This window comes from Pavona decussata, unplaced genomic scaffold (assembly GCF_977016875.1).
Source record: "Pavona decussata unplaced genomic scaffold, jaPavDecu1.1 SCAFFOLD_90, whole genome shotgun sequence".
NCBI classification, from domain to species: Eukaryota; Metazoa; Cnidaria; class Anthozoa; order Scleractinia; family Agariciidae; genus Pavona; species Pavona decussata.
Genome location: NW_028145507.1, coordinates 832,730 through 976,908, shown reverse-complemented (window position 1 = coordinate 976,908; position 144,179 = coordinate 832,730). Strand labels below are relative to the sequence as shown.

Sequence of the window (144,179 nt, the reverse complement as noted above, 5' to 3'; positions counted from 1 at the left end):
ACTGATGGTTTTTGTTTAAATCTCAGCCCCTGGACCCGGCGATTGTTAAACGTGGGCATTTTTTAAACTTGATTTAATATCATTTATACTTTTATTCCACTGATTTATTCGCACAGTTGAACCAAACCAGAATTGTTAACGTGACCACGATACTCCTGTACATGCCTTTTAGTGTTAATATTAAATGAACCATAATGAACAGTCTGAAATGTCTTCAAAAGAAATTCTTTAATGACCTCTAGGGAAAAGTACGACGAACGTTACAATTCAAAGACGGAAGTAATTTAACGAAAACCAACGTTGTATAACAAGTTAAGGTTTACGCTGAAGCAATCAGCTTCATAAGGTGAAGTTCAAATAAATACCGGAACATTGTGATAACGCCCTAACGACCGTGTTCGCCAGGCGTTTAAACTAAAAATACGTCATACTGGCTTTACTCACCACTGTGGACTCCTGTAAAGGCAGAAATTAAGTCAGCATTCTTTTCAGGTTCCAGTGACGCATGCTAACGCGCTCAAAGTTATGAAGGAAGTCCGAAATATCACTTCCAAGCCATCAAAATTGTTGCAAAAGGACCTGACAATCACGGCAAACATCCTGGACAATGTGGTCAAAACAAACGTCACTTCCGCCGACGTGGGAGATCAGATGTTATACACCTTAACTCACGTGATGAAAGCTAAGCCCGAAGTGTTAGACGATGCACAGAAAAAGAACAACAGATCTGCGAAGTAAGTACTGATAAATGATTTCTACGCCATTCGTAATACAGATTGACTTCAGAAACTACGAAATAAGACAGAACTGCTTTAGATAAGACAACCTGTCGGCCTTAAAGTAAACCATGATTATTGTGTTTTTCACAGTAGACCCGGAGATCTTACGCATCAGAGCCCTACATTCGTCGTATATTGCGGTGTATGTTTTCATCATATTGTAGGGAGGTCATGGATTCCGTTTCCCGTTTACTTTAGTTAATGACAAAATCGAACGAGAAATGTTGGAAATAATGAGGTTCTGTTTGGTATCACCGAGAAGCTTAGGAGAACTGAAATTAAAACTGTTCTTCACCATTGTACAGTATTTGATCCATATGTTTTTCTTTCTTGGAGGCTCGTCTTGCTGGCTTTTCCTCTCTGTTAGGTACATACAGTCAACTCCCTTTATTGCGGACACCTTCAGGACCGCGAGTTAGTGTCCATAATAGCGACAAACTTCTGTAATTTATTTTTTGCCGGGGATTTAGCTGCTTTTCGTATTATCGGGGTGTCCGCAAGGCGAGCGTTGACTGTAATTGTAAGTGGAGGCTCGATTTTGTTTCTATTTTAATGATTTTTTGCCTTTCAGATTTGTTCAAATTCTTGAGGATTACATTGACAAGGGCGGAAAATTCAGTAAAGACACATCCGAGATTGCAGTTCATACACAGCTAATCAACAAAGCCAATAGTAATGTTGACGTGTCTATTCAAACAACCCAAGACACAATCGCTATTAACGTGACCATGAATTCTACAAATGAAGAGAGTGAAGCAAGTATAACCGTACCCGGGTCAATTTTAAACGCCAACGACACAGAGAATACAACCTTGATTGTGGTTTACTATCGGACCAGCAAACTGTTTGCGCCTGAATACCGGCCAAAGGAAGTTTGTGAGGACAGTTTTACGACGGAAAAAGTGGCCAGAGTAGAAAGATCAGAAACTTCGAGTTACACCATGGAGAACTCTACAGGAAGTAAAGTCACTGAGAGTAGCCCTGTCCTTTCTGCCAGTTTGAGAAGAAAGCACGTGGCCAACTTGACCACGCCTGTTATTATTAAGTTCAAAATGCCTCACGAACAGGTACGTACCGCGCGGAAACTGATTGGAAGCAATTTTGTGAAGTTAAACTGACCTGAAACTGCACATTGATAGTAAACAGCGTTGAAATGAATTTTACCATGGAAGTTCATAGTTTGTTGAACTTGAAAAATAATTTATTGACCAAGTTAGGAGCTACCATGACTTCGAGCCAAATATTTTCCCTTTCGGCAAGACCTGACTAAGTATCGCGTATTGGTAATGCTCGACAGATTTCATTTGGATGGTGGCACTAAACGAATTTATCCACAGACTGAAACATTACAACAGCAATTGCACTACTTTGTTTCACTAAACTCGTGTTTTTTGTTACTAGTAGGAGTATGAAAGAGTAACTTGGTACCATCTTCGAGTTAAATGATTAGATTTGCATTTTGTGTTATCACGCTAGCCGACTTAAAACGTTTCGGCAGGGCGAAGATGTTACAGTGTGTAAGAGCGGTTTTTAATTGAGTGTTGTAAAACCAAAACCAAAGTAATTTCTCTAGCCATTCATAACAGACGTAAACAGCACAATCAGCCAATCAGAACTCGAAGCAAATATATGTAACCTGCGTCAAACGCGGGAAAAACGCGTGCGTCCAAGCACGATTGATTTTGGTTTGGATTTCCATTGGTTGAGAAAATGGCGCGAACTTTGCCAACCAATCACAGAGAGTCTAGTAAAGCAAAACCAAAGCAAACGCGAAATGACTTTTGACACTCACTTGAAAATCACTCTATCACCTTTTTTGTTTACTTATCGTCACTGACTTCCTTTTTTATTTATTAATTTTTTTTATTTTTTTCAAAATAGGTGGTAAAAAACAGCACCAGGTGTGTTTGGTGGGATTTCGAAAAACGTAAGTCACCTGTTAATGTAACAAAAGTTTGCTGTAAAAAATGTTTACCCAAAATTGTTTTCATGTAAACGGAAATGCAACTTTTTCTCAAAGTGGAAGTTAGTGGACGTTGTGTAGTCTGCTTCCCACATTAAGTTGTGGAATAAGTTCACGCAAGCACTGTACTGTTGAGGTCTTCTGCTTGTGCGTATTTCGCGCCGCCAGTGTTCAGGGAGTCGATAAGTTAGGGTTCAGATAAGATGAGTGAGTCACACCTTCAGACGTTTGCCCCCGAGCATTCTCCTTTAGTTGCTATGTTTGTGAATTTGTGTTTGTTTTTACATTGTTGCTTCAGAAGCCAGAACCGGGATAAAGGAGTGCTATTGTAAACGAACTCGAGCCTTAGGTTTTGATAACGTTGTACGAATGTTGTGTCAATGTTTTTGTCTATAGGTGGTTGGTCGACTGCTGGGTGTTCCCTCCGTGGCATTGTTAACGACACTATTATTTGCGAATGCAATCACATGACCAACTTTGCAGCCTTGGTGGTGAGTAATTTTACTGAGCGTCAATCCGGTGTTTTCGTTTTAGATACATCTTGCTATTCATAGTAACATTTGACGTCCTCAAACAAGTAACGTCGTGTACATGTAGTAATGTTCGTAATAGTACCACTACGCCATCCAAGTTCCACTGGCCTGCTCCTCACCATATAATCAGCAAAAAGCAGTAAATCCCGTTGTTCACATAAGTTTGAATCTCCCACCCCCCACCACCACCCCTCTCGCGGCTTAAACTTTCTGCACTCCGTAGGGGATGGGTTTAATCAGTTCTGTCGTACCAAGAATAGTTTGAAGTGTAAACCGAAAGAACCGCCATTCTGAGTGTCCGGTGCATTTGTTTGCTATTGATTCGGCACTAACGATGTACGGCTTATTTGAAGTTAACATGCTTGTGTTATTGTGAATCTCAGGATATTGATGGCCCGTCATCCAAGGCGTGCGGTAAACATTCCACTGTGCTGTCACTCATCAGCTATATTGGATGCGCATTGTCTATTCTGGGACTGTCGCTGACTATCTTCACTTTCGGCTTTTTCAAGTAAGCGTGTATTTTCATAGCTAAAGCAGTTTGGTGGCTACACAACAGAAGGTCTTAGCTACTGTTGGGAATGCTCACTTACTATATATTGATTCGAAGAGCAAATATTGACACGAAGAGCAAGCGATAATATTGTTTCGCAGCAGTTGCATGCTTTTTAATGTGAATGTTTTATTTCAAGATAATTTTGTGCGTCATCAACCATGATAAAAATCCAGTTATTGTTTTGCACCAACTTTTTTTTTGTTATTATTAAATCAAAGAAATTCGGTTGAAAGGTTTTTCAAGCTATTTACTCAGTTTCTTTAAGCCGATGGCATTAAATTTTAAGCGAGCTTTTTAATTTTCCTCCCTGAAAACACGGTCACACATGGAATCATGTAATTTGGTTAGAGCTTGAGTCAAATGTGACCACGGAAATGAAAACTGTTGAGCTTTATTACTACAGTGGCATATTTTCTTTCTTTCGATATTTCCTAATTGTGTTTTCGTTGTTGTTTTTAATTTCATGCATTTGTGCTTCATTCCTGAAACTTGTTAGAGGAATGAGAGGTAACTGTTGTCTGTTGTATTCTCACAGGAAGCTGCGAAAGGATCAGATCGCCGCCAAGATTCTCCTTCATCTGTGCGCCTCGCTTCTGTGTGTACTAATTGTGTTCGTGTCGGGGGTGGAGAGAGGCCGTGTATCTGAGGACGCGTGTCAGATTGTAGCAGCTCTCGTGCATTACTTCCTGTTGGTAGCATTTCTATGGATGCTGATTGAAGCGTACTTCATGTACCAGGCTTTTGTCAAAGTGTTTAGAGACTATGGAGATTACGTCATGTGGAAGTGTTCCGCACTGGGATGGGGTAAGTCACTATCTGTTGCTGTTGAGCTTCTTCTTACAATGAGATGAAGCCATGGACCAAAAGTCACGTGACATCATTACACCAAGTATTAGAAAGCTATTATTATTATTATTATTATTATTATTATTATTATTATTATTATTATTATTATTAATTGATTATGTAACTGATTATTTATTTATTTATTTTTGAAGGGGTACCATTTATTGTTGTAGTCGTCACAATTGCTGTGGATAAAACCAGCTATGGAGGAAAACACTAGTGAGTATGAAAACTTGTTCGACTAAACTGAAAGCAAACCAAGATTATTACTGAAAACAATAAAACCCTGTCACACGTCTGAAAGGGGCAGTACACTTAACAATGATAGTGGCTCAGATATCTTAACACTCGCTCAGACATCTTAATAGACAGCTCAATAGTGACCCACGCATCCCAGTAGGTGCACAAACATCCTCCAGTATGCACACCAATGCTTTTAAATAGACAGAACCTACTTACTTATGTAAGTACAAATTAAATTTCTGTTACTGAATTATGTATCTACATTTGTTTTGTAAAACTTGGGACTTAACAGCAAGGAAAAGCTGCTGTATTTAAAAGTAACGTTACGATAGTTAAATTTACGTTTTTAGAGACAAAAAAAATAATTTCCAGGCTGGGAAAGTAATTTTTTGCCAATCATCTGTGTTTCTTGCTTAGTTTCTATGGTCAAAAAGGCGAGAACTAACAGAAGTTATCTTGCTGCCGCGGCTGTCTACTTAGATATTGCATCAATATCAATTTACTCACTGATTGAACTTGTTTTTTTCAGCTGTCGCATTGGAAACATAGCATTTTTTGCTGCCTTTGTTGCTCCAGTGGTGTTTGTCATCCTTATCAACACGATTACATTTTCGTTAATCATGTACAAACTCGCCACCCGTCCGCCTAATGCCGCTGACCCAAACGGTGGTAACGAAGGGCTCCTAAAAATCAAGCGAGCCTTTGGAATCCTTATCTTGGTCGGCATCACGTGGATGTTCGGTTTCTTTGCAGTAGCGGATGCACGTCTCGTGTTTCATTACATGTTTGCTGTCTGCAACAGTCTTCAGGGATTTGCAATCTTCATTTTCTATTGCGTCATTCAAAAGAAGGTGCGGGAGTGTTGGTGGGCTCTTCTGACGTGTAATCTAAGTAGTCTCCAAAAGTCCAAGTCCCTGTATACGGACTCCTATGACCGCCGGCGACTGTCGTCCGCCAGCAGAGTACAGTTGGATGCCATGCGCGCGAGAAGTAACACAGGAATTTCCCAGGTCAGTGACAAATTCTGTTGTTGTCGTTACCCAACTTCTTTCAGACGAATTGCTCGTGATAAAAGACACCTAGGGCGCTTTCCATTCGACGAAATTTTCGAAAATTTCGGATGGGAATCGAATGGAACAGGATCTTTTCCCGAAAAGATTTTCGAAAATTTAGGACAACCTTTTCAGTGTTCCCGAAAAGTGGAAACCGACCGAGAATAAGCCCTTTCCATTCGAGACCGAAATTTCCGAAAATTCAAACCGAAAATTTTTGGTGAATGGAAAGCGTCGCTAGAATACCGAGTACGATGTGGCATGTTGCACAAAAACCTTACAAGCGCCCCCCCCCCCCCCCCCTTTCACTCTGTTCGTCTGTCCCTTCGGTTGTAAATACTGTATCGTACCGTACCGTTATATTATCAATACCTGCAGATTACCGTGTCCTGTTGTGGATAGCCTGTGCTTTGCGTTTAGATAGTGGGAGCCGCGCAAAGAAAATGTGATGCGGGTGAATAATAATGTGAGGAGACTGGAGAGAGAAGGCGAGAGAACGCACCCCATCTGCCCAGTCCCTTCTCGTTTTTATCGCTCCTCGTCTTTATTATTCGCATACATAGCAATTCACTTCGCGCCACTCCCCATTGTTTGAACGCCTGGAATAGACTATGTTGTGGAACTCCTGTGTAGTAGAGTTACAGCCTCTTTTTTTAGTGCAATCACTGGCCAATGTGCGGCAGTACATTCTCTAAGTGCCGTGTCGCCGAACCTTCTAACGCCATCTCTCATTACGATATTTCAAAACGGTATAACTATGACGTTCTGTTAACATAGTTTCTGTGAACCTTGTGTTCGTAATTCCATGTTGTCTCTCTGTGTGTTATACAGGTGTTTCAAATGCCGTTACGAGATGTGCAGAAAGCTCCTGATGTGGTTCTGGATTGTACTCACCATAGCAACCTACTTTACGATGATGAAAGAGCTTATCCAAGAGTAACAGTTGAGCCAAGTGATTATCAGCTTAATGATTTGAGTGGAAGCCAGACAATAGAAATGCGTGAATCTATGGACGAACTCTCCACCGGCATGTCTTATAGGTCAGGCTCCAGATCTCCGAGTTTGAGGTCATACGGAATAGCTATCACCCAATCCCAGAATCCCAGTGTGCGTGGCTCACAAGGAACGGTGAATTCTGCGCAGTCGACGCCTAAAATGTTACGGTTACCGCGCATCCTGCCTGTTGGAGGACCACGTGACAGTAGGCCGTGTCATAGTATTCCTATGAAAGAGACTCTCAAAAGGACGGCTTCACATACACCTGAGGTGACAAGACCAACAAAGTGCTCATCACTTAGGAGAACTAAATCAGCCAGCCATTCCATGGGAGATGATACACGATTCAGCGCCGATTTAAGCATAAGCAGTGACCAGACTTCATGTGAGTCACTAAGTTCAGAGGCTGCAAGTCCAACAAGGAAACAATATTTGGGTGTCCCAATGGATAATCTCGGTAAGTGTGAACATGTTATAGACAACAATGTCTTAATGTCCCAATAGCTAACCTCAGTGAGTGTAATCACACTAATGTAGTATGGTGTCTTGGTTATCAGGTTATTGTCCCATTTGAGTACCAAGGTAAAATCTGACAGGGTTCCTTTACGATTCCACCAAGTTTAATCTTTACTTGCCTCGATTTAGGAGTGTAAAGAGTGCCTTGACACATTTATTTAGTCGATGCAGGGAGGCTAGGCGTTCGCTGAAAAAAACAGGTTACACTCAATAAGTGCTAAGTACTTAGGGTGCGTTCTTTTTGGGACTACTCAGGAATAGGAATACACGGAATAGAGGGTATTCATGTTCTTTGGGGCCTATTCTGAGTGATTCGCAATAAACAGAATAGTAAACGGAGGCAGAATGAATGGAATACAGTTTTCTAAGAATAGATGGGGGGGGGGAAGGGGGGAACTGGTATTCCGGAATAAGAATAGCCAGAATTGTACCAAAAGAATGCGCCCTTTTAAATTCAATATGGCAGCTAAAGCTGAATCTCGAGGATGGAAACACGCGTATTCTCGCTCGTTTGCTTGTGTATCGAAGGGCTGCCTATGGTATAAAAGCATGAGGTATTACAGCAATATAACGAATTTCCTGTTTCTCTCCTAGGTACGCAAATCGTCGGTCCACTGAGAGGTTCAGTCAGAGGATTTGTTGGATATGTGGAGACGACTGTTGAAAACTTTGACTTGCTCATTGACTTGGAGAGAGTGAGGTCAATGTCCTCACCCACTGCTTCATTCCACAAGGTTTAAAGATGACATTGGGTCAGATAATGTGTGCAATTAATGTACCAAGGGCGCAGCCTGGTAGCAGCAGTCGCCACTCTCAATCACTCTCTTTACAATCCCAGACACACGCAAGCAATTTTGTACTCCTCGCAGTTTTCGCTGTGCACGGAATTCGGAAGTGAAGAGGGTGGCCTTACTCATGAAATTTGAGGATGGAATAAATGCATTCCGTTGACAATCGTCCAGTGACACGAAACCAGTTCAGCGTTGGGTTGTACAAATCGAAAATCAAGTACTTTCCGTTGGAAACTACTTATAAACTCTGGCTAGTTGCGTTCAGATTCTTTTAAGAGGATGTTTGGAACATCTCAGAGGTCCCTGCAGAAGGTAGATTATAAAAAATCATCATATTGATGTCAAGTAGTCTGGGACCGCTTCACAGATGCAGCATTTCATACCTTTTTACTGTTAGATTTGCTGTACAAAGAAAGAAGTAAAATGTCTTGAATTTTAGGCGTTTATGCCTCTGTGCTTGTAAATACCGAAAATAATGTAAGCTACACTCGACTCTCCGGCTATAAATAGATTGTCTGAGCTGGACAGAATGTTGTTGTGTTCGTTGAAATGAATAAGAAGGAATAAAATGTAATGTAAAGACATGAAAGCCTCACCTATTGTTTCGTTGCCAAAGCGTCTTGTTGAAATTTTCATAATGCGACACATCAAACCCAGTTGGCCGTACCAATATTGTCTGAAACGTTTGGAAAGTCGCCAATGGTTTTGATTTTCTTTGTTGTTTTTGTTTTAATTTACTTTTTTTTTATTATTATTGTTATTTAATTTAATTTTTTTTACTTGTTTTGTTTTGTGAAGTTAAGATGTTTTTCTCGAGCTTAATATTGTTGGTATTGGAATCTTTGAAAATGAAAATGCCACAGATTTTTAGAATCAGACAGATTTTCAACCCGCGCTACACAATGCGATTAAAGGCCCGTTCAAACGGTTTAAAACTTTTCTTCGCATCGATTCAACATTTCCTTTGTTCTTGAAAACGTTGAATGGCGTTGAAAACGTTTGAAAACTCCGTTCATCCAACACTGATTTACCCAGCATCCGTTCAACTTTTGTAGAAAGAATGTAGGGCAAATGTTGCAACCGTTTATAATTAAACGGGCCTTGGGCCATCCCAACAAAATATTTCGTTTCTACGATGGCCCCGTCTCGTGATGGTGGGTCGGTCGGGCGAAAAAAAGGGAATGAACACTTGTAGGGGTCTGGGTTCCAGAGAAGGCTGGGCTGATAAGTAAGAGAGCCTGGTTACAAAGTCAACTCGAGAACGTGGTCTTTTCGTAAATCGATGTTAATTACATGTAAAGACAAGGGCATTTATTACATCATACCAACTGTTGTTAATAGAACAAGATCGTGTGCTTGTAAACTGTAACGTATTTGCTTCTTTGACTAGTGAATCTGGAATCCAAACTGTATTTTCATCTTTATTATCGCCATGCTTTGAAGACCTGTTCAGCCCCCGAAATGATCGCGACCCCGAAATGATCCCCAACCCTGAAATGATCCCGAAATGATCCCGAAATGATCCCGACCCCAAAATGATCCACACTTTTCTTCTTGTCGACCCCGAAATGATCCCCAAGGAATTATGGAATGGTGATTAAACATAGGACTGTGGATTGCTCAATAACAAGAAGCTGTTTTCAGCTTATACTCGAGCCATATTTGACTGCGTGGTGCGTAAGCCAACGATCTTTCACCTTCACTTTAGCAGTGATAACTTTCAGCATCGCTGACTCCCCAAAATCGATAGAAATAGACGGAGATGTACACCCAGGAAAAAAATAGTTCAGGCCCCAGAAGTGATTCATCGTTTTATTGCTACAGTTCTGTTTCGTATATGGTCAGGAGCTGACCACACTCATCACGCAACTTCAACGAATGACCGTAAAGTATATAAAGTAATCAAAAACTGGTGATTTAAAGCAAGCAGCTGCTAGGCGATAAGATACAATTCCACGTGCCGTGAGAGAGTTCACGTGCCATGATACAAACGGTTACGTTACGTTATACAAGAGGTTTTTGGTACGTATCTATTTATATGAGGGTATGGATTTATGAAATCATTCGAACTGGTGATTTAAAACAAGCGTGATACAATTCACGTGCCATGATACAAACGGTTACTTTACGTTTTTCGAGAGGTTTTGAGTACATATCTATTTCCGTAGGGGTTTGGACGAAGTAATTCATTGCGTTTGTTCAGGCTACTAAGATCTTTTCTACGGAAATAAACTTTTCGTGAAGACATAGGTTACATTTCTTGTTAATGTTATTATCGGGTTTGAACTTTTTGAGTACTTTCCATTTAATTAGAAATGTTTTGTTTGCGTCCGTCAGGGTCCATATATTGTTCAGATAGTTCTGTTGCATTGCGTCTGTTGGCGTTTCGGAAGAATGTGTTGTGCCAATCCCACGTACGATTCAGTTGTTGTTACCGTCGTTCGCTTGGAGGCATTTACCATTAAGAGGGCATTCTGCTTACTTCCTGCAGTTGCAGCTCGGGTCATGATTTTGGTTTGGGGTTGTTGCTACATTTGAGAGTATCTGGTTTTTTATGTGATAAGATGATGGTTTTCATGTTTAGCATGCATGAGTAGCTGAGTTTTAGTGTCTGTCTGTTGAAGATCTTGTTTATTGGGTGGTTCTTGGGGAAGCATTTGTCGAACGACGGATAGAAATTTCTGTACAATTGACAATTTCTTATTCTCCTATTTAGTATACACCGACATAAACACTCTAATATCAACTTATCCATGTAAGCTCAAATTCTTTTACTCGCATGTGTTAACGATATGAAACATGATTTAGTCAAACAAAGCTCTGTGAGCAGGCTAGGGCACAAATTAAAGAAGTTTGTTGACAAAACGGTTTCCTTCTTGAACAAATTCAAAAACTGATGACAAAATTGCAAGTACGTTCGCATGATTTTGTCGTGCGTGATGTATTCCTTGGTCCACCAATTTTTCTGCACGTGCCTTGTTTCGCGTTTTGTAATAAAAATACTCCGCGCGATAACCCATGAAGGGTCAGGATTTTTCCGGCACACGAGAATGGTCATCGCAGGACTGAGTGTGACATGATAGCGATCGCGCCACCGATTACATTTCTATAACGTCAAATTGGAAAATTAAGTCTTATTGTGGTCACCCAAATCAAAGCTAGTCAAAAACTGTTTCTCTTTTCCCGTCTTCCTCGCGTGCACTTGCGATCGATCGCTCGATTCGACATGACCATTCTTCTTCTGTAAAACATTCGCGTTGCTTGCGGTGAGGTCTGCATTCGAATCTTTGGAATTCTTTGAACATGTTCAAGCTACCTCCTCTTCTCTTATCCTATATCCACGGGCTACGTTTTAGCTTTCTTCGCCACTCGACATGCTATCATTGCCTTCACCTTTTTGTTCTAACGACTCCAGAACCCTCTCTGCGCTAAGGGAAACGTTCACGAACGCTTCACAACCGACGCCAAATGTTTTGATTCGAAAGAATAGTGACTCGCAGAATACATCGGGGAAAGGGAGGGGGAGCTTAGGAAGCGAAAAAAATGAGGGAGTTCGGGACCCTCCCCTCCCCTTCCCCGATTACTTAACTCGGCGCCTCACGGCCCGAGTACAAAGAACGCGAAGAATTTGATAACGCCACCGAAAACTTTACTCGTTCCACTCGAGTACAAAAAACGAGACCGAGAACAATAACTCGTGGCCCGAAGTCTTATCTCTCCGTCCATCGCGACCCCAAAGAGAAAAAAGAATTTGATAATGCTACCGAAACCTTAACTCGGTCCGCCTTACGGCCCGAGTAATTAGGGAAAGTAAAGATATTTTGGCGTTTGTAGTAAATAGATTTACTTTCAAACGACGTCAGTAATGTCTTTCTAACAGGCTTTTTAATAATGCACCTTACAATGGTACATTTGGTATAAATAATATTTTTCACCGCTTGTTCGGCAAAATGCGGTTAAAATAAAATAATGTTCATGGTCTTCTCGTGGTTCCACCTTGCCAAGACACAACTCGAAGAATGGATTGAACGGCAGTGAGTTTTTTGAGGGAAAAACTTGATGTTCAAAAGAAAAGCAAGACTTGATACAACACTGAACACTTTAAATCTTCTAAGGGGTCTTTGTGGGGGACTAAGTCGAAGGGAATAAATTTCATTCTCCCCTGTTACAATCAAAGCCGCCACCAGTTTCGAAAAGAAGAGAGAAAACCGAGTTAACTGAAAAATAAGAAACCTGACAAACGTCTTTGTTATACATTTGTTTGTTAGCATTTTTGGCCTTGATATTAGAAACGTTCTTCTAGTGTGAACGTTAACACAAAGGATTGTGCATGGTCGCGGCCCTTCCAGCAAAAATTGCAGCTCCATTGTGGGAAGGTGGGAACTTTTCATAACCGGTCCCTCAATTAACTATGATGTGGTTGAACAAATATATTGTGGCGCGGTCATTTCTAAATTAATTAATGCTTGACAGCTTTGCAGTCCTTTAGTCTGAAGAAGTAGCCACGCTTCGGAGCGCTGTTGAAATAGCGCACTCCTCGGTATGTACCATCAGTTCCCAGTTTATTATCAGCTAACAGCTCGACTCCTGCTATGAGATGAGCATCATCTACTGGCAGTTGCGGCAAGTGCCCCACCCATCTCAGGTTTCCAGTTACCAATATCTTTTTGCCGGCCATACGGCAAGCTACGGTCGAACCAATCAGCTTTGAGAATCGTTTGTCAGTCGCACCTTGTTTAGCCAGAACCACCTTCTTGGCAACTTGAGGTGGCTTCTTTTCGACAGCATTGCGTGGTTTGGATTTCAAAGAAGGAGAATCTTTAGTGTTGTTACTCCTCTCCTTTGCTTTTGGTTTTATCGGTGTTTTGGCAGGGGAAGCCTTGGGCATCACTTCCCGCTTGTCATGCGAAGAGTTCTCTGCGCCACTTCCCTCTCCTTCACCAGACATTTCACCAGTTTTGATTCCCGCAGTTGATCCACCATCCCGTGAAGTTTCGCCCTCAAGCAACTGGTCTTCAAGAAACAGCCTGGTCCTTAATAGAAAGAGGTAAATATTAAAGAAATGATTTGATGGAACCTCCGTCCAAAGCCAAACCCGTATCTACATTGGTAATCCATCATTAAAATAACTAAATTAAATAATATGGAAGAGCACGGGCCTTTTTTGTGACCAAAAGTTCGGACAAGGGTCTTTCCACTGTGGAGGACTGAATAACAACTGCCCAGGGAACAATAGTGCTTACTTGTAATACCTTCACTCCCCCCCCCCCCCCCCCATCGCTTATCAAAAGTAGACTATTTGCTAGCCACGCCATTAAGCAACGTTTTCAACCAGACAAATCTTATTCACTCTTCCCACTTATATCTCACTTCCTATTATAACATATATTACACTATCCTTTCTCAAAATTGCTACGTTCTTCATATTTCTGGTCCCTTGGGAAGTAACCGACGCAACGGCGAATCTTGACAGTCAAACGTGTTGCACGAAGGATGGCGGTTACGAGCTTACTGCATCGGTGCCGACTACTCACTTACCTGTCAGTCATCCCCGGATGTAGCACGTGTCTGTCTTCTGGTTGCTCTTCTCTGTCGCCATGATTTGGCTATGGAATGCGTTCTCTTGGATCAGCAGTCTCTTCTGTCACGTAGCCACCAGCCTATCACAAAACACGTACTTTTCTAAGTACTTTTCATTGGGGGGAGGGGGGGGGGGAAGGGAGGGGTACTCTTTCACCACATGAAATAAAAATTTTCTCCTTTTTTAAACTGTACTTTAAGGAAAAGCCAAAGCCCCATATTATTATTATCATTATTATTATTTTTTTTTTTTTTTTTATGGTTGCAAGCGTAATCTAATTTGTCTGGAATTTTGCTTAGGTTTTGCTACCCTTTCTCCAGTACGTGTAGCGTTAGCTAATTTTTCTTTTGTTCTGAAGTCCCGCTTTCCAAAAGGGAGGAGTGGCAGGTGAAGATAAAGCATTCAAATTAGACGGGTGATATTCAAACAATGGAATTTTTGGCAAATGTTAACGGATCGTTAGCAGAACTTTTCAATTAAACAGAAGTCAGTTCTCCCCCGCAGTGGGATAGATTAGAGCTACTTTATCAGTTCCCGTCTGTTGTAGTTTTCTTGCTTTTGAGAGCTCGCTTTCTTTACAAAACGGGAATACTCACCATAACCCTGTCCAACAAGTCATCTTCATTTGTCTCAAATGATAGTTTTTTTTGATCCTCCTGGTTTCGCTTTAACGTAAAGTTAACCACCTTTCCTTCTGACGCGTGTAACTCTACCAGATGCGTTTGGGGCTGGTAACCGTTTACTCTGGCCGTGATTTCATAGGAGCCTGGCACTAGTAGGCGCCAGTAATCTCCGTCCTTAGCGGAAGTGACGTCATGACGACGATCAGCGACGCTAATGGTTGCATCAGAGAGAGGCTCACCATTGGTGTTTTTGACGAATCCACGGACGCCATAATGCACCTTGGATTCGACACAGGTAACATTAGATTGACTTATGTTCATACAGGACGCAAAAAGCTCATACATACTGTGCGGTTCATGGAATTGAGATTCTCAAAATCCCCAACACCCTCCTTTTTTAAGGTTTAACTCCTTTGAAGGTTCTAAGTCAAACCTTTTGAAAATATTTGTCCTCAAGAGGAAAGTTGTACCTTAGTTTCTTAAATGGAAGGATTGAGCAGACAACACCTTTACTAACTAACTAACTTAACCCATCGATGATATCTTTGTAGTTTCAGCTTCTAGTTTGAATTGCTGTTTTTATCATTTTGTAATTTTGTCTTATATATTGTATTTTTTTAGCCTTTTGTATATTTAATCTTTATAGGACCTTTCTGAAAACCACGTTTAGTGAACGGAAGCTTCCTAACAAAAGATTATTATTATCTGTTTTCGTTCTTTCGAGAAAAATCGCTGAGGTGAGGGGGAGGCTTGCCGTTTAATACAGGTTCGACTGTAATTAACTGAGCTACGGTCAGAATCACTAAACGAATTAGTCAACAATATGAAGATGTATAAACAGAAAGTTGCAAGAGCATCGTTTGAAGTCATATCGAAAATATTTTTGGCAAAGGCGCAACTCGTGCAACTCAGCCTGAGAAGGAGAACGCGTAGCCATTCATTCATTGCTTCTAAGGAGTGGCGCGAAGTAAAGCGAGTGACGTGTCAGCAGCTGATTGAATATCTCAAACGCATGTAAAATTATCATAAGTTTTCACGTGATAAACCTCAGAGATATAATAAATATCTTACTAACCCCGTTTTTCCGGTCCGTACTGTAAGTTACGGATCTTCGTTTTTCCCGTTGATTTATGGACCGCGCGCGAACTCACCTGTTGCATCAGTTCGATCAAAGGCTTTTTGTTATCAACCCAATACTTCTTTAAGTCGCTATCTTTAGGAAACCGATCACAGCCGAGTTCCAAGGTTACTTCAAAGCAGTTTGAGTGAACATAGTTGTAGTCCTGCATGCCTCCTGACAGGCTCGACCAACTGGCACCATTGGTGATGCCGTCTATGAAGTGCTCTTCTTTTTGACCGGTGCAGTTCCACTTAGGGTTGGCCAAGTGCATTACAGGGTGTGCCTGTAGAACAAAGACAGCCCTGCTAAGAGTTGATAAGCTCGAGTTTTAAACAAGTCAATAAAATCTCGGATCTTATAAACCAGAAAATATAGTACAGAGAATACACAAAGAGAAGTTTGCCAAAAACTACTCTGGGACAGTTGATTTTACCAATACTGACGGAACAAGCCACCGGAACATGTGTCATAAGCTTTCCTGACTAAGGGCAGTATGACATCCATCCAGATTGAACCGCAGGGGACTTGACTGGCCGGGTCCTCTCCATAGCAGGCCAGTCACGCGCGACGTGAATTTAACGCCCACGTCCCACGTGTTCCTTAGGCGCTATAGGGTACCCTTCGCCTTGCCTGTCTTACGCGTTACATGGAGACTAGCTTCTTTGCTAACTACAGGGTACCTGTGAATATGTCTTTGCCAGTCGCCTGAACACATCATCATCAGGCGTAGCACTGTATAAGCTCTGTCCTGAGGGTGAATCATCGTAAGGATACAGAGCCACTAACGCACCACTGTGTAGACTAGCGGATAATACAAATGGATATTCCTTGATCCATTCCATCACTGCTTTAACCTCCAACTGTGGTGGACCAGTGGTACTGGGAAAGAATTGATCCGGAAAATTCCTGTTCAAGTCGACTCGGCGAGCGTTTCTCTTCCCAATCAGTTTATTTTCTTTGCCTCGAACAGCTGCCATCTCATAGCCATCTGGATTCATGCTTGGTAGAATATGAATTCCCGTTGTATCCACGAGTGTCTTAACTTCAGCATCGCTAGCATAGTTATCGCATAGGTACTTGATCACTTGCAATAACAATTCTCGACCCAGGGCCTCATTGCCATGAATGTTACCAATGTATTTCACTTCAGGTTCACCTGGTTCGTGTTTCCCTGGATTGTCTGAAATCTCCATCACCCATAGCTTTCGGTTCTGAACGCTATACCCGATGGAGTACAGCCTGGTAATGTCCGGATACTTCTTTGCAAAGTATTTCAAAAACCAAGTCATCTCTTCGTAGTCGTGGTGTTTAAACTCGTCCACATTTAAGATGTCGACACTTTGTTGGTGTGATTCTTTCTGTTCGACGCCTCCATGAAACATGTCTAGCATTCTTCTCAATAAGGGAGTACTGTTTACAAAATTGGCAATTAGAATAACAGCGAATACTACAACCACTGAGGTATAATACATGCTGGTTAACTTCTTGTTGACTGACAAACAGGGAAAATAAAAAACCTTGTTCGCTATCTCATGCAATCTCTCTCGCAGTCAAAAGGGTTCTGCCTTGAAATTTAACTCCAAAACATTTGTGTTAGATCATTTCTCCATTAACTGAACTTAGCAGTTCATAAACCATCTTTATTTAGATCTTACCCTGGTCGCGTGGGGTGTGGCTGTAATAAACACTTTCTTGTAACACAAGCAATTTATAGTCTTTACTCATTTAAAGGGAAAGCGAGCGCTGATTTTGTCTTAGCGACAGGTTAGTGGAATTTTTTTTTCTTATTGACAGGAAAAATATTGAATGGTAGTGTAGTTTTGTTTCCATTAAGTCCATAAGTTCCGAAGCAACGCCGACAAATTAAACTCGCTAGTTGGTCCAAAGGTAATATTGATCCAAATTAATGATAATATTATATGATAGGCTATGGGTTGCATTATTTTGCTAATATTTGTTTTTAAATCAAACAACATATGTTTACAAGGCTTTCTGATAACTTATCTGTGTGCTAAAAGGTGAGCAGGTAGAATCTTTAACCTGTCGCTTCACAGCAGGTGCCCTGATAATTTAGACTTTAAAACCAAACAAATATTGAAAGATGTGTTTTACAGTCCTAATACGAAAACATATTAATAAGTAAGAAAAAAAGAAAAGAAATAAAAAAATAACATCAGATAGAGAAGGAAAATTTGTGTCGGATTTTACCTACAAAGCTTTTGATAGTTTAGTAAAGAATCAAATTTGGCGAGAGTAAACCGATACGTCGTCGTTGATCATATACTAATGTGTGACCATGATGCGATGTGTAAAATGTACATCATTATCCAATGTTTCAAGGGAGTGGTTCTCTATTAACCACTCCCAATACTGACCTCAGAGCTACTAACTACACGCTGAATTGATTGTCAACTGAGAAACAACTCGGAGCTCATTGTATGTTTTGCCGGTCTTCAGGAAACACAGCAGTGATCATGGCGGTTCATCTCAACCTGTTGACATTGTTTCTGGTCTTTCAAAGTTTGGCACTTACTACATTGGGAAAACCGCCTGAAAAGGGAGCAAAAACTCCAAAACACGAGAGCCAACTGGTTGATGGAAAACAGGAAAGTAAGAAAACAGATGCTTTTGCAGCAATGAAGGAACTCAAACATAAATTAGCAGACGCCAAGGAAAACTTTAAGGAACACAACCAAGAAATCGCCAAATCCACGCTCAAGGAGTTAGAAAGTGAGTCCGGCAAAGACGAGATCCTTGAGAAGAACAGCAGCTTCAGACATCACAACTATGAAGAAATGACATGGCTGTTAAAGGACTATGCAAAGAAGTATAGTAAAATAGCGCGCTTGTATGATATCGGCAGCTCGGTACAAAACCGGAAACTCTGGGTCATGGAAATTTCTAACAACCCAGGACAACATAATCCAGGGGAGCCTGAATTTAAATATGTGGCTAACATGCATGGAGATGAGGCTATAGGAAAAGAGATGTTGCTTCACCTTATCAAGTACTTGTGTAAAAATTACGGCGTGAACGGAAGAGTTACCAACATTGTGGACACGACAAGAATCCACATTATGCCGAGCATGAATCCCGATGGATATGAAATGGCCGCCACCTCTATCGAAGACCAGTGGAAATCAAGTCGTACAAACGCGAACGGTGTGGACTTGAATCGAAATTTTCCCGACCAGTTTTTTCCGAGCACGAGCGGACCTCCTCAACCTGAAACTCGAGCTGTTATTAAGTGGATTAAGTCAATTCCCTTTGTTCTGTCAGCTAGTCTGCACAGCGGCGCTCTCGTGGCAAACTACCCGTATGATGATAATCCCTCGGGACAGAGCGTGTACAGTGCTACCCCGGATGATGACGTGTTCAGGCAACTTGCTCGTTCTTATTCAGAAGTGCATCCCACAATGCACCTGGCAAACGCACCTTGGAAGTGTAAAGACATTCCGCGCGAGCATTTCATTGATGGAATAACTAATGGTGCTAAGTGGTTTAGCGTGTTAGGAGGGATGCAAGATTATAACTACGTACACTCGAACTGCTTTGATATAACGCTGGAGCTTGGCTGCCAGAAGTTTCCTAATGCGAGTGAACTACCGGAATATTGGCAAGAGAACAAAGAAGCACTCCTCAATTATATAGAGCAGGTAAAGTGAATTATGTGATGGGTATTACTAACTGATTTTTGGTATTCTAAAAAGGGATGCTGGGTAGCTGTTCGACTACACTGGAAACAACTGGGCTGAAGAAAAAAAAAAACAACGACAATCAGAGGAACTTTGACACCATTTTATTTCTAATTACACTATCAGTTCAATGTCTACAATAAGTGAAGATGGAAAGCCCATAACAACTGTCAAATTGATATTGACTGTTACAAATACGTCCAGTGATAGTGATAAGTTGTGCGTTCTTTAAATAAACAAATATATAGAGCTAGTTTTTGCTTCAGAATGGCTGAAGAATTATTACAACAGACATCCCAGGTCAGTTTGTTTTGTTTTTATACCTCTAAATGTTATGGTTTTATTCGTATCTTCAAGTCTAGGAGTAAACAGGAGTAAATATATTTTTGTGTTTTTTCAATATTTTAAAACCAAAAACTGAATAAAACTTTAGGTTTAGGGTAGGTTCTTGAGATTATGTTTTCTAACTGTAACAAACTTTCTTGCTGCTAGGTTCACACTGGTGTTCACGGTTTTGTGAAGGATGAAGATGGCGAACCAATTGACGGAGCGAGAATATCTGTAGCCAATCGCCGCCATGATGTGTTCACAGCGCGTGATGGAGACTTCTGGCGATTGCTAGTTCCAGGCTCCTATGAAGTCACAGTTTCCGCTCGGGGGTTTGAACAGGAAACCAAGTCATGCACAGTTCTGCCGAATAAAGCAGCCGATCTTGCCTTTACGCTGAAAAAAATGAGAATGAGAGAAACTAGACCACCTGTAGATGACAACTGGCCTCGTGAACGAATTCTTAATGAGGGTAATTTCAGAAGTGAGCAGGGGAGACAGGGTAACCAGAACAGAGGGTATGATGAGCTAACTGATGACTATGATGCTGCTGCAAGGAGAGGATATTACAGTCGAGGAAACAGAAGAAGTTCTTACGATGAATATGGACAACTTCCTGAAGTACACAGCTTTCCTCGCCCGAAATAGACTCTAGGGATCTAAGAAACCAATTACCAGTTTATGATAAATCGAGGGTGTTACCAACTGATAAGTTAGCCTGTGTAAAAGTTAACAGTTATCACTGTTACAAAGTTTGCTGTATGACGCACCGTTTGTTTAAAAATTGTTCTTGTTTGTTGTTTGAAAATAACACTGCTAACACAGGTTTTTCTTTGTCGCCGTATGTTTTCTTATTATTTTTAAATGGCTTAGGTTAAAGAAAAGGAGAAGCTGCAAAAACCTCTGCTAGCAGATTGGAGTACCTTTGCTAAGGTGTCCTTTTTTAAAATTTTTCCTGTGTGCGGACGTTTTAAAATACTTATCCGTCCGTGGGAACATACGGTGACCAAGATGCTTTCTCTTGGCAGGCCGGGTATGAGTTCAGAGAAAGGAAAAATATAAGCGTGGTTTGTGTTAGTAAATATTTATTTAATGTAACAAGTCGTTGGTTTAGGCTTGTCTAGTTTGGCTAAAATTCTCGCGTGTTAGTCCTGACCATTGACCCTCCATTGGTGCAAACATAGGATTTGGATCAGTTCCTGGTTGTTCTTTTTTGTCTCCCCTTTCTCCTGCCTGCTCCGCACTCCCACGTGAATGGCCTTTCTGGTGATCCTCTTCAACGGCCTCTCGCATATCGATACTATTGTCAAGTAAAGTGTTTTGGCGAGTTATTATTTGCCCGCTGCTGCTAATGAGCGGAGTGAGCGAGACTGGGAAAGAGATCCGCTTTTACTATGTGGGGTAGGGTAGGTGGATTTCAAAATCAAGTTTAAAACCCCTGGCAAAAGATAAGAACTTACGTGTATCAAAGACAAAGAACAATACGAATTAAAGTTTTAGCATAATTTTTTTGCGATCAGAAAAGGGTTAAAAGTTTATCTCTCTAGATACAATTCGCAAGTCTACTAATGTTTTCAAAAAAAAGTAATACTGTCCATAAAGAAATAAGTTCAGAAATATAAATTTTCTGTTTGAGAAATTTTTCTGTTAATGTTAATATAAGTAAACATTGGCGCCAAATTAGACACCTTTTCCAATTAGACACTACTCTCAGTTGATAATTACTTTTGCATTATTAACTGAGTACAGCTCAATGGCTGTAGAGCTTCATCTCAATGAATTTCCCACAGGGATAATTAGATGAATTATTGTTTTCTTATTAGCATTAAGATTCCTTTAAAACACGACCCATTAATCTTGAAAAAAAGCTGTTAAAAACCGCCTAATGTACGTGGCTTAGCAAATGCAGAAAAAAAATAACACGAATATGGTTTTGTTTGCTGTGAAATGTGTTGACTATATACAATAGGAGCGGCCTGCTGTATACTTTAAACGAAGGAATCTCGTGGAAATGGTGAATAAAAAAATCCACATTTGTACCGTAATGTGTGTTGTGAGTTGTTAATTGGATGGATCACTAAGCCTTAATTTATTTATGTGTCGTTAGCGCCGCAAACATTGTTTTCACGTAAAGCGGCATAACTGACGTAGCTTTGAAGAAAAAAACATGGACATGATATTTTTAAATTACGTTTCGGGTGACAGGTTAGGAGTAGAAAGTGATCACCATTGAAATCGGACGCATGAAATAACCTTTACATGATCTTGTGTACACTAGGTATAGCATGAGAACAGATTACCAGGGTAAGCATGGCGGCTTAAGATCTCATTTCCCTCCAGAGCAAGATACGAGGTAAATGCTTTCATTTTCAAATACATGGTTACTGAAAATGAATAGAATGGATTGCTTTGGTAAAAGATTCAACTAGACTAACAACAAATCATACCTTGTATGAAATAGCTATAGGAACGTTCTATTTATGACTATCAGATTATTACATCTCGCGGTAACGATTTTTGTATCACAAACATTTCGTTCTCATACATTGGCGTATTGTTTTGAAATAATGCATTTTTTCAAAAGAATGGAACCCGCCAATGCACTCAATTTATATAGTTAATTGTTTATTTGTCGTCTTGAATGTGTTAGAAAGGACAGTTTTAAAATGTTTTCGGCTTCAAAGTTTCGATCTGAACTCATTACAAACGAAATTTTCAACAAGTCGGCATACGTATTGTGAGAAGGCAGGTTTTATACCAGGCACAATACCTTGGCTGTCATTGGGTAAATGCCATGGTGCGCGATGGTTTCATGGTAACCGATGGCGTAAATGATATTTGCTTCACTGTTATTTTCATCTCGACAATCTATGAAACAATTGTAAATCTAGCAACAATACACTCTGGTCACAGCGAAGCTTTTAAACGTCTTTATTCAGTGTTAAGATAAAATGTCGCATTCAGACTGATTACTGTTGAATTCTGATATTTTTCCCATCCAGCTCAGGGTCTCTCAGAGAGACTAAAGAGAAGGTTGTCGACACTGAAGTATATGTCTTTGACAACTAAATTAATTCAACAAGTATTCACTGCTCGATAGAGCTGTAACTTACCCTTTTATATGTCTTTGCAAGTGCATGTTTTGGAAACGAGGCGGACGAATGAAAATCCAAAGACAAAAGTACGAGTAAACTGATCCGGATATAAGTGATCTTGAAGTAAACCGACCGCGTCAAACCAAGAGAAAACAGACATTCACTAGCACTGAAATGTCGCTTTGGCCTTCTAACGCAATGGTGTGTTAATAATAACCTTGGTCGAGAAAGTCCTTTGAGGACAGCTGAATTTTGTACTTGACGATGTTAACTTAACCATTGCACACTTATCTTAATCCCAAATCCCTTCTGCAAGCGATTTTTAAAAATGCAATCATCCTCAAACCGAGTCAGTCGAAACACCATCTCTCTGTCGGCTTTTCATTTTCATCGTGGTAAATTGTTAACCAGTACAATTACTGCTGTGTTTCCTGAAACTTGAATTTCTTCATTTTCCGTTTCCATTTTGACAGAGTTTGTAGAGCATAGAATGGTAATGGCGGTTGACGGTGTAACTAATGGCAGGATGACGTTACCTTACTTGCCTTAAAAGGCATCAGCAGTTTTTTTTCTCAAGAGCAAATTTTTTTCCAGGCCTCGCTATAATTGCAACTGACTGCGAGAAACAGCAAAAATGGTCCAATAACAAAACATATACGGATGGGATATTCTTACAAGCTGGAAAATTAATGTTCCTCTGTTCTCCAAAAGACGCAACAGTTCCCTTAAAGTTATTTCAAGATATCCTTTGTTCTCTAAGTTCTCTTGTTCCCCCAAACCCCTGGGATGCCCTCAATACTCTGAACGATTGCAAACCATCTTCATTGAGGTTACTGTTGTTGATAGAACACGAATTCCCTCCCATTGGGAATGTTCTAGTGAGAAAAACGGGACGGCTTTTGCAAACATTTTGTTCATTAAGGACATTTTCCAGTCCTACGAGCCGACCAGCATATATATATTTAATTTACTAACCAATGGAAATGTTCAATCTCGGTGTGAACAAAAGCAAACAACTTTACTCCATTTGTGAACTGAGTCTAACCTCACGTTAGTACTTACCCACATAATGCGTCTCTGTTTACAGGAATCCCGTGAGTGTTTCATCACGAGCGGATCTTTGTGGATGGGAACTGAGTCAGTTGCTTCTTCTGCATGATGACTCAGGTGCGATTAAGTTACATTCAAAGTTGAGGCTTTCTTGATCCGCCTAGGCTGTGTGATTAATAAACGCAAAATTTATTTATAAAAAGGTGTTACCATGAAGAAATCAGTTAGAATTCTAGTCTTATTATTGTAGCTGTTAAACAGCTTGTCGTCCTTATTGTTCTCCTCATCTTCTAATTCCCGTTCGAAGCCTTCGTTCCATTGTTCGTGAAAGAGTTGAGTCCCATTGAATTGTGTCTTGCTTTATAAGACTCTATCTCGACAAACATTTTTGTTAATAACCAGAAAGGTAGACTCCAACAGTTCAATTTTCAGGAATTATAGGAAATTATCAAATAGCAAAGATTTTGTGGCGCGAATCATTTCATGTCGCGTTGGTCATATTTTTGGGTCTCGCTTTTTGGCAGGTATGATTTAACTGATTTCTTGATTTGTTGGCATTTTAAATGCAAAAAGTTGGAATTTTTAAGGAAATGTTATTTATGTTTTGTGAAAGTAAAAACATTTGGCATTTCCGCATATTTTTTAAACTTAATTTTTACCAAAAAATGCCCATAGTTTGGGAATCCGACGATTGATTTTTCCATCAGTAATTCATCAAATAATCTCAATCATCTTGACCATGCAACTCACTGCACAAAAGGCTGAAACTAAACGCTATTCTGAAATTCTGAAATTAAACGCTATGCTAAATTAATATGTTAGCTGCCGAACAAATCAGTGGAAGAGTACAGTCAGAATATCTCTCACCTGAAAGGATACTGATGCTGATATTTCAAATCAGTGTTTTTACCTCCAGAAAAAAGTATAAAAATTCAAACATTCTTCACTATTAAAATGTTAAAATGAACTAAATCAATGGGCCAATAAATGGGTCCTGAAGGCCAGCTTATCAAGCTTTTTAACCCTTTTATTTTATTACCACACTCTCTCTCTCGCTCCTAGGAATAGTCGAGTGGTTCAATGAAGAAGAGCACCAAATATTCCCATTTGGAAATAAATCAGGTGCGAAAATTTATTGAGGGTGACTCGCCCAGTCTTGTTGGAGCATCCTAAGAAGAAAGACTACTATTAGCTTTCAGAACTTCTAAGGCGACACGAAACAAAGTTGCTTGGATTATTTCAACTTCATGCCAGGCAACAAAGGTGTAGGCCAGCTTACCCGCATGAAGGGCATTACCTACCCAACCTGAATATGATTTAACCCCTGCATAGAGGGAGAAAGTTTGACAAATCTATCCAAGACTTGCCTTAAATGCTTCAGCAAAAACAGAACGGTAACTCCTTTTTAAACGGTGCAAGAGATGTGTCAGAAGGGTCCTGAGTGAATTTTGACAGCTTTTCTTCAATGAAAGAGAAAAACTAATCGCGAACCGTGAGATTGGTTGACAAGACAAATCAAGTTGTTCTTAAAGCGTTCATTTTATATTAACTTCAATACATATCGACCACTCTAGGTGATCTGAAGTGTTCAGCGTCTGAAGGCTCGTTCTCCCCAGTCCGTTCGCACGGGGATACAGTTGACACTAATCTAAACTACCTGCTGTCCCCTCCTTCATCCAAACTCCTCTTCTCACCTGTGCGCATTGAGGCCAGGCGATAGCTTTAAAGAGTATTAAGTGTATAAAACGTAGGTTGAGGTTTGGCTTAGGCTACCGGAACTGTAGAGTATGTCTTAATCGTGAAGATGCGCACAATGAACTGGAAAACACCCAGCGATCACGTGTGCTAGCAAGTTTCTCCTCCATTTGATTAACCCTGACAGGAGGTACTGCTAGTGGTGCTGGTTTGGTTGTGTTTAATAGCTATTCAGTTGTTCTATACATATATAGTTACCGAAATTAATGAAAAGTTGTCCGCCAAGAACTTGTTGACTGTATACAGGGTATCCATCAGCAGAATGGTGGTATTTCATGTTTAAGAGCATGTAATTGTGTCAATTATATGTCTTGCCACGATAGAATATTTTACGTTCAATTTTATCTTCTTTTTTTTTTTTCAGGATGCTGTTTATATTATGGCTATGTGCCACCTAGCGAAAGCAGATTGAAAATAACGCAGAAACACTTGCCGGAAATAAACGCGTCTTTTTGGCAGTTACAGCAAACTCACGAGAAACTAAATAACTTCTAAAGCCTTTTACACATTGACTCTGGAACGAAGCCTACGATCACAAAGAAAACATTTGGCATAGTAGACGAAGAAGCAGAATCGTTGTCAAACAAGCCAAGAATCAGGGCTAAAGAAGATGAGTGCGAATGTCATACGTGCAGATGTGAGAGGATTTGTGAGAAAAGACGACAACTTCTGCCGGCCGAAAGGCAAAGAAAGGATCTTCCACAAGTGTTTAAAATAGCTAAATTAGAAAAGAAGCTTGCATCAAATAGAAAATCAAAGATCGACAAGAGGGTGGAAGGTTTAAGACAGCCTTTAGCAGCAAAAGCTACAAATACGCTGTTGAAAAGACAACGATTTACTCCATCTGTCATTTCATTGATGAGCGCCGATGTAGTAAAAGGCCCCAGTTTACTTACAGAAGATAAGACACGTCACGTCAGGACATCGTACAAAAAATGTCTGCAGCTTTTGCCAGTTGACGGAGCGGCTAAGTTAAGTCATCGAACGGACGATATTGCGCTTTCTAAGCCGATTACAGCTAAAACAATTTTACCAACACTTGAGACTAAGCGGTCTTTAGTACAGCTGCCAAACAAAACCCGCAATCAGTTTGGTCAGGAATGATGTAATAACTCCAGGGGGGATAGAATGCAGTTCAGAGTCTAACCTAGGCCACGGCTCAAGACCAGTTGGTCTCCAAATCTTTCTATAACATTAAGTGGTTTATTTTAAGTAGATAAATACGGTTTTCTAGTCTGGGATGCAAGCCTTCTTGTTGCCGCAGCTACGGATATGACTGTTTGCAAAATTGAAAATGACTTAGAACGTAGTTTTGTTAAACACCGTCTAAACTGTCTTTTAATAATTGACCCAATAAGTTAAACTATAAAGCTGAACTTTCCCCAGACTATGTGTATTGAAACCATATGCATGCTTCTATAGGTTATAATTTCAAACTGTTTTTCAAATACTTTTTGTAACTGACGAAGATGTGGGTCACATCGAATCATGTATTGAAAATTCAAAAAATATCGTCATCTTTTTCAAAATCGCGATCCATTTGTTGCTTTCTCGACCGTTTGAAACCTGAGAATATAAGGAATATTCGTAATAAGCGAATTAGCCATATTTTCACACAAGATCACTGTAAGGATCTGTTATATGAAAGGAACGAAGTAAGTAAAGCCCAATAGGTTTTTCGGGATCCGGGATTTGGCTTTTTAAAGGTCGGGATTCGGGATTTTAACGGAAAAGAGCGACGATATTCGGGATTAGAATTAGGGACGGGAAGCGGGATTTGACGATTTTACAAAGCGGGATGCGGGAAATGTAACTCTAAAGAAACGAGATCCGGGAAGCTAATGAAAATCTATTTTATTTTTGATTTTTATTTATAAACTTCGCCAGGGGAGAAAAAACAACATGAAGAAACCTCTGACAGGAGAGAACTCACAGAACGATAAGTTCCAATAACGAGACTCCTTGCATAAGTTGTCACTGTCAGGATGCCTGAAATTCACCTAAGGAGAGAGATGAATTTTACAAACATACTGGTTAACATCTCGTTCTTTACAAATGTTTGAACAAACTCGTTCCCAGGGTCCTCTAAAGCTAAGAACGAGGTTACTGGTTGAACAGTAAATAAAAAAATTGTTATAAACAGAAGCTCACCGCTGTTACCGTCCTGGACGAGAAAAGAAATTTACGGGTCCAATGTCTTTACAGATAAAATTTCTTCAGTGCTCGCTGAAACCTTGCAGTTAACTTGAGCCGATAAACCTAAACAAATGCAACAGAGCTAGCGTACACAACGGCATAAAGGAACTAATTCAAACGGCTCCGAATGATAAGAAAACCTCCCTTCGGTAAATTTGAGTAGTTTCCTTCATGATCAAAATCAAAGGTCAACAGCGAGATCTCACCACATTTTGATCAAAAAGGAAAATCTCTCAGAAACATACTCAGGAAAGCACTTAATCTAGAAGTCTAAGACCAGTGGCAGTCGTGTTTGGCCTGTCACCTTTTTCAAATATCTGTTGCAGCCACGTTGTGGTACGTGAGTAGCAATGCTCTTCAGGCTTTGATGGCCATTATCCCTGACTGAAAAGTTTTCCAAGGATCAGCGTGATAAGAAAGACAGCCCTCACCAATCAATTGAGAGAAAAAAGAAAAAAAAAAGGAAACGAACAAGCTCTAAAAAGAAATTGTTAACTGAATTATAGACTGACGTGATTCGCGGGAAACTTTGATAAAATGAACGATGTTGATGGAGAGAAATAGGGTAAATAATCTTACAGCTTACAGCTAATTTCTCGGTGACCGAAGACCAGTGCAAAGATCAGTGTTCAGATTTGCAGTGGGAATTTACATCCAACTGAAAATGACTTTTTTCGTCGAGGTAAGGGGCTTGAAAAAAATTATGACCCGACCAGGATCGGGATTGGGCTAAAACAGCGGTCGGGATGACGTGATTGAGGGAAAATTTTGTCCGGGATGGCGGGATTGGAGAACCCTCTTGGGGACCCTCATCCGACCCTGTTCTGATAAGAAATAGACGCCTGGTTACCAAGCTCTGTCTTTTCGAAGAACTGTAGAAAACTGCATCCGATAGTGTTGAAGCAGGAAGGTACAATGTATATAAGAATAATACTATTAAAAAAGCCATCGGGGCCACAAGGAAACATAACATAACATTAAGGGAAACATAACTGTAAAATGGACTTGTATTTATTGAAGAGTTTATATGCTGACATTCAGCTGACAAATATCGGAAGATTCCCATATCCTTCACTCGTCGGCGCGCGAAAAAAAAAATCGCCTTGCCTTTGGAAACACGAGGCAGGCTTCTTTTCAGGCGGCTGGCGTATTTCGCGGACGCTTGCTCGGTTTTCTTCTAAATTTGATGAGCGGTCGCGCCGCTCGTGGGAGTCATTAGGCTAAACTCCGGACTCTGGATTGGACTACGGATTTTGGACTCCAGGTGGCAAAGCTATATCTTTTTACGATCACCGAGTGCAAATAATTGACGGAAATTAATCACTATATGCACATTTTTGTAATCCGCTTGATGTCACGATTTGCTTGTGTCATGATGATGATGATGATAAATAAAAGACTAATAATAATAATAATAATAATAATAATAATAATAATAATAATAATAATAATAATAATAATAATAATAATAATAATAATAAGACAAATAAATAATATTTATAACATGCATGCCCTACTACATACATGATCTGTAGAACAGTTCAAAGTGTCGCCTGTCATGGTTCAGAGTCCAGTTAAAAAAGATTTATTATATTACTGAACAATGAAAAAGTGAAATATTCTGACTGGTTTAATTGATGCGAAAGAATGTTTTGTCTGAGTGCAAACTTTTTCCCGCATACACTGCCTGCAATATTGGCTAGACACTCTTGTGAAAATGGCATCTTATGTCGTGTAGCATGTGCTTGGCAATAAAGATATGTTTTGTTGACAGCAGAGTTGCTCCTTTTCTTTTAGCATTTTTTTTTTTATTTTTTGGAATAATTTTTTTCTCTGTATTGACATCATCCTTGTTCAACATCCTTGCTGAAAATTTATCAGTAAAAATTTCCTGCCACTTATATAAATTCAAGGAACTTCAGTGGTAGATATGATTTTTACAACAGTAGTACTGGAGCTGTCAGGCTCCGATGGTATCACAAGTTATTGAGTGAAACAAAATGTTATGACATCCTGTACAATATTTATCACTTGGGTTGATAACAAATGACAACCTATACAGTCATCAAAGTTTACCGATAGCCACGCAAGTGCTATATGATTTATTAATATTGTCTTGAACAAGTGCTTTACGAGTTCCTTACATTTGGCCATTCAAAACCAACAAAGAAGCTTAAACTTTTGACAGTTTTTCATAGCAATTGCAACATGAAGTAATTTCAACCTTCTCTCTGTTCATGGATCAACTGAAGGGAGAGGACCTTCCATTTAAGGGAAACATCTGTCTGTTTTTAAATCAGACACAAGCCACATAATTAAAGTTTTCTTTAGTTGGACACAAGATTTGATGTAGTATATTAAAATGTTAATAGCTTTATACAATTTTGTTTCACTACCTAGCCATAACAAATCATATGTAACACATTATCTCAAGTAATCATATGCATGCCTGTCAATGTCTTCTCTTGCAAATTATCACAGTAACATGCAAATTACCTTTTGAGTTCCCAGAACATAATTATATAGGGCTTGTTGCATGTAGCTGACATCACAACAAACGGCCAGATTAATTTGTAAAATGAAGCTTGGAAATTACAGAAAAACTGATCAGCAAAAGATTCAGAATCATGGAAGCTCCACAATGCATGAACAAGAAAAGTGATATTTAATGGTATATTCCTATGTGGAATGACTGACATAGCATGAAATTACTATAATTGAACGTTTAGGCCGTTTTGAAAGAAAGAAATAATAACAACTACCTGCTACTAAACAAGAAACAAACAACCAAAAAAATTATTTGAATGCTTTGCATTTATTTCAGTTTTCTCAATGTAATGTACACATTTATGAGTGGCATAATTTACCACCTTAATAAGTTTTTTTCTCTCTTTTTATGATGACACAATTAAAACATTTTTGAAGCCAAATATTTTACTGTCTTTTCCTTGGAACATCGTTTATACCTAAAAAAAATTGCAAATAGCAATGCAGATACCATATAGCTTTAAACATACTCTGCATTGTTCCATAATTGAAGGCACTTGGTTACATTCCATACAACTCTTAGTAATGTCTTTTCATATGCAGTGATAAGTGGTCAGAACGGGAAAAGCTACGGTCACACGTAGTGCACTTGAAAGGCTTTATACCCGTATGCTTACGATAATGTCGCGTCAATTCGTCTGACCTCGCAAACCGCCATCCACAGTCTTTCCAATTACACTGGTACGGTTTTTCACCAGTGTGGGTTCGTTGATGGGCTTTAAGATGTGAGCTTTTGGTGTAGGATTTGTTGCAGCCCTCAAATGTACATTTATGAGTTCTTGCCAATGTTTTCTTTCCTTTTGGTAACTGTACAGTTGCAGTTTCTGGTGAATCCTTTGCATCATTTGCATTGGAAATGTTAGTTCCTTTTAATGAACTCGAATTTATCTTCGAGTTGTTTGGAGAACCTTCTATAATCAGTTTTGTCTTGGCCAGTTTTGTCAATGATTCCGAGTTCGCGGATTCTGCGAAGCTGTCGTTATAGTCAGTTTGTGTTCCCTCGGAAGTCTGCTTGACCTTCGGTGGTGATTCTGTGCTGCAGCTAACAGTCTTCATTTCAACGTCCGTGCACGAGCGAGTCTCCGACTGCTCCAAACCGTCCAGCTGAATTTCAATGTCGGATGATATCGATGATCTTTCACTTGTCGAACTCGAAAGATTACCAGGGCTGCTTGGACGCAATTCCAAGCTAATACCATCCTGTTGGTAGGGCAATTCAAACAACAAAGCGGTGTCTTTTAGCTTGCTTTCGATTAGATCTTCTTGGCAGAAGTATTTTTCATTGTAGTTCAATTCATAGTCGGAATCAAGCGAGCTTTCGGAGTCAAATGCACCAGCTTCGTCGAAAATATCCACTTTCCCACCGAACTGTGAAAAATTCAAGCTGTCGATATCAAACCACATCTGAAAAAGAAGAGAGCATTTATTGATCTGAGAGGCATTTCAACAAACCGTTCCACATTGACTACTCTAGCTTGTAACATACTGTCATTTATCTGCTACTAACACATCACGCAAGGTATGTTCTATTAACTGCCACGGGAAGCATCAAACCTAGCCTTACCTTTCTGAAATGATCTTCAGGGTTTCCTAAGATCTCTTTTGGACGCAATAAATCCAAAGTCACAGTAGACAGCAGTGGATCGACAACCGAGGACATTTTTGAACCCTAGCTATGCACGTTGCAAGCATGTCCTGGTTCACTGCACACACTCAAATAAGCGGTTTCTTGTGAGAAAGTCATTTGCCTTTTTTAACTGCCATCTTATTGGTTCCAGATCCCATTCAATCAAACAATCGATCAAGAGGAACCAATACGGTGTATTTTACAACCATATATGGGGATGACTAAAATAGCAGCAGCAGTGCTCGGGTATAAAAGCTGTGTGGCCTTTAAGAGCCCAGTCTCACGGAAATTCTGATAAGTGTGGGTTGTAGTGTCACTCGATATTATATTGTAATTGCGCTGAACTGAATGAAACTTCTCTTCGATTTTTTTTAAGAATCAGTGCATTGACGTATTTCCCTCAATTTTTATTTCTATGCAATTGTTAACAGATTCACGAACTATCCGCGGGAAAGGGACATTCAGCTCAGTCTCTCGATCAATCAATCTCGGTTATACCACGCGTACTATAATTTCACGCACCTTGTTGCCAGAGAAAAATATATATACTTCTGGCAAGCATTCAAGTTGCAGTTGGAGGGCTGCGTTCACATCGTGCTGTCTTGGATCCCATCAAAATCCTAAAAATTTGCACAGAGAGCTGCTGATATTCGAACCTCACCGAGTACATGAAGGGTCCCCAGAGCGAATCACTCAGTAATTCCGAGTTTAAGTGAGCCACGAGCAGACTGCAACTCGAATGTCCAATATTTCGAGTTAGATATTAGCCATAAACTTATGCATAAAGCCTACAATGAAACGGTTTTGAGTAACAGCTTGCTTACTGTTGGAATGGAGTTCACTATTCCGGACTGGGATCGAAGATGGAATTTTCATACCGCACGATTTCTTCAAATAAAAGTATAGCTCTTCTTTGACTTCTTTGTTAAACATGCTAGTCAATCCAGCCTTAATATTCAGATTTTCTACCGCTTAACGGCCCGAAGAATGTGACCAGACTGGTCATAAAAGTAAACCGCTTTACATAAATATTGTTTATATGTTTTTGTTTTGATCACGTACGGCAGCGAACAACGCGCACTGAGTGGGAGGACCTGTCTGTGATACTTATTTCTAAAAAATAATCATGGACCTCTGCTAAAAACATGAATAAAAAAATAGAAGATTCACCGGGGTAAAACAAGTTTATAATGGTCTCTCTATATAAGAAAAAACATTAGTAGATCGGTACCGATCGTTGCGCTTCCTCTTTCTCGTAGTATAGAAAGCCTGAACGTGTGACCAAAACCTTTAATAAGTCATATTTTAGACGTCCCTGTTAGTCTTCCTTGCGAATTGCGCATTTCAATTTAGAGTCAAAAAAATGATAGGTTGGACTTCACTCCTGATCCTGTAGCGCGCAGGGGGCGTGGTAACAGGAAAAACAAGCTTCATTGGGTTGAATCATGCCAGGCATTTTTGTACCATTACGTATCGAAAACCTTCAAATGTTTGGAGTTGTCTGAGTTCCCGTACATTTTTTAGATAACACGAACAATAAAGTTTCGATCCAGCTCAAGGGTGCATTCATAATAAAATAACATTAATTTACGAGATACCGCATTCTGCCCACAACTGTTACTATTTTTACCGTTTCATTCGTTTATTTTCATAACAAAAACACTTATTAAAATTTGACGACAACCCTGCCAAAAAAATCATTGTCATCCGCAAATTTGGATGTCCTACGCTATTTGAAAAATATTACAAATTGCGTCAAGCTTGAGAAATTCACGAAAAAAAAATGTGAACTTATCATGCAAGGTGTTGGAATAAGGGTATTAAAAGACGACAAAGTATTTTAAACTGTTAGTTTTCAATTGTGTTTATTGTCTGGGTACCTGCTTGATCTTGCTCATATAGAACTTTTGAGGTTTGCTAAGCCAGGTATAAAAGATTACAGTTACTGCAAATTTGTGCATACCAACTAGTAGAACTCGTTGTACTAATTTGTTTGTCAGGCGTGCCACTTACCGACTTAGTTCAGTTTTAAAATGCTACATATACTTACGGAAGCTACCCTGTGGGAGATGTCTATGCATTAAATTATCGGGTCGTTCAAAATGTAGATAAGATACTGGGAGGGACTGATTTGTTTTAATGAAATATGGAATTTCTTACATGGCTGAACTCAGGCTACTCCCGCATGGTAAGCTGCATTCTGATGGGCTCCTCTAGCGGTCCGATATTTTCTGTACGGACCGCTCAGAATTTATTTTGTTTAAGAAAAGTGTGGCTCTATTAAGAAAAGATAACTTTCCTGGTTATTTTGCCGACAATTTTAGGAAAACATTTCCAAAACAAAGACTTTTGCTTTTTTTCCTGAACTTTTTTTTCTTAAATATAGACGGACAGACAGACAGACAGACAGACAGACAGACCGGTTTTATTGAAGTTACTTTGCAGAAAATAATACTGAATTCCGTAACTTTTACATACATTTTCTGAATAACTACAAAAGATTAATAAACTAATAAAAGTACCATACAAATGTTAACTTTTACAGTAATCTAACAACAGATTTATAATTAAACATTAGTTAACATAAAAGTTTTGGATTAAGCATATTCATTGACAGCTGCGAATGATAAACGAGTCTGATATGCTTGCTGTCGGCAAATGTGTTTAAGAGCAACGATAGTAAAACCTTTACTGGACTAGCTTGTTCGGTCTCGTTTGAGAAAATATTGGTCTCTTTCTTTTTCGCTTAATTTTAAACTTGCGAGCCTTGCCTTCTACAGTTAGGTCCTCGCTGAACTGACAAGAAATAACAGTCGACCCATGTTATTCAGTCCTGACATCACACTAGCTAAGTTCAATAGCATACTTGGATGTTCCCTTGGTTGAGAAAATAACTAACAGCGCTCGGTTTTTTAAGCCTGACAGTGAAAGGAGAACACGAAAATAAGTGAGTGCAACAGAAACAACTTCTTCGCATATTTTCTCTCCTCGTCCACCACTCCGATCCCACCAACTGGACCGAGCCCCTCCAGCTATTCTGTTACCCGAGGGCTCGACGATCTTTGTGGTCTTATATTTATTGGTATAAATCACTAACATTCTATCACGAATGCTGTAATCTGATTGTCTACGCTGCTCGTCTCAGTATTAACAAATAGCTGATAGTCACCCGATGATAGTCTATCCTGAGGGAATGTCAAAGCTGACAGCCTTCCGCGGAAATTTGTAGCTTGCGTGCAGAGGTTTCCTTTTTCCCTAAGGAAATACGAGACGTCTGCACGCAGGCTAGGAAATCGACGCTTCGAGGCCTTACGGAGGCGTCTATGAGCTATTTTTAAGAACATCAAATTTTGGCAAGATTTCCGCACAGCCCCATACATTTATTATGCATACAGTCTTTGTTCAAAGGAAACAATAAGGATAACAATAGTGCGCCGTTGGGATTACTTCGCTTTGTTCCTCTTAGTTTTTGTATTTTCTTTCTAAGTCTACGTGGGCTTTGCCAAAATCTTCAAATTTTAGTAAAAGTACGGAATTCACAACTTACCAGCTTGACCTTGAGGCGAACGGTTAAATTATTAAAAGACGAACGAACAAACAAGATATAAATACAATAAAAGCAAGCTGTTTGCTAATACTAATGTAGCGCGTCGGGAATGGTCACCAAATTGAACCACAAATGATGCCCAATGTCGATCGCAATGATGCCCTGAAAAGTTATGGAATGGTGAGGACAGATTCATAAACATGTTCATAACTAAAAATAATAATTTATTCACTTAAATATAGCGCTTTTAACATAAAAATGATCAAAAGCGCTTCTGACAATTCTATGGCCAAGATGTTTATAGAAGATTTAAAAAGATTTTAGTCATTGTTTGGAAACGGATGGAGCGTGAGGGCCCCTATGGGTTCAAGTGCCCCTGCGGTCAAATTTCTCATATTAGAACGAACGCGTATGCGCACGGGAAAATTGCTCCCCTGAGTGGCTTTTCCCGCGCTCCCCAGCGGAGGCGATCTATCCCAGTACTTTTATCCCCTACTTTGGCTCGTCACGCAATTCGTTGGGGAGGAAAGAATGCATGATGAGCCAAAAGAGCCTGTGGACGTGCGAGGGAGGAACCCGGTACCTCCGATCCCTGGATACCAACAGGTTTGGATACTCCCTAATAAACACGACCAGTTTGCAGTCACTGGGCAAACAATATTGCAGGGAACCCTATTCCTTCTAATGTGGGACATGTTCCAATAGAACTGAGCTGATATCTGATCTGGTATGCACCGCAGAAAGGAGCTGACATCAAGGCGGTCTGGAAATTCCTATTGAGGTGACTGTAAAACGGGAAGACAGAAAGGCGATGGACATTTTGCACAAGAAAGTAGAAGAAGTGAACTAACCCCTTGGAGATAACGATCGTTACATTGATGAATCTAAAGACATCTTAAAATCAATATTGAATGACGATGTGTCGACTGACTCTGACGGAGAGGTAGATGACATGTAACTTGTTGGGAATAAAGGTGTCTTAAAATAACGATGTTATAAAATAGTGTGATTTTAATTAACAATGACGTAAATTATTAATTCGCGTTAATAATGTGCATCGTTATATTCCTAGAAAAGAAAAGAAACCTGGATAGCTGAATTTCGTCCATAGTGCATCCCGCACGAGAAAATTACTCTACATCATTTCTGAAGATCCCAAAGAACTCTTCCTCTCAAGCGAGGAGGAAGAGAGAGGATCCTGGGAAAGGGGTTGACTTGTGTATTGCGTGACAACGACCGTGACAACTAATCGGGTGGACAACTGCTATCCTGTCCTCGTGAAAAACATCTAACACAAAATTTACTATCGTCGACATCATTAGCATTTAGCGTGCAACCATAGGTAGCCTCAGTTTTACAGAGCCCGCTAAGTGCCAATCAAAACTGCACTTTCATTGTCAGATTTTCGTGACTTTGCAAGAGAAACAAAGTACATGTATGTGCAAAAATAGCGTTACCTTGTGAGACCTGTTTGTACTTTTAACTTGCTGGTTCCAATAGGAACTAAGAGATTTAGACCTTAACAGGGGGTGCATGACTTGCCTTGACCTCAATGCGTGAGTAAAATTAACTTCGGTTTATACAGACAGAGCATGCCCTTCACACCTTCACAACTGGGCTTCATTCGACAACATGAACGTCATGTTGATTTATAGACTTTGTATAGGAAGAAGAAGAAAGCCCAGCTTCTGTAGGTAACAAGACCGAAACTAAAACCCGCATTAAATGGCCACAAATTCTGTGGGAGACAAAACGTAGCAGAAGGAAGACGACTTTTCTGATTGTCGCTCTGTGACCCTCTGCGGGATGAAGACGACCGAACCGGTTAACGAGAAAGGAAAAGCCCTGGGGACGAGGTTGTGAGCAGACAACAAAGCTCCATTTCGAGCTGTGGGTTGTATTTCTTGTTAGATCCACAACTTGCGCATTGATGGCTAGGAAAACAAAGATTATGTGACAGAAGATCTCACGGAAGATATGTCAGAGATAAAGCGATCCAAACCTCTGAGAAGGTCTTCAAATTCTAGCGTGTCATCTCGAGCATCCAATGTGTCTTTCTCTGAGAAAGTTCGGCGCGAATCGACTGCAAAATTTGACAACTTTATGAAGGAATGCCGGGCTGCATACTTGGCTGTTTTAAGCAGTACGACGGAGAAAATCACCTCCATCGATGAACTGACTCTAGGTAAGATAGAATGTTTTTAAAATATTCATTAAAAGTTACATTAGTTTTGTAAGCTCAGCACCTCAAGTAAAAGAGAAGAAGACGCTTGGTTCATTCTATTTTTATATTCAAATAGAGACCAAGAGAATTCATTCTGACATTGCTCGAGTTGCTGCAGAAGTAAGAAGCTGATTCATTTAAGTCCTGCCAGAATACCCGGACCGTATGGCAAAACGATCATGACTAAAACACCACACGAGTACATACGACTAACATACGGGTAACATACGAGTAACATACGGAACATACGGATACATACGAACACATACGACTAACATACGACTAACAAACGAGTAACATACGGATACATACGACTAACATACGGATACATACGAGTAATAAAATACGAAAAAATACGAGTTAAGTTCATAGGAGTAAATTTTTATTTTTATTTTTTTTAATAACATGAGAGAGCAAAAGATATTTGATATTTACTCGTCACGCATTACTTCCCCGACTAAGGAAAGATTGCGTTATAAGGGCAAAGATATTTGATATTAAACTGATGGCCTGGGGTCATGCCAGGTAATCCGATGTGCGGAATTTTTTAATGTGTCAACTGTTCCGAAAATTCAACATTTTTACATGTACATGGTTACATTTAAGCTTCTGGCTTGATTTTGCACTGATTTTTTGCCATTTCTCATAACCAACTAAGGTGAAATAGTGAAATCAAGATGGTGGATTTGCTGACGTCATACGACGTCAGCGCCATGCAAAATATATTGTCATCTTGTAGCACAAGCTAATAATTTTGCACTCCATGTGAATTTATTTTATTGTGACTAAATTTAAGCTTTGGGGGGTCGATCAACATTCTCCTCTCCCCCCTCAAATTGGACCGGGTACGTGTTTGCTGACGTGAAAAATGCTTGCAAAGCTTATAATTAGAGCTTCCTTTATAAGAAAAACATTCGTATTACTCGTATGTATTTGTATGTATCCATATGTTAGTCGTATGTATCCCTATGTTACTCGTATGTTACTGGTATGTTAGTCGTATGTTAGTCGTATGTATTCGTATGTATCCGTATGTTCCGTATGTTACCCGTATGTACTCGTGTGGTGTTTTAATCATGATCTGGCAAAACAGGTGCTTACAGGCATATAATTGACTTTGAGACCTGCTTAAGCGAAAATCAACGATCACAAGTGATTGGATCAATTGAAATCAATCAGTGGTGTGTTTAGCTTTTTGTACAGCCAACTGACTCCTGCCTTAAAGAGGTACCTCGTTGTTATGGACACCTCGTCAGTAATGTTTACCCTAATTACCCCTGGGATATAAGATTTCTCGTACCCATATCTTCTTGCTCTCCATAGAGAACATCTGGTAAATCCGTTTTCATGACGTCATAATGTGTCAGCAGTGTGACACATCAGCGTGACACATAGAATAACTGTGCCAGCTCAACATTTGTAGCAAAAAGACGTAGCTCATGAATTGCCCAAGATGGATTTTCAAGATCAATTTGTCGCTAAAAATACTAATATTGTTCATATCTTACCTACCGTATACAAAAAGTGAAAATAGATGATTTCAAATTGCTGGGAACTGAAGAAAGACACCACTTAAGTTTTGTTGACAGTAATTTCCAAAGTGTGTGTGCTGTATTTATCTATACAAGTTAGTTGTACGTGTCAGGTTACTATAAGCAAAAAATTCCACAAGACTTTTAGCAGAGATAAGACTATTAAAATTGTATGCTTATTTTATAATGACTGGTCAAAATTTAATAATAATATTATGAGTAACCACTTTCACAGGAGGGCAAGTGTCAAGATGGATTTTTTGTAAGGCTTTCGTCTGCAAGTGTTTAAAATCAAAGATTTGAAAAGTCAGGCAAACTGGCCAACAAAGTTGATACAACTTGCATTGATTGCCTTGGGCCATTTTCATTGACCAATCAAATTGGAGATCTGATCGATTTTACCAGGTGTTTTCTTCAAAGACAAACATCTGGGTATGAGGTTACCCCAGGATAGATAAGGGGAATTCACAAGTACAGAACACTGTGGCATTCCCACTGTTAAACATGTGAAGTGATGCAAATTACAACCCAAACGTCAACATTTCATATGTTACTACCCTCAGGGGAAATGTGTGAAACTAATGCAAAGTTGTGATATTGTTCAGGCTACTGTTGCCTGGTAAAATAATGTGCAGTTCCAGAAAAAATCCATACTCCCCCCATGGAAGGTTTTCTGTTTTTCATTCCCCCCCCTCCCAGGAAATTCCAGTTTAGCTTCATACTTTGCTTCTAAAATTTTGACGTTTTAAGACCCCCTGCCCCCAGGAAATTCTGATGACCTTCCATGGGTTAGGTATGGATTTTTTCTGGAACTGCACATTACCGCCAGTCGTAGTTGTGGTGGTGGGGTGGGGGATGATAAAAGTAGCGACTAGTGCATTGTTATGGACAGGAGTTGGACTTATAGACTTTCTCTGTTGTGGACACCAAATTGTTGTCCTGAAAAATTTAATGTCCATTGACCCTAACTGTTATTGACATGGTAATGACCTACATTGTATCAATAACTAATCTATTGCAGATGAAGTAGATTTATACTAATAATTATTGGTATCAGTTTTTATAACAGCTATATTTTTTAAATCAGTGGTGTTACAATCTGATTGGCTTTCAACAGTGTGTTTTATAATGGTAATTGAACTGAGTGGAGTGCAATTTGGTCTGAAATCACACGCGTGATTTCAAAATTGAACGAGCGCGCAGCGGGAGATCGATTTGAAATCACAAGTATAATTTCAGACCAAAATTGCACAACACGAAGTTCAATTACCACTTTGTTACACCTATTTTGAAAGCACACAGTTTAAGTGTCAATGTTAATCTTTTATTGTTGTAGTATTACATTTCCATTTTGTTGGGCTAAAAAAAAGGATGCGATTTAGAGCAAAATTTAGTGCGATTTGGGAATAAATCGTACTGTTGAGAGCTAATCAGATTGCAAGGATCACCAATGATTTCAAAATGGGTGTAATGACTCTTGACTCTGAAGATGACTTCCGCTCAGGTTGTCGAAACGTCAGTCAAAGTCACCACAAACAGTCCTTCTCAGGACTACACTCACCCGGATGATCATAATTTACGTACTTATGACATGACTCCTGGGTTCAAACCATTTACAATTTCAAAGTGTGAAGTCCTGCTGTACTGATTATGTAGGCTATAAGTCTTTGATCTATGACATCATATGCATGCAGGGTCATTGCTTTTAATTAAGATCCTGGGAATTCCTTTAAGGTTACCGTATACCTTGAGAGGTGTCTCATGTCCAAGCGATGTAGCACGTCTAGTTATTACTGTAGATACATAAACCCCATATCAAATTAAAGGTAATAGAGCTGGCTTTCAAACTATACCAACAATTTAGAATTAATATGAATTGTTGAATTTTTAGCAATCCTTTCTCCAATCATTTTTTTCACTTGGAGGGAACACTTCAAAAAAAGAGCTAAAACTAAGGGAATTTGTTTGTTTCCCTTCAAATTTGGAGAGTAGCTAGTTTAACATATAAACAACAAAAAGGTCTCTGCAAATTTTTTCTTCCAAAATATTTTTTTCTCAGACAGCGATTTTTGTACGATCACTTCACATTCTTTTAATCCTATAATCCTGCAATTGAATAAGGTAAAACGCGGACAACTTTTATTAGTGCTTTGGGTCCGGAAACTGAGGAGCAAATAAAATTAGTGAAAACCAAAATTTGCTTTGACTTGTAGCTTTTAAAAGGTGATCTGGACAGTCGCATTTAGATGTCATGAAAAATTCGGCAATTCACTTCTTAAAGTGCCCCTAACCCTTCAATTTGTTTTCTTTTTGGTAGATTTCCATATCTGTGAAGAACTCATTTTCGAAAATTTTTTTTAGAAATATTGAATCCTTTTTATTTTACGAGCGCTAAAAGTTATTAAAATTTTTAAATTTTTGCGCGCCTTAAGCCCCGCTGGACAAATTTTTGTCTCGTGGGCTCATTAGGAACGAGCCAATGAGAAGCGTCCAATATTTGACACTTTCTTAGCTGTGACGTAAGAAAAGGACACCAGAAGGATTCAGAAGGAATCTTATGCATGCTGATTCCTTTCTCTACATTTCGAGAGTTGCTGCATCCAAAAACCACAATTTTTTAACCATTTTCTCTGTTTACAATTGAAGCATTACTGCGAATCTTCGGATATTTTTGCACGATGTCCTTTTCTTACGTCACGCTCCATATTTGGCCGAGTGGGGGACTAATGCGAACGATAGGTGAAAATATCGACAAGACTGCCTTCACTTCTAGCGCTCGTAAAAAGAAAAGGAGTCAATATTTCTCAAAAAATTTTTCGAAAATGAGTTCTTGAAAGATATGGAAATCTACTAAAAGAAAACAAATTGAAGGGTTAGGGGCACTTTAAGGTATACGGTAACCTTAAGGTGATTCCAATGAATTGCATTGCGCATCCTTGCTGCGCATAATTTTTCGCGTCATTAAGCGCGCGCACGAGCGCGCGCATGAGCGCGCGCACGCACAACATTGCGGGATTTCCTTGAGGTTAAGCTCAGCAGGAAAATAAATGGTCCTTTTCTTCTAAACGAGCACGGTGACCCCCATTTTTTATTCAACGAAATTAAAGAAAATACGACTCTCTAAGTTATATCCCAGTTTCAATAATTTTTCATTATTCAATTTCAAAAAATTCTTGTGGAATCACTACTACGATCAATTTTGGACATTTCGCGGGAAGCATACAACAGCTCGAATGTGCCCTATTATGCTATGGGATTAATTTATTTAGCCACTTTATGACGTTTTACTACAAAGTTACAATGCTGTTATAAGAAAAATGCTAGTATTTCATTGTCAGAACTAACTTTCTGGAAGTAGTGGGCACTTCTCGCTGAAGACTAGCTCTTTTAATATTGAGGCTACATGCCGAGAAAATAGTGAGATACTACAGCCCTCTAGGGTGAAAACAAGCACGGTGACCCCCTCTTTTTTTTGTTGTTTTTCTGATGTACTAGATGTATTTAACATCTGTAGAGATTTTCAAAAAATTCTCATTACAAATGTTCTTTCGATGGAATCACCTTAAAGGATCTTGCAGGATAAAACAAATGACTTTATTTACAGTGTAACTGTCAATGTATTTAGCGCTGAGGACTAATTGGGGACATTCTCCAGATTGAGTTGGAGTTGGAAAACGTACCTGGAGAAATCCCTTTCGGAGTAAAGACTGTTGAGAACCAACAACAAACTCAACTCATATGATATGGTGGGAGGCACTGTACCATCCATGCTCCCCAGGATGATGTGTTCCTCCTCTTAAGGGGTGGCACTGCAATTTTGACCTGGACATTGGTTATAGTTATTATATGAGAGAAATGTTTTCATGGATCCATAATAATATAATGGTTTCCATTCTTCTCAGCTCTTCAGTTTGGTGGAAGAAACCCCTCAGTGAAGTCTATGCAGAAATATTGGAAACATGACACAGGTAATTACATGTAGATTATACTACTTGTTTTACCAGAAAGAAATATTGATGCTTGCAGTACAGGCAAACATAATGATTACTGAACCTGGTCAATTTTATTTTTTCACATTTTGGACTTTCACCTTTGGTTCCATATACTTGATAAAATTATGATTTGACTGTACTGTAACAAGTCACAATCCTGAATGCTATAATGACAAATTTGAGAATTAGTTGAATGAATATAATTCCAAATGTATTGAAAAGTTGGTACAGTGTATGTGCCTTTTTCAACTGAATTGGAGTAGATGCTAGAAAGTAGCCATCAGAACAGTGTATGGTTGCTGAACTAAATCTGTCTATCCAGACCTCAATAATGTCAGGTCAAACTTGTGGAACTAGTGGAACTTGACAACTGAGGTTTAACTGGACATTTGTGTGTGAAAGCAATCTCTTCCTACAATCCCTAGTTGGGCTTCCATTAGACTTGTAACAGATTGATTCACTCAGACAAAACAGGCTTTGTCAAAGAAAGATAAAATAATTAAAAATACTAGACTTGAAACTGATGACCTTATGTGACACACTTCTTAGCTTGTAATAAGCATTAGATTTAATATTTATGATCAGGTTTTATGTCTTTGCTTGTTCTTGACTCCGAGCTGTCATTATCCTGTAACATCTGACCTGGTCTTGATCTTATTTTACTTACAATGTATGAATTTGCCTGGGATGGATTTTAAAGATCACTTTGTCCCTCTTAATGTCAGTTTAGATAATTAAGAAACAACCTGCTGCTTAAAGGGACACTGTCATGGCGATTTTGCTATATTTTCGTCAAAATGGCTCAAATATTTGACAAAGAACCTTTTTTCTAACATGAAATTGCTGTTAGAGTACCGGGAAGGAAATATCAAGGGATTTTTCCGGGGAAGAACAAACTATAAGCAGTTTTTGAGGACTTCTCTACAATACACAGGAAGGCCAATTTTTTCAAGTTGTAATCCATTTCCATCCTAGCCAATTCCCCAGCCAAAGATAATTAATACTAGTTTCTGTGCATTATTAGGGTTATTGTTAACAAAAGTGAACCATTATTTTGACGATTCCATTAATTCAAATATGTTTTTTGGCTATTCAAAGTAACAAAAAATCTGGTGACACTGCCCCTTTAAGTTTTGTTGACAACTGTGTCTAAATAATTTGCATGTTTGTGTTGCGTGTATGGGTTGGAGTTTAGTGGATTAATGTAAGAAACTACTTTCGCAGAAGGATGGAAAAGTCACTGATGACATATTTTTTCTGAATTTTGCATCTACATGTATGCAGAATGTGACCAATAATTTTTTATCAGATGTTTTCTCCAAACAGAAAACAAACCTGGGTATGAGAAGATCTGTGGCAAGGCAGTTATTTACTGAACTGTAGATAGATTCATTTTCTTTTTCATGTTTTTTTTTTTTCATTTTTTACAGACCTTTTGCATTAAAAATGATTAGTTTGTGAGGTGTGTCTATCTTTTGTTTTTTCCATAGACAGTATATCATATAATGATTTCTGTGACATCATGAGAAAGGAAAAACCACCCAGCAAGGACTCTTTGGTCAAGGCATTTAAATGCATTGACAAAAATGGTGATGGATTTATAACATATGATGAGTTATTTACACTGTTGACAAAAGTATGTTACCTGTTTCTTCTTCCATGTACAGCTGTAGTTGACAGATCAGAGTTCTCCTCATATTAATAATGTTTGTATGTACTGTTACATTTTAAATATTAAAATCTTTGCATTGATGACTCGCCATTATATAGCTAATCCTCTTTACTCAGTAAGTTCTCTAGAGATAATCATCAATGTTTCATTTACTAAAAAGTTAATTTTATTACCCAATAATTTCTCATTGGGGCAGTAGAAACATTTTTAATTACAATACATAAACTAATTGACTGTGGCTTTTTTTCACATTGCCATTCTTTTCTTTTTTTTTTGACTCTGTTAATAGCAAGGAGAAAGGATGACTAAATCTGAAGTGCAGGCAATTCTTGATGATGCAGATGTAAACAATGATGGAAAACTGGATTACAGTGAGGTAAAAATATTAAATATAATACACACAGTCGTGTACATGACTTAAGTACCTTGGCTACACGAATTGAAGGACTGAGAATATAACGGCCGTCTTTTAACTAATTTTTGGCTGATTTTTCATTTTGTTCTGAAGTGCCTGAATGTTTGCAAGTGTCCTTCAATTAAATATTAATCAAGGAGCAACACTGTTTTCCATGCTCCAAAGCATTTGTTGGTCTGCTTCTTTTCTATTTCTCTGTAAAATACGCAATTCAGTCTAGTGACTGCGATGTATTTGTGAATAAACAGTCTATTCTATTCTATTCTTGCTGGGCAACATGAAATGACTCCAGCCCAATATTTTGGCCTCATTTGTCTCCAAAACTAAATGTAAAGCAGTAGAAAAAATGGCAGAGCAATGTTCTCTGTCTAATTGATAACAACATACAAAAATGCAGGCACTTTTTAGCAATGAAAGCAAAAAATCAGCCTGAAACTCAACTTAAAGTTCTTTCTGCCCTTCAGTTGCAACTCACGAATCTTACCTCAGAATCTGTAATGAGGCTTTGTATTGAAGCATTTTTTATCATGAATTCTCCAGTTCCAGGATTATCATAGATTGAGGTGTAATTATAAATAGCAAAATGAAACCCAGTCCATTTTGAAAGGGTGTTTAAGTGTTTAAGGGTCACTGTTATGATGATTTTGCTGTATTTTAATCAACAATACTCAAATATTTGACAAAGAACTGTTTTGCTCAAATGAAATAAATATTATTGCTCTTAGAGCACAGAGCACCAGGAAGAAAATATTTTAATAATTAGTGATTTCTCCTAGGAAGAAGTACATGTAACTATAATGAGTTTTTAGTGACTTCCCTAAAAAAACCCAATTAGAAGAAATTGGCCAATGTTTTCAAGTGGCATTCCATTTCCATCCTAGCTAGGGCAGCCTAGGCAGTCAAACATAGCTAATACTAGCTTCGGTGCACTAGTAGGGTTATTATTGGCCTGATCACTTGTGCGAAAAAATTGTTGCCCAAGTTTTTTTTCTCTTTTTTTTTTCATTAATTTTCAAATTTGGGAAATTCTGCACTTCTTTGACCCGCATCCGCGCATAAAGGGAGAATGGGCCTAGTTCGGCTGTGATGAGCTGTGACATCATCGAAGGACTGAGCTTGAGTCACTCAATGACATATTTACATTGTGTCAAAATCTTGACGCTTTTGAAGATGATATGGTGATGAAATATGCTAAAGAAATTCATGGTTCGATCGAAGCGCTGTCAAATGCTTACGAAACAACTCTTGTTTATTCCTTCGATGACGTCACAACATATTCTGTAACTGAACCCAGGTCCCTAAACACACAGCAACGGGTCAAGAAAGTCAAACTTCAAAAGCTGTAGAAACGCAAGGATTTTAATATCTATCTCAAAAATGTTTTTGCACAATTGATCAGGGGAATTACAATGTAGGAGAACATGTTTAGCAAAAAAAAATTGGGGGTAATAGTTGCACTTTAAGACTGTGGACCTGAGATCTCAAAGTCAATCTGTTGCAAAGATGTGAAGGAGTCAAACCTTTTAGACATTTGAAAGTCATAACAGCACCCCTAAACTTCAATGTGTGGTAGCATCACAGGACGGTGCTCCTAATTATAGTAAGCTATCCATTCCAGGTTGAGGTTTTAACATGAATGTCACAGGTAATACTATCATGGAAAATTAACTCAGAATATTATTACGGTGCCTTTGACGCGGAACTTCAACCCCAACTACATAATGTTTTACTGCTGTCAATCATAATTACGATGACAACAGGACTCACCACAAAAGTATAGAAACCGACAAAGTGCATCGAAATCTGCTAATCACAACAGACAACATGACCTTTTGGCCTCATTGAGCCAAACGTTTTTTGTTTCCTAAGAGGCCCGCTGCAGTGACTGATAGTGGTGAAAAGCGTAACGATGGGTTGAATTTTGAACTTTGGTGTCCGCGTGTTTTTGAAAGGTGCAGTAACAAGTTATATTTGTTTTAGTTTACAGCTATGCTACTGGCCACAGCAGAGGATTGTAGACAGAAAAGTTTAAAAAGACTTGCAAGAGATGATGATATTGTTTCTTCTTCTGCCTCACATTCTTCTTTTAATAAAAAGCAGCTTGCAAGCAGCCAAATCCTTCATGAACCTGACAACCTTAAGGTATCACAGAACTTTCACCTTTCCACCATCAGAACCTCCTCTCCACTTATTATAAGTAAATATAATAATGATAATGTTTAAAAAGTATTATTCAAGATGTTTAGCTTATTCAGAGATCACTGAGCTTCAGCAGTGTTACTGCCCCTCTGATGTCAGCTGAAGTAAAGTTGTAGAACAGTTTTTGTTTAAGATAATATTTCCATGTACTATATGAATATTACTCTGATTTCTAGTCAACATAAAAAGATGTTGAATCTAACCGATTTCTCAATTATATACTCTACGATAATTATGTTGTTCTTTTCAAGAACATCCCCATACAATTTGCACATAATATTTGTCATTTTTGTGTTGGTGTATCAATACCGCTTTTGAAAACGTATGGAAGTTTCACTGGCCGCAATAAGCCCCCCTTTTGGAAGTCAGATTTTTTAACAAGCCGCCCTTCCCTCCTATGTTAGAAAACAAAACAATAAATACTTCAAATCAACATTCAGTTAGTACATGTAAGTCCATATGGAAATATAAAAATTCATTTGGTGTTCAGTGTACGGAAGGGTTATTTTGCTTAAATAACATAGAGGGCAAAATTACTGAATGCTGATGAGGCGAAACGAATGGCATTTTTTCTTAATTTTGCTTTCATCAACAGCCTGAAAAGAAGTAAGGGCTTTATAGGGCTTTCATCAGATGGCAATTCACTGCCCAAGAAAACTTCTATTCAACAAAGTGCAAGACTTAATGGTCAATATTAAAAATAAATTATTGCATTGCAGGACTGGAGCCAGCCCGTACTAAGGGAAGTTTTTTTATTGACATGGATGGACTCATCTCCAGTCATGAGTATAAACTGCAGATTCCAAGGGATTCTGATGTCTTTATAACCATCTATCCTGTTGTGAACAAGAAAGGTACAGGGCGGAACTTTAACCTGTTTCTTAGCATTAAAGACAAAAGTAGTGAAATCAAGATATAAAAAACTTGGAAATAATTACCAAATATTAATAATGGCGTAACCTCGCTCTAGGATATGATAAAAAAAAATGTTGCATTTACAAAGACGATGTTTCACTGGAACTTTTTTATGTAATCATTAATGTCAAAACATGGTTAATATTTTGAGGACCATATTGTCAGGAAGTAAAGGACAAAGTATAGTTTGGTTCAAAATGAACATATCTGCAGAATGAGTTTAAAGAACTTGAACACATCTACAATAATTATTATTAAGCCATATACGTAACCCACCTAGCAAATATCATTTAGTTTATGTGTTCTCATTGGTTAAATGCTTCTGTAACTCAACCATTAGAAGCACACACTCAGTTACCATTTGATAGGCGTTTTTGTAAGGGAAATGGACAACATTTTTATGCATTTTTGTAGCAAAAATATATTAAACACTTGAAGTAAATTTGGGAGAACTGAAATGGCAGTGGAAATACTCATCTTGTATTTGGCTCATACATGTACATTCCGCAAAAAAGCCACAATCTTGTAGACAGTTTAGTTCACTTCATTGCGTTTGAAGTTTGATTGAAAAGTATTGGTGTAGCATATGAAAAATTTAAGCACGTTTTAATTTCACAAGAACGACGAACAGATGTGTTTTAAAAATAATACGCGGAAGGAAGAAATGTGCCGAAACAGATTTATGGAACACTCACTCTCGCTGATTTGATTTACTTCAACTTTCGACCAAACTAAGAAAAGACTATATGCAAGAGCCATGCAAAAATCGCTTTTGTTCTCTCTTTTTGTTTGAGAGCTGTCCGCGAAATTAATCATTTCCTCGAAATCTGCCAACGAGATCCTTGAAAAATTCTTCGAGCATCTTGATACTCAATACTCGAAACTTGAGGCTCGAATCTTGATACTCGATTCTCGATAGAGTTTCAAGTCGAGACTGTCATCTTACATTTGCATGGTACTGTATTTTCACAACCATGAATTACAGTAGTTATTCCTTGCTTTCCCATTCTTCTACTCTTGTTTCATTGCACTGAAGAACATGCTACATGTAATAAGTCATGGGTGCAACGTGGCCAAATGTAAAAAGCACTTTAAAGGCCTTAACTTATTTTTATGTTACTCTGTACTTAGTTGCAGAGCGTCTACAGGCTACAGACATGGCAGTGTTTTGTGTAAATGAGCACTCTGACCTGATTGCATTTACTGAGTCTAAACTTGGGAAGGTGAGTGACTTTCCTCTTACATTTCAATATACACTGTGTTTACCTGGGAAGACATGATGGACACTTGTGAAATGTTGGACTTGTTTATTCCCAATCAGTGTTTTTTTGCTACATGATTGTCTTCTTTTAAGAAGCAGGAAAGAAAGAAGCAATTTTACAAAGACATATTAGAAAGAAATATCAAACAATGAAGAAGAAGAAGAAGAAGAAGATACTTTTATTTAAAACAAAAATAAAAATAATATTACTGTTATCAACAGAAGCCTTAATTACAATGTTAAAAAATTCTAGAAATACTAAAAAGATCACACACATCAAAATAATAGAAATATAAAAATAATTAATTATTAGAAATCTACAAAACTACAAATTGTTCATGTTATTTTTCAATTTGTCAGAAATACTGCTTTCGTTGTGAGCTCAAGAGAGGAACATACAGCTTAGTTACGTTTACTACTGGCTGTCATCTGACTGTCAGAAAGTCACAACCTGTGAAGAAAGCAAATCTGACCTTAGGCTCAGGAGAAAACATGCATCTAACCAAGATGTTTAGGTAAAGACAATGTTTACATTTACATTGCATGATTGCCAGTGACAACTGGTATTATTGAAATCCGCCTTTTTCACATTTATTTAATAAGTTATTTCAACAGTGTAGAGTGCTTTTCAATTGAGTGTCTAAAGTTATTTGCAATTGCTTTGATTTTGCCTCACTATGCTCTGTGATTGGTAAGCCATACTGGCATCACTTTCTCAACCAGTGAGAATTACTCCTTGCAAGCATGCCTTTTTCTTCTTTATACTCAGGACTACTGATTGGTTTTACTGTCTCTCTAGCCTTGAATCACTTCAAGTTATGGCACTCACTTGACAACTGCTCTAATAGGCTGCACTACATAGAAAACCTGCTAAATATCATGTTCATTTGTGTGTGCACATATCACATTTCTAGGAGAAAAGACGGTGAAAGTGGGTTAGTTAATTAGGAAGGCATTGTCTCTTGTACTTGTTTTTAAGTCCTGTACTTTATTGATTAAACATCTAACCCAAAGAAATGATGGGTCTGCATTAATACATTTTTGATCAATGCTACAATTCGTTTATCTAAGAATAAATAAACAAATAAATAAATATGATAATTGCTGATTATTGATATTTTAAAAATAGAAAAAAAAGACAAATTCCTTTTCTCTGACTGTACATACACATATTTTTAATAATTAAGCTGAGGATGGAAAAACATTTTAGTAAGCAAAGTCTCCCATCAAATCCTGTAAGGTTTGTGTTCTGATCTTCCCATTTTCTCTCAGTTAACCCCATTTCTTCTCTCTGGTTTAGATATTTATTTAATCTTGAAAACAAAGTCATGGTCTTACAGTTAGTATGCAACTTTAGCAGTTGCGAAAAGAAAGCCTGAAAAAATTTCAGGCTTGAACGGGATTCAAACCCATGACCTCTGCGATGCCTGTTCAGTGCTCTACCAACTGAGCTATCAAGCCAACTGGGAGCTGGTCATATTGTGAGTTCGTAACCCGTGAAGGATGAATAAATGAATGTTAATAAAATTATATGAAACAAATATTTTGAACGGCGGATGAAAGGTCAAATAGAAGAAAGATCTAACTGCAAGGATCTTTCTTCTATTTTATCTTTCATCCGCAGTTCAAAATATATGTTTCATTATATTTACATTCATTTGAAGCCATGATGAGTTTGAAAGGTCAGATTTTTTTCACTTATTTTCATAATTAATTACATTTCAAAATCCTCTCTCATTATTATTATTTTTTTTATTTCATTATTTATTTTCTTTGTAGGGAAGCTCTCACTGATATGTTTGAACACTGTGACCTTGACAACAATGGATATTTAAGTCGTGAAGAATTTAACTTGTTTCAGATGAAATCAGGTGGCGATCAGTGTGATGATGATGCATGGGAAGTCATGAAAGGTAATTTAAACTTACAATAAAGTTGGAAGAAAAAAACTAATTAGCTGCTCTTACTAATAAGTCCTGCTAACTAACAGGTGTACATGCACTGTACACCTAACAAATCAGCAAAGCCTTTGTTGTCAGGGATTTAGCAAAGCAATTCAGACATAGATAACTCATCCGTTAGATGGTGAATGGTTTGGAAGAAGAAGATCATCTATGTGAGTGTAATCCTAAGGACTGTTTGAGATGATATTGCCTGATGTTTTGATCGACAACCTGAGTAAATTGTGGATTGTCATTATTACTGCCGCATTGAGGGAGCCTGAAGCGACCGAGCAAGGCAGCTCTCTAGTCAGCGTAAATATTCACTTGTGTGACCTTTCATTTACCTTTCTTGCAAAATGCAAAGCATTGTGGTTGTGGCAAGATCAAAGGGGCAAGGCATTGTGCTTAATTTTGTAGGCACCACAATGCAACTGTAAGACCTGTTCCTGCGTGTACCTAAATTAGCTCAAGCTATCTAAGTTTAGTACTTTAAGACTTAGATTGGTGACAAATCAGTCACACTCATCTTGCATAGATCTGTACGGTCATTGCTTTGTGAGAAGTTGGGTTATAGGGTCAGTAGAGAAGTCTGTTAGTGTGTGTTGGTTTTCTTTTAATTGTTGTTATAGTTTGTTGTGTTATCTTGGGCAACTAAGAAGTCTAAAAAAGGTATTCACAACTTTTCTCAATCCCCTAATCAAATTGAAAAATACTGGAATTGCAGTCAAGATGGACAAAATGCAATCCTAAATGTGTACGACTCTGACTTGAAGAAACGTTAAAACACAATGTTTATAAAAAAAAAAAAAAATAGAAAAGACCTTTCAGCTGAAAATCTTCGGCCTTCTAACGGTTCACAGTTTGTGCATGCTACATTGACAATGCGTAATAAACAATCACCGTGCAAGGTAACAAATTACGTGAGTGACCTCTAAATTTCCAGAATGTCAACATGTTCATTGTCCGCATTTCGGTCTCGCTGAGAATGCCAGGTCTCAAGCTAAGGGTAAGTCTCTTGCCTGGTAACCACACCCCTTATCGACAATGGTTGCTCAGTCAAAATCTATACTATGGCCAAACTGATTTGCGTGTTGCGCTTTCCTTGAGTTGCTGTTGCAAACACGGACTTTCCTTCTGTGTTCCTTAATCCTTGTTGCCAATGATCTGTCTGTTTGCCCATAATATTTTTAATTATACACAAAATTGCAGTTTGAACACCCAATTTTGTAGACCACACATCTGCATTGTAAAGCGGATGGTTTGTCATTGGCTCTTGGGAAGGGTGCAGGTAAAGTGTTGAGAGGTTTAAAACCAACTTTAACATTGTTGCTTTCCAACAAAATGCAATTCTGTTGCCATAGCGGAAGTGTCATTGTTACTAAACACGCGACAAGGAGCGTTGTGATAGGAGTTGCAACTCTTGATAATCCCTAAAGGATAGTATTCCTCAGGACATTGATGACATGCTTCCTCTCTTGATGTTGTCCTGCTCTTGTTGTTTGTCATTAGTAAATTTTATGTGAACGTTTTGCCTGTTAAGGAGGCTCAGGTACTTTCCAGAAGTTATGAGTGATGGATCAATACTATCATTCTTTATCACCTGGTAAAACAATAAAAACAAGAAAATGGGAGACCATCACAGTTACAGTGTATGTACGCAACTTAAGCAGCTGCTGAATTGTGATTTTTAGCCAGTCACATCACTACCCGGGGGGAGGGGGGACTCTCATATGAAAGGGGTGGGGATGTTCGTCAGAAATTTTGAATTTAACCCCTGAAGGAGACCAATCTGGGCTTGGCCCAAGCTTTTTTTGACCCCTAAAAGAGACCATTTTAAAACACAGACAAATATACATTTTTATATTTCTTTGTGTAACCCTAAACGAGACCTTCACGGTTAAATATAATGGTCTTTTGTGCAGAACACCCTAAGTGAGACCAAAATACCGAAATTTACACCCCTAAACGAGACGACGAGCTTCCCCACCACTTTCAATAATGTTGAGAGTCCCCCCCGCCTCCCCCCCCCCCCCCGTGTCACTACTGAACATCATTTGGATTCTAGTAGAAGGATGCTAGTATTACTGTGTAAAATGAAGCGTGGAGAGCTTTGAATTCATTTGAGTTCTTTGTATTTCTTGCAGATAATTTTGAAATGAAAGATGATGAGATCACTCTCAAGGGATTCCTGGATCTGAATTTGATGGAAGCTCAGGATGCTGATGGTGATCCCAATGACTTGTGGGTTACACTTGAGAGCATGGGATATAACAAAGCTCTTGAGTTAGATCAGGTATTTTACTAAATAAAATAAACAAGCCTTCCAATAAGCTTAGGTTACCTTTAACAATTCAACAAATGGCACACAAGTGGCCTTCAGATTTCAGTTCAAATTGTTGTTTATATTCGGTGATTATGTTAGAAAGATGTATTTTTGTCAATTGGTGACACAGGAAGACTTGGAAACAAAATGGAGGAGGTGAACCTATGACCTTCTAGTTACCTATTCTGGATGCTCCACCTGTGGGCTGAATGTTGACAGTGGCATGTGCATTATGTAAAATAAATGTGATAGTATGTTTTTAGCCTGATGTTTACACAAGAAAGACGCATTTTTATTATATGCTAAGCTGTTGGGAGAATTCAGATATTTTTCCTGAGAATGCACTGATAAAATACATCTTTCTCATGTTAAACTTCCTGTCACATTTATTCCATTGTGCATGCCAGTATGCCATCCATGGTCATTCAAATCCTAACAGTATGCAGGATGTTTGCCACATGAACCTACAGTCTTAGTCAAGTTTAGTTGTGACACTTCACAACCAAGCCGAAAATGTCCCACTCCTGCTCCCCTCCCCCCTCTCAATGTTGTTTTTTGGAATTTTTCTAGCCAATCTTGTGAACCAATATTGAGAGGGCAGGGTGGTGAGATCTGTCCCATCTGATGTGACACTGAGCTTAGTGGCCTGTTTGTCACGAGTCTCATGTAGCTTAGTAGCAGAACATCTGAACTGTTCTAATTAAAGTTTGAAGGATATAGACTCTTGTTAGGAGAACTCTATTTTTTTCAAGTATCCCTGTCACAGAATTATAAATACCTCTTTTTCGCTTCTTTTTTTCCTCAAGTAATTTATCAAAACTGGCACTTGCTGCGAGTTGCTGGCCTTTAAAGTCTCTGCTCTTTTACTGTACCATTTTTCCTTCCCTCTCATCAGTCAGTTATAACAGCACCGGACTTACCTTCAGTTATAGCTTCGGTGTACGTAGCAGCTGAAAGCACAGTGTATTGGGGAAATATACAATTAAGGGAAAGTTGTGGACTGTTGTGTGCTATATGAGTGGGTGAAAGAGCAACAGAACAGCAGCCTTTTATAGCATTCACTATCAGTTATGGATGCTAAATCAGCATGTCTTGTTTGTTTTTTCAGTCTTGTCCATTTCTGTTGGAGGTTTTCTGTAACAAGTGCCGGCCAACACTTCAAGTGAAGTCAACATTAGACAACAGAGATGAATTCTTGAATAGAGCTGTTTTGTCTTCAGTACTAAATAACTTCTCCAAAAAGGAGAATGTGAAAGGAATGAAGGATCTTATCCTGTACCGATATGATAGTGCCATCAGGGTGACTCTGGTGCTGCAGAATATGGTAAGTATCAACTCTGTCTGCTTTGTTGTCATTGGGTATGTGTGGTAGCTACTAAGTTGATTTTAACAGTGGGCCAAATAGGCTCCTTTCGATAATTTACATCAAAATTGAACTAATTGACATTGAGGTCCAGAGGACACCAACAACAGAAATGAATAAACATGATCATTCAGTTGCTTTTGTCTGCATCCTCTTGGCTTCATTTTCAAGCTGGATTTTGATATATCCAAAGGAGCCTGTTACCTAAATTTTGGCCTCATATTGTGTCCATTGTGTCCAGGAACTTTAGGTACCTGCAAACTTGGGGTCAGGGATAAGTTCTGCCCTAATGTCCCACAGAAAGGGCTTGTAGATGACTAATCATTATAAATACAAAATTTCATTACCTTATATATTGTAAAAATCAGTCCTTTGGCACTGTTGTGACGCTCAATTACGCTACAACAAAGGTCTGAAAACGGGTATGGATTTTAGAGGCCAGGTCTGAAAAGGAGTGTGGAAAACGGGATGTTTTGGTCTGAAATAGGGGTCAGGATTTGGAGAACTGGGCGGCACACCCTTACCGAGAATACCGAGGAGTACCCCCCTGGGGCATTAACACATTTGTGTTACACATCCTATATTGTTTGCTTTAGACCTTGTTTGGTTTTCATATCCTTAACTTCCCTGCTGCTTAGTGTAAACAATCCTTCTCAAGGTACAGAAATGTCACTTGCCTGAATATAATTTACAATTTCCTCAAAAGTTTCCCTCCTCAAAAACAACCAAACAAACAACATTTCAAACATTCCCCATGTTACATAATTTTCCGAGTGCAAATTGTTTTGTGAACTTTTGAGAAACACATGGTAGGACCCAGGTTGTTCAAAGCCGATTCAGATCGGCAACATGGCCTGCAAACCTCTAAACTAAGTTTTTTTTTAAAAGATACGTTGAGCACCCACGTCTTTTTTAGTAGCTCCCTGGATTTCATGAACAGAGAAGTGTAAAAATTATCTCTAGATAGAAGCATCTTCGCTTTTAGAAAGAGTGATGTAAGCTGGTATAGCTGTAATGATAAGCGCAGATTTAAGTGTGGGCACATGCAGATTCCTCTGGTCACAGAGTAACTCTGATAAAGACCATTTAACTATTCATTTTTTAAACTCAACACTTTATTACAAAATACATAAACCATATGTGGGGAATTTAAATTACCAATTACCACACCTAATTGAAATTGTCATTTCAACATAAATATAGGAAAGTTCTTAGGGCAAATGCCCTGAATTTTACTGTAAAAAGAAAGCACAACAACTGTGAACTGCAAAAGCAACATGTGAACTAGATTTTTTCTTTGCATCATAAGGAAATACAATGACCGATCTGGAACGAACAAACTAATCAACAAAATTTGAATGACTTCAGTTCTAAAATTGTTACAAAATTGCTAAAATTGGCTTGTACCAAACAATATTATAAAACTTGCAATGTTACTGCTTGCGTGCAAACACGCCGATGATTTTTGCAGACACTTCGTCTCTGTTAAAGAGGCGATCGCTCAGACAACTTTGCCAGGCAAATTGCAGAAGTTAAAGAATTCCGGTTCAATTGATCAGATCACTTACACTGCTGTTAAAACTGCATATCAAAATTTGATTCAACAAAACAAGCATCACCGTACTGTAGCATTTTCCCAGGTCTTGTAAAATCCGTTTGAAGATCGGGGTTTGGTTTCAAGGTTTGAGGGGAATTGAGATTCTTTCAAATCCTAATGCGAAATGGATTTTCTTCACTTCGGTTGATCATTCTTCAGGGGTGTCTTTCCATTCTGAGTTCCACAGGGAGGGCCACGTTTGAGAGGTATAACTGAGGCGGCTCGGCAGTCGCGGTCAGAGTTTAAAGAACGAGTAAGGTTTATAATTTAGTGGCTCGACAGCTCGCGACTTGCGAGTTGCCGATTTGCTTGAATAAAACTTGTCCCATTTGACTGGCCAGCCACCGAGCCTGATCCGCGAAAGAGCTCCATGTTATTAAAAAGAGACCACGTAAGTGCCATCATATCGCGGGCTTACAATCATCGCCTATTTTGCATGTGGGCAATCAGGACCCGAAAACTAGGAGAAAAAGAAAACGTGAGGGGCAATCCTTGACTCGGTGGCTACTCCCCGAGCAGTGAGAGAAAGGGCATTGTACAAGTGTGTCAAAAATCTGATGAGTATTGCAAAAAAGATGCATGACATTGTCATGAACTTCCATTGATTTGTTCCCAGTCCCACAGTGATTTTGATGTGCGAGTGGACTGTCGGTCAAGCAAAAACTGTCTGAGCCACCGAGGGGATCTGGACTTCATTATCAAGATAGAATCCAACAGCACACAGGTAATTAACTACAGGCTTCCTCGTGAAATGTTGAGGTTACATCCTCTGAAACGTTGTTTTTGACATTCCCGAGACCGGAGTAGCAGTTTTCTATCTCTGGATTATAGCTCTGGTCATCTATAATTATATTAATTTTATAATTCATTATTTAAATAATTAAGAAAATTATACGGTTGTGAGAGAGAAAGCAGATGTTTTCCAATTGCATGTTAGTCGATAGCGAATACTGTAAATCTGTAGTTTGTGTTGCAAAACTCTAAAAAATATAATATTAAACTGGTCCTTCAAATGCCTGCACATCATATAGCAGGCAAACGGGCATCCGTCCCCAAATAAAAACGCTGTCAGCTTGCTAGCATCGTATAGTGAGTTACGGTTGCACGCGGAAAATTGGAGGGCGTAAGAAACTAGCTGCTAAACTTCCAGGTGCATTGATAACTCGATTCTCCCAACTAAAAGGCTGAAATATCAATTAGTTTTTTTTATATAACAAGCTGGATTCTACACTCATATTGATTGGTTCTTACTTATGATCTATGTGAGGACAGACGCATAGATGATGTCACTATTAACAACTTTTGTTCTTTTATTTGATCTTTCATCCGCAGTTTAAAGTATGTTTCATATATTTACATTCATTTATTCATCCTTCACGGTTACATTACGAACTCACAATATGACCAGCTCCCAGTTGGCTTGATAGCTCTGTTGGTAGAGCACTGCACTGGCATCGCAGAGGTCATGGATTTGAATCCCGTTCAAGCCTGAATTTTTTTCAGGCTTTCTTTTCACAACTGCTTAAGTTCCGTACTAAGTGCAAGGATCTTTCTTCTATTTGATTTTGCTTTTTTATCTTATAAAACAAATAGATTCCATGCTGCCGTGCATCTGTTCAGCAATAGATCAGATTTTGACATCATTCAAAATGTGGTAAGAACAAAAAAGTGGCAGAAGAGGCACAGCAGAGTGTGTCACTGATGTTCTTACCACATTTTGACGTCATCTGTGATCTATTACTGAACAGACGCACGGCAACATGGAATCTTTTTGTTAAATAACATAGCGATGAAAGAATAAAACGGTTTGAATTAAGGATGGTGCATCCTTTTGCCAGACATTCTGCGCCTCTCAGGTTAATACAAGAAACCCAAGTTTCTTTAAAACGGTGCCTACTAATACTAAGTTACTTTTGTGCGGATTATGACTACGCAAGAAAAGCAGATCTTAACAAAGGCTATTGGATCTTAAGATTGGGGGTAACCAAGCATATTTCAAACATAATTAAGCTTTCGATTTGGAAACAATGTATTTTAAAGCTTTTTGGAACTATTGTTGCTTAATTATTTGTCAAATATGCGTGTTAACCCCAATTTTCTTTTTGAATTCAAGTAACCTTTGCTCTTCCTCTGCTTTTCCCTATTTGGGGGCTCTGTCATTGAAATTACGTATCCGCGTAAAAAATATATAACTATATAAAATGAAAAGCCAGCTTTTCCTGACTTCTTGCCGCTTTTGTGTTTTGCAAAAACTAATAAAAGCCAGCAGGTCCATGGTGGTAGGCAGGGCCTCGCCTTAGGCCACCCTGCTTCATGATAATCTCCTGATTGTAACAGTTGTTTTTGCCCAAACCGAAGTTTATACAGGCTTTTTCTTGTTGTGAGATTTTATTTATCCGACCAGCCTGTAAAACCACACTACGGTATTTTTAAGGCCGGTGTTTTATTTTCCTGAGGCTTCTCTTTCATCTGAACTCCAGCGCCAAACTGTCGCACAGAAACTACAATATTGGACAAAACTGTTGAGAAACTTTTTCTAGACTTACAAATTCCATTGCTACATTCTTACATCAACAACTCAGAGTCACTTAAAGTTCATTTTAGCCTTAAAACCGAGTGTTGCGGCTGAAATTATTATCAAAGAAGATAAAATGAAATTTAAGCAAAGAGAACAAGAGAAAGAGTGATATTGAAAGTATTAATTATTTAAGAAGGGTCAATGAATAACTAAACAACGCTAACTTTGATTCGGTCAACTGGCCCAATTTTTCTCATATCAACGCTTGGTAAAAGTTGGTTGGGAGGGGAGGGTGACCCATCCAACCAGGCCAACGTTTCTAAGTTTAAACAGGTCCTTAGATATCTTGATAAACGACTGTTTGAGCTGGGATATAGACCTTTTTCACTCGGCGGTGTTGTTGAGTCTCAGGGGAATAAAAAACTTTGTTTTTGCACGGCAAGTCTCGGCCAGACGGGAATTTAGTGCGAGGCTTGCCGTGCAAAAACAAAGCTTTTTATTCTTGTGAGACTCAACATGGCCGCCGTGTGATAAAGGTTTATTGAAGTTTGTGGCTCTCTGAACTGATGTCACCTATATTTTTTCTTGCAGTTTGTTCACCATTTGGTTCCCCTGGATGCACGGAGAGAGTGGTCTGTAAAGCACACCTTTACAATCGAAAAATGATAGTTTTTTAGGTTCCAGGAATGTTCTAATTAAAATCACCTGCAAAATAGTGCACTTGTAATCTTGGATTCGTGTAAGATAGATAAATATATAAGATATCATCAGCAATGATAAACAAATTGTATTTTTCTTGTACCTTTGTTCTTGAACCAGCGCCTTTGTGTACTGTGTGATATGATATACATATTCTGGGCGTATTCACGAAGACTTCCGAAGTTAAGATGTGTCGTAAGTATTAATTGTTTATAATAATCTGTTGTTGGCATAACAATAGACAATTGTTTAGAAACAATATTTAAGATCTCAACTTGGGAGAACTTCGTGAATCTTTCCCCTGGACTGAGCACAGTAGTCAAATTATAGCCCCGGTAAACAGACGTCGTTTCGCAGTGCTGCCACTGGGCCTTTCCGCGAAAGCTACGTATGAGCAATGACTACAGACCAGACCTTGCTTCTTCCTCTTTAACGTCATTTCCTTTGCATCAGCCTCCAAGCGGAGGCTGATGCTGATACCCGACTTTCATTCCGTTTTCGTGTGCCATAATGGGACATTGTACCTGTATTGGCCAATATAGGTCAATGTGACCTATATTGGCCAATATATGGTTCATGCTGACCTGTACTGGCCAATATTGGGCCATATGTTGGCCATTATTGGTACATGGTAACCCATGTTGGCCAATATTAGTACATTGTAACCCATGTTGGTCAATATTGGTACATGGTGACCCATGTTGGCCAATATTGATCCATGGTGACCCATGTTGGCCAATATTGATCCATGGTAACCCATTTTGGCCAATATTGAGCATGGTGACCAATATCGGTCTATGGCGACCTATGACCTATTGTCTAAGATTGGCCCATGATCCTTAAGGTCCTATCATGCTATAGATCAATATTAGCCGATATGGGTTGCCTAAGCCCCAAAATGTTCATACTGCCCTTCATAAAATCCTAGAAAAAGTTGCCGCCAAAATATTACAAAAAAAAAAATTCTTCAGAAAATTTCTTTCCCCGAAAAGTCTCAATTCGCTATTTTCAAACTACCCAAAAGCTTTAAGGTCTTTAAGAAAATGACCGTTTCAGGTGTGCGTTTCCGTCACTAATATCTTTTCATATACTTGAATCTCAATTCTTTTGCTTAAGGTTTTCCCGCTAATTTCTTCGTTGATAAATACTTGTCATTCTATCCTGCACTTCCCCAGAACTACATTCGGGTTCTTTGTTAACGTATTGCACAGCAACAAGTTTAGCTTTGATTCAGTATTAGCTTTTATTTTGTTTTCTCTGTTTTTAGGTTTTGTAATTTTTCTCTTGCATGTTGTTTTCATGCGCCGCACGGAAAATCTAGTAACTGTTCACATGAGCAGAAAGGTCAAATTAAAAAACCTCCAACGAGAAATTGGTCATCTAAGGACACAAGAACAAACACTTTTCTTAAAGAAACTCTTAATTAAAGGAAAACTTGCTGATGTGCACTACGCCTCAGCCTGCCTGTCACGGCGATTCCCGTACACAAATAAGGAGACATGAGGCAGCCCACGGGCTGCACGTTCGCACCATTTCTTACTAAGAAGACCGTCCTCCTGTTCTCTGAAGGCGAAGAGAAGCCCCTATGTCTTGTTCTGTCTTGATTGATCGAGTCAGCAAACGTCACAACTACTCCAGTTCCTCAACTTAAAAGTTGTTTATAAAAACTTCACTTTGATCGGTAACTGGTGCGCAAATCATGTTATTCCAGCACATATTAATATTCCGGTGTTGAAATGTTTTGATGAATCGATGTAGAGTGTCATTTGCGTCTACCGGTATGTGGCTGCCTGGTCTCAGTAGAACAAGGACACGTGTAAAAATCCTAGATGAAAGGCCAACACCGCCAATCTGCACGGAAGATCATACGGAACAGGATGGCCGATATACTGGTACCTTTTAGATTCGTTGCGACATCCTTCGCACTCGATCAGTCTTGTTCATGCCAAGATAGGAACTCAACCGTCAGCGAGAATGAATAACTTTTCAAACCCGAATGCTGTTAAATTTGAATGTAAAATTTGCCATAGAGTTAATTTTCGCACATTCCTGTTCTTCAGGGCAATTATTTGTCTTTTTATTGGAACTGCTATTCAACTTATTGATAACTCTGGTGGAATCGCATGCATTTTATAGTGCACTGAAAGACAATAGGTGACAAGTGCACACTGAAAATATGGTTTTCATTAGTGATAAAATCTGGTTTTATAATATTTATTCATATCATTATTTATCTCCACATAATACGTCAAAACAGTAATTATAGACAAATAAAAAAAAATAGCCGGTGTAAATGTAACGGAGAAGGGGCGAAATAAAGTTATAGTAAAACTTATCCCTTAACATAAAATATGGTTAAACTGCAGCTTTTGGAAGGGAGAATTTATTTTTTAAAAAAATAAAACGAAAGAAAAAATGTAAATTATTTTACTTTGAGTATGAAAGAATGCGGGCTTTTTTCTGCATCTTTTTATGGACAAGAAGTGAAAGTAACTGATCACTCTCGATGGCTTGAAGAAATTTGCGCTTGCTTATTTTTGCAATGATGGGTGGGGAGAGGGACTGGAAAGTTGAGGCGGGTATACGTTGCGAAAACCAGGTCAGCATTATTTCTAATGAAGGTATTAGCCTTAGGTATTTGCAATAAAATATTACAATGTGGAAACAATTTAAACAGACTACAGCTTTTTTGTGGAAGCTTTGAGTCCACGTTCCCCCATCCTTTCCTCACCAGAGGCACTGGGAGCAAGGATGAGGTGAAAATGGCCAGCAAATCTCGGTTGTTACGCAAGCTAAGACCTTGAAAACTAAGACCCTGTTTTTTCTTGATACGTCACTTTTCCGGTGGGGTCTAAGTTTTCGTAATAAGCTTTCGTAATTACGGAAACTAAGACCCCATCTTATTTTTCTTGCTTATCCAGTTTATTTAAGATGAGTCGGGGATGAAAGAAGCAGTGTTATTTTTCCTTATGTTTGACTTTACTGGAATAAACTCACCAAATATTCAAACGGTCAATCGAACGCACTCTGACACGAATGCATTCCGAATAGGAATACATATAGTGATGAAAAGAAATCCCTCATAAGAGGTTTTTTGAGTTAATGTAGTACAACATCGCAGTCTGTAATTATCATGTGTCGGCGAAAATTTAAAGAAATGTTTCCCAAATGATTTAGAGAAACTAACAGCTATTCCGCTTATTCGTATTCGGAATGTGATTAATCGAATGCAACTTTAGTCAGACGCAACATCTAAAATCTGGGACATAACAATTACCATTTATGAAGTAGCCCTTGAACAATGCGAGGACCACTTGAACAACCAGTAGCAAAGTGAAGCCGGATCTTTGTGTAGATCAGGATCAGCAAGGCTGATTGATTGCAACAACAAAGCAAAGCAGCATTCCTTTTCCTCCTCTCATATCATATCGCCGATTGAGGATTCAACGACCCACCGAGAGCTCTCCGTCAAATACTGTAGGTGCAAGGTACAATACATAGGAGAGATTAAACGATATCTCAGCGACAGATTTGGTGAACACAGACGCGCAATTGGTCGATCCGTCGGCGTTTCTGATCATCTTACTCTTCCGGGCCATTCAATCAACAACATAGCACTCAATCTTCTAGAACTCATTAACTCCAACAGAGATGGCATTCGGAAAAGCTTGAGAAGCATTTTTAATTTCCATTTTTTTTTTAAATAAAAATAACCTTTCTATTAATTTTATAAATAACCTTTATTTACCCTCGGCAGTGTTTATAGCACAAGTGCTAAATATTTTAAATTGAAAATAACATGGTTAAAAATCCCTACTGGCAGGAGGCAGACCAGCTGGCTATTTACAAGCGCGTCTGAGGAGTTGAACTCGGGGCTACCGAGAAACAACTCCAGCTAGCAGTCAGAACGGGACTTGAACCCGGGACCTCTGCATTCAGGGCCCGCGGGGCGGGTTTTGGAGTGGGGTGGCTAAAGTGAACGCGTTAGCGTGAGACAACTAGTGGGGTCCGGGGGCATGCTCCCCAGAAAAATTGTATCAACTAAAATATGTTTTCTTTTCTTTTGAAGTAAGGAGTCAATGTTTCAGTCTGGCCCTTACATTTGACCAACACAACAGGCTGATATGAGGCAGAAATTTTCGACTTGTTTTAATTTCTTGTGAAAGACAGCGGCTTGTGAAGTCCCAGTTTCTTTGTTCATGTTTTCGTAAATCGTATGTGCTTCTTTGTCCGTTATGACAGCGGCATTGAATGATCTAGGATGACCGTAGCTGTACATACGTAATTCTCCGTTTCAAATAGTTACGCGTAACGGCGATAAGTAGCTTTCACAAATGAATACATAAAGGTAAAAGGCGACTTTACATATCTCTACTTAGTAAAAATTTCAACCGATCGTGTCGCGTGAATATAAAAAGTCTCAAGTTGCAAACTGTTATTACACGACACAAACAGAGGGTGGTTAACCTGTGGCGTGACGAGCCAAAAAGAGTTTCTGCGAGGGAGGCTACTGGGAACGAGGTCAGGTGACGAGGTGCGTTGTTGTTGTTGTCTATCGGGACCTGCTGTGGATTGCTGTGCATGTGGAGCGCGCGCAGTCCCTCAAAACGGAGATTTTATATTTCTACTTTTGTGCACGACTTTCTTCTTCAGTTGTAGGAGGACAGTTTTCAGTCGACTGTGAGTAGAATTTGACATTGTAATTACTAATGTTGCCTAACTAGCGAACACACGGTCCATGTGCTTTGGGGGTTTGGGGAGTAGTGTAAATCTGCGAAAATGTTTGTTCACAAATCTGTTTTCATCTTTCCATATGAAGTACTTTAGGCACCTTTAGAGGTTTATTATCCCGCTACGTAAACTACTATGTGAGCTTGTGTAAGACGTTTTCCTCCTTGTGTTATCCTTAGCTGAGTGGGGGAGGGGGACTGTGAAATTCCCTCGCGAAAGTGGTATACATGTGCAAGCCATTTCCACGTCAGTTCAGACAGTGAGGAACGCCGCGAAGAAAATTGCGATAATTAGGTGGAGAGAATTGGATCCGGGCGTAGTCAATCGAACGAAACCAAACAAACATAATCGAACTAGAACTTTTCAGTGAGTTCGATTACCGAACTCAATCGACGCGATTATTTCGATTTTGTTCGGCAGAAAGACAAAACGGCATAAAAATCATTAAGTGTTCAGTTTCAATTGAATCGGAAAGACTTCCTCCTGTAATTGTGTGTGAGGCAGGTGTGAAAACATTAGCACATTTCTAGGGCCGTACATAGCGGGGGGCGGAGGGGGCAGCTGCCCCCGCCACGAAAACTTATTTTTTTAACACAGTGTTTGAGTTTGCTTAGCTATTTCTTATAGCGACATTGGTACGAAATGACAAAAAAATCGACTAATTGACTGAAAAAATCTTACTTCAATGATACCAAAAATTTGTTTAGGAAAATCTTTCGAGGCAAAAGCCGGTAGAAGTTATGAAAATTATGCTTTTGTAATTTGGGCTGCTTATGGGTTAGAATTTGGTGTGTTATTAAAGACTAACAAGCCGTAACGCTACTCCTTGGCGGGTGTTTTAGCCTTTTTAAATCTAGCTTATAACTGTTTTTTTTTTTAAGGCCTGTGCTACTCCCAAGTACTTGTAGTGCAGGGCTGTCAACTCTCGCGGATAATCCGGGAGTCTCCAGATTTTGAACCGTATCTCCCGGTCTCCAGATTTATGTTTGTAATCTCCAGATTTTGAGCCGTATCTTGTGATTTCCAGATGTATCCCTGTAATCTCTCGGATATTTGACGAAGTTTGAAGTTTGCTATTTGCGGTATACTCGACTGTGTGAGAAGAAAATCTGAAATTGTTTATGGTACTGTTTAATGTGTGCCCTATCCCCCCCATCTCACTGAACACGTGGATTTGGCGTTGACGGGATGCGTCGTAACGCGCTTTGCCGGGGAAGTGATGTTCTCCATATTTGAAGACGTGTGAGGTTGACAGCCCTGGTAGTGGGTTTGGAGGATTTGATAGAACCTTGAATTTAACCATCACTTATTCTGTGTGTTCAACGACAGTGTTTTGATGCCACATAGCGCATTTCAGCTGAGTTTGGTTTGGCTCGTTTAAGTGCGTCATAATTTTAACGGCCTTGCTTGTTGACATTAGTGCATTGTTAGGACAAGAATTAATCATTGCTTGTATCATGCAATAAGCTTCATTCTGTAGTTTTTGTATTGCACGGCACGGCTATTTGGTTCTCTAGTAGTCATTGTAGCCTGCTATAGAGCTATGCAGTGTGGGACAGTAATAAGAGGCTTGAATTGTACTTAAAAATTGTTGCCATGTTTTTGCAATTGTTTGCTCCACTGTTATAGTGAATTGTGGGAGCTCAGTGATTTCCTCCTTTTGTTTACAGCAGTGTATCGACTGTGTTTTAAATTTATCATTGAATGGTTCAAGCTAAACAAGGTGTTTATGCCATAATAAATCATGACAATATTCTTGTAGGGGTGAAAAACAAAACAAAACAAAACAAAAAGCTTCCAACTAGAAACCCTGTCTGTATACAGGAGACCCCTGTAAAGGGTGTGCCGAGTTTGCCCCCCCCAGACAAAAAAATCCTTAGTACAGCCCTGATTTAAATTAACTAAAATCTTTATTATTATTAAAGTAATTCAAAATCAATAAATCCACAATTAATACTGGAAAATATGAACAACACAGTAAACTGTGTAAACTGTCTTTCCCCGGGATAACACTGACCAGGGATACCGGATCATCACTGTAATTTCAAAACCCAAAAATATTTGTCTGTCAGCAGTAACAACAAAATACAGTACCGTACATAAGAAACCTAACAGAGAATGCTGCGCTGAACGCATTCTTAAAGCGTTCTGCTTTGCGTTCCCTAAGCGTTCCCTTAGCATTCCCCAAGCGTTCCAGTTTAACATGGAACGCTAGAGTGAACACGTTAAGCTAATTATCTTCAGGAACGCGTTCCTTCTGACACTTTTGTGCACAGTCTAGAGTGCCCAAAATGACATTCATGTTGGTCGGAAAGATAGGCAAACTCTTGCTTTATATGAGACAACAGATTGTAAATTTACATCAACCCAAAAAGAATGATTTCCAGATAGCCAATGAAATTAGGGAAGAGGACAACATAAACGTGTCCATACCAGTATTAAGTCTTTTCCTATCCGAAGTTTTAATCAAACAGGGAATCTCCATGAAAAATTTAACCACGCATGGGACGAAATAAAAAAATTCTCATCCAACATTTTCATATCATCGATGAACAGATCAGATGCGAGGAAACAATAAACCTTTTTCCATTGAACTTGCCTTTATTCTGCTGGCATATTGAAACATTGGGGCAAACTATATTTGCAAATTGATCTGTTTAATTGTCGTTTACTTTGCGCTTTGTACCTGTACTTCGCATGCTCAATAAAGGATACACGCTAAACTATTCTTCAAATAAATACTTCAACATTACCTGTTTTAATAATCCTGTAAGTCGGAATCTTTTAGGAAGCAATAAATCTTGACTTACATCCAAAGTGGATTGTCTACCTTCGGATGCATTGTCGTATGGCAAAATGTATCGTCATACATCAGGGTGACAGGCTCTTCGCCTGGTTCCCACGAGGTTCTGGAGCCTAAATATTTTTTCTGAACGTAAAATCATTCATCTCTTCTCGTTTGAAGCCAGCTTAAATGTGTAATGAAGCTGAAGTAGGAGATTAGTGAGCATTCAAGCCACAAAAGCACCTTCATCACATCGAACCACACCTTGTTTTCAAGATCCGATCGTTATGCGATTTTCTCAGATAACCAGTACTGTTGGCCAGCGGAAACAGTCCAAATGAATTTTGGGAAACAATATGTCTTCGAAATTTACGAAGGATCACTTATTGGAGTTTGTCTTGGTGTTTTTTCGATAATTTTTTCGCCGCGCGTATGGATTATCATGCGCCATTTTTACGCTTCATCTTTTGCTCCATTCCACTGGATTTTCTGGGCCTCGAGAATGCGTTCCCAAGAACGCGTTCCCCTTAAAACGGAACGCTTATTTTTTTAGCATTTTCTTAGCATTCCCTTTGCGTTCCCTAACGTTCCCTTAGCGTTCCTCTTTGCGTTCCCTAAGCGTTCCAGTAACACGTTCCCTGTTAGCTTTCTTCTGTCCGGTACTGTAATTGTCAAGTTTGTTACCAATTATCACCCCAATGCAATAAAACTGTTGATCAGTGCCTCTGGCAAGAGACAGAGTTGGTCGGTATGGATTGAAACGTGAAAAATGTGACCCTCCACGGGAAAAAAGGGACAAAGGTGATAGCACGCTATCAAATGCACTTGACGTCAACCAATGAGAAGAAGGATTGATGCGGTAGAGGAAAGGAATTTTGTTCGGGAAATCCCGGCACTGGTTCGACTCAATAAGAGGACTGTATCTTTCTCCTTTCAACAATTCTTTATTTCGTTCTCCATCATATACTGTTTACATTTCACAATCTCTAACAACTCCGAACTTTCGTATCAACTGATACATGAGTTTCGATTTTACAAATTTATCTTTTCCAATACAATGGTAGACTATTTTGACACTTATGTCAATCAAATTACACTATAGATCCATTAAGTTTCAGAATACAAAATCAAGATACAATCTAATGTCAACACGGATTGATTTACAACAAGAGGACGCCTGAAGGCGTTTACGCGGGATGTGTTGGCTAAGAATACTGTAAAAATTACCGAGTCTGCCGTTCGGGGTCACGACAAGAAGATGAAATTGACAAACCTGAGCCATGAAAGAGAACGCAGCAGAGGTCTTGGAGCAATTTTTTTTAGAGATAAGAGACATTAGAAAAGGAGCAGATCCTTTTGCTTTGAAAATGGCATAATTTATTGGAATTTAAGCTCATTGTTGTTTGCCGTGGCCGCTTTTCACAATCAAGGAAGTCTTTTAAGTAAATTTCTCTTCCTCGAATTTACGATCACTCTTTTTCGCAACGAAACAAAAAATAACCTCTGGCACCCAGGGTAGAGCAGTGTCAGAAGCTTTGTGAACTCAATGCAAAAGAAATAAACACCACCATTCAACATCGCATGTTCATTCACAGAAGTAAAATTTGATCTGTGCACGCCGAACCCATTAAGTGCCGTGCTGTCATGCTTTCATGACACATTTTGAGGAAATCAGAAACCGTCATTTTGAGACGACATTATCGCAAAATAACATCGTCTCAGCTCAATGGGAAGATCCCCCAGGATCGCGATAATCTTGGGTGATCAGGAGGGTCTGCTCAATTATATTTTGTCGAGCAATTAGCATATAGAGTAAACAGACTGTCGATTGTAAGGAGAGGGTTTCAACTATTTATTTTTGAAAAATACTTGTAACATGAATAGAAGGTTGATTAGAGAGGAGGTTTGAAAAATTATGAACAATTCAACAACCGTATTGTCGGATACTGTAGGAAGTAAAAAGGAAATTGTAACCTAAGTTCAGGCTCCAAAATTAAGATCACCCTTCCCTCCAAATCAAGGATGGAAAAAAAAAAGAGCGTTTTGGTGTTCGAGTAGTTTTATGCTTGATTTGGTGGGAGGGGAGTTCTCTTGAATGTGTTTCTTTGTTAGATTGTAGCACATTTCTAAAGTAAACGGAACGTTGAATATAAGTAGAGGTTTTGAACAATTATTAAAGTTCAACAACACTTACGTACCATGTTTACGAAATAAAGGAAAATTAAGACGGGTATTAGAAACTCAACAACACTAATGTAGCTATTAACAATTGCTAAAATTCAAGAAACACTAATTTTAACATCTTGCATGAAATAGAAGAAAAACTTAGATCACATCTTCGTCTTAATCAATATGGGAAAAAAGGACGGTTGTTGGAGCAGCCTTAAGTTTGATTTGGTTGGAAGGGGCTTCTGTCTATTACATTTTGTTGCAGACTGTTGCACAGTTCTGAATTAAACAGAACGTTGATTAATATAACAAGGGATTTTCAACTGCTATCAAAACACAACACCACTAATGTAAGTTGTAACATAAACAGAACGTTGATTAAACATAGAAGTTTTGAATGATCAATCTCAAATGTTCAAATTCGATTTAACCATCAATTTGCTAAGATAATGTCAGTTACATTTGATAGATTTGTAAGATTCCTGATTTGTTTTTTTTTTTAAATATCTTCCATAGTTTTATATCATGACAATACTTTAGTTGTAATAATTTTGTTATCTGTCTCAAGAAAGGAGTGAGTGACAGATAAGTGTTCCTATGAAAGACGTATATTTATGCATGGTCTTTTACTGAGACAATGTCAGTTATCACATTTTTTGGCTGGCATACTTGAAAGTGTTATTTCAAAACACAACACCACTAAAGTGATATTTCAAAACACAACACCACTAATGTAACTTGTAACATAATCAGAACGTTGATTAAATATAGTTGTTTTGAATGATCAGTCTCAAATGTTCAAATTCGAGTAAACCATCAATTTGCTAAGATAATGTCAATTATATTTGATAGATTTGTAAGATTCCTGATTGTTTTATCTGTCTCAAGAAAGGAGTGAGTGACAGATAAGTGTTCCTATGGAAGACGTATATTTATGCATGGTCTTTTACTGAGACAATGTCAGTTATCACATTTTTTTGGCTGTCATATTTGAAAGTGACATTTTGAAGATTCATCATTGCTTCTTCAATATCTTCAACAGTGTTGTTTAATGTTAGTGTCTTTGCCTCTAATAATTTTGTAATCTCCTTTGTGAACGCAGAGAGCCACAGGTCAGCGTCGTCATGAACAACACATATCCTTACAGAACTCTCACGGGTTAAATGGGTGGTCCTCTGACGGGTTCCGCACTGCTGACATTTTGTGGAGGATGAAGATAGATCAGTTAAACGTTTGTTACAAACGCCGCAAGGACTAAATAAGGTTAATCTGCTGATAAACTTGAAGTTTGGAACAGTAATCTCTTGCTCTGGAGTGCGGAGTAAGTCTGGACCCATTACTTTTTGTAATGATACTGTGGTTTCAGTAGCAGTCGTTAGTGGACTTGTACTTAAGAAGGTTGAACCTTGATAGTATTTCACAGTTAAATTGGTAAACATATACGACTTGCCAGTTTTCAGTTGATTTATGAGAGGGTCCCAAATGTGCAATGTGACTGTTCCAGTGCTGTCTTCTAATATACAGTCTTCTTTAACACGGGAAGCTGTTTGTGTTGCTTTGATCATAACTTGTTTTGGTTCTTTGTCCCCAAAGGACAGTGTGCCAGAGACATTAACTTTCTGGTGTGTAGTAATTGTTGAGAGCTGTTGGCTCAGGTTTAGGTGGAACTTCGCACTCAAAAGGGACATCAGAATTTGAACATGGATATGCGGTTGATTGCTGATTAAACAGCCAATCACCTTCATTCTCTTTCACAATGATATTCTTTAGAAGAACAGGAGTTTTTGATTGTTCGTAATGTTGCATACGAGTGTGAAAGGAGGAATTAAAGCTGACCACTCTGCGAATTTTATTGGGAGCTGTTTGTAGCTGGAAGTCATACCACTGGTGTTGTGTTCGTTTGCTAGTCTTCACAGGGCTGACGTTGTGAATGAAACCATGTTTCTTTTCTATAAACAAACAAAAAAAAAAAGTAAGGGAAAAAAACAGAAATAAAATGAATGATAAAACACTGTTAAGAAGGAAAGGACAGTAAAGGAAGTGTTCAGTGTTTAACAGATAAAGTGAAAAGGAAATGCACACGAAACTAAATGTGACACCCACCTGTAATTAGTATGAACGCTTACCTTTAGATTCTTGGGTAGATGACATGACGGGATGTTAAAGTCAACTTCTGAAACACAGAAGGAGAAAGATATATTTGAATTCTGTAGTAGTTCAGTAATATAGAACCTATTTCTAGGGTGGTTTACAGCTCAGTGTGTGAAATTGTTTATTCTTTATTCTGTAATGCTTTTAAGTAAGTGGTTTGTTTAAGGAGTATTGAGTCAAGAATTTTGGATGCTATTTTAATGAAACCTTATGTATAATCAAGTAACTTTCCCATAATACTTTCAAGATTGCTTTGAAGCTGCTTTTATTTGTTTTTCTCATATTGAAATGGAAGTGGGATTTTTGATAAGCAATGAACTCGAAATGATGACACTGACGTTGAATGATGTTTTTTTTAAGCATATGGCCATACCTGATGATTTTGTTGTATCAGATTTTTTGATGTGTAAGAGAAGTAACTTTAAAAGCTTCACACATGTATTACTTCATAATTCAGCATATAAAATCTTATGGTTTAAACTGGTATGCTTATTCTAATAGCCTCATGGTCAGAGTAGTATACACTGATTACTGAGCAATGGATATTAGCTGTATTAGAATGCCTTGAATAAACATGGTCTAGCAAACTACCTGAAATGAAAGTGGGGCTTTCTACTAGTTGTACATAATTCAGATCACTCATTACGGCTTCAAGTGGTTTTTTGTCATTTGTGTTAAAGAAGTTTATATTTAGATCTCCTAGGATAATATCAATGGTATGACATCTAAGTAAATAATTAATAGCATTGACAAATTGAAGAAAATTTGAGCTATTTTTACGGTAAATCAAAAGACAAGATAGGCTATGTTTGTTTTTGTCACAAGTAATAACAAATTTAACAGCATTTAAAGAAGGAAAGAATTCCTGATCCAAAATGTGAATATTATTCTTGATGCAGATTGCCAAACTGGAAAATTTATCTGAATTGTGATCATACCTGTACAAAGTAAAAGGAGATAAATTGTTTGCAATATCCATGTCACTGTCACCAGGTAAAAGTTGAGTTTCAGTGAGGGCAAGGATATCAGTTTTGAAAAGATTCACATCTTTCTTAATATCACTGCTGTGTTTTTTAAGAGACCGTATGTTTAAAAGGCACAAAGTTAGAACTGAATTGCTATCAGACATGGTTTGTTCATTGTCATGTGTAAGATCTTGTAGAAATTTTGACTTTTTCCTTAGTTTATCATATTCATCGTGTACTCTAGAATCGGTTTTGATATGGTCTTTATTTATGGGGTCAAGAACATGGAGTCCTTGAAGTGAAGTTGCTCTGCTCAATGCAACATAGACTTGCCCTTTGTTAAAGGACTTCTGTTTGTTCAATTTGAAACTGATGACAACATTCTGAAGGGTCAAACCTTGTACTTTGTGAATAGTGCATGCCCAAGCTAGAGTGATAGGAAACTGAATTCTTTGTATTTCTGGAGAAGATGGCTTAAAGGGGTGTACTCTTATTTTTGAAAGTACTGGTTCTATAGGAACTGCACCATTTATGGTTCTCCTTGCTTGTATGAAACTACTTCCTGCCTTCTCATCATCAAATTTGATATAAATCACAGATGGTTTTCGTGTAACTTTGTTGACATGAATTTTTACTACAGTTCCTATCTGCCCATTTATAAGTCTGTCTGCAATGTCGACATTTGTAGTAAGCATTACTCTAGCTCCCTCTTTAACTTTGATTTGAAAATCAAGCCCTCCTAAGTCAGATCTAGATCTTGACAACGCTGTATTAATATCTTGTTTTGTAACATTTGGTGGATACTGATCATTGGCTCTAAGTTCAAATAAAGGTGTTTGCAACTGTTCAAGTTGTTTACTGTTGTGTTCGTCGACAGGATCATTTTCTGCCCAAATATGAAGAGCATCTAATGGGTAATTATCAGCTGATGGGGAGATTAATCGAGCATTGATACAGTTTATATCCTCATCTGTGTGTGAACCAGTTCTGAATCTATTCAGAAGTTCAGTGAACTCCTTATCATCTTTTTGTCTCATGATTTGAGTGAGTTCAATCATAGTGAAAACCTGCCACGGATGGTACAAATTGCGTTTATTATCTTTGTAGTCTTCAAACACAGGTTTTCTTTTTATTGGTGGTAGTTGATACAAATCTCCTACAGTAATTATACTTATGCCAGCAAACAGTTGAGAGCTAATTGAGCCAAATATTTCCTTTAACCTTTGGTGTATTTGAATAAGAGTAATGTTTGAAACCATAGAAATTTCATCTATAATAATAAGCCTTAGTTCAGACAGTGAAACCCTGAACTGTGTTTTCTTTTTATCAGACATTTGAAGAAGGTTGTCTCCTGCTTGTTTGGGAATAGCTAAAGCACTGTTCACCGTTGTTCCGTCAATATTTATGGCCGAAACCCCGGTGGGGGCCATTAACAGTACCGTTGGTAGATCAGGATTACTTGAGGCATGTTGAAATGTCTTAACTGCTGTATGGTACATTGTTTTTATAAGATGACTTTTCCCAGATCCGGCACCTCCAGTGATAAAAATATATATTGGATCGACTTTTTCAGGTTTTAAAGAGCGAATATTTTTAACAGTGGTTCTGCACCAAGAAAGAACAAAATTATAAGCAATACGTTGAGTATTGTTTAATGACCTTACAGACTTGCGAAATTCATTGTCTGAAATCTCATTTTGTTGTATATGGCAAGAAACTGTTGTCACATCCGATGGATAAGATTTAGAAGTGGAGGCAAGATGCGAAGGTGCTTGTTCTTTAAATGATTCTTCATCATTTTCATTGGTTTGTTGCACATTCAGAAGCAAGTCTTCATTCTCCTGATCATTTAAAGGATCAAAGGAATACACAGAATTGTTGCTCTCACCGTTTCTTAAAGCTTCTAGTGCTTCTGTGACAGCATCTGCATCAGGTTCCAAAATTAGCTGATTTTGTTTAATAATAGCGTTTGTTTCAGGTTCATAGAATTTAGATGCATATGTTTTTTCCTTGCCAATAAGGTTATCTTCACTTCGCCAAGGATAATACAGCATAAGTAGATGATGAAAATACTTTTCAGGTTCTTTGGTTCTATTTGGTGTATGGTATCGTAATACAGCCTTACATTTTCTGCATTTCATGACTTCATTTGAGTTAAGTAATTTTATTTTTTGTGGTAAATGGTTAACGATACCATCATTTGTGGTTAATTGAAAGTGTAGTTCAGTTGCATCGTCTGTGAGAATTTCTGGTTGGGCATCATTTATTACATAATTAGTCTTGTATTCTTTGTGGTAGTATGCAGCAAATTCAGCGAGACACATGTTATCAACAGTGGGGATTGCATTTGGTCGTATGCTATAGCGTTCTATTATATTTGATTTGTAAACATCTGTACTGTCATCATCTAACTCATCAAGTTCTTGCTGGCTCTTTGCAACTCGAACGCGTTTCTCAGGTAAAGCTGTGCTCACAAAAACTGTTTTTGGAAAAACTTTTCTTAACCAAAGTTCAGGCATACATCTGTATACACATTCTTGTGCACTCACTTCTCTAGTAGAAAGAAAAGCTGCTCCAATTTTCTTCAAGCTTTCTCTAATGGTTAAATTTGAAGCTTTTGCCTCTTTTGCTGCACTTACAATAGCATGTGAACATTCTGTCTCATCCTTTGTAAAGTATGAACAAACATAGGTTACACATTTATGATGATTAAAGACAGGTTGCAAATCAACATTGGCTCTAAAGCCTCTTACCCCAGCAAGGAAATAGTTATTGATAAAACAACTATCAAGTGGTCGTTTAAGGTGCAGTTCAAAGTCAGAATCAAGAGAAACTGTCAAAGCCCAGTAGTATTGTTCCTTTGTAACACCTAATGAGGTCAAAAGTTCTTCTTCTGATTTAGTAGGATCATATTGTGGATTATTTGGGTCTAAGACTTTGTCTATTGTTCCTTTTACTAAACTAAGAATTTCATTTCTTCTAGATAACATATTTCTTTTCACCTCGTCATCTAATTCTTCAGGAAGTGGTTCTGCTACAATTGTCCTTTTTGTAAAAAATTGGCCAAAATTAAATCTGCATGGAACATTTCTGTACTTTCTACAAGTCTTTGAGTGACTGTGCTTTTGATAAGTTGCAACCAACTCAAACAACTCAGAGTCTTTTTTTATCTGGTAGGTATGCCTGAACATGAGTGTCTATGAAGTCTATGTATTCTTCTTTGTTTTCATGTGTTAGCTTTGGACAATCACTGGTCCATATCAATGCATGTAAATGAGGTGACCCTCTCATCTGAAATTCGATACGTAGCGCATAATGAACTATTTTTCCAATAGGATTTGCTTTTGCAAGTAACACTTCAGTAAAAAATGTTTCAACTTTATACTGAAAATGCTTAGCAACAACAACAGGGTTAAGGTTAATCATAGAGCACCTTTCATTGTAAGACAATGCTTCTATTTCTTCATCAGTTAAATTGAGGCCTTGTGTTTTGGCAATAATTTGAAACAACTCTGGCCATCTGAGGTCAGCACAAGACAGTGTCATAAACCAAGTGGGAATACCAAGCTGTTTTACCATGGCAACAACTTCGTACATGAACTTTTGCCAGTAGGGTGGTGTGCCGGGGATTTGTCTTAGAAATAAATAAGCCTGGTCTTGACATATAAGTTTTTGTAAACTTTGCAAATTTGATCTTAAATGTGATGCAGTGACAGACTGTCCATGAACTTTTGTGAGAGCTATGTTTATGCTGTCCGAGACTTTTTTTTGTTCTATTATGAACTGTGCAAAAAACAAGTACTCAGGATTCATTGCAAACTTCCCACTATAATGTAAAAGACGAGCATTGAAGTATTTTGTAGGTGATAAGTTAACTGCTCTTTCAACAGTGTAGCCAAACCTGCCCTTTGGAAATAATACTGGAAATGCTAATTCTTCACAATGTTTATCAGTCATAAATGAAACTGGGTGTTTATTTTCGCCCGGTGCAATATTGAAAACTTCATTTCCACTAGAGTTTGCATTGCTAGTTTGCTCTTTAGTTATAGGGTAATCTGGCAGAACTGACTGTAAGCATGTTTCAGTAGTTGGTGTCCTAAACTCATTCAAGGGATCATCTCTTTCTTCTTCATTTTCATCATCCATTGCATTCTTTTCACAAGATTCATTACTAACCGCTGGTAATTCAGCATCATTGATTGAAGAAGGTTGCTCCTGTAATTCAGTGAGATTTGTATCAATGTTTTTAATATTAACCGTTATGTCACAATATAATGGATTGTTTATCTTCAACCAGGTAAGAGCATTTAACACAATGTCGGGACGCACAGCTTGAAAGTATATATGACCTCTAAAAGCAATCTTTCTTTTTAGTTTTAACATTATTATTCCTGACCTTTCAGGAGGTCTTGGCAAAACAGTGCATGTTTTATCACAATCTACAGGCACATTACAAATAGCTCCTTTAATTTTCCGTTGTTGTCCTTTTGGCATTATTATTATTTTTTCAAATACAATGCGCTGAGCTATAAGAATCTGCTCAAGTTTTTCTAGACATTCCAGTTCAGAGGGGATTTCATCAACCATTAATTTATTATCAACAGCTTGGCATGGAACTTGTCCTCTTAACAACTTAGAGTGGCATGTCTTACAAATGTATTCCTTATTATCAAAGGATGTTTTCCCTGTAAAAAGATTCTGTATACCATATTTAGTTTTGTTCAATGCTAAAACTGTCCTTTTATAAAGAAGTCGATTACACACAGAGCATACGTAAAAAGGACCTTCTCTAATCTTTTTAAAAAAACATGTGATACAGGTATCCAAGGCATTGTATGTCACTGTTTCTGCTGCAATGTCTTGTTTTTGTTCGCTTTTTACATTTTCATAAGTTTGCCTTCTTCTAGCTAAGAATTGTTGTTTTTCAATGGTATCCATAGATTGATATTTTTCTGTACGAGCAGTCTGAATCTGTTTTTTGTTATCTTCATAACGCTGTTGAGCCTTATCTAAGCAAATCCTTTTCTTGGCAGGTTCCAGTTGGGCATAAAACTTTCGTTTATTAGATGCAATGTCCCTTTTCTCCTGAGAAGTTTTGTGACATTTTAAAATATTCAGTTTTTGAGGTTTCGTTAACTGACATGAACACAGCAAACACTGAATATAATACTCTGTTTTATCACAGTTTAGCTTTTTTGTTACAAATTGACAGATTGTTTGGACTAGACAACTTGTGTCACTTGTACGCACTACCTCAAGTCCATGACTTTCAAGAGAGATAAAGAATAATGATGTACTTCGTTTAGTTTTGTGAAAAACACAACCAAAAGTGACATTGGGAAGATGAAACAAAAATCCTGTGTTTGTAACCATATTTTGAGCAATGAATCTGTTAAGGACTAATACACTAGAAGATGAATCACACACAAGGGTCCCTTTGCTACTCAAAACAAAACTTACATCAATATTACCACCATATATGTTAAGAGTATGGGGCAGTTCACTAACATTTGCATTTCCTTTACTTATGTCCTCAAAAAATGCACGTCCACATTCAACAATAGCATGTAATGTATCAGACTTCCAATAACTACAGGGCTTAAGAACAGAAAAACAAATACTGTAAAAAGCTATAGCAGAGCTTTTTGTGACAGTGCCAATATTCATGGTATTATCATTACTGGGAATATCTGTCTGTAAACTACAGAGAGGTGGATTATCAGTCTGAGAGTCTTGCTGAAAGGTATTACATATGGTTGAATTTGTTTGCATAAAAGTGTTCACAGTGTCTTTGTGCAAGGTTTGATAAATGCCTGAATTTGATTGCAACAGTGGGCTATCAAGTTTATATACTTTATTAGTGTCTTGCTGAAAGGGATTGCAAATGGCTAAATTTGGTAGCATGTTATTATTCACTACAATTGAAGTCTTTTCAAATATGGCAAAAAACCAACCATTACAATGGTTATGCAAAAGATTCTGCAATGAACTGTAACTTTTTACTGAAACACACATATCATCAATATATACCCAACGAGTGTTATCTTTTATAGCCACTGTGAAATGATGATTCAGAGATCGAACCATGCCTTTTAGTACATAACCTTCACCCAATACATCCATATTCACTGGGAATAATACTTGGTTAATACAACGGGATGACAGTTCTACAGTTAAAAATTTTGGGAGTGTCACAAAATGTTGCAGGATTGAAATATTCCCAGAATGCTGTTGACATAAATCACAGTAAAGTCTAGAACTATTTGGTAAGATAGCCTCCGAAACATAATTTTCAAACTGGTTCTGAAGCAAGTTTGCAAAAGTCAAGTATAGTACAAATACATTTGTTTCCTTTACAAGTGCATTGCTACAGAATGTACAAACTGATTGATTATTCTGTTGTATAAGAAAAAGAGATTTCAATTCTTCTGTCATTGCACCAACTGTATTCAACCTAAATATATCACTAAATACAGCATTTGCAGACATTGATGCAAGAGAATTGCAATGGTCTCTTAAATGAGCCCAAACAGGTTCTCGAACTAATGTCATATCTGTTTGAAGATCATAGTTTTCTAACTGAAAACAAGCCTCAAATAATTTTTGGAAAAACTCATTACGCTCAATACAGTTTAAAGAGTCTTTGAAAACGGCAAATGTAAGTTCAAGAAAACAGTCTACTGCGCACGAGTACATTCCTGCATGAGTAAAACAATAGTTCATGAAATGTCTTCGATCTTTAGTTGTCTGTTGTGACTGTTCAGTGATAGTTCTGGTCTTATCTTTAGTTACGTTACCAACCAACATATTGCCATTTATAATGTGCGCTTCTTTGTTAGTAATGACGTAAGGATTAAAGCTTCCATTTGAAGCATGAGGTATTCTTCTTAACAAATACTTTCCCCTGTATCTCTCAATATAAATGGAAAAACATTGGAAATCGTACGCGCATCGATTAGAAATATTAACATTAGCGAAATCTATATTCTGGTTAGGTAATGTCAACATGGATATTACATACAGTAAAAGCAACATAGTGGGCACCGACAAAAGAGTAGAATATAGTGCGATTCAACAGTGATAGCTTCAACAGAGTGTGTAAACGTTTTAACACCCGAGTACTTTGACTCAACTTTTCGATATCTGTACTCTCAGTTGCAGTGTAAGAAAATAATTTATTGCTTCAATGTTTATTTCGTGTTGAATAGTTTTTCACAACAAGTGTACTCGTTCAACAAGTCTTACAAGTGACTACTCACAGCTTCGATTATAAATGAACTCGTTGGTTCGACTAGATATGGTGAACCTGTTGGTTCGACAACTGTGAACTCGTTGGTTCGGTGACAAATTATTAACTGGTCACAGTTTAAAATCACACTCTGTGCAGCTATTCACGTTTAAACACACAATTTCGAAACGAATCAAAATAACAAACCAATTATCCAGTGTAAATGTCAAACACTTACCTCCACTTTCTCCCTCCACCCAGTATAAATCTCCCTCTACGCAGTATAAATGGCTTCACAATACATTTGCTGACGCAGTATCTTTTTTCCTGCTTGCTGCTTGTGCGATCATGGACAATCCAACGTGACTTGCGCGTGATTCGAAGTTGTAGCCAATAAAAATCACACAATTTTTTCGGGACGGGCACGGGATACGGGAAAGTTAAAAAAACAAGGCAATTTTTGACTCCCAAGACGACGAAAGGAATGCGGTCCCGAATTTAAGACGCTGGCTGACTACGTCATCCCGCGTAATAATTATTCTTAGACACACTCCCCCCTTTGACCAATCAGGGTCAAACACAGTACCAAAGTCCGAAAAGTACGATCGCGCTACAAAATACACCGAGCAAACAACTAGTGATTAATCATGGCTCGCGTCACCAACACGAATCCAGTGCTGCCGCTCGCCTTGGGGTATTTCTAACCCTACCCTGATTGCCATTTTCCCCGGTTCCTACATTTCCCTGAGTTCCCCCCGTGACACAACTAACCTCCAGGGGAAACAACTTTTGAACTGCCCGGTTCATAAAAACAGGTTTTCCCTTCGTGATTACTTTCAGTCTGGCACCTCTTACCTGTCCATCTTTGCCCACAATCAACTCCTCCATCTTCGCCAATTTCCAGTTACTTCTCTTAACATTGTCTTCGTGAACCAACACCAATTCTCCAACACTTACCTTGTCATGCTTGCCTTCCTTGTTGCCACGATGATGCTCTCTCAAATCCACCAAATACTCTTTGCGCCACCGATTCCAGAAATGGATTCTTAACTTAGTGAGGTATCTGAACCTCTTCAGGAACCCACGTTCATTTTCTTCCTTGTCATCTCGTACCTCCTCTGGTAAGTTAATTAAGCGCCGTCCATAGATGAGATGCGATGGTGTCAACATTTCCGCCCCAACTTCATCATATTCGTACGTCAGGGGACGTGAATTCATGGTGGCTTCCAATTCAGTTAAGACTGTTATCATTTCGTCCGCGTTAAGCTTCACGTTTCCAAGGACCTTTCTAAGACAGCGTTTCGTAGTTCCTATCAATCGCTCAAAGAATCCTCCCCACCATGGCGCCCGCTCTAAATTGAACCTCCAGTCTATCCGGTTTGTCTCCAAATGCGCCCTTACCTCTTCGTTGTCATACATTCGCCTCAAAATCTTCTCCGATGCCTTGAACGTCTTCGCGTTGTCCGAAACTATCAACGATGGTGTGCCCCGCCTGGCCGTAAACTTTCGTAAACAACGCAAAAAGGTCGGCGCTGTTAAGTCTGCCACCAGGTCCAGATGCACAGCCCGTGTCACGCAACAAGTAAACAACGCTATATAGGATTTCACCATTTCGCCATCTGTAGACTTCACATACACTGGACCAGCGAAATCTACTCCTACCTTCAAAAATGGTGCGGCCTCCCTGACCCTGAATTCTGGCAATGCTGCTACAGGTGGCGCTCCAAAGGGTTTTCCTTGCTGTCTTTTACACGTCACGCATTCTCTTAACACCTTCTTTACAACTTGTCTACCCTTTGGCACCCAAAACCTTGACCTCAATTCTCCCAACGTCGTTCGCACTCCTCCGTGTTTCGTTCTTCTGTGGCATTCTTTGATAATCAACTTGGTCATCCTGTGATTTCTGGGCAGAATGATTGGTTCCTGCGATTCCAGGTCCAGATCCGAATTTTCCAATCTGCCAATACATTTCAAGATTCCGTCACGGTTCTCTAGTTTCAATTGTCGGACAAGGTCATCATAGCTTTTACTGCCCTTTAATTCCGCTTGCGCGGTTCCGATCCATATTCGCTCTGCTTCGTACATTTCTCTTCTTTGCAACATACCCGCTCTCCCTTGCACACCCCTTCTGGTACACACAAAATTGAACAGAAAACGCTTCACCCATGCCGTAACCTTCAACAACCGATCAAAGGTACTAAACTTGTTGATATCAATCACATCTGTGACTCCACGTTTTCTTGTCACGCCAGCTACCGTGACAGTCGCTTTCTTCATCTCTTCGTTACTCTGTGGAGTCTCGTTGATCTCCGTGCTTGGCCATCCAGTCCTTGGTCCAGTCAACCACGGTGGACCGTTCCACCACAAGACGTTTTCTTTCAGCTTGGATGCCTGTTCACCTCTCGAACCTATGTCCGCTGGGTTCTCCTCCCCCGGACAATGTCCCCACTCATCCTTCTTTGTGCCCTTCAGAATTTCATTGACTCTGTGACGAACAAACTGCTTCCATTCGCCGTTGTTTGCTGTCCACCATAGCGCCGTTTTGTTGTCCAGCCACAGTTGTGTGCTCACTATGTGTACCTCCCCCTCGAGGGCTTCTTTAACTGTACTCATGAGCGTCGATAGAATTCTGCCGGACATGAGTTCCAATCGCGGTATCGTCTGTGGTTTCTGAGGGGAAACTCTCGTCTTGGAAGTGAGCAGCGTCACTGAGATAGCTCCAGAAAGCTCGCACACAAAATAAATCACAGCACAGTAAGCCTTTCTACTTGCGTCGGCAAATCCATGCAGTGAGCAAGTAACTTCGCCCAGGGGTACTCCATAAACGCATCTAGGAATTTGAATCTCTTTCGCTCCCTTTAGGTCACTTAACCACCCCATCCAACGTGTCTTCAATTCACCACTTAACTCTTCGTCCCAACCTACCTTGCCCATGCACAACTCTTGAAATAAAACCTTCATTCTGACAAGAACTGGGCTCACCAACCCCAAGGGGTCATACATACCTGCAATCACCTTCAAAATACTTCTTTTCGTGACAGGCAAGTCATCCGCTTTTGAAACCATTTCTGACAGCTCAAAGACAAACACATCGTTTTCACAATTCCACGACTGTCCAAGCACCCTTTCATTCTTCATTCCCGCTTTCGCTCCAAGGGTCTCCTTGGCATAACTCTCGTCGGCGCTTTCGACTTCTTTGTTTACGACTGTCTCGTCACGCAATTCACGTTGTTCTATTTTGGCCCTCAACTCCCCGCTGTTCGTTAACCATTTCCTTAATTTAAACCCACCGAGAGCGAGTCTCGTTTTCGCCTTGTCATACAACTCACCTGCCTCCTGCGTGTCTCTCCTTCTAGAAACGAGATCATTGACGTAAAAACTCTTCTTCATGATACGAACAAACTCAGGATCTAGCTCAATAAGCCAATCAAGATGATATTGCAGTGTTGCATTGAGTAGGAATGGTGAACAATTAACTCCAAAAACAACACGACAAAACCTGTAAACAATGGGCTCTAATTGCTCGCTGTCAACACTATTTACCCAGAGAAACCTCAAACAATCCCTGTCACGTTTGTTTACAACGATATTGAGAAATGCCTTTTCAATATCACCAACTAACGCAACGCGCTTCTCTCGAAAACGAATTAGAATTTCATACAGCGGTGGTGTTAACGCAGGTCCCACATGAAGGCAATCATTCAGCGACACACCCCTTTTTCCCTCTTTAGACGATGCGTCGTACACGACCCTGACCTTGGTCGTCTTGGCGTCTTTCCGGATGACTGCGTGATGCAGGAGATAATGAATCTTCTCAGTCGTTTCTAACTCCGTCACTCGCTCGACTATTCCAACCTCTTCTTGTTCCTTTATGATCCCGTCATATGCATTCAGAACTGTGGGGTCACTCTTTAACCGTCCTAATTGACCTTTTAGCCGTCTCAAGCTGTTGTGGTAATTGGACGGCAGGGGCCCATGTCCCTGTTTCCATGGTAGAGAGACTTCGTATCTGTTTCCGTTAAACACAATCGCGTCCTTCAAGGCTTCGTGGACTTGATCCCCTTCCCGAATTCCGAGTGTCTCGAAGTCCCACAGCTTCCGTGCGCTATCTTCCAATTTTCGATTATCAACAAACGCCTCTTCATTGCGTGACAAACTGTTACCCACAAGGTGAAGGTGGACATTTATCTGTGAATCATCACAAACTCCCTTCAGCGGCCCTGACAAGACCCAACCCAGGTGGGTTTCTATGGCGACGGGTTCACCTGGCTCCCCCCTTGAAAGGACCAGAGAAAATCCGCCCCAATGAGCAGGTCTACATCGAGAATTTCCCTATCCCGATTGACATCCGAGAACCACAAGCCCTGGAGATGGGGGTACTCGGCTTTCCTGTTCTCAATGTGCTCATTTCGTATTTGCGTGATACTGGGTACCTCATAGGCCTCGATCCTAATCCCATTCCCCCCCTGTAAAGGGAACACATCAAACTCATGCAGACCCCTCAACCCACTATCCCTCGTTTGCTGCCCAAAGGTGCTAATTTCGATCCATTCCCTTCGCACCTCCTGCAACCCCGCTAACGGTACAGCTCTAGTAGTTATAAAGGACTTATGGCTACCAGTGTCGAATAAAACCCGAACCCTCGAATGTTTGCTCCCCGTAATAACTGCTTGGGCTGTTTGTAATGCAACCCTCCCAACTAATCCCACTTGAAGGGCGGGACTGGCATGACTGGCATGCGCGTGATTGACTCTTGGCGAGATATCATAATCACCATTGTTTGCGGGCCTAGGCTGGCGCGGCGCCTGGTATGCGTTGTGACCCACATAGTCAACACAAATGGAAACATGATGACACCCTTTCTTACAAACATTACATACAATTTTAGTGGCACAATCACGGGAAATATGCCCTTTCTTAGCACAAATAAAGCATCGTCCGTACTTACGTAAAAGGAGCTTCCTTTCCTCAACAGAAGTAACGTTCATACAATGTTCATGGGCATGTTCGCCCTTACAATAAGCACACAGATTGTCCCATGTCTTTGCTAACAGGGCGTTGGCTGTTGGGGGTCCGCCCCCAAATTTTCTTTGATCTTTCTCACGCGGCTCACGCGTAAAGTTCTTGTCGCTTCTGAATGAATTTTCCTCTCTCAGCTCCAGCTCACACAACAGTTCAGCTAGCATTTCATCCATTCTCCACTCCTCATGGTTCTTCCCTCTGGTTATCTGCAATCGTATGGCCTCTGGTATCTTGTTCAAGATGGCCGGCACAACAATCCCTTGATATGTAGCGGAGTCCACTCCGAGCGCCTGAAGGCCTCGATGGTGGACTTCCACCAAGTCGTACAATCGGCGAAGGCCACCAATATCCCTTTCATTAAAAACAGCCTGAATCTTTAAAAGGTCGTTCACGTGGGCTTGTTCGATTGTACTTTTCCTCCCGAATCGCCGCTTTAACAGGTCGATGGCGGCCTCATAATTTGCCTCCGTTAAGGCCAATCCCGCTATAGCCGTACGTGCTGTTCCCCCAAGTAATCCGCGTAAGTAGGAAAACTTGTCTACGAGCGATAGCTTGGGATTGGAGTGTATGGAGCTTACGAAACCGTCCCAAAACTCTTGCCATTCCTCGACACGCCCCGCGAACCGCTTCGCTTCCAACTTCGGCAATCGAACTTGAACTGTGCCGGACGAATTATTGCTCCCGGTACTTGAAGGCTCTTGTGGTGATGCTGGAGGTTGAGAGTTTCCACCGAGTGCCTCTTCTGCTGAGGCGACAAGTGCAGTAAACTCTCCCCTCAAGTCTCCGGCGCATCGTATCTCCTCTGCTATCTCCTCGTCCGACACCTCCTCGATTTCGACTAACAATCTCAAAATTTCGCCGTCAAGTTCTTTAGTAATGTCGAACAGTTCCGATAATGTACCCTTTAACTGAATGGTCTTCGCCCGCTGCTCCTCGTTGTACGTTTGCAAGAGTCCTTTTAACTCGTCGCCGACGTATTTTAGGTACGCTCTATGCCCTTTTCTTTCTCTCCTTCTCAGTTGCACTGTCTCTTCTCTGCTCTCCTTTCTCGTTTCTGAAGTCGTTCCATTGCCTGTTTTAGATGTCTTTGTCTTTCCCATGATCCAGGCTTGAAGGACCAAATGTTCGGGAAATCCCGGCACTGGTTCGACTCAATAAGAGGACTGTATCTTTCTCCTTTCAACAATTCTTTATTTCGTTCTCCATCATATACTGTTTACATTTCACAATCTCTAACAACTCCGAACTTTCGTATCAACTGATACATGAGCTTCAATTTTACAAATTTATCTTTTCCAATACAATGGTAGACTATTTTGACACTTATGTCAATCAAATTACACTATAGATCCATTAAGTTTCAGAATACAAAATCAAGATACAATCTAATGTCAACACGGATTGTTTTACAATAATTGTTCTTAGACAAATTTGGAAAAAACGACAACCTGTCGCCAGTAGGCCATGTGCCACAGGTCCAGGTGATGGCAGCACCGAACCATGGACCCCAGAAAGCAGAAATGCTGAGAGGAGAGACAGCAGCTTCAAGGAACGAAGGGTAAGCGCAAGCGTGTCCGTCAAACCCCCACCACACGCCCTTGCCGGCGGAAGGGGGGGTGCACTCGCGGTCGCCACAGCACTTGGTAACGCTTGAACTTGTTCGGATATGGGAGGATTCTCGGCCGCCATGGCCGCTCGGACCGTTTGCGTAATCAGGGAAATCATCTCAGGCGATAAAGTGGGCACCGCTGAAGCTGCCAAAGTCGTTCTAGCGGTCGTGGAAGGCAGAGACGTTTCACCAGCAGTCAAACTTTCACAAGGAATACTCAACAAACCATCCGCCAAAGATGGCACTTCACCAGCAAAAAGCCGAGCCTGTAAGCTCTTGTGAGTGTTTCGGGACATAACGAAGACGTAAAACGAGAAAACTGGACGAAAAAGAAGCAACAAACTTAGACAGCACTAGCTCCGGCAAGTGAACAGATGCGAAATGAACTCGCACAAACATGTGAGCTGTAAGAACCCAGGGGCCCCTGTGAAATGGAGTGGCTGCCCCCACATGTCCCAGCCATGCGGGCACCGCTGACCAGCACTTTCCTCGATTTTAACTTTGCGTAAATTACATTTAGCCACATTTAATACTCCTTCTTTCATGCGACCAAATCAAAGAAAAACTACACATTCCACTGGGAAGGGTATTGAATGGTCCCTTAAAATTGCAAAATTCAGGCACTGTTGACAAAAAAGGTAGATTTCCCACTTAGCATAGTTTTCAACCAAGCCCTTCAATTACTTTTTGCAAAGTGTAATCAATGTTATCTAATTATATGCTATGTCCTTTTAAAGCATGTATTCAAGACTTCAATACACAAGGTAGGCTTTGCTTCAGTTTTAGTTTGATGAGTTCTTTAGAAAGTGTCAGGAGAAGGGAACAGTCCCATTTCATACCCAAGTCCCAAGAAAATAGCTTTTTTCCTAAAATGTAAATATGCGACCTCTCGTGTGAAAACATACACTAACAAATATCCTTTGAAATGGCAAAATGCATGTCTAGTGAATGAATGACGAATGGTTCGCTAAGCTGTTTGAAACAGTTATGGTGAACATCTGAATGGCTGCAGAAAATTTTAAACGGATGAAGTAAACGGCTTCTGAAATTTTCTTTAAATTTTCTTTAAATGGAAACACATCAGTACTGCTGTCACACGTAATATACATGTATATACATCTTGTCATGGAAAATGCGCAATATAAGCGAATAAAATATTATTATTATTATTAAATTATTGGAGTGAACAGCTAAGGAAAATTTTCAAACAGCTTGGTGTGAACTGGTGAATGGCTGTGAAAGATTATTTTTCGAATAGTAAAGAGCTTAAATGTTTCCAATAGATAGCGGTGATCAATGGTAATAAAATAAATGTTTCCAACAGACTATAAGAGATCTAAAGGGATCAAATGACAGGATGAGAGAAGAGTGAAATATAAATACTAATTTCTAAGAAGACAAACGGCACAAGGATCATTACTTTAGTTTTCTGACAGAAATAATACAGCAAGTACTGTTTGCACCCACTGAAGCATTTTAAACTCACCAAAATTTGTATACAGTAATACAACACACTGACATTTCTCTCTATGAATGGGTTTGATTGAGGGGATTAAGTGAGCAGCTATCAAACGCCTGAAGAATTTTTGTGAATGTATTGCACAGCTGTTTGAACTTTGAAGATTTTCTGGGAACAGATGGTACAGCGGTTCAAAGAGCTGAAGATTTTTTGTGAATGGATGGTGGAGCAGTTTGAATGGAAGTTTGGGAATGCAAATCTCCCTCATTTTCCCCTCCTTGGTGGACAAATTGAATCAAATCTCCCTATAAGACCCCATTAAAAGTACCATTTGCTTATTGGGGTATCCTCCCTAGGAAAAACCAATGACAGGTTTGCAAGACTAAGGTAAAGATGTTTGTTCCTTGGTTGATAAACATAAAGAATGAAAAAATTTATTTTTCTTTTATCAGGGGAACCAATACATCAAAATGAGGTGTGATAACTTGACAAGTTGATAGGCCCACTTCATGGGCAGGACTGCCCCTACAATTGTGAGAGATCAATAAGGTAATGTGAACCTCATTGTCTTCAATTTTAAAATGGTTCTGATATATTCTCATGTACATTAATTCCTAATTTTACCCTTAAATTTTGTTGATTTTATATTATTTTATTTGTTTCAAGGACTTTTTAATTGGGTTATTGCCACATCCATGTTACAGGCCTTAAACTGCTGGGTTTTTATGTCCATGGGCCATAATTTAATAATAATTTAATAATATAGTTTATTACTTATATCACACAAATTATTATGAGAAATATGATCAAATGCTCGTTACAATAATAATAAAACCAAACTAAATTCAATATTCACAAAAACAAGCATAACAATAAAATAACTAAAATCTAAGTTGTGATCTAATTCGTGGAATGGATGATACTGTGAATAAAAAGCTAAGAAATACACCAAAGTATAAAACTATTTACAATACTAAAGCAATTTCAAATATATGAGTCTTCAATAATGTCTTAAAGCTGTTAAAATCATTTTTGTGACGTATATGTTGTATTTTTTTTTATCTCAGTTAATTTTTTAGTTTTCCTTTGTTGCTATGGATGTTTCCCTTATTTTACAATCATTATCATCCATAACAACAAAGGGAGCCCTATCACCAAGGGTCTTCTTAGTTGATCTTACATTGCAAGCAGACTCAATCAAAACTTCATCATTTGTTCTTTGTGAGTACATACTGGATCTTTTTACGGGCACTAAACTAGTTAGGTAGGTGTGACAACACGTATAGCCTTGAACACTTAAGAATGCACATTATTTAGATTGACTGACGGGTAGTGGAGGTTGTACAAAACTGGTGTAATATTTTGAAAATGAGAGTAACCTGTGATGAGCCCTGCTGGTGCATTCTGGACGTGTTGCAGTTTACATACTGACTTTCCTGGGAGACTGTACAAGGCTATTACAATAGTCTATTCTGCCCATTATAAAGGCATGAACTAAAGTTCTAGTAGTGTCCACAGATAAATATTTCATTTTTTTATAACACTTAATTGCACCAAAACAATACAATACAATAATATTATAATTATAAACATTTATCTTTAAAAAAAAAGCAAACAAACACTACATTTACGTTACAATTTATTTGCACTACATTTACAAAAACAATAGTACAGGGCTCAAAATTGCGACCAATACAGTCGCATTTATGACCTAATTTTTGCATTTGCGACTAAAATTCTCGGAGGAGTCGCAAATTTGCGAGTTCTTTTCGCATAGACAAATAACGATTAAAAGTCTAGCTATCGCTACTTTGCCACTTTTTTTTGCCAAAATAAATACATAATAAAGCGTCTTCGTGTAAATGTAAATAAAACGAAAATGTAATAAACATGATAAGTTGGATCTTTTCCCGGATCTTTTATAGTTGTTTTTTTTTATGAACCCATTGCGTTACGCTTTCTTCAACACAATGAGGATGTCTTATGTTTCACTTGCAAGTTCACGTTGATTTGGTTTTCAAGTGCAAATTGTCTCGTTGGTATTTTATACAAACAAGTTCAATGCGTTTGAAGGCGAAATGGCAATGCTTTGGAAATGAAACTTTCCGATCAAAATCTCCGGTTTTGAAGGTTGAGATGTAAGCGCGGCGCGGTATTAAACCTTTGACATCTTCGCGTTGCCGATATGCAAATTCGGTGCACAATGAACTGAAATCAATTCTGAACCAGAACTACACAGTTTACACCAGCTCTTCAACAACGTTAGCGTTTTCGATTTTCTTTATTCCCAACTTTGTTTTTTCTTGGTAGAAATCCTATTTGCTTGCAACCACAAAGATTGAAATAAGTTCGATGCACGTATGCAAATTTGAACCGCGGTGAACTTGAAAAACATTGTAAGTTTCAGGATTTTCTAAAAGTGTTTCATAGATACAGGCACAAAACTTGACTTTAAAAAGGCTGGTTTTTTGAATGAAGGAATTGTGTGTGTGCGGGAAAGTTTCAATTTCAAATTGATTTCCCGGCGAGTTGGCTTAGCGCATCGCTCTACAAACTCGTACTATTACATGTAAAACGAAACCTTTGAAGTGACTGAAGACATGAGCTTGCTTAGCGCATCGCTTTGCAAACTTGTCACTAAACAAAACCTTTAAAGTGACTGAAGACACGATTTTTGTAAAATAAATCATTTCTTACATTGTGCACGAATCGAAACCTTTGAACTGAATGAAGACAAAATTGTTTCGAATCACATAACTCTTACAATGTGAACACGTTAGCACGCGTTTTAAAAATGGCACGGATAAACGCATCACAAGACAAGTGCGCGAGAAACTCGGTTGTTTTCTTCTCACGAGAAACTTGGTAATATTCCAAAATTTCCGCTTCAGTGATTCTCGCGAGGCGGGATTCGTTCTGGTACACAGTCGTACACAGAGCTAGATAACGTGAAAGCTGGAAGTAATAATATCAAAGTGTTGTTAATCATTTGTGAGTCAAAGCTATTTATTAACTAATTATGGTTAGTTAGTTTTGCGATTAAAATTCGTGAACTTGCGACTAGATTTTCGTAGCCAGTCGCAAAATGGCGACTGAATTTTTTTTTTAATTTTGAGCCCTGTAGTATTTACAATAGTGATGGAATGGAACTGTATTATGCTAAAATCATAGAAAAAAAAGTTCAAAGTTTCACTTGGGATTTAGATTTATGTTTTTCCATATCATGATAGCTTTAGACAAAGGCAAAGAAAGGTTGCCAGATGTATGCTTCCTCTCTCCTTGATGCAGTATAAATATAGTATTTGGCTAAGATCACACAGAGGTTCAAGCCAAGACGAAGAGTAGGTCCATTAGTAAAGCCATGGATTCTGGATTTTTTGTGTTCCATCAATTTGTACAGTACCACTCGAAACTATGGGACCATTTGCCGCGAATTTGCCTCGGTCGATTCGCGGTATTGATCTGCGGTTTCACCTAGGCAAAACCTCGTCTAACCGCAATAAAAACCTCGGTTTCACCTAGGTTTTTTTCGGTTGACTCAAGCCGCGGTGAAAGGCAGGACGCGGTTGGGTTTGAATAGGCTATTGTTCGCCTTGTTTTCATGTTCTTCGAGGACAATAAGCGAACTGTCGGGTTTTAGGTGTGATAAATTTCACGGAGGCGCACTCGCTCTCAAGGGAAATAATCAAAGCGCTCTGTGAGCGAACTCGTAAATTAAACTGGTAAATGTAATAATATTTCGGATTACATGTATGCCAAAAATTATTTGCTTAATGTGCAAAACAATTCATTAAACTTCACTCACACAATTCCTTTCGATACGCGAAGCAACGCAGAGGTCAGTGAAAGCTCGAATGCTAGTCGACGAAAGAAGACAGCGCTTCCAGGTCTTTTTGAAGGAATTACAATGGAACTAGTTGGGCATAAGTGAAAAGGCACTACTACTCCCATTGTGGCTGAATAACAAACTGCAAGCGTCCAAGTTTCCTTCGAAGAATCGCCGTAAATTAACTAACTATAATTTTTTTTTCCGCGTTGTGTTGTTGCGGAATGAAACTTGATACACGTGAAGGAATTTGGGTGCCTAGCGCGTGACTGAAATCTTCCCGGTGTTTTCATCATGGCACCGTCCAAACGACGGCTTCTCTCAACGTTTTAAAACATCGGAAGAAGCTTCTCACTTTTGCTAAAGTTGCTGTTTTCGTTTTATCCAAAGTAAATATTGATAGAAATACGTTAAGCGTTGCGGTAATTTTCCGCGTTTGTGTTTGCTCCAAGTGAATCGATCTTATCGCTCACACTCGATACCGAATCAAATCTATTACAAAGTTTTAGTTTTTCGAATCCGGATTGCATTGGCAATACATTTGGAGGGATTTTCACTTTGTTTTTCTCCGCCTCCGTACTGAAATCCGATTGCATATTTTGAATTCAGCGTCGCTATTTCGATTGAAATTTGTTGCGCACTTTACATCAGTAGGAAGGGTTATCATGAGGTTTATCAAACGAATAGAATATCTTTCTTGACTATGTGGTGTAAACAGCAAGAATTAAACTGAAACTATGTCTTTTGCCCTGTGATTATTGCCTGTAGCGTGACAAAAACTGAACATGTCCCAAATGCAGAAAAAGAAACTTTCGTCAGTGACTGCCAAACGAATTGTTATCGGTCGTTCGGTTTCCGATTTGGTGAGTCTTTACAAATTCTTTTGTTGGAGGGCTTCTTTAGGATGAAAGGTGAGATAATGTTTGACAATACCCTGACAATAGTAATTAGTCATTATTGTATTTTTACTGAGGCATTGCCGTGTCTAATTCCCCGCGGCTTTCGGTTGCTTTCGTCTTTGCCGCGGTTGCGGTTTTCGTCCCACCGCGGTGAATTCGCGGCAATCACATTCGGCAAAGACGAGGTTTTACCGCGTGCAAATGGTCCCATAGTTACAAGCGGTACTGTTAATCTCCATGAAAAGAATGTACGTAGGAACCAGTAACAAAAAGGTGTTTTAAAGTTTGTTTCTCAGTGGAGAGATTGCACTGTTCACTCGAGATAAGTGCATCTCTGAACAAGGTGGGATTAGTGGTGTGTACAATGTAATCTTAAATTCAAAAATATCTTTTGTGACTTTAGAAGGGATACTGTGAATAAGAAGTATTGTTTCTTCGTCAAAGCATTTCATTTTTCATTCTTTTTTCGGCAGTGGGTGCCACAAATTTCATCTTTACATTAAACCGACTGACCACCTTGCAAGAAATTTTGGTTATTGGTGTTACTGTTTCTTTTCTTGACTTATCTTCATTTTTTGTCTTCAATTTTTTTATCCTCCTTCACCAAGACTGCCCTGCACTGGACACCAGAGGGAAAGTGAAGGAAGGGCCGTCCAAAGATCACATGGCCACAGGCGGTGGAGAAAGAAATGCGACAGATGGGAAAGACCTGGAGCAGTATTTCAGTTACGGCGAAGGACTGGCAGAAGTGGAGGGATGACATTGCTGCCCTACGTGCCACCCGGTGTAATGGGTATGAGTGAGTGAGGGAATCTTTTTTATCCCTTTTTGTGGGATTGTGTGGCACAATCCATGGTATCTTAGATAAAAAATCGTGGAAAGGAGCTACCATGGAAAATGTTTGCAAATTCTTTCTCGTGCTACTGTTTATAGCAGATAGAGTAGCCTTCAATTCTGATAAACCTGTTATTCCATATTATTTCATTCAAGATTTGTTCCTTGAATTCAGGGCTACGATAGTTTATTCCTTGCCAAGCTTCTAGAGCTTCCTCGTAAAAAATTAATGGTGATTAATCAACAGAAAGATATTTTAGGTCAAAGTTACACTGGAATAAAAAGGCGACCACCTACAGGCTTTAGATATTCCATAGGAGTATATGACCAACTAACAGCAGGGGTGTTTTCATTTAACCACTTGATCCACATTACCTTGAGAGAGTTATGTAATATATCAAACACGAGGAGGAGTGTTTCATCAGATATGCAACCCCTTAGAAGTAGGTTGAAAAAACGAGGTGCAGCCGAGTTTTTTTAAACAACTTCGAGGTGTTCGGATATCTGATGAAACACACTTTCGAGTGTTTGATATGGCTTCTCAAATGATCAATAATTCTTGGAGAAATTCAAGGCTAAAGTTGGCAAAATTTTATGGTAATTAGGATCACATATCCAAACCATGGTCATGGTAGTGATTTTCTTTGTTTTCTCTTGATGAATTATTAATGAGTTTGAGAATGATTATTCCAAAATCTGGCATATCAAGTCCTGTTTTCCTCCATAGAAAATTCCTAATAACTTGGTCGACTATATTAATAAATTTAAGAGAAAATGAAAGCATAGATATATTATGAACAAGTTTAGATAATGCAAGGCTTTTTAAGATGGTTTTGCAGCCATATAATGAAAGGTTTCTAGGATACCATAAATTTGTCCAGTGTACAAGTAAAGAAAAAGAAAAAAGATAAAAATAAAGTAAAACAAATAAAAATAAAAATAGAACTAGATTGAGTAAATGCATATCGGTGTCAATAATAATAAAAGTGATCGATTTTTTTGTGATCAGTAAGCTCTCCTTTTCAAAGGTGAAATTGTTAATAAATTTGGAGAGTTGTTTTAGACAATTTTTAAACGTAGTGGCATCATTGTACTCTTTAACGCTGCTAGGGATTGAGTTCCAGATCATAGTTCCTCTGTGTCAAAGAGAAAGTCTGCCTATTTCCTTTTTGGGTCTTTCCATGTAAGCCTTTCTTCAAAGTTTTTCTAAAAAAAGACTAAATGGATACCAAGCACAAAGACAGAATTGGAAGGCCAAGCGATTCCAAAATGTGTTGTTTTGTTAAGCCCATTAGCACCTAACCACATTCCTTCAGTTTTACTCAAATTTACTTCAAGGTCAGAACACTTTAATTTGAAACTCATGCAACAATTCAAACAAGTTTTCTGCAGAAGACAGGTCTGACTCAAGGTCAGTGGTGTCACCAGCATATTGACTTAAATTCTCTGACAAAAATCTGTATTCCATGGATGTTTATGTCTTTCTGATGGCGTTATTGAGTATCTCTGCGCACAGAACAAAAAGGCACAGGAAAGTGGGAATCCTTGTTGAAGGCCTCTCTGAGGATTAAAAAATTCAGACACGTATCCATTGTTCTTCACACAACTGCAACAGTTCTACAAAACACATGTTTCCATTGTTGAATTAGAGGCCCAAAATAAAACTCTTTTTAGTGTCCTGAGTAAAAAAGCCCACTTTAGCATATCAAAAATTTTTTTGAGGCCAATAGAAAGTGTTATGCTCGGTATATTTTCAATCTCAGTGATTTTTATAAGGTTTAGGATAAGCGTGACATTTTGTCCAATATATCGGCCTTTTATGCACCCTGTCTGGTCCTCGGAGATTAATTTAAGAAGAATTGTAACAATTTTCTGGGCTATTGTCTTTTTAGCAATTTTGTAATCTGCATTTAAATAATGTAAGAGGTCTTCAATTCTCCAGATAAGATTTGTCTTTTTTATTTTTCGAAATTACTTTAATTATCCCTTGTCTCTGAGGGATGTTCATTTTATCCCGTTGGAGGGTGTAATGGAAACTCTATCATTTCTTCACCTAAAATAGGCCAAAACTATAAATAAAATTTAGCACAGAGGCTGTCGCTTCCTGGAGACTTGCGGCTTGCACATTGTTTCAATACATTATAGCATTCATCATTGGCAAGATGCCCCTCCAACTTATCTTGTTGAGATTGTTCAAGTTTTGGGAGAGTGGTACCTCCAAAAAATTGCTCAAGTGTTTCATCTGTTGTGGCGCTGTGGAGGGTAGCATAAAAATAAAAGTAAAAAAGATATTTGTGCATTCAATATTTCATCAGGATCAGTGATTTCTCCTCCACCGTTGCGTTTGAGTTTTGTGATGTGAGTTTTAGAGTGTTTGTGTTTTTCTTTATGTAAGCTCAGATCGCAGACGGTAAAGCTTAGAAATATTTTCCTTGGATCTTTAGCTTGTTCATTAAATTGTTAATCTGTTTTTGTAGTTCTTGTTCTCTATTTCTCCGATTTTTGCTTGGAAAATTGAACACAAAAAAACCTCTTACTTCCATCTTTATCAGGTCCCATTAAAGACCTTTATCATCTAAATAGCTAAGTTTGCTTTGTTTTAAAATCAGGAATTTTGTCTGTGAGCTTGGATATAAAATTTTCATCTTTTATCAATGAATTATTCAATTTCCTGAATCCTGGGCCTCGTTTAGTATATTCATTGGATTGCAAGGCGAGGAAAATTGAAAAATGTTCAAGTTCTTAGTCCCTTGAGGCTAGGTGAAGCGTTTTGCTTTCATCGAGTCACTTTGAATATTTAGACACGGTTTGTGCTCAAGAATAAGGAACATTTCATAAAGAAGACAATCAAATTTGCCAGAGCATTTCTTAAGAATGTGAAACATATTAGATGTTATTGATAAAAGTAAAACTCTTCACGTAGCCTCAAGGAACTAAGAACTTGAACTTGAACATTAATATTCTTGTTATCTGTTGAATATTATATTTTGACCTGATGATGGTGTCACGAGGACACCAAAACGTTGTATTAAATATGACTCTACCCGTAATTTTCATCATCAAATCGATAACATCATGCATGATAGGAATTCTTAAACAGGACAATCAGCTAAGTTTGTTTAGGCGTCTTGAACAAATTAGCAAGAAACAGATAAATTGTCAATGTTCGATTGAATTTCTTCGTCTCTGTCAAAGCTTCAACCTTACTCCAACATTTGCTGAAGTCAGTCACCAAGCAAAAGGAAAATGGAAACAATCGTCCAAAGATTTCAGTCAAAATGTTATTGCTGAAGAAATATGCTTGAAATGTCAACAAAACACAAGACTAACAGAGGAGGTGCACAAGATCTACAGTGATATTCGCCATTCCTATAGTACTATACGCTACTTGAGTACTCTTCACATATTAACCAAGCTACGTGAGAAGCATTAGAAAGATGTCATGTCTGGCCATGTCAAGAAACTATCCAGATTTATGCATAAAACTGTTGATGTTGATAAACATGTGAGAAACATCTCTTCTTAATTATCATTCTTTGAGAAGCTTGTGCTGTGTCATGGTTTAGATTTTGTGCTTCCGCAAGACGTTTGACCTCTTGAGATCAAGGTTAACTTTGAAAACGCTTACTGGATACTGCAATCTAAACTATCTGATAATGATAATAATAATAATAATAATAATAATAATAATAATAATAATAATAATAATAATAATAAGGCTTTATTCAATCTGATCAATGTAAACATCGATACCATGAACAGGAGATACCAGAGGTTATCCCTATCGAGGGTATCCCCTTTTAAATCAAAGCAATTGAAATCAACTCAACTAAACACAACACAAATCAAATCAAATCAAATGTTAGTTTTTGAGGAGAGGGGAAAACCGGAGTACCCCTCTCGGAGCAGAATAGAGAACCAACAAACTCAGCCCACTTATGACGCAGAGTCCAGGAATCGAACCCGGGCCACATTGGTGGAAGGCGAGTGCTCTACCACTGCGCCAACCCTGCTCCCTAAAAGGAGCTGGCTGCTAGCACTCTACGATCGATTGCATTAAACTACGCTAAGAGTAAAGGCCCAATACCGCCTAAGACTCTACTTAATACTAACTTACTAAATATGTGTGTGCGTGTGTGTGTGTGTACGTGTGCGCGGTCAAAGTTAATTATCATAAGTCCATATTGTAATTCTAATATAAGATAGCTATTTTTTAAAAGTGAGGAAGCCTGACTTTATAAGCCTCGTGGTTTCTTTCAGGTTTCCTCGCCATTTATTTTCTTTCGTCAATTTTCATTTTTTTCCATCTGTAATTTTTGTTTGTGGCAAAATAAATATTGTATTGTATTAAAGCAATCAAACGTCTGAAACAACGCAACAATATAATTGTAACAAAGCCTGACAAGGGGACCGGTGTAGTAGTGTTGGATAAATTGGAGTACTTTAAATTGCTATCTGAAGCTTCAATTAACGATACGTCTAAGTTCAGAAAACTTGACAGCGAAAGACCAAAGACAAGGGGATGACCTCCCAAGCACTACCATCCTCTCTTGGAGAAAGAGAAACTCCTCGGTAATGTCATTCGAAAGATTCTGCCTAAACCTGTAGCTGACACACTCTGTCCAACTGGTTCTAGGCTTGCTTGTCTATATGGTTTACTGAAAACACATAAACCTACGTTATTGATGAGACCGATTCTGTCAGCCACCAAGACCTACAATTATGACCTAGCAAAGTGGCTCGAAGGAAAGCTAAAGCTGTTATCCATCAATGAACATACAATCACCGATACATTCAAATTCGCAGAGGAAATACGCAATACTTCATTTAACGACAACAACATTATCGTGTCGTATGACGTAATGTCCCTCTTCACTAATGTGCCCCTTGATGAAACCATCAGTCTTCTGGCAGAAAAGGCTTTTACCAGCAACTGGTTCAATACTACATACAACCTTAATATCACAAAATCTGGCCTGATTGAGCTCCTAACCGTCGCAACGAAAGATCAGTTGTTTCAATTCAATGGCAAACTTTGCGAACAGTCAGAGGGTGTGGCTATGGGTTCTCCTCTTGGTCCTCTCATGGCTAACACCTTCATGTGTAGTCTTGAAGAACAACTTTAGCTCTGTGACAAATTACCATCATACTACAGGCGCTATGTTGATGATACCTTAACCGCCATGAAGGATGAAGTGTCTGCCTATTCTTTCCTACATGTTTTGAATGACCTCCACCCATCGATCAGCTTTACTATGAAACTGCCAACTGAGAACAAGCTCCCTTTCTTAGGCATGGTCTTAAAAAAAGACAGTCAGAACATTACAACAAGTGTATACGTGAAACCTACTAACACTGGCCTATTGTTACATTACAATAGTCATTTTGATAATCGTTACAAGAAATCCTTAATTATTACCATGCTAGACCGAGCTTTTAAGCTATCATCTAACTGGTCATTATTTCATGAAGAGTGTATCCGTCTCAAGACCTTATTCCTACAGTTGGCATATCCTGAACACCTTATTCATTCTATGATCTCCAATGCTATTACATCCAAACAAACACCAGCTCCTCCACGCAAATCTATACCTGACCTGCAATCAGTACGAATCGTTCTTCCATTCAAGGAACAAAAATCAGCTGACTCTGTGCGCAAACAGTTGAAGGATCTTGGTAAGCTGTTAAACATTGACTTATGCCCAGTCTTCATTTCTCAAAGAGTTGGAGAAGATCTCAAACATAAAGAAAACAAGCCGGCGTTGATCAACGAACAATCAGTTGTTTACAAATTTGAATGTGGCTGGTGTGATGCCAGCTATGTTGCTTACACGCGTCAGCATCTTTACCAGCGAATCGATGAGCATAAAAGATCTGGATCAATATTTAATCACAGCCAAAGTCAACATCCATCAAGAACAATAACATCTAATATGTTTTACATTCTTAAGAAATGCTCTGGCAAATTTGATTGTCTTCTTTACGAAATGTTCCTTATTCTTGAGCACAAACCGTGTCTAAATATTCAAAGTGACTCGATAAAAGCAAAACTCTTCACCTGCTCAAGGGACTAAGGACTTGAACTTGAACATTAATATTCTTATAATCTGTTGAATATTATATTTTGACCTGATGATGGTGTCATAGGGACACCGAAACGTTGTCTTAAATATGATTCTACCCGTAATTTTCATCATCAAATTATTAATTTTATTTTCTTAATCACTGTTTTCTTTGTGTCCACTGAATTTCTGCCTGTTTTATCTAGCACTGTCAGGGCGCAAATAAAATTGCCACCCATTATAATTTGCTTATCAGTGTAAAATCAAAGTGTATTGCCTAGCTTTGTACAGAAATCTTTTGTTGCAAAATGTCATAAGGAGCATAAACATTACATAATCTCAACTAGCAAAGATCTCCCATTTTTGTCCGCAACTATGCTGGCAGTCCTGGGTTAAAAAGAATCATTACACCTTTAGAGTGACTGGAACCATGATTGTATCAAATTTTGTCACCTTGTTCAGATTTGTTCCACATCTTTTGTAGAATGTCTCTTGCAGAAATACAACGTCAGTCTTGCTATTACGTGCCAACGAAAACCTGCCTCCTCTTACACACTTGATTCGAGCTTCTTGCGTTTCAACGCAATAAAGATAATTTGAATGGTAAGGGAGATTATTGTCGCACTGCAGAGAGATATTTGCAGTGGTATGAAATTGCAAGTTATTTAAAAGGTAAAGCTTTGAACAAATGGTGAATAAAACAAAAACACAAAGACATGAAAAAACTACAAACACAAACACACATCTAAAGGCTCCTAATCCTAGCTCAAAAACCTGGTGAAACCAACAATGGTAAAAAAATGTCAACCAGAAAAGGAGCCATGCTACTTTACTAAGTAAAGGAAGGCGAACAAGCTGAAAAAACTGCAGTGTAAATTTAATGTGTCCTCAAACATAACTGTGCAAGGGTTCGCAAAGCTAACTAGCAAACAATTTATAAATGAAAAAGAAAAACAGCCAAACTAAGCTGGACATTATCTTGGTATAGAGTGGAAGCTTCTGGGTGTTGGGCCCATGATAAACCTGGCCATTAATTATTAATTTATCCACATCGAATGAAGCTTTCTTCTTGTCCTGTGTAAGAGGCAGTAGTGCTTTCCTAATTTCTTCTACCTCTCTTGGGTAGTCATCTGCCACACCAAGTTCTCAGTCAATATATATAAGTCCTTTGTCTTTGAAAAAACTCAATTTTGCAATAATGGGGTGGCGCTTGATTTGCAAATCATCGCTGGTTTGTCACGTCTAAATGTGACTTCCTCGTTCAAATTCAAAGTTGTCAATTTCTTTTTGGCTCGTCTTAAGCCGATTTTAAAGGAGTTCTTTTACCACCTTCTCTGTTTCCAGGTAGCTACCATCTTTTTTGGTCTCTTGTACATTGAAGAACTTTATGTTGTTCCTTCTGGAGTGGACTTCAAGCCAAATACTGCGAATTTTATGTAATTCAAGTTCTTGTCTTGTTTCCTTCAATAGATCATTAGTGTTCTTCTGATCTTCAGCGAGTGTATTGTGCAACACCTTCATCGTTGACACCTCTTGTGATGAAGATTTAAGAGAAATCCGTAGCTTCTCATTTTCTTCTTTGAGTTCTTCAATCATAGGATGAATTTCTACAAGCTTATTAATCTTACTTATCATATCTTCTTAGCAACTGCTGACAAGGAGCGATTCGGAATCGTCGCCATCTTGCATTTCAGCAATAAGTGAGGCATTGGATTCTTCCTTCATTTGTGAAGTCGCTTCTCTCTTTTGTTTTCATTCTGGTTCTCCCTGCAAGTTCTTCAAAGTTTCGCTTTCATCAGTCATTACTTGTAGGGCTTTGCAAGCTTCAAATGTCTTCCTATTCTGACATTTTAACAGAGCAACAAAGGACACATCAGCTTCAGTCCAGTGCACAGCGGTATTTGGTTTTCTTGGTAACAGAGGTAACAAAGGAGCTGTGACAGATTAAAGAATGTGTGACCTCAGACTACAAGTAAATATGTTGAATTTGACAGAGATTTTTGCGGGTTCAGTAACTCATCCGGAAAGAATGCTATCTTCTATCATGACATTGGGTTCTGTGCTCGTTGTTGGTTTTGTTTTGAAAATACTTTGTGACGTGCTTCAGTGTGTCAGTTCCAAAAAAAAGTGTCAGTTCAATTACGTGAAAAACTTGTATCAGTAATGACCTTGTGTATGGATTGTATCATTTACTAGCATTGTTTGAGTGAAAATCAGTGAAAGTACATGTATCAGTTCTTTAAGAGAAATTTGTATCTATTCTATTCATGGAAACCAAAGGCTCTCAAGAGTTCAGAAGGCGAAGTTTATCCACTGGACTGCTGTGGCTTGTGGAGAGAGAGGCCCACAACCTGTCCCGGAGGCAAGAAAGGCTGAAGCCTGGATGACCAAATTCTGCGCTGAGACCCCCAAGTGCGCCGAAGCAAGTGAAGGTTCAACTACCGGTACTCCCGAAACAGCTGTCTGCGAAACTGGCGTTTCCACAGCAGGTACAGGGGCTTGTTCTGCCACCAAAGGGAGTTTGACCGCTTGTACGATGGATGCGAGAAACTGCAGAGACATCTCTGAAGCAACCAACGGGCCAGAAGTGGATGTGGAAGCAGAATTTGAAGAAACGCCATTAACTGAAGAAGTAACAGGAGCGCCAGAGATCGCCGAAGAATCACTGCGAGACATATTAAAGGAAAGTGAACACTAAATGATCTGCAAAGATTGGCACTAAATGATCCGCAATGATCAGCAGAGCAAAGCAACTGCAAATGTGAGCAACGTCAACCCGCCCCTGCAATCACACCAAGGCCAAAGGTCACCCTGCAGGTCACGTAGACGTGGGGGGAGAACCGCTGACCGCATTGGCTCGAGGTTAACTTTGCCTAAATAACATATTTAGCCACATTTAAATTACATGACTTCTCATTCGTCCAAATATGGTAAACAGTCATCCCCTAGTATAATCACAAAACATGTATTTTTGGAATCTATTTAATGACACAACAAGAGTTCCCACTCAATATAAAGGATAGTCTTTACTCTTACCACTTAAAAATGGGAGAGACATGACAACTTCCCAACATTGAGCCAAAAGATTATATAAAATACCTGGGAGCTTATATCGATAAACATCTCAGCTGGCAACCACAGATACAACTTATAAATAACAAAATAGCAAAAAAAAAATGCTGGAATTCTCACTAAAATAGTTATTACTGGGATTTTAATATGCTGAAACAAATATAATGTGCTTTGATATGTTCTTATTCAAGCTATGTCATCATTGCCTGGGGCTGTGCCAGCAATACTAGACTAAATTGTCTTCGTATTAAGCAGAATAGGTTTCTCAGTAGCATCTTCTTTGTACATGCTAGAGAGAGTGCTGGTCTCTATTATAAGCTCTTAGGAATTCTTTAATTAGACAATATATATAAATTAAGAACATGCTGCCTTGCACATAAGATTAAGAATGAAACTGATCAATAGCATTCCAGATATCTTCCTTGATGTTCTGACTCCAGCATCTAAAATACACAATTATAATACTAGATTTGCTAGTAAACTCTATTTTCTCAACCCTAAAAGTATCCACTAATTTAGGTTAGACGTCCTTTAAATATTGTGGTTCAAAGATTTGGGAAACTGTGTCCCTTGGTCTTAAATGTGTCCCCTACAATAAATTTAAAAAAGAATGGAAAAACCACCTTTTGATCAATCAATCTTGATTTTACTGCTGCTTTGCTTGATTTCATTACTGATTTAATGTGAATTTATGCTGCCATTTACTTGGCCGTGATGTCCAACTAGATTGCTCTTGCTACTTGCACGCACATGAACCATCTCTCTTTCTGGCTTAATGTTACTCCTTTGTTATTTCTTTCTTCTATTTATATAAATTGTGTGTAAATGTTCGGTATAGTGGCAATAAAGAATTGGGTTGAATTAAATCCTGCAATGGGAAAATAATTTGTACATGTGCAATTGTAAAAGAAACTCTATTTAGTATAAAAACGTGCTTTGTTCGACTATTCCAAGCAAAACTGTTCAATGCGGCTATCATTTAAATTGACTGAATTCTAAGTCAATAATCTAAACTTGCAAAAGGTGCAAGTTTTCATTGTAATCTAGTGATACTGAATCTCCCGGTAAATTCCCATAGTGGTACATGCAAGCGTGCAGCGTGCATACATACATACATACATACATACATACATACATACATACATACATACATACATACATACATACATACATACATACATACATACATACATACATACATACATACATACATACATACATACATACATACATACATACATACATACATACATACATACATACATACATACATACATACATACATACATACATACATACATACATACATACATACATACATACATACATACATACATACATACATACATACATACATACATACATACATACATACATACATACATACATACATACATACATACATACATACATAAAAACAAACAAGCAAACAAATATACATAATCTTTATTTAAACACGATGGTTTTCAAAGCTGTAAGCTTGTGGGGTGGTGTTTTTACACCTAAACTAATGTGATCTACGTTACTTTAGAATATTTCAGGTATAGCGAATACAACGGTTAATAGTAGACAAAATTCCATTGTCTGTAATATGTGGTAGATGCAGACATAAAGTCAAACTTAAAATCTTTAAAATAATTCTCAGTGCTAAACTGCTTCCTTTAAAGTTCAGGGGTGCTGCTGCCTCCTTGGTGGTGGAGTTAGATATGGTAAATATGCAGCTTGCAACTATCAATTTATTGATGAATGCGGGAGAAAGATGCATGAAAAGAAGCATGCGAGTTGCTCAAGGCCTCCAAAGAGCATTTTTCTTTCTTTTTAGTAAACTCATCACCAATAGGTGAGTGTAGGGAAGGTGCTTGAAAGTTCTGTGGAAGCTGCAAGCAAGTGTGGAAGGCAGCCATGACACTGTGAGCGGCAACTATCAGGCACTGTCATACTGAATCCTCAGTGGGAAGAGTGAAATTCTTGCCAATACTCACCTTAAAGGGAGGGGACAGAAAAGAGCAATAGTTTTTCCAACACTGTACATGTAGAACAATGCAAGCAAAATGGCTTGATGTCAACAGGGGAGCTGTAAATTTACTGAGGGCCTGAGAAAACCGTTAGGCCACCCGTCATAATTTAATGAAGAAACTGCTGGCCAGCATTGTCTCAAGTTTAACCTTGCTGTAATTACATTTAGCCCCATTTAAACTTGACACCAATAGATGAGTGTAGGGAAGGTGGCTGAAAGTTCTGCGGGAGCCACAAGCAAACATGGAAGGTAACCATGACAGCTGTGAACAGCCCAATTAGAACTCCAAGTTGCTTGAAGAACAAAGGGCACGTGAACAGGGTGGTACTGGACCAAGTCCCTCCAAACCTTTAAGTACCAACCCTCAACACCCTTATCATAAACAAAGAGGAGCTACTCACCACCTGCGATGACTAGGAAGCCTACAACCCCATTTAGGAATGTTGATTTAACAAGGATGGATTTGGATGGCATCCAGATATACAATTGATGGGTGTTGTTGGACCAGTGACCTAATGCCTGAATCGGGTGGTCAGGAGCTCCATTGTGAGCTGCTTCAGTTGCTGCCCCAATGTGAATGCTATGGCTTGAGAAATGAAGTGACAAGGCCAACTCCATGATTAGATGTAAAACCTCTTTTTGCCCAAGTACCCTCAAAGCTTACAGGTATTGAGATTACACTTTGATCAGAATCATTGTCCTTTTGGTCAAGTTCTTTCACCTCAGTTTGATTTTGCTCCAGTTCTTCATTAATCTCGATGCCATTCTGCTTATATAACTCATCCTCATAGGCAGCCCAAGCAGTAGGGGGCACAGGGGCAGGCATGTTCAGGATTTCGCATATTGCAGCTATACCCTCTCTACCAAGGCCCACTTTATTTCCTGCAAATACTGACCTGCGGTTTACATCCTTTCCCTGCTGAAGAACTGTGACATCTGACAGGAATCACATTGTACAAAGAGTGTACTACACAGTCCAAAACATTTCAGAGGATCCTCAAAAATCTGCACTACACCTAAAATCATTAGAACACAGATATTAATGTTGTACACTAAATATTGTGTGTAGGCCATCAGTTAGGCTAAAGTAATGGTATTCAGTACATAGAGATAAACAATTCATGTATAAATAATAACCTGAACAACTTCCATTGAAGGCATGAATCCGCTGGTACATATTTATTAGACTCTCAATGTCCACTAAACGGTAGCCTTCCGCTCTCTTTGCTTCCTTTGCATAATATGCTTCTTTGGAGTCTGGCTCAATATCCTTTATCTTTTATTTGGACGACGATAAGGGGAGAGCTTTCGCTGAACAGTCCGAACAATCACTTTCACTACCAACATCGCAGTCTCCAACAAGCAGTACTCGTAATCACACAATGGCCAAGGGTGAAATTCAGTGGAAATGAACATGTGTGCTTGCCTGCAGAGTAACTAGGCATTTGTGAGCATGGAAAGGAAAGACAAGCGGAATGGACTTTTCAAATATATGGAATGGGGTGTTGGAACTTATTTTGAGGGAAAAAAGCGTCGCCAAAATCTATTGTTGTCATGTCCATTGCCATAGCAATGGAACAACATTCTGGAGTAGGCCTCACAAAGTGGCTTTTTTGAGCGAGGAGTGAAGAAATAGGGAAAAAATACTGGGAGAGTGATAACGAAGAGTTGTAGTGTGTTTTGAGGCCAATGAAAAAAATTCATATTTAACCAACTTGACCAAAGTTTGACTGTAATCCCACCTTAAGCTTATCGTGTTCTTGAGAGACCAGCAGCTTTGACGCTTGGCAGACCTGGGAAGATAGTATTTCGTCATAGCTGGGTATCAATCTGCTCTCTAGCTAGCTTAAGGTCGCACTTTGGTATCATCACATTGGCAGAGTGCCTTGTACAAATCAATGTCGTGTTTCTGTAACCTAATGCTCAGGGGCTTTACGATTGATAAGCACTTCATAGCATTAACTCAATACCGCACTGTACTGGTTTTTGAACAGTCGTTCATGGGAGATGGCTTCAAGTGTCATGACGATAGAAGGAAACATGTCAAAAAATACCTTGTATGCTTCATGCTGTTTGACCCATCTTGTATGGCAAAGACTCAACAGCATTGTTTTCTTTTCATTGGGAGCCTCCTTTTCTATAACTTTGTCCAAAAGTTGGTTTCGTTTAGGGTGGAACCGTCCCCTGGGTACGCCCCTGCTGCTTGGGGAAGAAGTTGTTGGACATTCAAAGAAGGGGAAAAACATATGCTTTGCAAAGACAATATTTTACTTTTTGAAAGCTAATAAGTAAGGCTTGTGTACTGCCATTGTTGTGCAAAGGGCATCGTTGTGGGGATGGCGAAGGTATGCAAGTACCTTTTCAATCTAGGGTTTAAAGGAAGGGTAAAATTTATCAGTGTGCTGCAGCAAGAACTTCAAACATTCAGCTAAGGAACTTTGAGACCCTTGACTGTAACAATGGCATTTTACATGTAGTTTCTTGTTACTTCAATGACAGATCTGTCACTTCCTTTGTAATAAAAATGCATGAAAACACCTTCCCCGGAACTTGTCAATTGCATCCAAGTGTGTATATAGCCAAAACGGTTTTGTTATTTCCTGGATTTTCAAAGTTTGAGAAATTGAATTTAAATAATTTTTGAGGGGAAGAAAGAACTAGTGCAAAATATCGAGAGTTTCGAAAATTTAAGGGTTCGAAAAATTGGGTAACAGTGTCTAACCGAAGTAAATCCAAGGAAAACCACTTTTGGTTCAAAGAATTGGGAGTTTCTTAAAAAAAGTTAGTATTTGGAAAATCAGGATTCCTCTGTCCTCTGTACATATTCTTTTTGACGAGGCAGGGCAGCACATGGCAACCAAAAGGCTGGTGTGCATCTGCCCTAAAGCTCCTATCTAAATGCTAAAAATAAAGTTATTTAAAGTGTATATGAAATAAAAAACAAGTTTGACTTATGTGTTTGTTTATATCCTCATTAATCGAAATATCTGGTTTTAAACTAACTAAAGCTCTTTAATGGGGTATTTTGCTCGCCTCAAAGTTCGAAATTGACGCTTCAAAGTGTCTCCATCTTGTGCTCGGTCAAAGCGATCAGATTTCACCGGATATGACGTAGCCAGTGGTTCAGAAAGCACGAAAGCACATTCGATAGAACAAGTACATGTATTCAGAAAGCACGAAAGCACGAGTATTATGGCGCAGAAGAACGCAAAGAAAGGGGGAAAGAACTATTGCTCGGCTGGTGGCCCCGGTGGAATAAACTGCGATAACAAGACAGGGACACCGCACATCACAATGCATTACTTTCCGTCGGACGAGAAGTTACGTGCAAAGTGGACACGTATTGTGCGGAAAGATTTCGTCCCGAAGAAGTCCTCATGTTTGTGTTCGGCTCATTTCAATGAGAGCTGTTTTATAAACAGTGTAAAAAGGAAAGAAGATAGGCCTGCGCGACTCCCACTCGCGTGTTTTTAGCCATGTTCAGTTATAGTTTTGCTATAACGAGTATGTCTTTCAGGGAAAGCCCTCTCTTGTATGAGCGGTGCTCCCTGTAAATTTTCTTTTAGCGCTGTATTTTCTTCTTATTAAATACCATTTATGGTTTGGAGGATTTGAGTGATAGTCAGGCCTGGTTCAAACGTCGCGCCATCGTCGTGTCGAACTCAATTGAATTGAGTTCGACTTCAGCGCGACCGTGGTTCGACAGCTGATTCAAACGTTGCACCAAATTCAAACTTATGCCTTCGCGCTAGACCACAATCCCTATCGTTCTAACAAAAACAAAGATGGCGGATCGCGAGCAAAGGCTGGCTTTCCAACGCAAAAAAGTCCTTTTACTTCGAATTCTGGCGGCCTCGAGAAGAAGGAGAATGTTAACCCAACAAGCTCTATTTTGCTATCGTCAACAGAGATGGAAGCTAATGCGTGTGCTTTTCCTCGTCATTTGTATTCTCGTCAATTCTCAAAACGCTATTGGAGAAGTTCTGCGATCCTGTCGTCGGCTGCCGCGAAATTCTGGCTGGTGGCAAAAGGTATGGAACACGTACTCAGATTCAAGGTTTAAAAAGCTCTTCCGTGTATCCAAGGGTACGTTCCGGGTCATTCTTGGTCGTATCAGTCATGATTTGGTCCGCGATACCGTTTGCGAAGAGCCAATTTCTCCTGAATGTCGCCTGGCAATCTGTCTCTTTCGTTTGGCCAGAGGAGATTATATGTACACAATTGCAGAAATGGCCGGTATTGGCGTCTCAACAGTCTGCACTATTGTCAAGGAAGTTTGTGAGTCTATAGTTAGGAACTTATGGCAGGACACCGTACAGGGACATTTTCCATCAAACGAAGCAGAGGTCAAAGAAAAAATGCTTGACATGGAACAACTGTGGCAATTCCCATGTGCCTGGGGCGCTGTCGATGGTTGTCATCTTCCTATCAAATGCCCTGTTGGAGGCATGGATTTTTGCAAGGAGTATTACAACTTTAAAAATTTTTATTCTATTATTTTAATGGGTATGGTTGATGCACACTATCGTTTCATATGGGCGAGCTGCGGCTACCCTGGAAACTCCCACGATTCAACAGTATTTAAATCCACTAAATTGTGGGAAGATCTCACTGGGGGTAACATAATTCCTAATATAGGGAAAGATGTAGGAGGTGTGACCGTACCCCCACTCATCTTGGGGGACTCGGCTTTTCCATCTCAACCGTGGCTCATGAAGCCATTTACCAATGCTGTACTCACACCTGTGCAAAGTAATTTCAACTACCGCCTAAGTAGGGCACGCATGGTGGTTGAATGTGCTTATGGTCAGTTAAAGGGCCGGTGGAGAGTGTTAATGCGTAAAAGTGAAAGCAGCCCTATGGAAGTGAGAAGTGCTTGTTTAGCTTGTGTTGTATTGCACAATATCTGCATCGCACAGGGAGATACCCTCTCTAGGAAACTGGATCCAACAATTGATCCTATCTCAAATCAGACAAGAGATAGAGCAACTATTCGAAGTTTGCTGAGGATGACCCAGTGTCACAGGATTCCAGACACATCATGAAGCTAGTCGTGTCAGAAACAGCTTAGCACAAAAATTATGGATGGAAAAGGAAGGGCATGGAGTTGTGTAAGGTCTTTATTCAACAACTTGTTGTTGAATGGGACAAATAGTGGGATGAATTATTCATGTCGCACTCAGCAGTGCTTTAACAGGCAAGGTCATTTTTTTTAGTGATTCTTGCCAGTTGTGTTCAAGGTTATAATCTAAAAAAATGACATCAAACGTTCCAGCAGGTGTTTTAAAACATGTCTTGCAGACTGAATGCAGAATAATCTGAGAAGGCCTAGGCTTTACTCAATTATTTCAAGGGTAGAATGATGGTAAAGCTCTACTCAATTCATCAAATGTTGTTACCTTTGGGACCGTGGTTATTATCTGCAATATAAAGGACCATTATAGTATAACATGTGAAACTAGTACTACATGTATCTCGTGAATGTAAAATTTTATTTGGCTATTGATATTACCAGTGTCAGTCATCAAAAAGTGTGCTGGTGATTATATCACCAAGTACATTTTTACTTTATGTATATTATATCATTAACGTCTTCAAATCTAAACAATGATGGACTGTGAGGTTGATACATACACATGTTGCAATTTATTTAATTTAAACAATGTCAAAGGGGCCATAAATATTAACTTCGCAGGAACAATGGTGAGGGTGACAGGTCATGCAGAAGAATGCTTTCAATGGGTACCCATGTGCCAAGAAAATTGAAACTTAAAGGGGTCATGGCTACAATATTATAACTATTGTATCTCTGCCAAAGTGCATGAAGCATTAGTTGCAAAACCCTGAATTCTCTCAGCCAAAATCCCCCATCCCCATTCTCCAATTCCCTTTCTAGTGTTCCTTTTAAGTGGAGGGAGGTGTGAGATTCCACTTGCTCCCCTCTTCCATAATGAATGGTACCTTGAAAGAAAACAAAAGTGTTCAAGTAATCTCATAACGAGAAACAATAAACTGTTTTTTTAAAGACTAAAATATTCGTAATTGTCTTCTGAAGAGTTAATGTTTTGAGCTTCATAATGAGGACCACTGTATCTTGCGAAGTTGGAGTCATTTTGAGCTTGGTAAGTATTTGGGCTTTCATAACAAGGACTCTTGCTCCTGTTTACATGACCTGGGTACTGAGAACTGCTACTGTGATTATACGTGTAGTTTGGAGGAGGAGTGGCAATAGGTTGAGGAGCCATCATCATTTGCAGTACTCTCATTTCATGTTGTCTAGCCCTTTCGTTCTCCTCCTTTAAAAATTCAAGGAAATCTTTTGTAGGGTCCTTCTGTATAACCTGCTTCATTGTTTCTATTGCCTCCACGACTGGATCGACTTTCGCCCTTTTCTTTCCTCTTTTCACAGGTACATATTGAGAATTAGGAGAACCATCGCCTTTGCTCTCAGCCGGACTCTCCTGTGCATTTGTTTTCTCTGAATCCGTTTCTGTGTCTTGCTGGGTTTCATCCTTGCTGCTTGAACTTGAACTCGAAGGCTCCAACGCCATTTCGGGTTTACAGGAGTCACGAGTTTTCACGAAACTGTAAAGTTGTTGAAACCAATCACCGAACTTCTTTTCCTCTTGGAACCTTTTGATGACGGTCGCTGTTTTTTATGGTTAAAGCGGCCTTTTTGCATTCAGCGACACACTTTTTGAATTTGTTCCTTATTTGAGAAACACTCAAGGAGAAGTCTTCACCGCTGCTTGCAAGTCACTCCTGAAGCTCCTTAAGAACCTGATCGTAAATTGCACTGTTCCGTCCACGCGTCGTATTTCTGAAAATGAGGTTTTTTCGAAGATACTCGCTGGAACAAATGATGTCGACCATGTCGGTTATATGGCTTTCATTCCACACAGCTTTCCTTCCCCTCCGCTTCGCCTTCGATGAAGCTTGTTTCGGGGCACTAGAACACTCTGAACTTTCACCAGTTTCTGCGTCTGATTCAACAAAGCTCTCTGTTTCGGATTCACCGCTTCCACTTACAACTTCCTCCAAAGAATTTGCATCGATACTGTGAGCGAAGTTTCTCCTCCAACTTGCCGCCATTTTTTTCCAAACACCTCACGTAGTCTACGCATGCGGTTACCGCAAGTCCGCCGTTGCAGGCGCTGTTATAATGTATGAACTCGACATCATAATTTATTAATACATTATCACAAATGCATGCATTCAGTTCGGCACAAGTTAAGCGCGACGTTTGAATCGATGTCGCGCCAGAGTCAATAGCGCGACGTTGGCTCGACAAGCTCGTCGAACTCAATTACTTGGCTCGACAGTTGATTCAAACGTCGCGCTACAGTCGTGCTAACGTTGAACCCAATTCCATAAATTGAGTTCGACACGACGATGGCGCGACGTTTGAACCGGGCCTCACTGAACAAAGCCATGTGCTTAAATGTCGCATGTTTTGGGTTTTGATCTCAAAGGTCATTTCTGGGTTTTTTTGTTCTATCTATTTGACCTCTTTTTGTTTCTGTGTAGCGACTGTCGTTCTTATGCCGTTTGTGGCAATTGGTTCAGGCTTCGTATGGCTCATTTCAGTGTGTCTTGCGACAGTATAGCCTCTCTTTTTATCTTTGTAAGGATAGGATTTGAACCGTGTAATAATCATTATCATTATCAGCAGCTTTTGTATTGCCTGGGCACGGCTATTTGCTTTTGTGGCAAAATGTTGTGTTACTTATCACGATTATTTGTCTCTTGATCATTTCTTTAGCATTGTAGCTTCTTTAAAAGCTGTACAATGCGTTAATTTGAGGGCTAAAGGCCGCTTTAGTTCAGTACGGCTGTGTTTTTTCAGGTTTTTGTTATTGCTCCGCTCAGCTCCTCTCTGTAACTGTGAGGTTTGCGGTGTTTATGTTGCGGGACCTTAGTATTTTCCTCCTGTGTTTTGATTACGCCTTAGACTGATTACTGAGGCAATTCTTCTGCGTTGCTCTGGCTAGGGGCTGCTACGAGGCCTTCAGCCGTTAGTAAATTCTGTGGCATATTAGGCAATGGTCAGGCAAGACCGTGGTTTCGATCCTAATCTTGTGGATCTCTTCAGTTGCCGATTCCTGAGAAATGATAGAGATGAGTTCTCGGTATCATTTCAAATAAACGCGCTCTTTTCTTAGGACTTATATTCGTTGGAAGGATCGAAAATCCCTCGGGGAATTCGAAAATTCTCTCGGGGAAAGACCATCTTGATCCTCCTCGGTGTCTTCCTCCTCATCACTACTGTGAGCAAGCGGCTCACCTCCGACTACTTCCATTTCATCGGATGACTCGGTGCTGTTGGATGTTTCTTGGCTCGAAACGGACTCAGCAGAGGATAGCGTACCATCACTTTCAGACATATTTTCAAAAGCTGTATAGTATTCACTTTATCGTGGTCTGAACTGAGCACGCAAAGATACTTTCGAGCAGGCGATAGCAGAAAACAAAGCGTAAACAGAGCCATGAAACCACTGGCTACGTCACCAGAGCTAAACTCGTTACCAGTCTCCGGAGACACCACTTTGGGCATTTTAGTCACTTTGAACAGCCAAAACACGGTTTTTTACATTTTTAGCACTATTCTTTTTTGTGCGTTTCGGAATAAGGGTATAACCACCTACCAATTCATGAAAAAAAAATTTTTAGTTCATATGCACTTTAAAAGTTTATACAGTTAATTGTTAAAACATTTAAAAAGATAGAATAAAACAATATGATTAAAAGGACGATATCAATATTTATAAGAAATAATAGGACCGCTGTACCTTCCAACACATTATTAACCTTGTAAAGCCTTTGAAAATCTCCTGCTTCTTCTGGCAATGAAGGTTTCTTTTCAGGGACGATTTTGGGGGTTTCTTTTGTCACATTCAGGCTGCTTGGTGGGTTTTCCTGCTTGTTTCTTCTTCAATGGATGATTTGGTGCTGAGATTCTAATTCAGAAAATTTAAGGCTCTAATTGTACTTTGCTCAAGCGATCCTCGCTTTTTTATTCAGGATCTCACTATAGGCAGTAAATGATTGCTCCACATCATAAGATCCAATAGTCGTAGTGTAGTAAGATGCCAGCTTGAACAGTTCAGGCAGGGTGCTTGCCTTTGCCTTCCAGAACAAAGTCAGGTCAAAGTTTCCATCTTTACTTTGTTTGACACCAAGAAGGGCAAGGTGTTTTACATACATTTTCCACTCGTTCTTTGGAACTTCTTCAATACCGGGGATGCTGTCAATTAAGCTGAGGTCATGCTCCACGTGAATTATATTTCGCGGATCAAGCACTTGAACTTGTTCCAGGAACTTCGAAGCTGGCTGTGCCCCATCCACAACATATTTGGACAGTTTCGAATGGGCAGCAGTAAAGGCTGAACTGAACAAGAAGACTAGCTCTTTCCTTTCATTACAGGTGACAGTGTGCTCTCCTTCAACACCTTTTTCTTCCAATTTTCTTTTTACATTTAGAAAGTACAGGAGTTGTTCCATCTTTCCATGGATCTGAGTGACATGAAAATAATTCAGGTATGCCATGAGGGTGAGCGCTTTCACTTTGAGGAATGCCAGCTGGGCCTGCAGCCTCTTCATAAAACTTTCATCTGCATTCATTTCTTCCAATCCTAGAAATTCCTCAGCACAATCTGTCAAGTTGTTTTCTGAAAGTTTGTCAATATTTGCCTTGAGCTTGGGACAATATAAATATAAATCATTAGAACACAAACATTAATGTCGTACCCTAAATATTATGTGTAGACCATCAGTTAGGCTAAAGAAATGGTATTCAGTACATATAGGTAAACAATTCATGTATTGATAATAACCTGAACAACTTCCATTGAATGCATGAATCTGCTGGCACATATCTGTTAAACTCTCGAGGTCCATCAAACGGTAACCTTCCGCTCTCTTTGCTTCCTTCACATAATATTCTTCTTCGGAGTCTGACTCAATGTCCTTTATCTTTCGTTTGGACTATGTTACGGGGAGAGCAGTGTGAACAATCACTTTCACCACCAACATTGCAGTCTCCAACAAAGGTGATTTTGTCCATTTCGGTGTCCCAAGAAAACCTGAGCGTTTTTTTTTCTTTATGTCGTTTTGCAACACCTATTTCGATTCCAAAGGGTTTCCTTTAACATTTTCAAGCAGAATCTGCAATCACAGCGGGAAACACACTTCCGGTCAGTATTCCAAGAAACGCGGTTGCTCAGCTTAAGATGGCGGATAACCATGGTAGGACCACAGGAAGGAATTAAATTTCACTTGAGGTATAAATTAATGTATTTTTATGTTATTTTATTTTTTTGTACTTACACTTGGAAATTTTGGGGGTCTTCGTTTTCGAGTTTTCGGGGTCTTAGGGCCTTCGTTTTCGAGACACCCTTTCCCATGGCCCCCTTTGGTATCTTGGTTGATTGCAGTTTCGGCCCCTTTTTCGGGAAGATGTTACTGTTCGTATTCTATGAGACTTTGTGGCTTAAAATAATAATATACATGCACATGTCAATGACACTTGAAAGTTCCTTGCTCTTGTCTAGAGTATAATACTATAAAAGGGCCATTGTATCTTATGAGAAAAGATAACCCTAACACTGGTTGATGGTTTTTGTATTCTTAGGAACTTGCAAAAGTATAATCAAACAAATTATGATACAAGTATAATATATTGCTTGGAATATCATAGTGGTGAGGCAAATGAAGACCTAAGATCATTTTTGAAAGTGCATATATGAAGTGATTATTTGTGAACTGCAAAGTAATTTAAGGTTGAATGAATGAAAGCCATAATCTCATGAGGCCAGAACAATACTTTTCTGGCTTAAATCTACAAAATAGCTAATAACTGCCAAGTGGGCTTTTTGAAGGTATAAATTATAAATTTATTGTTAAATTATTTGAAAAATGAATAGTTAAATAACAAATAGGAAACAATATCATAGAAAACAAAGATAATAAATGTAAACAGCAATAGATGCTGCAATCCACAACTTAAGGGTTTTGTGTTGTCACCATTTATTTCAGGCTTGTTGTCAACAACACCATCCAAAGAGGCAAAAACAGGTTGACAGTATGATGAAAGAGAGTTAAACAAGATTTTAAAAAGAAACAAATCAGTGAATTTTTCTGCATAAAAATGCTAGTTTATGTGATTCCTTCTAACAATTTCACCAAGTGTAGACCTGTACAACAACTGCAAAACAAGACCTGAAGAACAATTCCAAGGGGCACTCCAGACATTAAGTGAGAATAACAGTAACTGGTACTAACTGTTCATGAAAACAAATTGACTTCAATTAATTATGATTGGAACTACATTGAGGGCTTATTGTTAAGTTGTAGGTAGGTGAGGATGGGGAACCTTTGTTGTAGTGGTTGGCTTATTCTGCTTGCCGTGCCCGTGTCTCTTTAACTACTTCAGCAATTCTTTGGTAGAAGGAGGTTGTGTTTTACACTGTCAGCCTTACAACAGCTGGGCTGGACTGGTATCCATTGATTCAGTGGGAGTGTTTGTAGGGCCAGGACTGTTAGGTAGATGTCTCCCTTGGATTCCTTTGCCTTTTACCGGAGTTGTTAGAATCGTTTATTGTGTTAAATCAAGCTATCATATTACATGTATCATATAACATCATTACATCAGCAATTAATTCAGTACATATGTAGTAGTCATGTAATTCTTATCCCTTGACGTATGGTTTTGAAAGCTGCTGATAAAACAAGATGTTAAAGAGCAACAGCGCTTCAATCTACTGGCAGTAGTCCCAAAGATGTCATCCTATACTTTCACATGGCTCAATCCTGGAACAATGTCACTGTACATGTAACTGTTTTAACTGTCTTAGATTTGAATGAATAGAGTTGAAAAAAGTGCATAAATTATAGAAAGGTATTTAAATTGGACCAATGAAAAAAATTAATATATTTAACCAATTTGACTGTAATCCCGCCTTGACTCTGAAGATGACTTCAGCTCAGGCTGTCGAAACATCAGTCAAAGTCACCCCAAACAGTCCTTCTCAAGACTACATTTACCCCGATGATCATAATTTACATACTTGTGACATGACTCCTGTTTTCAAACCTTTTACAGTGTTTCTCTAATCTCAACTTCTTTTTGTTGCATCACTGCCAATACTTGCAAGTCTCTGAGTTACACCAAACACTTTCCTGTATTTCTCATGCTGGGATAAAACCTTTGTTTCATGTGGGTTTTCCTTGTCAACAGTGATGGAAGCAGAACCATCAGCATCATCATACTGACACTTTTCTTCGAGCACAGAACATTTGCCAGTGGGTGGTGTGAAGATATGGTGAGAGATTAAATAGTACTCCTTAGTCCACCTTCTGTAACAGAGTCTCAGCGTACTGAGAATAATTAAGTTCTTTTCTCAAGGCCAAGATATGTCTACATGGTAGTTTCATTGATGAGGCAAAATCACAGTGACAGCTGTTTGGCGACACAGTGAGAGTCCCTTTGCTAGTGTTAATAGTATATTGACCAGGAGAAGATGTTGATTTCTCAAAATGTCTAGCTTTACTTGAGAGAGGCAGCTGTTGTGAGATGCGTTTGAGAGCAAATGGTGTCAAGTGATCAAAGTAATCAAGTTCAACCGGCCCAAAATTGTGAAGACTGACTGCTCTCTTCTGGAAGACTGTTGTTGTCTGATGGTTTCTTTCCATGCACAATGAAGATAAAAAGGTTTGCAGGAGCTCAAGGAATTCTAGGAGCTTCGAATGTCTGGATGCCACATATTTGGACTTGTGATAAATGCTCTCTAGCCGATTGTTGATTGAATTGAAGAAATTTGTGAATCGTTTTTTTATGCCTTCCACCCATGTTCATGAATTAGATGCCAGTTTTCATTAAAATAATTTTTGACTGCTGTGAATCTTGTTGACAAGAGCTGTTGACATATACATCTTCACTTTTGGGGTATGCAAAAGACTGAAACAGTTCAATAACTTGCATTCTTTCATCACTTGATATGCTCATTTTTTCAGTTGTTACCTCTACGAAAACTTTCCATTGTTTGAAAGAGACAGATCATTAGTCCTGCTTGCGGGAGTTTAACACTTGCACTCTGTAGTGTCCTTGTCTTCCATGATGCAATTGATTGAATTCCATGTGGGATTATGTTGTTTGAAGTATAGCATCATCTGTTTGATAGTGTCTTGTTGTTCATCAGCTACCAACATCAGTCCCACTATTTCACTCTCCCCGTTGTCATTTACTACCGTCATAACATAAAGACAGGCGCAGGTCATTGAGCTTGTAAGTGGCATCTATTAAAATGATTTCTGGATAGCACTAAAGATGTTCCTCATTTCCTCATCTTGATAAAACAAGCCTTTGAAGTTTTTCTCGTTGTCTTCTTAGACTTGAACCCTGGCACCTAAAGACGAGTTTAACTGATATAAGTAATAATAATTATTTATATTTTGTTGGCTTCATTCATCCATAGTACTAGTTTAGAGAAGGTGCTTTGTCCTTAGAGCATTGTTTATCTGTAACAGTATCATTGCTTTTATTATTTTGATATCATGGCCTGTGCATTTAAGTATGTATTGAAATGGAAGGAATGAACCTGATGACCACTCAAGAAAGACTGATTTTAATTTTCAATTTAGTTATCTGGTCAGATCATACAAACTGGGAAATAATATTGGAAGTGAAGCCTCCATATTTCTAGGATCAGGAAAGTCGAAAGTGTCAGGTATATTTTGTAGGATGGTAATAAAATAATTTATTTGACATATTCGTTTATTTGAGCAAAAAGTCACAAGCATGAAATATTCCATGAATTGGACTAATTATATGTTCGCTGCTCTAAAAAATACATTTGGTTGCAAAAATTTAAATACTTAAATTCATGTACATTTAATATTCCATCCACTCAGGAACAGCTTTTGGTTTATGTTCTGGTGCTGAGTGCTGCAAAACTTCAAGTTGCCAACAAAGCATGTTTTTCATATTTTAATACAGAAAGTAACTTGCCAGAGAGCCTCTTCATTTCCTCAATTATTTCGGTAAGACCACCATCTCTCGTCTCTACTATGTTTTGAATGTCCTTTGACGTACTTGATTTCCCAGTTCCTTGATTTATGTGCTGCTGGATCAATGTCTCGTGGGCCTTCATTTTCAGCATGAAGTTTACTTCATCCTTTGTCTTCTTGTCGATTGTTCTTTTTCTTGGAAGATGTTGAATGCACTCTTTTGGGAAAAATGGCAGTCATTTCACCTTTATAGTATTGTCAGTATCCAGCCACACTACCCTACCATCTTGTCTTTGTAATATTAGGGAAGGGTGTCTGAAGTTATTACTATTTAACGCACGGATACCTACCAACAACATCCAGAACACGCTGCTAATGGAAGTCTGATAGGCCTCCTGCCAGAAACTTAATGAACTGGTAAAAGTTTTTTTTCAGGAAGCCTTTGCATAATTTAACAAACTCTTGCCAGTCAAAAAATCTTAGTGGCAGCTCCAGCTTTAATGGTGAGCAGCACAAGCACTTCTTAAGTAAGTGGTCTCCAACAGGAACGTCCATGCCATTCATAAATGGAGGCATGAACACGTACTCTAATTCCTGCTGAGGGATAAGAATCCCACATCCACTGAGCTAAAGTTTAAAGGAAAAAAACATGTCAATGTTGGTAAACTTTGGCTGTTGGTGTAAACTAAATTTTAATGCTGGGTTAATGTTTGTCTCTGTCCACTAAATTGAACTGCCTCCAATACCCTATCCCTTTTGAACATGACAGAACCTTTTTTTTAACAAATCTTATTCTACTTCCTGTCGTACTTGTTTACATAAATTGGCTATTTACATATTACAATTAATTGGTGTCTTGTGCTTGATCATAACCATAGAGAAATTTAAGTTCATTGAAGTAGGCCAAAATATTTCTATATTTGTATCGTAATTACATTTCAATAAAAAATTCAGGCCACCTGATTTTCTCAAGTAATAATCAGGAATTGTTTTCCAGTTGTAACTCCCCTTCTTCAGAAGCCTTGGGATCCATGATAGTTTCAACGTCTTAAACATTATTTGAGTATCCATCATTATTTGAGTATCCTTTTTGATTTTCCATAAGAAGCTGAATAATTTACTTACAGTAGAAATAATATTATCCGGAATAACCAAAGTTGACGCCAAACATATTAGTTGGAAGAGGCCCAGGGACTTATTGATCATCACCTTCCCAAATAATGTAAGATGCCTTGCTCTCCAAACATCATGCCTTGTTTGGAGCTTTCGTATTTTTATATAGAAATTACAGTGCAACGAACTCAACCGGGGCCACTGAAAAAAACGACATTTTGAATTTAAAGAAATGTCCTTGTTTTCAATTGGTTTATAAACTACCAAAGCCAGACTCGTTTGTTGTAAACGTGACCTGTGATTGGCTGATCAATGTTGAGTGGCCCCGCTTGAGTTCATTGCGCTGTAAGTTTGTTGTTTCCTTTTTCATCGTAAGAAACATGAATCCCCAGAATCCGAAGTGGGCTGTGTAACCATTTTAATTGTAAAGGCGTACTGTTGTTTGTCCTTCATTTACCAAGCCAGATTGCCTTGGACTTTTTTACATTTAAACTTAGACCAGCCAGCTTGCCAAAAGCTGTTACTGTTTTCAGATTGTTTTCCAAGGAATTTAAGTTGGTACAGAAAAAGTTTGTATCGTTCGCAAATTGGCTCAGTTTGATTTCATTTACTAATATCTTTATCCCTACTATGCTTGGATCTTGTCTTATTTTGTTGGTTAGTACCTCCACTAAGAGAATAAATAAGTATGGGCAGAGAGGGCATCCTTGCCACACACCTCTTGATGGTCTAAACCAGTTAGTTAGAAACCTGTTAATAAAATTTTGCATTGCCTTCGTGTCAACACTTTTAAAAATTCCTCAGCACAATCTGTGAAGTTGTTCTCTGAAAGTTTGTCAATATTTGCCTTGAGCTTGGGACAATATAGACAGATCTGAAATATCATTCTCAGATTACTGAGAGTCATTTGCAGTGTCATCAGTGTTCTTTGGCGCTAGTAAGAAATCAAGAATCCCAGATTAAGGATCATTTTGGTAAATTCCATTTTTTTTAAAGTTATTTCATCCCTGTTTCTTTGGCCTGGGATCAAAAGAGTCAACCCAAGAGTCATCACGTGCATGTAGTTACTTTTCTTTTCGTTGAAGCTGCTTGAGTCGTGGTAGTTTTAGTAGTTGGGGATGGGTCTTTTGTGTTTGGAGAAAGTACTTGTGATTGTTCCATTGCAGGAGTAGTTTTGGCAGTTGGAGGGGTTTCCTTTCCATTGTTCATAGATGCTGGGGTTGGTTGTTTAAATGAGGTGTTCAAGTATTGAGATGGCTGTGTCATATAAGTGTCTTTAGAAGTTGCAGATGTTTGGTTTGTTTTGGTTATAGTTAAAGGGGTTGGCCCTTTAAGGTTGACGTTGATAGATGTTGGAGATGTTTGTTTGAAATTAGTAGTCTGGGTTGGCCGCTTAAAAGAACTAATATTACTGAAAGCTGAAGATGTTTTTTTGGTAGCAGTATAGCACTGATATTCCCTTTGTTTATGTAGTGGGCTGAGTTTGGGGGGACTGCATGATACCAGTAGCTTTAGTAGTTGATGATTCTTTGACAGAAGGAAATGTTATTGAACTTTGTTTAACAGCTGATGCTTTCGATTTTCCAACATCATCCAAATCTATTACCACTGAGGATGATTTATTCTCAGGTGGGGGAAGCACTGCAACAGTTTCCTCGAGGAAGAAGGAGATTGAAGTGGTTTGCTTGGGTATAGTCATCATAGTACATCAATGAAATGGGACATTCATATCCCTTCTTTGTTTCTTTCTAAAAATCTGAAAGATGATAATGTCAGAGTTACAATGAACTGGTCATATGACCTGCAAATTAGCATAATTTGTCTTAAAAAGAGATTAAAATTTCGCTCTTTACTATAAATTGAGCTCGCACACCAAAAACAACTCTAACAGCAGCCAATCAGTAGTTTCAGTAAGCTAGTATGTTATTTAGAAAAAAACGACTGACAGGACTTCAATGAAATGCAGTACAGTTGCTGCGACATGCCTTAAAAGTAATTGCTTCCATGTATGCAAGGCAGTTTAGGCAAAGTCACATCTCAATTAGGTAATGTTAGTAGCAGTTTCAATTTTATGGCTATTGTCCTCTTTGTCTGGGTCTACCTCGACCTAAAGGCCCAACAGCTCGTTGTGGCTTTAGCCTTGAAGCACCTTGGCTACATTCCTATTCATTAAAGAGATACTGATCCATAGTATAATATTTCTCAAAGCAAGGGGTGGGGCACATGTACGTGTCACACAATCCACATTTGTATGGTGTTAGCACTCTCTGAATATGAACCTTGTATGCACGTCTATCCTTTGCTTTGACATGAAAGTGACCCAAGTTAAGATTCCTGCGAAATATTGGGTCAGAGGAACTTGCTACGAATCATGCTTGTAGGTTCTGCCTTCATGGAGACCCTGGATTATGTGAAGTCGAAATTGCATCATTGATGAATCATTGCCATGTGTAACCGGCGGCCTTTCCCTCGATAAATGTCCGGAAAAAACCATGCGGTGTAGATTGAAACTAGTATCTGCTGATCCTTTAATCCGTTAATCCACTCCCAGCAGAACAATGAAGAATCCTAAAACTATAAGTAAATACAACAAAATTCTGATAAAATACCAACGCATTCTCAAGTACGCATGTGGAAATGAAATACATCACAGCTGATGAAATCCGAAACAAAACAAAAAATCGATTTAAGAAATACCTTTGTCCAGTTATGAGGCCATTGAACTGGTCCCAGGTCTTGATAACGTCTCAAGTGAAGCTTGTTGAGCACAGAAAATCCTAGGCGTATCGATTCAATCTTAACCTTAGGAAACACGTTTTTCTCACAACACGCGCTAGGAATCTTGGGAGATTACCCAAACGTCTCTTGTGGCTTAGTGATTAGCGATAGCTACACCATGAATGCAGCAATGTAAAACATGCATTTAGAACTGAGAATGCCAGTAGATGGTAAAACAATTTCAGGTACGAAGTCCACCTTTTCATCAGTCTGGCATATGCTGTGGTTCTCTGGTTGGCAAAATCGACCCCGGCCATGCGTGAATTGTATTCCCGTATGGGTACAGGACACTGAAATTCCTTTCTTTGCCACACATCTGCCTCCCTAATAGCTCTTTCGGCAGAAACTGTCTATTCATGCTGGCAGTGTCATTAAAAGAGTTACTGGCTTCCTGTCTTAATTCTTTCAGGCACCCAGAGTGTCCAATCAGAAGCTAAAGTGAGATATGTCTAGAAATGCACGCTAATGAATGCATGAACTGCATGATAGACAGCACAAAGTGTCCCCTACCCAAACTTCTTACTAAAATACAAATAATAAAGCTCGTTTATAGTGTTCAACATAGACATATTCATGGCTTGTTGCTGTTGTTAATACTGATGCTGTTGCTGGAGTAGCATTGACTGGAACTGCTGTTGTTGCTGCAAGTCTGCAGCTCTCAGGTCCAGCTCTCTGTGATGAATATGTCGCTTCTCCTCCTGCTCATTTTTTTTCCTGTTTCAATAGAGGCTTCCATCATTGTCACCAGATTAGTGTGACTTCATTTCTTATTTGGTGAGTTTCCATCATCAGAATTGTCACCTTCAGCTACAACTTCATCTATCTACTTCCTTTTCTTTGTGCTGCTCAACCTTTCCACAGGCTTCCTTCTCACATCCTCAGCGGTTTCCTTTTGTTGCTTCTTTTTCTTGTAATTTTTCCTCCCACTCTGACATTCGCTTATCTATTTCTGTTAGAGCTTGATACACCTGATCATACTCTACCTCAATCCACTTGCCATCTTCTCATCTTTCTCTCTAGTATGGTTTTTCTCTTTCAATGTATTTAACTGATTGCGTACAGATCTTTGAGTAGCTTTCACAAGGCCACCTTGTATCAAGTCATCAGCTACCTTGGTCCATGCTGCCCCCTCTTAGTTGACCCCAGAGGAAATCTGTATGGTTCCTCGTGGATGATCTCTCTCAGGAATTTGACGTTGTCATCCTTTTTGCAAATGAATATCTCACGTTTGGTAGACATATTTGGGCAGAGAAAACTTGTTGTAATACTTTAATCTCATTACTTTTTTTATTAAAGAACAGCTTATTGTAAACTACTGAACAACTTTAGCCAGAAATCCTGTTCTCCATGAATGGCCAGCGATGAGTTGACAGAGTTGAAAGACCCTGTGATGGCTAATGCGCATGCTCAGTATGCCCTTGAACTCATTGTGGGATCTAAAGGTCTCTAGTGTAAGTTTAACTTTGAAGCATTTGTTCAGGACGTCATCATAAGAAAGTTCTAAGTTTGATGGTTCAAATTGTTCAAATCCTTGAGAGTACAGTGACACTAAACTCAAGGCTACGGGCTTTACTTTACAATCATTCATTTTCTGATAGAAGGTCTTTATCCTGCTCATAGTAGGGACTTGAATATTTGGCTGAGGTGAATTTCCACTTGAAGGTAAGTTACATGGATGAACCGGTGGCATTAAGCTTTCATTCATAGTCAGGGAGTTTATTTTGTCATCTTTTATGGCCTTGCTGAATTGAAATTAATGTCACAAACTCTGGCATATCGCACATCATTCACACTCTTAGCCAACAACCATGAGTTTTTTGTGAAGTCTCATGTTTCAATGTAAAACAAGACGCTGACAACATGTCAGCAGGATTCTGCCCGTCCCGCTTTACAGTCCATACAATGGGCCGATAAAATAGTTCCTTCGTCACTTGCAATTATCCATGTAGAGATGAGTGGATCATTTATTCTTTGAGAATGTTTTACCTTTCCAAAGACAACAAACTTGTTAGCTATAATGCAGCCTTGGACACTGATAACACATCCAGATCTCAGCCACTTGTGGGTCTCCAAGCATTTAAATTTTTTGAATTGATCTTTGGTATAAAAGCTTGTCTCAAGCACCAAGTAGCTCAAGAGATTCATTGCTCCTATCAGTGGGAAACATTCAGTATCTTGCCTTATGCCGCTGTCCATTGCTGTGGGGTTGACTCAGATCGCAGAAATTTTCTGAATATAGCACCTTTTACATGATCCTCTAATTGTATGGCATATTCTGGAAAAAACTGTAGAACTTCCCTCTTAAGATTTTTCAGGTGATTACATGTCGTAAACAAAGGGAAAACAGAAAATTACTGCGAAAAGTGCAAGCTGTGACAAATGCACGTATTGTGCAAACTGATAATTGTATGCTGCTTGTTTCTTCTTTGCAGCTTCTAATATGTATTTAGTAGTTGCGGAGCTCATCAACTTTACGGGAAGTCATTACCCTCGCATGACAATTCTTTACTTCTTGGAGCCAGACTTCTTTCTGATGCTGAATTAATGCCTCTCCATTTCCTTTTGCTCTCTGGATGTTTCGAAATTGGAAATGGTGACGGGAAAAGATGCAGAGCTTGAACTAGTGCTAGTGACTGCTCAATCACTAACACTAATTGTTGCTCCAACTGTGAGATTTTATGTCCACATTTTGGCAAAAAAAAAAAAGATTTTAGGAGCATACAGCCACACTTTCCACAAAGGCCTCAATTATCAAACATGGGCATAGGGAACGCAAAGAGGTCGGGGAAAATTTTTTAAGCCTCGACCCTGGGAGTGCTAGAAATGGAATATATTTCTGTACTGAGATACAATTCTGTACTGGAACTTATAATTCTGTTGCTGAATATGTATGTATTTCGGTACTGGAATGTACATATTTCTGTACTAGAACATATTTTTGTACTGGAATACATATTTTCGTACTTGAATATATATTTCTGTACTGGAACTTATAATTCTGTACCAGTATAAAAATATGGGTCTGTACTGGAATATACATCTTTCTGTTCTAGAATACATATTTTTGTACTGGGACTTATATTGTTGTACTGGAATACGTTTTTGTTCTGGAATAAATATTTTTTTGTATTGGAATATATAGTGTTGCACTGGAATGCATATTTTTGTGCTGGAACTTATATTTTTGTGTTGTCCTTGTGGGATACTGTAGCAAAGAGCAGAAAGGCAGATGGCAAAAGTTTGATTCTTGCCATTTGCCGTTTGCATAAATGTGGATCTCTCTATTGTGAAACATTGGCCTTTGCTGCAGTCTCTCACAAACCAGCAGTTGACAGAACGAACAGGATGAAATTCCTCTAGACTTGGACCCTGAGCAGAGATCCTGGTAAGGCCTTCAAGTGATGAGGTTTTCAAGGAGGCTCGTAGGCTACTCTTGATCGTGTTTTGAGAGGAGACCAAATGTTGAAAACGAGGACCTGATATAGGAAGTAGAAGTAAGATTTCCACCAGATGAAGGATGTCTTTAAGATCTGACTTGTATGGATCTTTGGACAGGAACATCTTCAACAAGCTGCTGGAATCCTTGTCATGAAACTGAGAGTTGAACATAATCATAGACCGCCACTGTGCTAGGATATCATCTACTTGCCGTCCAGCCATTTGCAAAGCTGGTTCAAACCAGTTGATCAGCCTTTCAATGTTGCCATTCCCAAAGTCAATAACCTTTATATCTTTATGTGGCCAAGAATCAACGTTAAAGACCAAAACGTCCTGAAACACGTCAGTAGGGCCATATGGAGAATCGCTGTTGGACGAATTTGGAGAATCCATCAACGGGCCAAAACGTTCTTTGAGGCTATCCAGGCATTGGTCAATGCCCTTGTTAACCTCGGAGTTGAAACTTGAGCCTGATCCAATGCACTTAACTCTCCCCTCGAGACTTTCCTTGCAGCTCTATGCCTTGAAACACCTTGATGTCTTTATCACTTGACTTGCTTGCAATTTCTCCAAGTAACCATTTGGCATATGGTGACTTTTCTTTCCCCCTCACGAAGTTAAAATTGATACTCTCAGCCATTCCTCCATAAGCCATGTAATTTTTTCCTCTTATAATTTAATTTAATTTTTCGCTTAATTAATGTTCTGTATTGTATTTACTTGACGTGATTGCTGTGACTGCAGTGTGACAGTAAGAGCGTTCTAACCCTACTGTGATGTAGTTATAAATTAATTAATTTAAAAAGTATCAGGAATATTGTCAGTATTGTAAGTAATGTAGGTATTGTAAGTATTGTTTAGTGTCAGCATTGTAAGCATTGTTAGTATTGTACGCATAGTAAGTATTGTCAGTCGTGCAAGTATTTTCAGTATTGTAAGTAGCTATTTAGTATTACAAAAATAAATAAATAAAGTTAAAGTACCCCTAACCCTTCAATTTGTTTTCTTTTGGTAGATTTCTATATCTGTGAAGAACTCATTTTCGAAATTTTTTTTTTTAGAAATATTGAATTTTTTTTTTTGCGAGCGCTAAAAGTTACTGAAATTTTTAAATTTTTGTGCGCTTTAAGCCCCACTGGAGACATTTTTGTCTCAAGGGCTCATTAGGAACAAGCCAATGAGAAGCGTCCGATATTTGACACTTTCTTAGCTGTGGCGTAAGAAAATGACACCATTCCAAAGCACAAAGCATCGGATCGTTATCAGAAGGAATCTTATGCATGCTGATTCCTTTCTCTATATTTCGAGAGTGGCTGCATCCAAAAACCACACATTTTTCAACCATTTTCTCTGTTTACAATTGAAGCATTACCGCTAATCTTCGGATATTTTTGCATGATGTCCTTTTCTTATGCCACACTCCGTATTTGGACACATTTGGCCGAGTGGGGAACTAATGGGAACGATAGGTAAAAATATCGACACGGCTGCCTTCACTTCTAGCGCTCGTAAAAAAAGGATTCAATATTTCTCAAAAAATTTTTCGAAAATGAGTTCTTGAAAGATATGGAAATCTGCCAAAAGAAAACAAATTGAAGGGCTGGGGGCACTTTAAGTTAAAAAAACTGATGCTTTTGTGAACATTGAAAATTAGTATAATTAGTATAAATTATTAGTATAAAATTAAAATTATAATTAGTTTAAATTATTAGTATAAATTAGTAAATTATTTTGTATAATAATACTACCAGTGATAAGAATAAATGCGTATTTTTTCATGAAAAAAATGCGCTTAATCTAAGTGTATTTAAAGATGAGTTAGGTAAGATAAACTGGACTGAAATGCCTGGTTTAAATGATCCTTCCTGCACTTATGAACTCTTTGTCGGAAAGTATACTACAGTTTATGATAAATGTTTTCCACTCAAAAAAATGGAAGCGAAACGGTTCAATCTTCGTAAGCCTTGGTTTACTAAAGGACTGGCTAAATCCATAAGGAAGAAAAATATGGTATATCAGTCTTTTAATGACCCTGACTCTTCCAATGAAAATGCATATAAGTCGTACAAAAACAAACTTACTCATTCTCTTCGAGTTGCTAAGCAATTATATTATGAAAAACAAATTGAAAAATTAAAATCAAATGTCAAGGCTACCTGGAAAGTTCTAAATGAAATCCTTAATAGAAATAAAGGAAAGCGTAGCTTGCCATCTATATTTAGGGCAAATTCTCGAGAAATTTCTAATCCAAATGATATAGCTAATTTCTTTTGTAGATATTTTACTAATATTGGTCCTAATTTAGCTAGAAAATTCCTGTATCAGAAAAGTTGCATAATTCTTTTTTACCTCCAAAACTAGTTAATTCAATATTTCTTGATGCTGTAAATGAGCAAGAAATTATTGAAATATGTAGTACTTGTCGTTCAGGTACTGCTGTAGGTTATGACAGCATTTCTATGAACTTAATTAATTTAAAGAATCTATTGATTTAATTATTTCACCTGTTACATGCATAATTAACTTATCCATCACTTCTGGCATTGTACCAAATCAATTAAAAATTGCTCGAGTTATTCCTTTATTTAAATCTGATGAGCAGGATATATTTACGAACTACTGACCGGTGTCTTTTTAACCAGCATTCTCAAAAATGCTAGAGAGAGTAATGTACAATCGTCTTTTAAGGTTTCTTAATAATCATAACATTCTCTCTGACAATCAGTATGGTTTTCGCAAGCATCACTCCATTGCTTATGCTCTCGCTTGTTTATATGACAAAATCTCTTCCGCCATTGACAATAAGGAATGCACAGTTGGTATTTTTATAGACTTGTCCAAGGCCTTTGACACCGTTGATCATAACATTTTGATTTCAAAATTAGAGCATTATGGTGTTCATGGCATTCCACTTAGATGGTTCGAAAGCTATCTAAGCAATAGACAACAATATGTGGAATTTAATGGCGTCAGTTCGGAGTCTTGCGAAATTAAGTGCGGGGTGCCTCAGGGTTCTATACTAGGTCCCCTACTTTTCCTACTCTATATAAATGATCTGTGTAACTTGTCGAAGGTCGTGGACTTTATTCTTTTTGCAGATGATACAAACATGTTTTTCTCCCACAAAGATTTTAACTTGCTTCCTGGAATCTTGAATTCTGAAATGCTTAAATTAACTCATTGGTGTCGAGCAGACAAACTGTCTATTTACTGTCTATTAATCAAATTTTATGGTTGTTAGACCACCCCAAAGGAGGCAAACACTTGATATATCTATTCAAATTGACAACAATGCAATTGAAACGTGTGAAAGAAACAGTATTTTTAGGTGATGATCAGCATTTTTCATGGAAGCCTCACATTCTTAGTGTTTCTAGAAAAATATCAAAATCAATAGGTATTATTTATAGGTCTAGTTTTTGCCTTCCCAAAACCTCCTTACGTTCCTTGTACTATAGTCTAGTTTACTCTTACTTAATTTATTGTGTTTCTGTGTGGGGATCGACATATCAGTCTCATTTAAATCGCATTATTGTTCTGCAGAAGAAGATCATCAGAATAATATCAAAAGTTTCTTTTGATGCTCATACTGGTGTTCTTTTTAAAGAACAGGAGGTTTTAAAATTCTCTGACATTTATTTACACCAAATAGGTAAATTTATGTATCTTTTTAAAAGAAGCTTACTTCCAAATTATTTTCGTGATATGTTTACTCTTGCAAGGCAAATACATTCTTATAAAACAAGAAATTCCAACCTTTTCTATATCCCTTATTGTCGAACTAATCTTCGAAAATTCTCAATTGGGTTTCAAGGTCCTACGTTTTTCAACTCGTTAAGTCGTGAAATTCAAAACAGTGGAAGTATCAGTTTGTTTGGCAAAAGACTTAAAACATTCCTTCTTTCTAAGTTAAATTGACTCGTTGTTGAGCTACACACCTTTTCTTTTTTTTTCTTTCTTTCTTTTTTTCTTCTTTTAAAAAAAATTAATTGGAATTTTCAATCAATACCCTTAACTGCTATGGTTATCCTATAGTTCTAGGAAGGCTATAATTAATAAGCCCCCGGCTTCTATATAGGCTTCCTAGCCTTTGTTTCTGTTGAGTATTTCTGTTTGTGGCTAAAATTTTTACATCAAAAAAGTGCTTTTGACATCATTACTCTAGTTTTTTTCAAAGCAAGGTTCGAAAGCTCATAGAAAAATCGCTTGCGGAATTTTAGAATGTAATTTTATGGGCCTGGAAAATCGTGCAATTAGGCGAATCATGAGAAGCCCTTAAAAGTAATATCCCTGCTACAAAATCAAAGTGAGAAAGTTAGTAAAACAGTTTACTAGAGATATTCCATATAAGCTTCGGTACTATTTTTGATAAATGACTCACAGAATAGTCTGTGAAAATGAGCTTCCAAACACTACAATTTAATTCAACTTAAAAAATCTGACTGTTTAAACACAAACACTATTTGCAAAAGCTTCAAAGGTACGTGGAAATTAACGCAAATTTTCGAAAATGTGCACGATGAAGCAAGATCGTTTTAAGTTGTATGCTGCTGCCATAAGACATTGACAAAATAAATTCAAGTGAAAATTAGCAAAGGAAGGGGAATTTTGGCCATTTGCCTGACTGATGACGCCATCGCAAATTTCCGTTTCGTAAACGGTCGTTGCCAATTTTTACGGTCGATGCCATTCCAACTAACGGTCGATGCGTTTTTTAATGGTCGTTGCCAATGTTGCGCTAGAAGGATGATGGGAGAAAACGCAAAACGTGATATTTTGCCCAATTTGCCTTTTGGGTAATCACACCTCGCCGTGTTCGAAATGGCGGACGAACAGCACAAGGAGGAAGCGGGCGCTGAAAAGGTGAAGCCTAAGTCAATTAAGAAGCCAACGGGATGGAATTCTTTCTACCAGTCGGTTGCGGTAAGTATTTATTATTATTATTTTTTTATGAATTAAACATGAGATCCACCTCACTGCGTACATAATTAAGACCTAATTAAATTCCTCGACAGTTGACATTGTAGACGTCGAGAAAACAAAACAAAACAAAACAACCAGCCATGCAGAACAACGCTAGCCATGACACTTAGGAAACCTTACCCTAATTTTTCTGTTGTATAAGTTTTATTAGCTAAAAGTTGTAAAGATTGTATGGCCAAATGCAACAGCTGTAACCCGAATGCTGAAAATCAAATACACTCTTAGTAAAATAATAAAATATTTTAATGCATATTTTACAGTCAGAAGTAACAGAGCAGCTTGGAGGGGAAGCCAATATTGGTCAAGCGTCTAAAGTGGCCTCTAAAATGTGGAGAAATCTGTCAAGTGACAGAAGAATGGTAAAAAGAAAATGTTTTACTCAAATCTTCCATGTTTATAAATAAATTTAAAGCTAGATGGTTTCTCAGCAAGGGTATTAATAAATCCTTGGACAATTTTATAAATATCCCACACAAAATCATTCCAATGCCAGGCTTGTCAAAGCCTCAGAAAGGCCTTGTAACCTAATCATTAGCTGTCTACTGGGCTTACCTTTTTGCCCCATCAGAACAGGGCCTAGTCAATTTGTTGTTGTTTTTTTTTGTGTGTGTGTGTCTTCATGTTTTCATATGGTCATTCTCTCCAAACTCCTGATTTTCGCTCAGCCAAAAAACTTACAGTCGACCACTTGGGCTTGTATCTTGAGTGATCGCAAAATGTTTTACCACCTAAGGGGAGGTAGAAAAATGGCAGGGTTTAATAGACCAGGCTTTTCTTGTTGAGATAGTTTTTCCTCAAATTTATGTAATATTCCCCTCATAGTGTCGGTGTGTAATTTGGTATAGGAAATATTAAACAACTGTTGGAGAAAAGGCAAAGGCGAATAATATGATATCAGAGACGGCATAATTCAAGTAGTGAGCCTTCTTTTTATATGAAACGAGCTGCCCTTGTAAATATAGTTGCAGCAACATAATGGTCCCTCGACCAATCAAGACCCCATGAGCACAGTGAATATGCATTTACATCGACCTTTCCTAAAACAGGACTGGAAGGGAAAAGCCCAGAACTACAGGGAGGACCTTGATACTGGGGTACTAGAGGAGCTGAAGTGCCCCACATGCAAAATAGTCTATAAGAGAAACAAAGACTTCAAATATCACATGAAGGCCTGTAGGGAATGTGAATGTGATGTTCCTGGCTGTGGGAAAACATTTGACCACGAGAAGAAGTTAGAAAGACACAAGAGGAAGGCCCATCTGCAATCTTTCAAATGTGAAGTTTGCAGCAAAGTGTTTGCCGAAAAAAGAAACTTGAAGAGACATGAGTCTACTCACAAATAAAAGTTAACCAGCGGGTGCCATGCCTAGGATTTTTTGTCTTAAGGATGGGGGGGGGGGGGGGGGGTTAGATTCAACTCTATTAGCAGCCATTAGAGTTGCCCTTGTTCTCAAAAGCGAGTTTACCACGACTTGTCAGTGCAACAGTGTGTGGAAATATATGAATAAAATACTTGTTCCTTGGAAATGCATATTGATGTTGCATATTGCATTATTGTTTATCATTGTTTCATTAATAAGGGACACATAAATTTGTTTATTCGTTAGCTGGTTTTCTCTGATCACTACAGAATAATCAGAAGAGGTTTATATAACAGCTTCACTAGGTGTAGATCCAGGAAAAAGGTTGACTGTTTCCTGGGGGATTCCCCTCTGAAAAATGTCCTTTCTTGGGTTCTGAGTCATTCTGCCAGTGCCATCCTCCTCAGAAAGCAAAATGTTATAAAATTTAAAAAAAGGAGTTACAATTTCATCTTAGAAATTAACTTTATTATAGTTTACCAATAATTCTAAATATATGAGGTGAATACTCTCAAGAAATACATAAAGGATGTGTCTAAAGAATCTGTCATTGCACTAAAATTACTAATTACCCGTTAAGTGATATTCCCGACATAACATCCCGCATGTACTTTTTGTGAGTGTTTGCCGTGCAATTAGCTACTGCATTGGACTTTGCACGAATTTTTTCACCAACATAACCCTGTCTATTTCCAAGTATACTTGTGCACAATTATTTTTTCTTCTGCTTTGCTTGTGCAAACATTTTTTGTAATTGCCCCCCTCCCCCCCACCTCAAAACGTCATTATGAACATCAATTAAATGGCTATTTTATTTTAGTCAATAGAAGTATACATAATTCAAGCTCTGTTCCATTTGAAAGATCCTTTGTAAGAGTGATGGCATTACTCGCTGGCAGCGTTTTAATGTTCCCATAGGCCAGGATCATTTTGACCAGAATAGCTCTGTCCAGTCGAAAGCATGCCAAAACTAGTTTGTTTTGTATTCTGAGCTATTACAAGAATCACTAACTTCCAATGGCTGTGCATGCTCAAAAAAGCAGAACCAGCCAGAGGCCTCAGTTTTGGTCGGACCAAATAATCATGTCCTTCATGATCACTCAAGGGCCTGCCACAACAATGCTGTATGCCCTGATACCACGGGGAAATATACAAAGTAACAAAAATGGGTGCGTTCGATTGGGAAAATCCGAAAACAGATTTGTGATCTCAGATCATTCGGATCATGCCGCATCAAAGGAACCGACGAATTCACTCTGGACAAGGATTCGTCGGTTGCTTTGATGCGGCAAATTGATCCGAATGATCTGAGATCACAAATCCGTTTTCGGATTTCCTAAGCGAACGCACCCTACATATACATGCTTATTACATTGCTGGCAGGGCACAAAGGCTTTACTAATAACCTATATTTATCACTTTATTTATAAGATGTGTATCAAGACAACTGGTTACACATACAATATTCATGACTTAGATTTACTTCTCTTTTTCTGGACATGCTTAGTTTTTGACTTCATTACATGGGCCCCAGACTTCTTGCTACTTTGTGTGTTTGCTTTCACAGATTCTGCCAAACCATGACTGCGTTTTGCTTTCTTTTGTGGGATTTCCAAAGACTGCAAATGTGTAGGACGTCCTTTAGCAACAGCCTGGCGACTACCATTACCAGACTTCCTTTTTCTGTTGGGTTGCACTTTGATCTTTTTGCCTTTTCCTTTTTTTAGTAGCTCATCAGATCCAAAGTTAGAGTGCTGTTACAAGATTTGAATGCATTGTTGAGGCAGTAGATAGTGTTATAACTCTCTTTGAGAACTTCAAAATTCCTTTAGCCAGATTTGGATCTTTTGTACTTCTTAGCTTTTGCATTATTTTCTCACATGATTTCTCCAGTGCATCTGCTGCTAAATCAATGCATGCATCCTCTGTTTCATCATGTTGATCTTCAGAAATTAATTCCTCTTGGAGGCCTGTGGGGGAGTTGCTGGGTTGGATGGCTGGTTCATTTTCAGAACATAGTCCTGGCATAGATGTTTCACTGGATGTTGGTTTGCTAGAGTCATCTGGAGAGCGTAAATTATTGTAAAAAGAAAGGGGTAATGACCGTTCTATTGCAATCCAAGCTAATTTTTGACGCATTACTGGCTGGGAGACTGGAACAAAATTTATACAGTGAGCAAGATTTGCAGACCATAACACATACTGGTGCTTGCAAGGGGTTCCATCTTTTCCAATCTCACAACTGCAAGTTCCAATTGACATATCTACGGTATATCTGAAAGTAGAATATATGTAAAGAGATGAGTGAGTCATGATAAAGAACAGCCGCTGTGACTGTTTCATAATGTTATGAACTTTGGTACACACTATCAAAACAGTTAATTTATGGTCAAACACAAATCATTGTTATCATTTGCTATGCTCATGGCGCCATTAATTCCACATTAGAGCCATGCATAAAGGAGAATTTTGGGAAAAAAGATACACATCTACTAAAACACCAAATATGTGAATGCTATAAATTGTACACTGTGGTTTTCAGTCCCCACTTTTCCTCCCCCAAAGCACACACAAACTGACAGGACACACATTCTGGGCAAGGAGGGGGGGGGGGGGGGGGTCCGAGTGGGGGTCTCAAATGTGTTAGGTTCTGAAGGTAACCATAAAGCTAACTTAAAATTTACAGAGGGATGGGGTGGGTTTGGTTCACAGATTATATTATACCACACTTTATACAGCAAACTACAGACACTGTATGCTAAGAGGAAACTGTTGCAAAATTTAATAATAAATTTAGGAACCCACTTTCTATCATTGTAAAATAACTTACATATGCCAAAAAACAGAAAATGATTATGTCCCAATATTTTTCATGTCCTCTCATTAGGACAACAATATTAACTTTGCAGAAATATGGAATAAATATGATGGAATATTTTAAGCCTGGTGAATAAACAAGAATGATGTATTATTCAGTAATGACACAGGCATACTCAGAAAAAATCCATGTGCTGATAGGAGCACTCGGAGTCGAACCTAAGACAGGAGCACTCAGATATTTTTTTCCCGATTCTGCCTGTGTCACTTACTGAGCAATACATCATTCTCAATATTAATTTTCTTCAATAAAAATTGGTAGTCCACTAGATTCACTAAAATAGGCCTCATTGACTTTGATAATAGTTATTTATTATTGTCGCGATGGTAACCATGATGCTAAATTGGTGATTTAAAACTAAAACTGTTCATCTTGTGAGCAACCTTCAAATTTTCCCAAGCAACATCAAAGTGAGGCTCTAAGTCTACATGATGTATTTTCTCATTCGAATTTGTGTCTTGAAATTTCCATGAAGCAAACTTTGCACGATAATAATAATTAATAATAATAATAATAATCATAATAATTATGCAAATCTAAGATCCTACTCTCTTGAATTTGCTTATATTATTCATTCCTTGAGAATGGCATCATGACGTCACCGAAACATTGGGAACATCGTATTGCTAATCATCATCATCATCATAATAATAATAATAATCATAATCATAATAATAATAATAATAATAAAATATTAAATGTAGAACTGGCATGCTCAGCCAACGAGGAGAGAGTATTTTTCCTGCTCCACCAATCAGGAGTAAATAATTTTGCCCTCGGGGACAGGAAAATTAAGAAAAATTGCCCTCTGTTACAAAAAATCAGCATTGAAAAACATTTTGCCCTCTGTATTAAATTGTTGTTATTGCCGCATATGCACTAACAATATATCATAACTGGAGTCAAAGGATGAGGAACTGGTACGGTAAGGTTACGACGTTCATACGTAAAGCAGATGTCTGTAAGTGCTATAAAAAAAATTGCAGCTCCGCTTTTAGGCTTGGCCAAATATATTTTTATATTATAATACTATTAAAGTATAAATTATGTCATAGTTCTAATTCTGTGATACACACACCATTTTTGTCCCTATTTGCCAGCAATCTAGACTACTTTTTACAAAAAATGAGTTTGTAATGTTATGATTTGAAATAAGCCCCTCCCTCTCTATTAAGCCCCCTCTAAAATAAGCACCCCCTCTCCTCCCGAAAATTAAATAGGCCCCCGAGGGCTTAATAGAGCTTTTACGGTATGTGAGCTCACCTTTTATCACTTTCTGATAAACTTTCAACTGTGAAAACATTGTTACTAAACTGCTCCACAGTACGAAGATAACAGTCACGCTCTTCTTGATTTGGAACTTTGAAACCAGTTCCACCATCTTTGCCTTTGCCCATAAAGCGCTGTCTATATTGGCCACCAAAACTGCCATCTGCTAAGGACAAAAGCTTATCCTTATAATGATCTTCCAAGTCAGTTGTGACTTTACCAATCAGGCCAACAACATTGTACTCCTTCACCCTTCTCAAGATTGTATCCTTAAGAACAAGGAATTGTGCTTCTGCAAAGTTGTTTGTGTGGTTTCCTCTAACAGGCAGTTCGGAACGGAAACAAAGCGCGAATGCTTCTTTATCATCATAAAGAGTTTCCAAGAAATGTATGAGATTTGCATAGCGGTTACACCTCCCATCATTTAGTAACTCAGAATAGGAAACCTCAAATAGTTCCTCTGACTCAGAATACAGTGCCTTTTTAAAGAGGCTAAGGATGTATGGACGATCAGCTTGGCTGATACTGTGGCTTTTATCATGTAGCCACCTCCACAGTTGCTGTAATATGTGGAAAATACACAACAGCATAGTAGACGATGACCAAACAGCATTCAGTGCCCTTCTCTCTTCTTTGCAATTGTCAGTCAAAATCACTTCAGGGCCTGTATCTGGTCCACGGCCATTGAAAGCATACTCTGGGAGACTTGATTTAAGCATCATGAAGCCCTGCTTTAAAGTGCTTTCCTTCTCATCACTTGTAATCAGGATCCCACATGGCAATGCTCCTGCAACACTGTGGGTGCACATCATGAATACTTTTAAGTTGTGTTCTTCAGTGTTAGATGTGGAACTAACAAAAACAAGTTCTCCACACTGGGGAATCTCTTTGTGCACTCTTTTCATAAAAGGACTCACGATTGCAATAATGAGTGGTGTTTCATCACCCTCATAACTGATGATTAACTGTTGCATCTGGATGTGACTTCTTATAGTCTTGAAGTTTTTCTTCAAGTTTCTCAAACATCAGTTGACCTTTGCCACCAAATTTTTCATCTCCAAACTTACTGTATAAGTGGTTGAAATCCCTTTTTCTTGGAGTCACAGATCGATCAGCTTTTTTCTTGTGGTATGTCAGCTCATCGCCACAGGTTTCTCGCAACTCCTTCAAATATTGCTGGCGAGCAGTGGATGGTGTGTGGCCAGATTCATACAGCTTGTTCACTTTTTCAATACATTCAAAGCAAAGGTCTCGGAAATTGGATGCTTCAAGTGTTTCAACTGAGTGGTTGTGCTCCCATTCGACATCTACATTACACTGGTCTTTGACATCAATCTTGACAATCATTTGAAAAGGGCAGTTGGTATTCTTGACACGTGCAGATGGGTTGACCTTTAGTTTTCGCTGAGGGTCTTTGGATGGACTCCATCTTCGTGTGTTGTGATGGCACCTGTAATAATTCTGCACAACATAGCCAGCTGTTGGTTGTTTCTTGGTTTTAATCTTTAGACTGACGTTGTTGATTATTTCAAATTCTGTTAACCAGTTTATTAAGTTATCGTTTGTTATGTCCTTCGTGACAAATGATGCTTTGTAGTTCGTTTGGTTTCCTGTTTTGTTTAGCACTTGATAATCGAAATCTTCAGGAAGTTTCGCCAAGAAAAAAGACTTCAACTCTTCCGAACCAATAACCGTGGAATCCGTAGAATGGAAATGCTGATTCACTTCTCTAATAGCAGAGTCTATCAGGTCTTTCATGGACCATTCGTCCGCCATTTTGGATTCTAAACCCCAGAATTCCCTGTCAATAAAATTACCCACAGTACACCAGAAGAATGGCTCCGTGAAGCAAAATATCACGTTTTGCGTTTTCTTCCATCATCCTTCTAGCGCAACATATGCAACGACCATTAAAAAAGGCATCGACCGTTAGTTAGAATGGCATCGACCGTAAAAAATGGCAACGACCGTTTACGAAACGGAAATCTGCGACGCCATCACTATTCAATCATTTAAGACATGAGGTCAAACCGTGATGGGACTCACTCAATTACCTCTATTACATTTAAGGCCAAAAGTTATTACACTTAGGACCTTTATTACATTTAGGGACGCAAGTTATTACTCTTAATCACATTTAGGGACATTTGAGGCCTCAACAGGTGCCATTACATAGTTTCAAAGTTTGAAACTTATTTCCAGCCATTTATTACCTGGAGCAGTCTTGGTGAGGTTGAAGCTGTGTTTCTCTCCTTTTTTCCAGATAAATACAGCTTTTCTTCTGGTAGCAAGTTCGGTGCCCTTTAATTCTTTGGCTGAGGGTTGCTTCAAGGTGCTTTTCTAGGTTGGCCTTGATGAGTGCACACTTTTCCGTTTTTGTCATTTGGCGCATCTTATTTTTGCAAGCAATATTTTGCTTCAGCTACTTTCTGCGTAGCTCTTCTATTGTGTTCTTTCGGAAGTTTCTTTGGGGGATGACAGTAGATAGGAATTAGGGATTCAACGCCATGTGGTGGTGGTGGAGGTGACGTCACAATAGGCTAGGGATTAACGTCATCAAAACCGATGACATCATAATCTAAAAATAGAAAAGTTGTGGTGGGGGTGACGTCACAATAGGCTAGGGATTATCGTCATCAAAACTGATGACATCATAATCTAAAAAATAGAAAAGTGGTGGTGGGGTGACGTCACAATAGGCTAGGGATTAACAACATCAAAACTAATGACAATCTAAAAATAGATTAAAATGATGTAATGGAATTATTTTTAACCATAGCGATCAATTGTGAACATGGGTAGTTCACTCTCCATACCTCGAATTGATTTTTACCGGTATCGCCTTATAGCAAGAACTATTATTGTTCCCTCGAATGAAATAGCATCTCTTATGAAAGAATTTTGCGATCTCCCATAAAAAATTCTTAAAAAGTCTTGTTTTAAAAAAAACGCTATGTTTTCCCGTGTTTCTGATATGCTTCAATAAATGATTGTAGATTTTTTTTGCTCCACCAAAGGTGAAAGCCCTTTGGCCTTTTGGAAGCTTACACTTGGTCAGTGTGAAGTCATTATTTTGCCTGGCGTTCCTTTGGTGAATTTTTGAAGGGTGTTGAAGTCATTCTCGAAGATAACCGGGAGTTAGGTTGTTCATTCATTTGTATACAGTAGTCTATTTTCATTGTCCGTAAGCATATGAAAAAGCGATTACTGCCAAGCACATTATTCACGAATTGTGAGTTTCAGTAATAATCATACATTTTCAGTGATTCTATTTTGGATGAATTTGATTGAGATTGTGATTTTGTAGGTTATAAAAGCTGAAATCATACATCGGACGCGTGTTTCGATTCACACAGCGTTACTTAAGCTATTATGTTAATTAAGTTGAGCTTTGTCGAAGATTAAACAGTAAAAACAGTCTTTTGTTGTCTTTGTTTATGAATAAGAATATTACGGTTGATCGATTCCTGCCTGCTTAAATTAATTTGCATGTTATGTTTGGCGCGCACTGAAAAAAGTACACACGCTCAGAATTTACTGAAAATTCTTTATTTAAATCGTTCAACAATTCAAGTACAAAGCAAAGTTCTTATTACAGCGTTAATCATCTTTATCCTCTTCATCGCTAGGGGGATAGAATGTCATTTTTGATGTCCTTTCATCTTTTTGTGTGATCGCTCCACAATCATAACATTGACAGAGAGATTCCTTCGCGTGCTTTCGTTCAAGAGGAATCTTGTGATCACATATAGGGCAAACTTTACAGTTATCTCCCCAAAAGCAGTTAGGACATTTCATGACTACGGTATCATATCCATGTGAACTGTTGCAGTGTCGGCACGGATCATGAACTTTTGCCTGAGCTATCGTTGAATTTTCAACCGAGTCGCTATTCTCGGCCTCTTCTTCCCAATCACGTTCCAGGCCGCTGTTATGAGACTCTTCAGGTTGGCTATTTTCAGAACTGGTTTCCTCCTCTTCACTGCTGTCTGACAAGTTTTCATCATTAGCCTCATTACCTGATTCTTTCTCTTTATCCTGGTATCCTCTTTCTTTTTCTAACAAATCGCTTAGAAGTTTTTTATTTTTGATCAGTCGCTTATTCACTCCGAGCTCTGCCAGTCCATCTAGGAAAGTATTGAGCGCACGGGGTTTGGCGACATCTTCGTAATGAGGGAGTAACACATACTCGACCAGCTCTGAGATGTTTGTTACTGGTATTGCGCGCTGGTTTCGGAGTAACAGTCCACTAGGTCTCCAAAACAAGATATTTTTAGAAGCGGCCATACTATGCAATAGTTCAGAAGCGTGCTTTTTGGAAATGGCGTTGGAAAGGTTGTTCAAGACATCTTTATCCGGGGTTCTTCATCGTTACTTTCCTCATCAGAGGTTGAGTAATCCTCCATTTCACTTTCCTTCTCTTTATCCCAGTCCACTTTTCTCTTCATATCAACCAGCACTCGTTAAAAGAGAGACACAAATGACCAAATTTCAGAATCCACGGTCTCTTTTATAACATAAGATACCCCAAGCTACTAATTGCAGGGGTCAGTAATTCTTGTATGAACCCACTGCCCTCTTGCACAAGAATGCGTTTCTTTGTCTTGTAAGGAACATTTCGCTGAGCAAGATTTAGAAGAACATCCTTATGCGAACGCAATATGGCCCTAACTTCTTCAGACACTGGTATGTTTTCTGTAAGTACATTATAAATAACTTGCAATAACGCATGCAACTGTTGTGGAGTAGCTGTTCTCAAGAGAAACTGACGCTGCTTGGAAGGGCAATCAGAAAGGAGCTGAAGGAAACCTCGATTGTTCTTTACAACGCGAGACATGATCATGGAATGAGTTTAAGAAAGTAAGTTCCCTCTTTTATTGTGTAGGGTTTGGGGGAAGCAATAGACTTCAGGAGAAGGAAAACACTAGAAATAAGGAGGAGGAGGAGGAGGGAAAACAATAGAAATGAGGAGGAGGAGGAGGTGGAGAAGGAGGAGGGAAAACAATAGAAATGAGGAGGAGAAGGAGGAGGAGGAGGAGGGAGAGTTGGAGGAGAGGGTAGCGAGACAATAGGGGCTAATTCTATTTAAATGTGACACATTCGACGTTTTTTCAGTGCACGTTAAGTCTTCACTGAGTTGACATGAGTTGGTCCTGTCCTGTTTGTAAAAATAATTTTTCCAGGAAAGATAACATGCAAAGACACATGAGCCGGAAACACAGTGAATCGCCGAGTTTCACTCCCTTCAGAGCTATGCCGTTTTCTGTAGAAAAGTGTCAGCGGTTTCAATTTGTACATCCATTTACTTGTATGGTTGCTGGCATGACCGGATCAGGGAAGACCGTCTGGGTAAAATCTTTGTTGCAACAGGCTCAAAGAGCAATCAACCTACCACCAGAGAGGATTGTTTGGTGTTATTCGCAATGGCAGCCCGCTTATCTAGAATTGATGGCAACAATGCCAAACATAGAATTTATCAGAGGTATTCCTTCCAGTCTAGAGCATGACTCCTATTTTGACATCTGCCAACGCAACTTAATGGTGATCGATGATCAGATGGCTGATGCCGGTGAAGACAAGCGAATCGTCAACCTGTTTACAAGAGGCAACCTTTACATCATCGCAACCTAAGCATAATTTACATTGTGCAGAACTTATTTCATCAAGGAAAAGGCAGTCGAAGTATCAGCTTAAACAGTCACAACTTAGTCCTTTTTAAGAACCCCCGGGATAAACTTCAAGTGCTGACCCTGGCTAAGCAAATGTATCCCTGGCACACCGATTTCTTTATTAATCACTATGAGCAGGTCGTACAGAGGCACTTTGGTTATCTCCTAGTTGATCTTAAAACCACCACTCAAGACAACTGTAGATTGCGAACGAACGTTCTACCTGGCGAAGAACGATTTGATAACGTAGTGGTACCGGACAATATCTCGCAGGAACTACTACAGTACCTCAAACAACAGAATGTAATGACTCCCCCAGTAGTTCCAGTAAAGAAGAAATTACAAGATTCAATGGATGGTCTTCTCTCACGATCAGACCTTGGAGATGACGAAAGAGCAAAGCATTACATGCAGCTGCAAAACAAGTATTTGACGTTTAAACAACAGTTGAATTCCAGACTCAAAGAATCAAATCCACCCTACTCAGAAGAACAGAGACAAATTTCTAGCAATCTTATGCCAGATCAAGAACCCGTGACTGTACAGGCGGCCGCTGTCCAAATGCCCACGGTTATACTGGCGACCGCTGCCCAAGAACCAACCGCAACACAAGTGACGCTCGCAGAAGCTTCACTTCCCTCGTCCATCTTAACACCCCCTCCCACAGTACCCTCACCTACGCTGAAAAGAAAAAAACCACCTCGAATTCGGTTTAAAAACTACCTGGATGATGATGATCGTCCCTCAAGAAGATCCCGGCGAACTTACAAAAATCATCCATATAAGGCTTCTCAAGAGGATGAATTTTAATTAAAGTGTGGCGCAATCACACACATGGATGACAGAAAACATCAAAACTGACATTCTATCCCCCTAGCGATGAAGAGGATAAAGATAATTAACGCTGTAATAAGAACTTTGCTTTGTACTTGAATTGTTGAACGATTTAAATAAAGAATTTTCAGTAAATTCTGAGCGTGTTTACTTTTTTCAGTGCGCGCCAAACATAACATGCAAATTAATTTAAGCAGGCAGGAATCGATCAACCGTAATATTCTTATTCATAAACAAAGACAACAAAAGACTGTTTTTACTGTTTAATCCTCGACAAAGCTCAACTTAATTAACATAATAGCTTAAGTAACGGTGCGTGAATCGAAACACGCGTCCGATGTCTGATGTATGATTTCACCTTTTATAACCTACAAAATCACAATCTCAATCAATTTATTGAAGCATATCAGAAACACGGGAAAACATAGCGTTTTTTTTTAAAACAAGACTTTTTAAGAATTTTTTATGGGAGATCGCAAAATTCTTTCATAAGAGATGCTATTTCATTCGAGGGAACAATAATAGTTCTTGCTATAAGGCGATACTGGTAAAAATCAATTCGAGGTATGGAGAGTGTACTACCCATGTTCACAATTGATCGCTATGGTTAAAAATAATTCCATTACATCATTTTAACCTATTTTTAGATTATGTCATTAGTTTTGATGACGTTAATCCCTAGCCTATTGTGACGTCACCCCACCACCACTTTTCTATTTTTTAGATTATGATGTCATCAGTTTTGATGACGATAATCCCTAGCCTATTGTGACGTCACCCCCACCACCACTTTTCTATTTTTAGATTATGATGTCATCGGTTTTGATGACGTTAATCCCTAGCCTATTGTGACGTCACCAACACCACCACTACATGGCGTTGAATCCCTAATTCCTATCTACTGATGACTGATTTGTGGCCGCTTTGAGCAT

General features: G+C 38.7%; 6 protein-coding genes, 1 long non-coding RNA gene and 6 pseudogenes across 14 annotated transcripts in view; 8 read left to right on the top strand and 5 right to left on the bottom strand.

Annotated features, from left to right (window-relative positions):
* Positions 1 to 8,855, top strand: part of LOC146474350 (uncharacterized) — a 46,829-nt gene extending 37,974 nt beyond the window's left edge. For all 4 annotated transcript variants that reach the window (XM_085117197.1, XM_085117195.1, XM_085117194.1 and 1 more), the window contains exons 12-21: positions 493 to 734; positions 1,351 to 1,846; positions 2,661 to 2,706; positions 3,139 to 3,233; positions 3,659 to 3,786; positions 4,367 to 4,635; positions 4,830 to 4,896; positions 5,450 to 5,930; positions 6,804 to 7,425; positions 8,079 to 8,855. In XM_085117197.1, coding sequence (XP_084973323.1) covers positions 493 to 734; positions 1,351 to 1,846; positions 2,661 to 2,706; positions 3,139 to 3,233; positions 3,659 to 3,786; positions 4,367 to 4,635; positions 4,830 to 4,896; positions 5,450 to 5,930; positions 6,804 to 7,425; positions 8,079 to 8,224 — 2,592 coding nt within the window. In that variant the 3' untranslated portion in view covers positions 8,225 to 8,855. The remainder of the gene's footprint in view (positions 1 to 492; positions 735 to 1,350; positions 1,847 to 2,660; positions 2,707 to 3,138; positions 3,234 to 3,658; positions 3,787 to 4,366; positions 4,636 to 4,829; positions 4,897 to 5,449; positions 5,931 to 6,803; positions 7,426 to 8,078) is intronic.
* A 1,232-nt stretch (positions 8,856 to 10,087) lies between these two features.
* Positions 10,088 to 12,077, top strand: LOC146474349 (uncharacterized). The gene is made up of 2 exons (XR_014866184.1): positions 10,088 to 11,745; positions 11,807 to 12,077. It is a non-coding gene; the product is annotated as an uncharacterized LOC146474349 (long non-coding RNA).
* A 324-nt stretch (positions 12,078 to 12,401) lies between these two features.
* LOC146474348 (carboxypeptidase D-like) lies at positions 12,402 to 17,071 on the bottom strand (annotated as a pseudogene). Its single transcript, XR_014866195.1, has 5 exons — positions 16,280 to 17,071; positions 15,631 to 15,882; positions 14,453 to 14,758; positions 13,814 to 13,935; positions 12,402 to 13,308 (listed from the first exon to the last, which is right to left on the bottom strand). The product of XR_014866195.1 is annotated as a carboxypeptidase D-like (transcript).
* A 204-nt stretch (positions 17,072 to 17,275) lies between these two features.
* On the top strand, positions 17,276 to 21,655 carry LOC146474347 (carboxypeptidase D-like). Of its 2 annotated transcripts, XM_085117192.1 has the most exons (3): positions 17,276 to 17,363; positions 18,057 to 19,255; positions 19,787 to 21,655. In XM_085117192.1, exons 2-3 carry the CDS (start codon positions 18,074 to 18,076, stop codon positions 20,267 to 20,269), a joined length of 1,665 nt encoding a protein of 554 aa, XP_084973318.1. In that variant the 5' UTR covers positions 17,276 to 17,363; positions 18,057 to 18,073; the 3' UTR covers positions 20,270 to 21,655. The 2 variants fall into 2 exon arrangements, with proteins under 2 accessions (XP_084973318.1, XP_084973317.1); XM_085117191.1 differs by lacking the exon at positions 17,276 to 17,363 and having other exon boundaries at positions 17,375 to 19,255.
* Positions 21,656 to 21,807: 152 nt separating this feature from the next.
* Positions 21,808 to 28,004, top strand: LOC146474346 (uncharacterized; annotated as a pseudogene). The gene is made up of 4 exons (XR_014866200.1): positions 21,808 to 21,974; positions 23,804 to 23,883; positions 24,829 to 24,888; positions 25,886 to 28,004. The product of XR_014866200.1 is annotated as an uncharacterized LOC146474346 (transcript).
* Positions 28,005 to 30,513: 2,509 nt separating this feature from the next.
* LOC146474345 (uncharacterized) lies at positions 30,514 to 31,992 on the bottom strand. Its single transcript, XM_085117190.1, has 2 exons — positions 31,829 to 31,992; positions 30,514 to 31,668 (listed from the first exon to the last, which is right to left on the bottom strand). Exons 1-2 carry the CDS (start codon positions 31,922 to 31,924, stop codon positions 30,784 to 30,786), a joined length of 981 nt encoding a protein of 326 aa, XP_084973316.1. The 5' UTR covers positions 31,925 to 31,992; the 3' UTR covers positions 30,514 to 30,783.
* Positions 31,993 to 37,010: 5,018 nt separating this feature from the next.
* On the top strand, positions 37,011 to 96,243 carry LOC146474341 (EF-hand calcium-binding domain-containing protein 7-like; annotated as a pseudogene). Its single transcript, XR_014866199.1, has 15 exons — positions 37,011 to 37,623; positions 43,097 to 43,162; positions 44,677 to 44,822; positions 45,148 to 45,234; positions 47,254 to 47,415; positions 48,192 to 48,326; positions 49,519 to 49,610; positions 50,009 to 50,163; positions 51,428 to 51,561; positions 53,736 to 53,884; positions 55,023 to 55,238; positions 57,491 to 57,598; positions 59,984 to 60,286; positions 88,663 to 88,759; positions 93,544 to 96,243. The product of XR_014866199.1 is annotated as an EF-hand calcium-binding domain-containing protein 7-like (transcript).
* LOC146474344 (uncharacterized) lies at positions 70,709 to 71,927 on the bottom strand (annotated as a pseudogene).
* On the bottom strand, positions 72,403 to 74,151 carry LOC146474343 (ATP-dependent DNA helicase PIF1-like). Its single transcript, XM_085117252.1, has one exon. The coding sequence runs from the start codon at positions 74,149 to 74,151 to the stop codon at positions 72,403 to 72,405; it is 1,749 nt and encodes a 582-aa protein (XP_084973378.1).
* On the bottom strand, positions 74,159 to 75,411 carry LOC146474342 (uncharacterized). The gene is made up of 2 exons (XM_085117251.1): positions 74,225 to 75,411; positions 74,159 to 74,162 (listed from the first exon to the last, which is right to left on the bottom strand). The coding sequence occupies exons 1-2, from the start codon at positions 75,409 to 75,411 to the stop codon at positions 74,159 to 74,161; spliced, it is 1,191 nt and encodes a 396-aa protein (XP_084973377.1).
* Positions 96,244 to 98,454: 2,211 nt separating the features above from the next.
* Positions 98,455 to 98,895, top strand: LOC146474340 (uncharacterized). Its single transcript, XM_085117250.1, has one exon. It carries the CDS (start codon positions 98,455 to 98,457, stop codon positions 98,893 to 98,895), a length of 441 nt encoding a protein of 146 aa, XP_084973376.1.
* Positions 98,896 to 108,546: 9,651 nt separating this feature from the next.
* LOC146474339 (uncharacterized) lies at positions 108,547 to 110,164 on the top strand (annotated as a pseudogene).
* A 20,486-nt stretch (positions 110,165 to 130,650) lies between these two features.
* LOC146474338 (uncharacterized) lies at positions 130,651 to 134,971 on the top strand (annotated as a pseudogene).
* The last annotated feature ends 9,208 nt before the right edge of the window (positions 134,972 to 144,179 follow it).

Bases quoted from the DNA above. Each gene is read 5' to 3' on its own strand.
- LOC146474340 (XM_085117250.1), top strand. From the start codon at position 98,455: ATGAGACCGATTCTGTCAGCCACCAAGACCTACAATTATGACCTAGCA.
- LOC146474347 (XM_085117191.1), top strand. From the start codon at position 18,038: ATGTTTTGCCGGTCTTCAGGAAACACAGCAGTGATCATGGCGGTTCAT. The intron at 19,256-19,786 runs GTAAAGTGAATT...TCTTGCTGCTAG, and splicing joins TCCTCAATTATATAGAGCAG to GTTCACACTGGTGTTCACGG.
- LOC146474342 (XM_085117251.1), bottom strand. From the start codon at position 75,411: ATGCCTGAACTTTGGTTAAGAAAAGTTTTTCCAAAAACAGTTTTTGTG.
- LOC146474343 (XM_085117252.1), bottom strand. From the start codon at position 74,151: ATGGTTTCAAACATTACTCTTATTCAAATACACCAAAGGTTAAAGGAA.
- LOC146474345 (XM_085117190.1), bottom strand. From the start codon at position 31,924: ATGTCCTCGGTTGTCGATCCACTGCTGTCTACTGTGACTTTGGATTTA. The intron at 31,669-31,828 runs GTAAGGCTAGGT...CTTCTTTTTCAG, and splicing joins CTGAAGATCATTTCAGAAAG to ATGTGGTTTGATATCGACAG.